Source organism: Neovison vison, chromosome 13, assembly GCF_020171115.1.
Source record: "Neovison vison isolate M4711 chromosome 13, ASM_NN_V1, whole genome shotgun sequence".
In the NCBI taxonomy this organism is placed as follows: domain Eukaryota; kingdom Metazoa; phylum Chordata; class Mammalia; order Carnivora; family Mustelidae; genus Neogale; species Neogale vison.
In genome coordinates, this window is record NC_058103.1 from 96,309,938 (window position 1) to 96,446,599 (window position 136,662).

At 42.4% G+C, this 136,662-nt stretch overlaps 5 protein-coding genes and 10 non-coding genes across 15 annotated transcripts in view; 5 read left to right on the forward strand and 10 right to left on the reverse strand.

Moving 5' to 3' along the window:
• RNASE10 (ribonuclease A family member 10 (inactive)) overlaps nt 1-4,247 on the forward strand; it is a 9,785-nt gene extending 5,538 nt beyond the window's left edge. The window contains exon 3 of the mRNA XM_044229899.1: nt 3,575-4,247. Coding sequence (XP_044085834.1) covers nt 3,580-4,227 — 648 coding nt within the window. The 5' untranslated portion in view covers nt 3,575-3,579 and the 3' untranslated portion in view covers nt 4,228-4,247. The remainder of the gene's footprint in view (nt 1-3,574) is intronic.
• A 28,023-nt stretch (nt 4,248-32,270) lies between these two features.
• RNASE9 (ribonuclease A family member 9 (inactive)) lies at nt 32,271-34,756 on the reverse strand. The gene is given in 5 exon segments (XM_044232402.1): nt 32,271-32,305; nt 34,168-34,512; nt 34,515-34,580; nt 34,583-34,690; nt 34,693-34,756. Coding segments are annotated over 5 exon segments (618 nt in total).
• An 18,176-nt stretch (nt 34,757-52,932) lies between these two features.
• RNASE11 (ribonuclease A family member 11 (inactive)) lies at nt 52,933-53,532 on the reverse strand. Its single transcript, XM_044231626.1, has one exon. The coding sequence runs from the start codon at nt 53,530-53,532 to the stop codon at nt 52,933-52,935; it is 600 nt and encodes a 199-aa protein (XP_044087561.1).
• Nucleotides 53,533-58,163: 4,631 nt separating this feature from the next.
• RNASE12 (ribonuclease A family member 12 (inactive)) lies at nt 58,164-58,601 on the reverse strand. Its single transcript, XM_044231971.1, has one exon. It carries the CDS (start codon nt 58,599-58,601, stop codon nt 58,164-58,166), a length of 438 nt encoding a protein of 145 aa, XP_044087906.1.
• A 16,714-nt stretch (nt 58,602-75,315) lies between these two features.
• Nucleotides 75,316-75,387, reverse strand: TRNAP-AGG. The gene has a single exon. It is a non-coding gene; the product is annotated as a tRNA-Pro (tRNA).
• Nucleotides 75,388-76,292: 905 nt separating this feature from the next.
• TRNAL-AAG lies at nt 76,293-76,374 on the forward strand. Its single transcript has one exon. It is a non-coding gene; the product is annotated as a tRNA-Leu (tRNA).
• A 2,108-nt stretch (nt 76,375-78,482) lies between these two features.
• Nucleotides 78,483-78,554, reverse strand: TRNAP-AGG. Its single transcript has one exon. It is a non-coding gene; the product is annotated as a tRNA-Pro (tRNA).
• A 326-nt stretch (nt 78,555-78,880) lies between these two features.
• On the reverse strand, nt 78,881-78,953 carry TRNAT-UGU. The gene has a single exon. It is a non-coding gene; the product is annotated as a tRNA-Thr (tRNA).
• Nucleotides 78,954-85,414: 6,461 nt separating this feature from the next.
• On the forward strand, nt 85,415-85,496 carry TRNAL-UAG. Its single transcript has one exon. It is a non-coding gene; the product is annotated as a tRNA-Leu (tRNA).
• Nucleotides 85,497-88,339: 2,843 nt separating this feature from the next.
• Nucleotides 88,340-88,430, reverse strand: TRNAY-GUA. Its single transcript is given in 2 exon segments — nt 88,340-88,375; nt 88,394-88,430. It is a non-coding gene; the product is annotated as a tRNA-Tyr (tRNA).
• Nucleotides 88,431-89,078: 648 nt separating this feature from the next.
• TRNAT-UGU lies at nt 89,079-89,151 on the reverse strand. Its single transcript has one exon. It is a non-coding gene; the product is annotated as a tRNA-Thr (tRNA).
• A 1,427-nt stretch (nt 89,152-90,578) lies between these two features.
• Nucleotides 90,579-90,650, forward strand: TRNAP-UGG. The gene has a single exon. It is a non-coding gene; the product is annotated as a tRNA-Pro (tRNA).
• An 8,610-nt stretch (nt 90,651-99,260) lies between these two features.
• Nucleotides 99,261-100,256, reverse strand: LOC122894155 (olfactory receptor 6S1). Its single transcript, XM_044231603.1, has one exon. It carries the CDS (start codon nt 100,254-100,256, stop codon nt 99,261-99,263), a length of 996 nt encoding a protein of 331 aa, XP_044087538.1.
• Nucleotides 100,257-111,171: 10,915 nt separating this feature from the next.
• On the forward strand, nt 111,172-111,278 carry LOC122894867. Its single transcript, XR_006381874.1, has one exon. It is a non-coding gene; the product is annotated as a U6 spliceosomal RNA (small nuclear RNA).
• A 16,246-nt stretch (nt 111,279-127,524) lies between these two features.
• On the reverse strand, nt 127,525-127,616 carry TRNAY-GUA. Its single transcript is given in 2 exon segments — nt 127,525-127,560; nt 127,580-127,616. It is a non-coding gene; the product is annotated as a tRNA-Tyr (tRNA).
• Between the last annotated feature and the right edge of the window lie 9,046 nt (nt 127,617-136,662).

Below are 136,662 nucleotides of genomic sequence, written 5' to 3' on the forward strand. Positions count from 1 at the left end.
AAGATTTTATTTATTAGAGAGAGAGAGGGTGAGAGAGTGCACATGAGTGAGGGTGAAGGGCAGAGGGAGAGGGAGAAGAAGGCTTCCAGCTGAGGAGGGAGTCCAGTCAGGTCTCCCTTGATTCCAGGACTCCAGGATCATTACCTGAGGGAAAGCAGACAGCCGACCATCTGAGCCACACTTTTTATTTATTTTTTTTAAGATTTTATTTATTTATTTGACAGACAGAGATCACAAGTAGGCAGACAGGCAAGCGTGGAGGCAGGTGGAGAACAGGCTCCCCGCTGAGCAGAGACCCCTGATGCGGGGCTGGATCCTAGGACCCTGGGACCATGACCTGAGCTGAACACAGAGGCTTTAACCTACTGAGCCATCCAGGCACCCCTTCTTTATTTATTTGAAAGAGAGACAACAGAGAGTGGAAGAGAGAGTGAGCATGAGGAGGGAGGGGGTACTCAGGAGAAGATTCTTTATGTCCTCTTCATGTTACCGGTAGACCTCACTGGACTGAATGGGCAGGATGGGCACCACCACAAGTGGATGGTGAAATGTAATAAACACCTAGTGTGAAGTAAGTGCTCAGTATTGTTTAGTTGTTGTTATTATATTCCTAAATTATCAACATCAGCACTGCAAAAGGCCCGCCCAGTGGACACTGCCAATCACAGAGGCAGCTCCCAGACCACTGTTTGAAAACTCCTGCCTGAATGACAAAGCAAAACATCCTCCTAAAGAGTCTTGTTTATGTCCAGAAGGGGTTTTTATAGCACCTCAATAATCTCCAGAGTGATTTAAAAAACATCTTCTGCCGTCACTTTTAGCTAAAGACGTGAATAGGATCAGCCTTGTTACCCTCCGGGTTTTCCTCACCCAGGCTACAGAGACTGGTAGTGATGGTGCTGCTTTGGATTGGTCTCAGCTAGGGCTAAATTACCAGGTTTGCAAAATGTGGATGTTCTTTTTTTTTTTTTTTTTTTTTAAGATTTTATTTATTTATTTGACAGAGAGAGATCACAGTACGCAGAGAGGCAGGCAGAGAAAGAGGAAGGGAAGCAGGCCCCCTGCTGAGCAGAGAGCCCGATGTGGGACTCGATTCCAGGACCCTGAGATCATGACCTGAGTCGAAGGCAGCGGCTTAACCCACTGAGCCACCCAGGCGCCCTTTTTTTTTTTTTTTTTTTTTTTAAAGATTTTATTTATTTATTTGACAGAGATCACAAGTAGGCAGAGAGGCAGGCAGAGAGAGAGAGGTAAAATGTGGATGTTCTGATGGGAATGTGGATCTTGGTTGGGTTGGAAACAGGGAGAAGGGAGTGGAGGGCAGTGCTAGGCTTAAGGACTTGCAAATTTATGGTTGCCTCAAATATTCCAATGTTCAAATGAAGTCATGATCCAAGTCTAAAATGTAAGAAGCAAAATAACCATGTTGGAGAGTTGACCCAAATAAAGGCCAAGGATCTTGACGTGCTAGAAAACGAACAAGAAAGGGCTGAAGGATGTACACGTGGAGAATATTAAACAGTGACTTGATCTGAGATTCATGGTAAGGTCAGGCTTCAATAAAGCTCAGGAAAGTGGGTGGAAATCGGGAGTGGGACAACTGACCAGACAAAGCTGTCTGCAGTGTCCCAGGCTAGAGCGATTTCCGGCCTTGGATATCTGTCTGTCCAAATAGCCTTACTTCAAAGTGTCTGTGGGAGCAGAGAGAATTGAGTGAGTGTTTATCCGGTGCTGGTGGGAGGAATGGATGGTGGGTGGGCTTGGGAATTAAGTCTGGGTTTAAGAGCACAGGGACCGGCAGGAGCCAACCATTTTTCTACAGACCAGCATCCAGGGCACTTTTCAGGAAGAAGGAAACCCTGGGAGGGAAGAGCTTGGGGAACAGGAGAGCACAAAAATCTCTGAAGCTGCTTAGGTGTGGAGGTAAGTCCCTGTAGTGTTGAGTGCCCCAGGGAACAAGACGGGAAGTTCTTCTTTAGAAAACATTTTTAAATATCGAAATTTTTCAACTTTAAAGGAAAGTTACAATGATAATACGAAGAACTCCTGAATATCCTCTATCCAGATACATAATTTTAAAAACTTTTCCCCCACATTAACAAAAATCACTTTCTTTCTTTCTCTGAAAACTCATGTATACACATACATGTAATCTATATTTTGAACGATTTGAGTGTAGGCTGCATACAGTATGCCCCTTTGTTCCATAATATTTCAGGCTTCATTTTTTTTAAAGAACAAATACACCCTTTTATAAAGTGTTTTTTTTAAGTTTTTATATTTTAAAGGATTTTATTTATCTAATTGACAGAGAGAGACAGTGAGAGAGGGAACACAAGCAGGGGGAGTGGGAGAGGGAGAAGCAGGCTTCTCGCCAAACAGGGAGCCCAATGTGGGGCTCGATCCTAGGACCCTGGGATCATGACCTGAGCCGAAGGCAGATGCTCAACGACTGAGCCACCCAGGTGCCCCAAAGATACTCTTTTTTTTTTTTTCCAAAGATACTCTTTTAAATAATCATAGTATAATTTTCAAATTCAATATAGCAAACATTGATATAATCCTATCTATTCCACAGACTATATCCTAGTTTATCAATTGTCTCAATGTTCTTTACAGAAATCTTTTTTTTTTTTTTTTTTTTTGGAAGGAAGTGTCTTTGATAGAGGGATGAAACTGACCTCACAGGACAAAGATACATGTTTTTTCCTCTCAGCACTCATTGGGGTCTTTATTAGTAAGGGAATCCCAGGAGGTCAGTTTTGGAGTTTGGGGGACTTTTTTTGTTTGTTTGTTTCATTCTTATGCCATTTCCTCCCTAAGAGTACAAAATTAATCAGCAGGAAATACCCAAGTGCTAAGAGATCTTTAGTAGTAAAAGAGTTCTGGCATTGACACCATGCATGTAGCTTTAACAGGGTCCCGAGACGTGAACTTGGGCATTGCCTCCCTATCTCTCTCTGTCAAATAAATAAATAAATAAATAAAATCTATTTATTTATTTGACAGAGAGATCACAAGTAGGTAGAGAGGCAGACAGAGAGAGAGGAGGAAGAAGCAGGCTCCCTGCTAAGCAGAGAGCCCGATGTGGCGCTCGATCCCAGAACACTGGGATCATGACCTGAGCCAAAGGCAGAGGCTTAACCCACTGAGCCACCCAGTGCCCCAAATAAATAAAATCTTAAAAAAAAAAAAAAAAAAGAATTCCTCTTAAGGAAAGTATGACACTGCAATTGCTTGTCTTCTCAACTATTCTCTTGGGTTATTTGGAACTAATATTTGTGTCGGAGCCACTTTAGGTCAACTTTCCCCACTGATTCCCCATCTGCAAACCAATTTCAGAACTGCTTCTCCTGGTCACCTACACATTATTACACAGCAACAGGAATGTTGTGGGGAGGGACCAGAGAAACGGGAAAAAGACAAGAAAGACTCTCTCTGCCAGGAGAGTAATGCTGAGGAGGGAGGAGACCCCGAAGACTATGGAGTCAGTATTTAGTAGGGAGTCTAGGGCCCCTCCTGGAGCCAAGTTGCATCTCCAAGTCAGCCCTTCTGTATCCCTTCTGCCCTCCAGGAAAAATGAAGCTGACCCTGGTGCAGATCTTCTTTATGATGCTGCTGCTCCTGCTGGGCCTGGGACTTGGCCTGGGGCTGGGGCTGCAGATGGCTGCAGCAGTCCTACAGGAGAGCGATCAGACCCTGAGCGAGCTGTGGTCCAGTGACTCCGAGGACAAGACCAAGGCCACTCAAGGAGAGGGCAGCCAAACTACAGAAACCTTGCTAGTTAGCAACAAAGGATTGGTGCAACCGGGCTGGTCTGAAGACACCGTCCTTGGGGAAGACGAAGTTCGGGGAAGCAAGATGCTCAGAGCTGAGCCTCTCCTTCCCAGCTACAAAGACTACCTTAGGTCTGACCTGATGACCAGGGAGTGTAACAGCCTGATGTCACAGAAGCTGAAGGAACACAACCGCACGTGCATTAGCCAGTACACGTTCATCCACGAGGATCTGGATACAGTCAAGGCTGTCTGTAAAAGTCCTCCAGTTGCCTGTGAGCTCAAGGGGGGCAAATGCCACAGAAGCTCCCGTCCTTTCGATTTGACGCTCTGCAGGCTGTCCAAACCAGGCCAGGTCCCTCCTCACTGCAATTACCTCACTGTCATTTTTGAAAAGTATATTATTATATCCTGTAATGACTTGAAGTTCCAGATAACGTCTGGACAATGAAACGACTTATCTTCTTCATCCTTCCTCTTCACCCTTCTCCTCTTTCTCTTCCTTTTCACTTCTCTTTCCTACTGGTTTCCTCCTCCCTGGGGTTCTGGATAAAAAGGTTCTGGGAAGAGAGGCTGGCCTCCTCTGGATCATTCTCCCCTGAGAACACAGTGCTTCTTTCCCCCTAGGTTTCACCCAACTTGCAGTTCATTCCTAGGGCTAGAGGTGAAAGAAGAGGATAACGATCTGTAGTGTCTCTACGTCTTCCCGTCTGCCCTGCTCTGTCTGGGAGGAGATAAGTGAAGATCTGCTCTAGTTTCTGTGGTGACTCTGGTCATCAGCCTGTTTCCCAGTCCCTTTGTCTTTGGGTGTGGACTGTAAGAGGTTGACGCATCCTCCACCCACGTCCTTCTCTGCTGCAACCATCACAGGAACCTCCTGGGCTTTCCACATGCACCTGTGGATGGAAATGAGTGACTCAACTGTGACTGCACCTGGTAAACCACGTGGGTCAGGTTTTTTTCTTGCAGCCCTCGAAAGAGAGGACTAGTCTTCGGGCTGTGCTGAAGGTGCTGAGTGGCACAGACAGAGCTAGAACATGTGATGGGGCAAGGACAGTGCTCTTTCATTTGACCCTTCTCAACTTTTTTCTCTCTCCTCCCATCTTCTACTATCTGCCCTTTTGTCTTGCTTCTTTTTCCATCTCTTTGTTTTTTTCTTTTACATACCCCTCTTACCACCAACCCCCTTCCTCTGTTTTCCTTTTCCTCTACTTTTTGGGCGCTCCCTGTTCATTCTCTGAATCCCTTTAGAAATTCATTCAGCCACTTAAGTGTCAGACTCTAGATTTCAGCTTGGGTTACGATCTCAGGGTAGTGGGTTTGAGCATTGCCCCCCAACTCTGTCCTCAGTGGGAATTCTCTTCTCTCCCTCTGCCCCCAACCCTGCTTGCAAGCACTCTCTTTCTCAAATAAATAAATTCATCTTTAAAAATAAAGAAATCCGGGCGCCTGGGTGGCTCAGTGGGTTAAGCTGCTGCCTTCAGCTCGGGTCATGATCTCAGGGTCCTGGGATTGAGTCCTGTGTCGGGCTCTCTGCTCAGAAGGGAGCCTGCTTCCCCCCCTCTCTCTGCCTGCCTCTCTGCGTACTTGTGATCTCTCTCTGTCAAATAAATAAATAAAATCTTTAAAAAAATTAAAAAAAAAAAAGAAATTCATTCAGCCAACATGGATGATTTATGCTATGCCAGTTAAGAAGGTGCAGGTCCTATAGTCTAAAGAGTCTGGCATAGGGAGTTGAGGGAGGGCGGAGAAAGAGAGCTATTTCCAGAAGGTTACTTATGTCCAGAAGTGAGACTGGTGCTCACTTCAGGTGCTCAATGGTGCAAAGTGAATGGGATCAAGAGAGTCTTATTGTCAGTCATCACCTCTTCCCCCTTTTTGCTCTGCAGAAGAACGTTGGCGAAAGGATAATTTCAGCAGAGAAGGGGTTGCATCTATTCGTGGAGCAGAAAAACTATGAGTTGCATAAATAGAGGATGGAAGTGGCTGCCCTCAGCCCATTTCCTCTGAATTAATTCCCATCAAGAAATAGTGTAGTGAGACATGCATGGGTGCAGAAGGGAATCCAAGAAAATTGCTGTGTGACTTAATTTTGAGATTTCCTCACCCTAGAGGGCGAGGCTGCTCTGCTTCATTCTTCTAGACAGTAACACACTCCAGAGTTGGGGACACACATAATGGAAGACTGGGCGGTGGGGGCTGGGGGGTGGTGGAGATTGATCTGGCTTTCACTTTCCTGTTCTTTCTTCATTTATTCTCCAATTTCTTCTGTCCTTCCTGTTCTCCCAAATAGGCAACCATTAAATGTGTCGCCTCTGGTATCCTCTCAGACTCCCGTGGTTCAATATTTCCCTTTAGACCTCTCACTCTCGTCTTCTGGCAGTAATAACCTAGAAGGAGCAGTGTTGCTGGGCAGGAAGTATGTCTGCATCTGCAGGGGCCCTGACCTGGAGAGGTGGGAGGGGGTGAGGAGAAGGGCACGAAGTGTGGCCAAAGCCAAGGCCAAGGTCAAGGCTGGGGCAGATTCCTATTCTTCCTGATGCAGAATCCCTTTCAGGAGAAACAAAAGGTTATCTCAGGCCAGAAAGAAAATAAAAAATGAGGAGTGGGGAGAGGAGAGAAGAATGGATGTCAGAGAAATCAGCCTTGTTGGGAATTTGTCCAGAGGGTAAACCAAAGGCATTAAGGAATGTGAAAGTGTTATAAGGGTGACTTCATCTTTACCAAAAGCCAAAGGATCCACATTGTCTGGCTCTAAATATTAAGAGATGGGATTAGCTAGGGATTAAAGCCTGTATTGTCTCATTTGTAGATAGGTTCCGGCCAGCTTCTCTCCTTCGGCGTTCCCACACTGTCCTGGTCTCCTCCTCTAGTCTCCACTTGGGACACTCTCGGGGGTCAGGCTCTCGACTGTGGAGACTGTCTTAGGAAAGCAACTCACAAAACCCTCTTTGCTCTTCGGGCTCCCAGTGGTTTACGCAGGAAAACACAGCTTCTGTGACCCACAGAACAAGGTGACAAGACACACCCCACCCACCAGGGACAGAAAATTAACTCATAATAGTCCAAATGCTGCCTCATTCACAAAACTGTCACCAACTCCTTCAGCTCCAGCGTAGCTCCATCCTTACCCTTTCAGTCGCATGCATTAGCCCTGTAACAGGTCCTTGGCCCTTACCTACTGTTCCTAAATCCTAACTGCTCTGAAAACTGAAGGGGTTTCTTTCAAAGTGGCTCCAAAACTCCTTTAGATGCAAAACCTGACTGAATTAATGGCGCAAGCCTACTTATTATCTTTATGCTTCATTTATGCTGTATGCCCATTACACATTTCTCTGAGGAAATGTCAGAGTTTGTTTATGAACACTGCTTCAGATCGACTCCTCTAGGGATGTTTAAGCAATATCACCCATGTGCGTACACACACACACATTATTGCTTTTGAAAATCTGAAAAATTTTAAGTTTCAAAATGCATTGGCCCCAAAAGTTTTAGGTCAAAATGCATTGGCCCCAAAAGTTTTAGGTAAGGGATGTGGACCTGTATACACAATTTAGTCAGCCCTTATTTAATTTCAGTATACAATATATGGCCCAATGAAGTCATAAGCATCTCTGTAGAAGCAACTATATTGTAAGTTTCTGATTTATTTTTCTGATTTTTTTCCTGATTATTTATTTGTCAGAGAGAAAAAGAGAGAGAGAGAGAGCTAGCGCACAAGCAGTGGGAGGGGCAGCGGGAGAAGCAGGCTCCCTGCTGAGCCAGGGATGGGGGGTAGTGTAATGCGGGACTATATCCCAGGACCCTGGGATCATGACCTGAGCCAAAAGCAGGCACTTAACCAACTGAGCCACCCAGGTGTCCCCATTGGCACATTTATTGATCAAAGATTACCTGCTTGTTGATTATCTAGAACCTTCTCACAAGTTATAAAAATTGTATGAAACATAGAATTATTCAAGAGGAGCAAGTTTTCGGACTCCTGCCAAATTCTGTGCAGTCTGCTTCACATTTCAGAGGGCTCAGTGTGTTCTTTTCCGGGGAAGCAGGAAGGAAACCATACCAGCACGCAGGCACTCTACCAGATGCTGTCACATACTTGGTTTTACATAATTCCTGTAAAGAGGTGATAGTAGAGGGGCGCCTGGGTGGCTCAGTGGATTGAGCCTCTGCCTTCCACTCAGGTCATAATCTCAGGGTCCTGGGATTGAGCCCCACATCGGGCTCTTTGCTCATCGGGGAGCCTGCTTCTCCCTCTCTCTCTCTGCCTGACTCTATGCCTGCTTGTGATCTCTCTGTCAAATAAATAAATAAAATCTTAAAAAAAAAAAAAAGAGGTGATAGTAGAGTAGATTGGCTCCATTTTGCAGAAGAGAGTAATAAATAGGCTTGGAGACGCCAAGTTTATCTTGACCGAGATCACCCGATTTATGAATGGTTGATCTGTCATTTAAATAGAGTGCTCCTGCCCTTCCCCCCATTTGCTGCTTCCTGATTTCTGGAACCCTTCAGTTTGCTCTCCTGGACTCCAAATGGTGACATTCAACTCTAACTAGAGTTTAGGGCCAGGATTCTGGATTCTTTGCCTTTGTGATAAGCACTTATGTACTAGTAATGAAGGATAGTCGGAAGAAAAGCAGGCGGGGACAAGGGGCCCCCTGCTCTAAAGAGGAAACCACCCTTAAAAGGATTTTACATCACCCTGGAAGTCTTGCAGGATTTGCTGCCTTTAGTGCCCACAGTTCTTGGTCACGCCGCAGACCAGGCAGAGTGGTGGGCAGCAAAGCAAAGTTGACTGAGCAAGAGTATAAACCTCTCAGAGAGGGAGGGGGCCTGAGAGGGTTGCCCCCTCTCCAGAGTTTCCCAGCTTAGGGGTTTTTAATGTGGAACTATCTTAAGTATTGAGGGTGAGTTACAAGGAAATAGCGTTCTTGTCAATAGCTTAACTCCCAGAGACCCATAATTCAGTTTCCTGGAGCCCTAACATCACCCTCCCTTCCTTGAGTGATGTGGGAAACTGAGGCAGAAGGGAAAGTAAACAAAGTTAAGTTTCTTCTTGACCTGCAGCCCATTGACAAGGACCTGAGATGGGCAGAGTATGACATTCCTCCAGGAATTCCCAACTGTCTTAAGGTTGATGACTTACTAGAAGGAAGAACAACCCTAGCTTGACAGTAGCAAGGCCTCTAGCATCCCAAGAGTCTTCTATAGCATATCAAAGTCCTTTTGGACACCTCCCCTTTTTCTTGCCTCCCCCAACTCCCATAACCTCATAAGCCCAGCTCAGCAGCTCCTTCTGCCCACGGGTCCTGTCCCTGTGCTTTCATAAAATCACCTGTTTGCACTAAAGACGTCTCAAGGTTTCTTTTTTTTTTTTTTTTTTTTCGTCTCAAGGTTTCTTTCTTGGCCGTGGACTCCAGACCTCACCAACATTCCCAAATGACATCAATGTGCTGCTGTAGGTGAGAAGGGCCGGTTCTTGGGAATCATACAGTCGTGGCACGAAATCGAAGCTCTGCTGTGACCACAGCAGTTGTGACCACAGATAGTAGCTGTAGGCTCTCGGAACCTTAGTTCCTTACTTGTAAAACGAGATGAAACCTACTTTATAGGGCTGTTATGACGATTGTGTGAGACCCGATGGCCCGTAGTAGGCTTCAGAAAATGGTGGCTTGTGGGAGGCCACGGTAAGGCTTGAGACGAGGACCAAACCAGGCCCTGACTTGTGCCTCCTTTAAAGGCTGAATAGCTGAACAAAAGGCTTAGGTCGATCAAGTCGAGTAGCACTGAGAAAGGGTCTGTGCTATGTGTTGTGCGCTCGCCTGCCTGACTTCCTGCACGTTTGCTAGTCAGATAGAAACGATTTGGTCGGGGTCAGAAATTCTTGGCTGGTCCTTGCTGTCCTTGCACGGGCTATAGACTACACCATTGTAAGATTGTGCTGTGCTTACACAAACTATGTCTTGAGTAGCCTTGAAGTTAGTACATCTGGCGCTAGAGGGTCTGCTATTGGTGCTTGGGAAATAGATAATAGGAAAGCTCGAGAGGTTTTCTGTGCATGTTGTAAACTCTTTAGTAATCAGCTAAAAATAGATACTTTCTTATGATTGTTATGATCTGTTAGCTATATAATGCCTTGTTGCCTTGAATAAACTCGGCACTATTGGACATCCTCCTTGGTGTTCCTCCTGCCCCATCTCTTTGTCTCTTAATTTCTTTTCACCATCCTCTTACCCTCACGTTCCTGATCGATTTGTCACGCCAGCCTGACAGCGGCTGCATTTGGTGGTGGTGTTGCTGGGTTCGCTTCCCACAGAGAGCTCCTAAGTTCTTTGACAGGATCCCCCTGGTAGCAGTGCTATGGTACAAAATGCAATATCAGCACAGCTTACAATTTGGGGCACATTGGCTAGTATGTGGATATGTGGAGTCCTGTAAAAACTCCTCAAATTTCATCCCTTGGGTGGCTACGAAATTTATATACTTGGGGCTAGTGCAATCCTTAGAACTGAGCAAACAGGGCCCTTGCCCTGGGCCTAGCCCTTCAGGGGTACCCTACCATTTGGAGTGCCTTCCACATAGGAAGTCCTCTTGCATCTGGTACTGACTGACCGGTCAGGTGCCCTAAGCTTGAACCAGCACCTGTGTGGGCTTACATCCCATTTCTCCCCGTCAGGGCACTGTTTCCCATGGATAGAGCCAATTGGCCACTCCCTAAAAGTTCTGAGACTTGCACATATGCAACCATCCTCAAGTCCTAAAGCCAAGCTCAGGTTCCAGGACGGTGGCCTGGGAAGTGGGTCACTCTCTCTGGCAGGCATAGTATTTCCTTTGTAGGATTACATGAATGTGGGTCACCAGAATGGTGCTCACATATGATTTTGGGTTGAAACACATCCTGGACACAGTATGAATTTAGGACTCTGGGTCACCCGTGGTCACTACTGACTCTTAACGTTGAGAGCATATGTGGGAGGCTTTCATTCATTTCTGTTCTTACTGTTCTGCTACTTCTGGCCTACAATACTTGAGGATGGCAAGGAGCAGTTGGCGGGAGAGTAAGGTTCTTATTTCCTGGAATCGAAAAACGGATCTTGCAGACAAAGGAGAGTGAGTAAAGGGATGGAGCTTTAGTAAGCAAGGATGCAGAAAGAGCTCTCAGAAGTGAGAGGGGTCCTGACCAGGGTGCCCAGCAGGGCTTTTCATCTCTGGCCTTTAATTAGAACTTTACCAGGAAACTTGCCAGTGGTTAGGTCAGTGGGCTGGGGCTAAACATGATGCTTGTACATTGTGTGAGAGTCTTTGTTTCTTGTTACATTTGTTTTGTTAGGTCTGGCTAATCTTTATAGTTTACTTCTCCTTTGAGGCCTGGTAATTTTTTGTGGTTATTTTCTGTTTTCTGTGAGTAATTATGAGGAAAACATTTTAACCGTAACAGTTGGACACAGGGCTGATTTCCCTTGGAGTTGGGACAGAGTAATCTGAATTTTTCTTTCTGATCTTTGTTTTTGTTCTGTCTCCATGTCTACATACCTAAAAAACCCTCAGAGCTTAGTTGGGGCCCCTCTTCTTTCCCTACCTACAGTTCCATCCTTTCCCTATTCAGCAGCACACGGTCTTCACCCTGTCAGCCCCCCACATTGGCACCCAGCATGTTTACTCCACTGTTTGCAGCCTCCACACCATGTGGAGATGGGGGTAGCTCCTCCTGTCTCCTGTAAGGACTTTTGAGACCATTGCTTTGCAGTGCCCATGGGGCACTTCTGATCAGTGTCTTCTCTCACCTCTGATTGATAGACGATGATGTGCTCTCTTGGGTTGGCCTTCATAAAGGTAAATGATATTCCTTCCTTATACAAACAGGACCACTGTTCTTACTTTTCCCCTGGACTCCTTGCCTATCATCCTTGCTGATGGGTATGTGTAGAAGGTAGGAGTGTAGTGAGGTTAGTTAAAAAAGCGTTCGCATTCTATGAATGCAATGATTACAACCTGTAGAGTTCAAGAGAAGATATCGTGGGAAGATGCTTTGTTTTATGTTTACACTATAAAATTCTGAATGACAGATTCTACATGACCAGAAAATGGATTATCATTCTCATTTTTCTTCATACTTTTGGTGCCATGGTCTGAATACATGTCACCCCTAAAGTCACATGTTGGAATCCTAATGCCCCATGTGATGGTATTAGAAGAGAGGACCTAAGGTAAGTGGCATGGGAAACAAAAGCAAAAGAAAAATTAAATTTCCTGACTACTTACAGCCCATTGACAAGTCCTTGAAATAGGCAGAGTGACATTCCTTTAGGGGCACAACTGCCTCAATGTTAATACTTTGCTAAGGGCAAAAGGCAACTTTAGCCCAACCCCCAGGATCCTGTAAGTCTACTTTAACCTATAAAAATTCCTCTGGAAAATTCCTTTATCTCTACGCCCCAATATACATTTTGGCGATTATCCTACAAGCATATGACCCACTGATATACATTTGAAGGGTCTTATGCCTGAGGGTTTACTAAACAGTAATAAATGATCATTTCCTAACAATAGCAGGATCCTAGAAACCTTGTTTCCAAAAAACCTGGGAGGCTTATGCTATCCTTAACCTTCTCCCAACTTCAAACTATATAATGGGCCTCTCCTCATGACCCCAGGGCAGCTCTTTCTGCCCACAGGTCTTGTTCCCTGCTGGGCAAGGAGCCCTATGTGGGCTTGATCCCAGGACCCTGAGATCATGATCCAAGCAAAGGCAGATGCTTAGCCAACTGAACCACCCAGATGTCCCCATCTCTGACCTTTTATTAAGACTGTCAGGAAACTTACTGGTGGTTAGGTCAGTGGCCTAGAACTAGAAATGACGTTTGTACATTGTGTGAATTTTTGTTTCTGTGACATCTGTGATATAGGTATGTATTGCTAGGTCTGGTTAATCTTTATAGTGAACTTTTCCTTTGAGGCCTAATTAGTTTTTGTGGTTATTTTTATTTTCTGTGGTTACAATTCAATTATAAGGAAAACATTTTAACCCTAGTAATTGAGATAGGGTGGTCTAAATTTTCCTGATCTCTTTTTCTGTCTCAGCATTTGCATACATGAAATGCCCTCAGAACCTAGTCAAGGGCCTCTTCTTTCCCTCCCTAAAGTCCTATCCTTTCCCTATTCATGAGGATGCTACGAGAAGTCTGCAACCCAGTAGACAGCCCTACCCAAACGTGCTGACACTCTGAGCTGGGACTTCCAGCTTCTAGAACTGTGAGAAATATATTTCTGTTGCTTATTCAACACCCAGTCTGTGGTATTTTGTTATAGCCACCTGGACGGATGAAGCTACTGGGTAAGACTTGCATTAATGTCAACAAGGTAAAGTAACAGGGTAAACTTGGAGAGAGTCACTGGAAGCTGGTGTGCACGAGCAGCCGGGGTGAGGGGGTGTGTAACACAGTGTCGTGAGTCAGGATATTGCCAGCACTAAATCAACAGGGTAGGAAACTGCAGTGGCTGGGAGTGCTACATTGGTTAAATTCAGGCAGGTTTTGAAGAGTCATGACATTGTACTTCCTTTCTCTTATGGTGGAAGAGGTAAAATGAACTAAGAATGATAAGTTTGGCAATAAAGAACACAATGAAATAGTTCCTAGATCTAGCAAGACCAGACTGATGTGGGAAACAAAGGTAGAAAGAAATGTAGATTAAAATGTCTTATAACCAGCAGCCCAACAAATACTTGAGGCAGGCAGAGTATAATCCTCCAGGAAGCTCCCAACTATCTTTTTTTTTATTTAAAAATTTTATTTATTTATTTGACAGAGAAAGATCACAAGCAGGCAGAGAGAGAGGAGGAAGCAGGCTCCCCACCAAGCAGAAAGCCTGATGTGGGACTCGATCTTAGGACTCTGAGATCATGACCTGAGCTAAAAGCAAGGCTTAATCCACTGAGCCACCCAAATATCCCAGCACCCAACTATCGTAATGTTAATGCCTTGCTTGAGGGAAAAACAATCTTCATTTGACAATAGCAGGACTCCAGGATCCTGAGAGTCTTCTTTAGTGTATGAAGATCCTTTTGAAACCTCCCTTACCTTTACTTCCCCCAATCCCAACATATATAATCAGTCACCCCTCACAACCCCTAGGGCTATAGCTCTTTCTGCCCTTAGATCCTGTCCTCTGCTTTAATAAAACTGCCTTTTTGCACCAAGGGCATCTCAAGAATTCTTTTTTTTTTAAATTAACATATAATGTATTATTTGCCCCAGGTGTACAGGTCTGTGAATCGTCAGGTTTACGTACTTCACAGCACTCACCATAGCAATACCCTCCCCAATGTCTATAACCCAGCCACCATATCCTTACCTCATCACCCCTTGTTTTGTGAGATTAAGAGTCTGTTATGGGGGCACCTGGGTGGTTCAGTGGGTTAAAGCCTCTGTCTTCGGCTCAGGTCATGATCCCAGGGTCCTGGGATCGAGCCCCATATCAGGCTCTCTGCTTGGCAGGGAGCCTGCTTCCTCCCCTCTCTCTCTCTGCCTGCCTCTCTGCCTACTTGTGATCTCTGTCTGTCAAATAGATAAATAAAATCTTAAAAAAAAAAAAGAGTCTGTTATGGTTGGTCTCCCTCCTGATTCCATCTTGTTTCATTTTTCCCTTCCCTACTCCCCAAACCCCCCACTTTGACTCTCAAATTCCTCATATCTGAGAGATCATATGATAATTGTTTTTCTCTGATTGATTTACTTCGCTTAGCATGATACTCTCTCGCTCCACCCACATCATTGCAAATGGCAAGATTTCATTTCTTTTGATGGCTGCATATTATTCCATTGTATATGTATACCACTCTTCTTTATCCATTCATCTGTTGATGGACATCTAGGTTCTTTCCAGTTTGACTATTGTGGATATTGCTACTATAAACATTCAGGTGCACATGCCCCTTCGGATCACTACATTTGTATCTTTAGGGTAAATACCCAGTAGTGCAATTGCTGGGTTATAGGGTAGCTCTATTTTCAACTTTTTGAGGAACCTCCATGCTGTTTTCCAGAGTGGTTGCACCAGCTTGCATTCCCACCAGCAGTGTAGGAGGGTCCCCCTTTCTCTGCATCCTTGCCAACATCTGTTGTTTCCTGACTTGTTAATTTTAGCCATTCTGACTAGTGTGAGGTGGTATCTCATTGTGATTTTGATTTGTATTTCCCTGATGCCAAGTGATGTTGAGCACTTTTTCATGTGTCTGTTGGCCATATGGATGTGTTCTTTGCAGAAATGTCTGTTCATGTCTTCTGCCCATTTCTTGATTGGATTATTTGTTCTTTGGGTGTTGAATTTGATAACTTCTTCATAGATTTTGGATACTAGCCCTTTATCTGCTATGTCATTTGCAAATATCTTCTCCCATTCTGTGAGTTGTCTTTTGGTTTTGTTGACTGTTTCTTTGCTGTGCAAAAGCTTTTGATCTTGATGAAGTCCCAATAGTTCATTTTTGCCCTTGTTTCCCTTACCTTTGGCAATGTTTCTAGGAAGAAGTTGCTGCAGCTGAGGTCAAAGAGGTTGCTTCTTGTGTTCTCCTCAAGGATTTTGATGGATTCCTATCTTACATTGAGGTCTTTCATCCATTTTGAGTCTATTTTTGTGTGTTGTGTAAGGAAATGGTCCAGTTTCATTCTTCTGCATGTGGCCGTCCAGTTTTCCCAACACCATTTTTGAAGAGATCGTCTTTTTTCCACTGGACATTCTTTCCTGCTTTGTTGAAGATTAGTTGACCACAGAGTTAAGGGTCCATTTCTGGGGGCACCTGGGTGGCTCAGTGGGTTAAAGCCTCTGCCTTCAGCTCAGGTCATGATCCCAGGGTCCTGGGATGGAGCCCTGCATCAGGCTCTCTGCTCGGCAGGGAGCCTGCTTTCCCCTCTCTCTCTGCCTGCCTCTCAGCTACTTGTGATCTCTGTCTGTCAAATAAATAAATAAAATCTCTTAAAAAAAGAAAAAAATTGCTATAAAAAAAGGGTCCATTTCTGGGTTCTTTATTCTGTTTCATTTATCTATGTGTCTGTTTTTGTGTCAGTACCATACTGTCTTGATAAATACAGCCCTGTAATAGAGCTTGAAGTCTGGAATTGTGATGCCACCAGCTTTGGTTTTCTTTTTCTACATTCCTCTGGCTATCTGGGGTCTTTTTAAGGATTATTTGTTCCATTTCTTTGAAAAAAAATTGATGGTATTTTTATAGGGATTGCATTAAATGTGTAGATTGCTTTAGGTAGCATAGACATTTTCACAATATTTGTTTCTCTTGTAACTAATAAATGATAAATATTTTGTGGTAAATGTACTTTGAAACTATGCAAGTATTTCATTCCTAATCACATTTTCAATGTACTTATTTACTTATATCAGTAGGGGCTCATAGTTTCTTGTTTAATTTAAGGAGTTATATAGCCTGTCCCTGAATTAGTCAGTGGAAGCCCTTTAAATCTGGCTTCTGGATGCTATTGCCATGTCCCCATGATTCTTTAGGCACTTCCCTGCTTTGGTCCAAGCTTACCTTATATTTTCCTTGCCCTGGAACCAGTCATTTCTCCAAAGACGCCTGTTTTTTTTTCTGTGGAGAACAGAATTTTGGGTGTTTGTGGTTGTTGGGGTGAGAGAGCTCCAAGACTCTATCAGTGGACAGAGCTTGGGAATACAGCAAAGAGATCCAATTACAAACACACACATGCAGACTCACACACACACAGTTACATGTGTGTTATTTATATATTTACATGGAAAACCATGAGTTCACACCAATACCTCCAATTCCAGTCTAACCCCACGGGGCTCATATTAGTTTTCTCCCTTTCTGTATTTATATCCTCATTTCCATATTTATAATCCTCTTCCCCCATATTTTCTTCAGTATTTTTACTTATTTGTTCAATATCCACACATGTAACCAGTCTTCCATAGCTGCCGCTGTCCCCCTTCCATATGGATGTCCGTTGCCTACTCTGACTCTGACACTCTGTGCCAGGCTGCCTTCCTACATGGATGCTCCCCATTTCAGTTACCATACCCCACACCAGGTCATCCTCTGAGTGGACACCTCCTCTAGCTGCTCAAGCTCTGACTCTTCATGCTGGATTTTCCCCCCATCATACCTCAACCTAAATCCCTCTCACCTCCAAATGGATGTCCCATTCACCTGTCTCGGACTCTGACTTACATTCTTCACACCGGCCCCACCCTCCTGTGGATGCCTACCTTGGTCTGCCCCGTCTAATAGTTTCAGGAATAAATTGTATAGGAAGGGAAGAAAGTGGAAATAAAGGGAGGAATGTGAAGAGAAGGGAAGGAAAGGGGAAGAGATGGGGAAATGAGCAAAGGAAAGGAAAGAAGTTCTATTTGTTGAAAATTCAAATTATGCATTAGCATTTTCTGGATTTTAAAAATGTTACTACGAATATATTATTTCATTAATGAGATATTATCTATTTAACTATTTCCCTACTCTTGGACACTGAAGTGACTTCCACTGATAAATAATTTGCACAGATACTTTTCCTTAAGAAAAAGTCTTCTGATAGGAATTATTAAGTCAAGTCAAGAAGTATAAATAATCTTAAAGTTGTATGTACTTTTAGGTTTTCACACCTTCCCTTTCAGTGAAGTTGTACTTATATCCCCACCTACCAGTACACAGGTTGGGCCCATGCCAACTATATCCTTTGCATAATTTGGCATTATCTTTTATTTTAATCTGACAGTTTGATAGGCAAAATATAGCTTCTCATTATTAACTTTGCATATCTTTTACTGAACATATTAACTTCTCATTATTAACTTTTGCATATCTTTTACTGAAACATATTAATTTTGCATATCTTTTACTGAACAGGCCATTTCTAAATAAATTCTTAATGACTCAGTGTCTCCTCTTCCCTGAGATTCTCTCCACTGCATGACACAAACCCTCATGAATCTGATTTTTGCACACATCCTCTTGATAGTCTGTAAACACAAATTAAAAACTCTTTAGGTTTGAGTGGATTGTTCATGATGACTGCATGATGTCTTCAGGCATGCACTCAGCATGTTGAATCTGGGATTGTTTGGGAAGATTCCAGGGAAGATATGGTTCAGGAATTTCTCCTAGAGAAATTTTCCTGCTGGTGCAGGGTGCTCCTCGACCCACCCAGATTCCCAGAGGGAAATTACAAATAGTGCTCAGTTTGTGCAAGCACTGTGGACGTCTCATTATTCACCCATATTCAGTCTGGCCACATGCCCTTTCATGGGTCATGCCAGCATCAGTGTTTACTGTGAGAGTCCATCCGGTTAAACTCCGGTTAAACAGTGATTTTGTTGTTTAAGCAGTAAAACTTAAACTGACCCTGCCCCCCGCCCCCCTCAGGGAACTTACTTAAAACAAGTCCCAGAAACCAGTCCCAGGTAACAAAGCCGGAAGACAAGGGTGGGTCAGGCCAGGTGGAGGTATGCAATCAGTGGGAGCACATACCAAGGAGTATGGGCCCCGCCCTCTGGGCACCTTTTGGGCGCCAATTCTGACCAAGGTGATAGGCTAGGTCAAATATCTACTCTAAGGTAAATTGTAATTCAATTGGTCACTTATATGTGACCTAGCATGACTGTGCAGCTTTCTCTGTGTGTTACCTGTGTGTGGCCAGGCCCAACCACATGGCCTTTGCCCTTAAAAGCTAGTCTGTAAGGCAGAGAGAAGTTGCCTCTTTGCAAGAGACGGCCCTGGCCAATCAGTTTGATTCTCGATGCTTGGCACGAAATAAAGCTTTGCTTGACCTTCACTTTGTATCAGTCTCGCTCCTTTGATTACGGACCTAACATTTACCATTTTCCAGATTATCTATAGCAGCCTGGACATCCTGCTCCCATACCTGGGCTTCTCCTCACTTCCTCCTCTTATAATCTACTTGTCTTGCCCAGATTAGTCACCTCAATCACTTCTTTTTTTTTTTTTTTAAGATTTTATTTATTTATTTGACAGAGAGAGATTACAAGTAGGCAGAGTGACTCAGGCAGAGAGAGAGAGAGGAGGAAGCAGGCTCCCTGCTGAGCAGAGAGCCTGATGCGGGACTCGATCCCAGGACCCTGAGATCATGACCTGAGCTGAAGGCACCGGCTTAACCCACTGAGCCACCCAGGCGCCCACCTCAATCACTTCTTGACTCTTTTAATGTTAATCCTAGAATGGAAAGAGATTTAGTTAAAAGGCCAAGACTAGATTAAAAAAAAGAACAAGCCATTTGCAAAATGAGAACTTTTCCCCCTGAAGGCCCTGTTTAATGGTGATACATGTTTTTCATTCTGAACAGGCAGCATCACATCCAGAAATAACCAAATAGGATGAGTGTGATTCCCTATCCCCACAGTTCTTTCCTTCTTCACAGTTGTGGTCACTTAAATCCATCTTGAGGAATTCATGGATTCAACAAAATATGAATCTTACCGTGGGTCATGCTTCTTTTTCCTTATTGTGGTAAAATATATGTAAACATAAAAATTGCCATTTTAATCATTTTTTTTCATTTTAATCATTTTAAAGTATACAATTCAGTGGCATTAACTGCATTCACAATGCTGGGGAACCATCACTACCCAAGCAAAAATTTTGTCACTCAGATCACATTTTGTGTTTATCAAAGTAATACTCGCACAGAGACAGAAGCTACCATCTCTTTCCCACCACTTTCTGAATCCGGTCCAAGTCCTAAGAGGCAGCACTTCCTGCGCTGGCTAATTTCTTTGTCCTTATCTTTTGATCCTAATACTGATTCTTTTATTCCCATCGCATTTATATACTTATTTTGCAAGTGTTTATTCTTTTTCTATTGTTGCATTTTCATCCTGTTTTTCTTTTATGAAAGCAATAGCTCCTCTGATAACTCAGAATACAGTAACTCAAGATCTAATTATTAGTTATTGTGGTTTTATCTTCTGGTCCCTGATTTGTGAGGTTTGTTTTTACTTCATGAGTTTTGTTTGTTTATTTGTTTCGGGTGGGCAACAAAGCAAAGTTTATTGAGTGATAATACAAAGCTCCCAAAGACAGAGAGGACCCAAAAGGGTTGCCCAAATTCGTGTTTTTTAACTGCAATCTTCAAAGAGATATGGAAACCACTCAATATGTGAAGAAAATGGACTTTGCAAACAAAAAGGACTGATTTTGTAGACGTGGACAAATAAATTTCTCTTTAAAATAAAGATAATTCAATATTATTAAAAGATATCTGGAAACATACAGGCATGTGAGTGTTTGGTATGTGTCATGTGTGTGCGTGTGTGTGCGTGTGTGTGTGCGTGTGTGTGTGTGTGTGTGTGTGTATGTGTAATACCAGGGAAGAAGTAAGTGCTGAATTTATGGTAGATCTAATTTTACCTCTTTTATGTATTCACTTCTCAAAAATAAGAAACCCCACAGTACCTACAATGTGTATGAGGCGGGCCACCAGATGGCACCAGTGCACAAGTTTCAGGATCAGAATTATGAAACCATGCTCAACTCTTACCTGGGTCCCAAGCTTTCTTTAAAAATATGAGAACTCATGAGTTTGGAAGTTTCCTTCCCATTTCTATTTTTTGAAACAATTTCAGAAGAATAGGTATTAATTCATTTTTAAATGTTTGGTAGAATTCCCCTGGGAGGCAGCTATTCTGGAAAATGATATGGAGGTTCCTCAAAAGCTAAAAATTCCTCAAAAAGTTAAAAATACAACTACCCTACCCCCCAGCAATTGTACTACTAGGTATTTATCCAAAGGATACAGATGCATCCCAGTGTTTATGGCAACAATGTCGACAATAGCCAAAATAATCTGAGGAGAGCCCAGATGCCCATAGACAGATAAAGAAGATGTGGTACACACACACACACACACACACACACAGAAATATTACTCAGCCATTAAAAAGAATGAAATCTTGGTATTTGCAGTGATGTGGATGGAACTAGAGAATATTAGGCTAAGTGAAATAGTCAGAGAAAGACAAATAGCATATGATTTCCCCCATATGTGGAATTTAAGAAACAAAACAGATAACCATAGGAGAAGGTAAGGAAAAATAAGATAAGATGAAAATTGAGAGGGATGCAAACTGTAAAAGATGCTGAACTCTAGGAAACAAACTAAGGGTTGCTGGAAGGGAAGGGTTGGGAGATTGGGGTAACTGGGTGATGGACATTAGGGAGGGCATGTGATGTAATGAGCACTGGGTGTTGTATGAAACTGATGAATCACTAAATTCTATCTCTGAATCTAATAAAAAATAAATTAAATAAATAAAAATTTGAGCACTCAGGTACATATTTTACTGAATAGAATCTGTGAAGATTAACTGATAATTTAACCATAATTTTCTCTGGATGACAGAATATGGTTAATTGTTTCAATAGTACTCTTTTCTTACTTAACAATTACTATGCATTATTTGAGGGATATAAATCAAAATGATATATCTCTATAAAACAGTACAGTTTCTAGATGTTATGATACACAACTCTTAATATTTAGGAGGGCAAGAAACTAACATAAAGGTACAAACTGGTGACTATTTTCCTGTCACTATTTGAAATTATTACTCCAAAGCTAATCTCATGAACAGACTCCTCAGAATGTTCTTTTTCATCTAATTCCATTAAAAAAATTAAAGACACTTCCCTCTCCACCACCTCCTATCTCCACATTTAAGAACACTATAATTAAAAAAAAAAAGGAACTCCATAATTAGGTCTCTTTGATTTCTTTTAAGAATAATATAAATCAGCTATATAGAAAAGAATAAGAACAATACTAGAACATATACACTTCCATCAGTATTTTTAAAATGTTAATGATTAGCCATATTTGGTAAAGATATTTTTATTATTTTTAAAAAGAATTAAAGGATGCAGATGCAGCTAATATTACTCTCCCATTCTTTCATCCTCGTTTTCCAGAAATAACTACTCAAGAGATGTTAGTGAATATTTTCCCCCAGATAGTTTTATGCTTTTTTAATTAAATTTTTAAATTTTTTAAATAAATAATTATTTTTAGCCCCAAGGGTACAGGTCTGTGAATCGACAGGTTTACACAATTCACAGCACTCACCATAGCACATACCCTCCCCAATGTCCATAACCCCACCACCCTCTCCTGACCCCCCTCCCCCCAGCAACCCTCAGTTTGTTTTGTGAGGTTGTCTTTTATGGTTTATCTCCCTCCCGATCCCATCTTGTTTCATTTATTCTTTTCCTACCCCTCAAACCCCCCACGTTGCATCTCCACTTCCTCATATCAGGGAGATCATATGATAGTTGTCTTTCTCTGATTGACTTATTTCGCTATATGCTTTTTTTTTTAAGATTTTTATTTACTTATTTGAGAGAAAGAGATCACAAGTAGGCAGAGAGGCAGGCAGAGAGAGAGGAGGAAGCAGGCTCCCTGCTTAGCAGAGAACCCGATGTGGAGCCCAATCCCAGGACCCTGGTATCATGACCTGAGCCAAAGGCAGAGACTTAAACCACTGAGCCACCCAGGCGCCCCTAGTTTTATGCTTTTATTAGCTTTGCATATACCTCAAACAATATATATAAATACATATGTATACTACTTTGTGTTTTTGAAATGGACATAACTTAATTCATGTTGTGCATATCCTTTTGCCACTTGCAATTAACAATCAACATTGTTATTGACATTATCAACACTACTGCATCTAGATCCTGTTTGTTGATTTTCTTTTATTGTATTCTATAAGTATATTGGATTATTTATTTTCTTTATAAATGGACATTTAAATTTCCTGATAGTAATTGTACAAATAGTGCATTCATGAGCTTTCTTGGGCATCTTCCTTAGCCTTTACATGTGTTTTCCTAGGATATATACTTGGAAGAATTCCAAATTGCAATATCTATGCGATTATCTCATTATCATAAGTTTACACTTCCCACATTACCAGTGGAATTGAGCATCTCAAATGCTTACTGACCATTCACATTACTGCTTCTGCTACTCTGAGAATTGCTAGTTCATATCAGACTTGGAGAACATTTGAAAAACAGTAAAAAAGAACCCCCCCCAATTAAAAAAAAAAGCCCAAACTTCCTATATATCTTTAACCCAGTTTCCCCATGTATTAACATTCCACTACATTTCTTTTTATCATTCTATCATTTTGGAGGAAACTTTTAAAAGTTAATTTCAACATGGTGCCTCTCTATAGCATTGTTTTTTGTTGCTGTCAAAATTCTCAACCTTGCTGTATTTGTTATTTTATTGCTGTGTAACAAACTACTACAAACTTTGTGGCTTAATACAATGCCTATTTATTATTTCAAAGTTCAGTAGGTCTGAATTTTGGCTCAACTGGGTTCTACGTCCCGTGTCTCACACTCCAGGAGTCAACCAGAAGCTGAGACTAGTGAAGACACATTGGTCTATTTCTGGAAAGTCAGAGTTGGATTTCTTTCTTAAAAAAAAAAAAAGAAAGAAACATGGGCGCCTGGGTGGCTCAGTGGGTTAAGCCGCTGCCTTCGGCTCAGGTCGTGATCTCAGGGTCCTGGGATCGAGTCCCACATCGGGCTCTGTGCTGGGCGGGGAGCCTGCTTCTCCCTCTGCCTCTGCCTGCCACTCTGTCTGCCTGTGCTCACTTGCTCTCTCTCCCTCTCTCTCTCTGACAAATAAATAAAATCTTAAAAAAAAAAAGATTTTTTTTATTTATTTGAAAGAGAGAGAGAGCACAAACGGGGCATAAGGGCAGAGGGAGAAGGAGAAGTAGAGCAGGGCTCCCGCTGAGCAGGGAGCCCAAGTTGGGGCTCGATCCCAGGATCCGGAGATTGTGACCTGAGCCGGAGACAGATGCTTAACTGACTGAGCCACCCAAGAGCCCTCAAATGGGTTTTTTAATGGAAGAATAACCTTATTTTATACTTAGAGGCTATGAAGTCTGGACGTGTAGCTTTCATGATTTTATGAAAAATCAAGAGCTTATTTGAAATAAAAAGGAAATCAGTACCTGGTCCCATGTAGAGAGAACACCTGACCCCTGATAATTCCTGAATAATGAGGCGAATGAGGTCAGTGTGTACATGGGCAACACATACCAGAATGTTCCTAGTTTTCTACATTATCTTTTTTTACCCATCAGGTGTGTCCTTTGATCATGCCCAAACTCTGCCCCAGGGCTTTCCCAAGGTCTCCAGTGAGGTTCAGAGGCATCAGTCTTCTTGTCTTGAACCCCAGCCAGAAACAGAAGGCTCAGAGCAGGCACCAGGCCCAACATCAGGATTTTTCTGTATACTTAGCACTGAACATTAGTAGCAGCCTACTGAGGAATGAGGGTGTGCAGGTTGATGTGAGCCTTTTGGTGCACCCAAAGCCCTTTTTCCAAAATACTTATTAAGAATTTCATTTTGGTTTTAACAATGGGAATTAAATTGGTTAAAATACAAAAATAAAACTCATAGTTCTTCCTTAGTTTTTAAGTTTAAATTACAAATTTTATTATTTATTCATAAATTCAGTAGATACCTGCCTGTATTTAGAGTATCTCACAAAGCTTTCTTGTGAGCCATGGTCATAATTCATGAAATGGATATATGGAGGAGGCTGAGCACAGGGAATCTCAGGTTGGGTCTTGGCTTGGGGCGTAGAGAGCCTCACTTTTGCCTGTCACAGTCTCTGGATTGAGAAGAATGATCTGAGGCTAATGAAACACAAGTAATTGTGGTCCTCCAGGCTCATAAGTCAGTGATGCAACTCAAACTGTAATTCCCCAACCTAAGAGCTCTTTCTACTAATCCTTATATTTGAATGTTCTTTTGCTGTTCTACCATGCCAGAACACTTGAATTAAAGAGAGGGGATTGGGTTGCCTGGGTGACTCTGTCATTGAGCATCTGCCTTTGGCTCAGGTCATGATCCCAGCATCCTGGGATCAAGCTCCACATCAGGCTCCCTGCTCAGCGGGAAGCCTGCTTCTCCCTCTCCCACTCCCCCTGCTTGCCCTCTCTTGCTGTCTCTCTGTCAAATAATAAAATAAATAAATAGAATCTTTAAAACTAAATAAAAAATAAAGAGTGGGGATTAAGCAGGAGTTAAAAGAGAGTCACTATTTCTCTAACACAGTGTCACTGATGTACTTTTGTTTTTCTAATTATACCATTACATGTCATTCTTAAAATTCACACCAGGCCTGCACCTAGACAACCTAGAACTCATCGGACTTCATCAGTCTGGGGTTACTGATGGAATTGCTTTCATAGTAACCACCTGCTCGGGCACCTGGGTGGTATAATTAGTGAGGCGTCCAACTCTTGGTTTTGACTCAGATTGTGCTCTGAGGGTTGTGAGATTGAGCCCTGTGTTGGGCTCCATACTCAATGTGAGTCTGCGTAACACTCTCTCTTCCTCTGCCCTTCCTTACCACCCCTGTGTGTGTGAAAGCACATGTTCTTTTTTTTTTTTTAAAGATTTTATTTATTTATTTGAGAGAGAGAGACAGTGAGAGAGAGCATGAGCGAGGAGAAGGTCAGAGAGCGAAGCAGACTCCCCATGGAGCTGGGAGCCCGATGTGGGACTCGATCCCGGGACTCCAGGATCACGCCCTGAGCCGAAGGCAGTCGTCCAACCAACTGAGCCACCCAGGCCTCCCACATGTTCTCTCTTAAATAAATAAATAAATCTTAAAAAAGAAAAATGGTAACCACCTACATTTCACATGATTATACTCCCTCCTCCCCAAATCCCATATGTATCAGTTGGAATCGTTGTGGCGGGACAGAAACTTCAAATAACAACGGTTGAAACGGGGTAAGTGTTAACTTCTCTCCCACATTTCTTGTTCTAAAGTCCAATGACAGTCAACTTAAGTCTGATATGGAGTTCCATGGTGTAAGATATCCAGTCTCTTCCTCTTTTATTGGTCAGTTTTGTTTTGCTCAAATGAGCATGTGGCTTCCATGTCGGCATCCAAAATGGCTCCTCTAGTGTCAGCCATCCTGGCTCTTTTCCAGCCATTATGAAAAAGAAAAGGAAAACAGGGACATTTCCCTCCCCTTCAAGGATATGTCTCAGAAGTTTCCCTCATTTCGATCAATTTCTGTGGACATTCCACTGTCTAGAAATTAGTCATGTGGACAATTTTACTTGCAAAGAAACCTGGGGAAGAAAACTCTTATTCTGTGTGCTCAGGTAAAATTTGAGCTTCCTATTACAATCCCCAGAGGAAGACAGGAATGACCGTATTGAGGGACAACAGGTACCTTCTGCTCTACCCTACACTATCCTGATGCTTAGAATCTCGCTGTGTCATGTCTGCCCGATCTTGGATTCTCCAGGGGAGAGGATGGCTAGAATGGGTTGGAGTTGGGTATTTTCTTTCCCTTAGGTCAGTTAGCCTCTGAGAATTCCCTACCATGTTAGCCTCAGGTTAATTAATTTCTCCTGAGGACAAAGTTTATTAAGAAAAACAGAGTGCATCTGTTAAGAAAACAGAGTGCTAAGAATAGAGAAAACATGGTTGCTTTCTTCCCTCCCTCCAAAAGCTCTAGGGGATTTTTCTGTGATGTGAGAAACCTATTCAAGCTTCGGGAAGTAGATCTCACAAAATTATGGGGCCTCCCCATGACTGGGTCTCCTGTGAATTTTTAACTCTTGGAGTTGTCCATACTGAGCCTCCAGCAATTTATCAATGACTGTTCTGATTTTCCTCCCCTTGCACTGCTTCCCACATTGGTTTCCTCTGTTAAAGATAAAATGAGATGTATTGAATTTTTCAGTTTATTTGAGGAAAAACCAATTTGAATCATTTGCTAAACCAGAAGTGGTTAGGAGTGCTTCACCAAAGGAGTGAGGGGAAAGAGTTCTATAAAGAGGTAAGAAGCAAAGGAAGGAAATTATTTAATTGGCTCTAGTTGACATGGTCCCTTTATCTGGGAAAACCTAGTTGGCTGCTTGTGTTTGGTTGTCTTTGGTTTAATTTTTTAACCTAGAGGCATTTCAAGCTTAGGTTTTGTTCTATTTACCTAGATGACTAAGGCATTAAAGCCCCTTCTGTCTAATGGCTCCTGTGGTCTAGTTACTTTAGCACCCTTCAGGAATCTCTCCTCCATTAAGGTGTTAGTCTCTGTATTTGTCTGTCAATCTCTCCAGTCTTGGGGACAGAGCTTTGCCTTCTCCTCAACTCTTTTACAGATCCTAGAAGAGTTGTTGACTTTTTAGTCTGTTGAGCTTTGTACTTGTTGCTAAGGAGGGGTGGCACCTTCTTCCGACCTTCTTATGTGCATGTGGGAGGAATTCCTTGCCTCCAGAAGCTGGTTCTAGCCTGCCATTCTACATTGTCTCTAGGAATTTAATTATTCTAGGTACCTTATATAAGTGGAACCATTCCATATTCATTCTTTTGAGTCTGGTTTATTTGCTTAATGTTTCAAGAGCCACTCATGTTGTTGCATGTATCAGAATTTCAGTCCTTTTTAAAGCGAAATAATATTCTACTGTGTGTACACACCACATTTTGTTTATCTGTTCATTCGTGGATAGACATTTGGGTTTTCCCCCATCTTTGACTACAGTGAATAATGCTCCTATGAATATTGGTGTGCAAATAGCTGCTTGAGTCTCTGATTTGACTCTCTTCTGTCACAGTGTAGAAACAGAATTCCCTCTCTCAGGTGTTTCCTTTCCACAGAGAAGTGGAAAAGGGAGGGAGGAGTATTCTAGAGTCTGAGCATATTAATCTCAAGGAGAAACTATTTCCTAAGAGGCCGTTTAAATTATTGAATGAGTTTAAGTTGGAACTGTACTAGATACGGAGTTAATTTGTTTATCAACTTCCCTGTGAGTGGTGCCTCATGAGAATGGCAGGTTCGTTATCCACAACATAAAGACTTTGCCTTCTTTCCTACACATCTGAGTTATAGCATAAGGTAAATTTTAAGATTGTTCTGTATGGGGATCATTGCACTTAGGTTAGAGATGTGACAAAAGTGTCCCTAATTGAGGCCTGCTAGACTTACCTTGGCAAGACTGCTGTACCTGACCATCAGTTTTCAGCTTTGCTTTCCAAACACTCAATTTTATTAACATACCCCAAATTAAGGAAATTTGTTGCTGTACATCATCCATATATTAACTTATAACGAAACCATACAAATTCAAATGAGAACTAGAGCTGCCAGGAAGACTAATTCTCATCCCTTGGTCATGATCCCATGTTATTTTAATGGGTTGCTTCCCACAGCAAGGGAACTTGTGGTTTGGCAGGTTAATGAGTTTTGTCAGCCATTTGTGATGGCCTGATGCACACATCTCTAGTGAAAGGAATTTCCTATCATGGGTATAATGTGTTCTTGTTGTTTTTTTCAACAGTCAGGCTTCTGGCATAACACTAGAGTCAGTGATCCTGAGCTCTGGCTGAGCCTTAGAATTGCCTGTGGGGCTTGTTAAAGACACAGATGGCTAGGTCTCGTTTATTCCTAGTGAATCAAATAAATCGGCAGATGCTTCAGTAATTTTGTTAAGGTTTTACAAAAGATTCTGGTTCATGAGAGACAGTTTAAAATCACTGGACCAAACTTTTGCAGTTAGGTTTTAGCTATCACTTCAGGTTGACACTCTGGGTCATGGATTCTGCATTTCTGTTACAGGTTGGCTGAAATAAGATTCTGCATGAGGAGTCAACACTCTATTCCTCAATTATAATCTTACCTAGAGATGCTCATACTTGGAGGCTTCAGTATGAGTCATTAGTACATTCCCTGGAGTCCTATAGAGGTCTGGAGTTGGTCAAAGCAGATGTTTAAAGACTGAATAATAGTAACAGTGATGCTTAATTGCATTGAGAAAAACATTTCCTTAGGTCAGATCAGATGTTTTACAGGCTAATAACTGCTTCCCAATATACATTTTTCTATTCTTCCTTTTAGCACTAAACCACAGTCTCCAGATTCCTGGCCTTCAGTGTGTCTTTGGCACTAAGTTCTGGCCAGTGTGATGTGAGTTGAAGAAATGGGAGCAAATTCCTTGCCATGTTCCCTGTAGAGAAAGCTGGCTCCCCTCTATGCTTTTTGCATTCCACACACTGGAGTACAGAGGTGTGGTGAGCTGTCTGCGGCCAGCTGGACAAAGACAGCACTTAGAGCTGGAGAAATGGCAGAACGATCATGTGGAAAGAACCCTGGTCCTTCAGTGATCACGTAGAACATAGCCATCTTCCCATCCTGGACAGATTGCCTCCCCTGGATTGTTACAGAAAGGAGAGGTAAACGTTGATCTGTTTGAGGTACTGTGTTTTAGGACTCTTGGTTGTATCAGATTCCTCTGTACCATAATTATGACAGAAGCCTACAGGACCAGTAGTCTCAGATCTTTACTGACTTGCTGAATTCCTGTCACTATACCTGTCTCCAAAATGCTGCAGTCAGAATGTCAACAAATGAGACACTAACAGACTTTCACTGTCCCTTTTTCTAAATGTGCAACCTCACATCTTTCGGTGGTAGTAGGTTATGGCAACTCTGTATCTTACGGAGTGTTCAGCACCTCCTAGGATCAACGGGGGAACATGTGCCTTTAGAACTGAGGCCTAGCTGTGTCTCCCTCTGCCTTTCCTATTCCTTCAGACCCCCACATCCTCAGCATATAAATATGCAGAAGGTATGAAGACACAGACATTGGATAGCACTGACTGATGACTTCCCATGGGCTAACAATGCTCCTTAAATTGCCCTTTACTGACATTAGTTTTATTCCTGGTATAGAGGCCTCTTCATGTCCAAGCCTCATTTTCATCTTCTCTCTCTATTCCCAATAGGGAAAAAAATAATTCTTTCTCTTACCTCTCTTTTCTCCTTGAAATCTCTCCCTCTTATATTCTTAACGTCTATCCCTTTCTTAGAAGTGATCCCTCTCTCCATGCTGGGCATAGAGCCTGGTTGATGCTCTCTATTTCTATCTTTCTCTCCTTCCCCCTCTGCACCCTCCCACCTAAAAAAAAAGTGATCCCTCTATTTTGATATTAAACAAATATGATATTTTGATCATATTTGTTTCACAAGCTTCTAGTCCAATAGTCATAACCTATTTTGCTTCATGAAATCCTCAAAACCTGCTTTTCTTCCCTCTGCTCTGGTACTATTATTAGAGCATATACTGAAGTGGTAAATTGCTGTACTTACTTATAATGAATATATCTTAATAAGAGGAGGAAGGTAATCTTCAATAACCAAATAATGTCAAATATTGACATTTTGTAATAAGGGTTAAGTTAGCGCATATGTATATATATGCTCATTAGCACCATGAATGCCCTCGTTCTCTTGGAGTTTATATTCTAGTGGTTGGAAAACATAGTCTCAGAGTCCCGTCTCATGGAAAAGGTGTTCCTGAATTCAAAATCTCATTTGGATAAAGTATCTTTTATTTCTTGTGTTGATAGACTAGAGTCACTATGCAGCAGCTCTATGTCACTGGAGGTATTTCCTTAGATCTCTTAAGAAGAACTTGATAATATTTACTAGCTTTTGTAATCTTCTAACCATGAAAACTAGGGTAGAATATTTATATATTCTGCTACATATCATATACTCAATGCAAGTCATAGAATATACCAAATGCAATGAGAAGTATGAATTCAATTTTGCTCAAAAATATGCAGGGGCAAATGAATAGGGTTCAACCTGGCATCATTAGTTTTCTTCAATAAGGAACAGCACAGGGATAGATGCAAGCTTCAGTTCTATACTCCCTCCTCATGTCATTTCATAATGTTGTGCTAGGACAGAAGGGATGGAACAAGGGTGCCTGGGTGGTTCAGTGGGTTAAGCCTCTGCCTTCAGCTCAGGTCATGATCTCAGGGTTCTGGGATCGAGCCCTGCATCGGGCTCTCTGCTCAGTGGGGAGTCTGCTTCCCTCTCTCTCTGCCTGCCTCTCTGCCTACTTGTGATCGATCTCTCTCTCTGTCAAATAAATAAATAAAATCTTAAAACAAAACAAAACAAAAAGGGATGGAGCAACTATGCTCTCTTCTTGCTGTACTATACTCTTCTGTTCTTATTCAATGACATAATGTCCATCACACATTTTTCTCTCTTTTTAAAAAAGTTATTTTTATTTATTTGACAGAGAGAGAAAGAGAGAGAGAGAGAGAGAGAGAGTGTGTGTGTGTGTGTGTGTGTGTGAGCACAAGGACGGGGAGCCACAGAGGGAGAGTGAGAAAGAGGCTCCTACCAAGCAGGGAGACCGAGAGACTGTGACATGAGCCAAAGGCAGATGCCCAACCAACTGAGCCACCCGGGTGCTCCACCATCAAACATTTTGAAGGAGAATACCAATTGGGTTTATTCTGGTTAGGAGACCAAAACCATTTCTAGTTTTTCCCCTTACTCTTACAAATGCTGCTGCCCACATTCCTTCACTGAATAATTAAAATTTCAAATGAAGGTTGTATCACCACTTCACACCAATTAGGATTGTTATTTAAAAAAAAAAAAGAAGCTCACAAGTTTTGGTGAGGATTGGATAAACTGAAGCCGCAGTGCATGGCCATTAGAATGTAAAACAGTGTAGCTGCTATGGAAAAGAATGACTGTATGACCAGCAATTTCACTTCTGGGCATAGACCAAAGAGAATAGAAGGTGAGGACTCGGACAGATCTTTGTACATCCTTGCTTATAACAGCATTGTTCGCAATAGCCCAAAAGTAGGAACAACCCAAGTGAGTGTCCATCGATGGATGAATGGATAAACACCATGTAGTATATATACATTCAATGGAATTTTTTTTTAAAGATTTTTTATTTATTTATTTGACAGAGAGAGATCACAAGTAGGCAGAGAGGCAGGCAGAGAGAGAGGAGGAAGCAGGCTCCCTGCTGAGCAGAGAGCCCGATGCGGGACTCGATCCCAGGACCCTGAGATCATGACCTGAGCCGAAGGCAGCAGCTTAACCCACTGAGCCACCCAGGCGCATTCAATGGAATATTATTCAGCCTTAAAAAGGAAAGAAACTCTGACATATGCTATAACATGGATGAACCTTGAAGACATGCTAAGTGGAATAAGCCAGCCACAAAAGGACAGACACTGACTGTATGGTTCTATTCACATGCGGTATCTAGAGTAGTCAAATTCATGAGACAGAAGGTAAAATGGTGGTTACTGGGTAAGAAGGGAGGGGTAAATGGGGGAGTTACTGTTCAATGCACACAGTGTTTCATTTTGCAAGGTGAAAAATTTCTGGAGACAGCTGCTGGGATGGTTGCACAAGAGCATGAATGCATTTACTGCTACTAAAGTGTACACTTAAAACTGGCTACAGTAGTAAATTTTATGCCATACCTATATATATCTATATATCTGTATCTCTCTATATATGTATCTTATCACAATTTAAAAAATTACTGTTGCATCATCATTATTGGGATTCCAATTCCAACATAAAGAATAAATTGTGTGATGAAAAAAAAAACTGTATAAATAATCCTTCTAGTTCCTTGATTCAAGTTTTCAATGTGTATGGATCAAACCACTTATCTGGAGAGAAAAAGATAATCTTATGATTATTTCATGCCTTATTTACTGTACTATATCATACTCTTACAAATATATTATGTGTTGTATAATCCCGAGACAGGTGAGATGAGAGTGGACCAGACGAGAGGGACCATAGCACATATCTAGGCTAGCCTTTGTGCAGAACTTCTTTGCTTCATGTATAGAAGGTTGACTCTTAGAGCATGTCATAAGATTTCTAAAGTTTGATGGGATCCTCATTCACGCAGACGTTACAATTAAAAGCCCCAGGCTTCCACATGAAGAGTAGTTTGATTTTCTGGTGTTCTTTTCTTAGTCAGTGAAATGGGTTCTGGCAGTCCTTGGCCCTAGGCCCTTAATTAACATCAAATGATTGATAAAGTAGGCTCTTAGCTCTGAGTCTGAAGACAAGAATAAGGGCAGGGGGGCGCCTGGGTGGCTCAGTGGGTTGGGCCGCTGCCTTCGGCTCGGGTCATGATCTCAGGGTCCTGGGATCGAGTCCCGCATCGGGCTCTCTGCTCAGCAGGGAGCCTGCTTCCTCCTCTCTCTCTCTGCCTGCCTCTCTGCCTATTTGTGTTCTCTCTCTGTCAAATAAATAAATAAAATCTTTAAAAAAAAAAAAAAAGAATAAGGGCAGGGGAGGAAATGAGCAGATAGGATTTCAATGCAATGTGCAAAAGTAATAAACATTCTCCCTACCATCTCCCTTCACTACTCCTTATCCCATCTTCTGTAAGTTATTGAGACTCATAATTAAAGGATATTATGGAATTTCACAGACAAAAAGAGAGAAATTATTACTTGTACTAGACAGACAGATTTCTCTTATCATACAGATTCCCCAGCCTTTTTTTGGAAGTGGCGTATTCTCAGATGCAGCCACCTCTACTGGCAAGTGAGGGAAGGAATCATAAAGAAAGGTAACTGTGCCAGAAACTGAGGAATTGTTTGGAGTTTTGTGAACAGTGATGGCTAATCCAAAGCAAAGATGTGAGAATCTACAGACACAGCATTGGGCAATTGAAAAGTACTTTGGGGAGCTTGCTATCCTGAATATTTAGGTATTTATCCTGAGATGTCCCCTATTCGAATCTACACCTTCATGTTCTCATTGTATTTCATTGTATGGAAAGAACAGAACAAGTGAAATGTCTACAAATATAGTACTGGAAAGTTGAATTGCACAACTTCTTGAGGAGCTTTGAGCTCTTTTCTTTTCAAATTATGTTACAGAGAAAGGTCATTCCAAACCCAGAAACCCCTCGTAATCATACTGGAGACACTTCACTAGGTCAATGCACTTTATTAGTTCTACTGAACTAGAGAGTCACATGAATACGACTCAGGAGCACACTCCAGACAACCATTTCCTGTTCTCTTGGAGCTGGCTCTCCTTTCACTGCAGGCATTTGTCCTCATAACACACTCAGAAATGTGCTAAATTACTTGACCTGTTTGAAACCACATCTCCAAGAGTCATCGATGAACTGAGCCCACATTGCCTTTGCATGATTAAAAGAAGGGAAGAAGACAGATGATGAACATGAACGGACTCAAACGACCGTTCTCAATTTTAACTTGCAAGGATCGGGATGGAGCAGGTGATATCCTCCTATCATGACTTTTTAAAGAATACTATTTTAGAATGGCCACTTGGGGGACACCTGGATGGCTCAGTGGGGTAAAAGCCTCTGCCTTTGGCTCAGGTCATAATTTCAGGGTCCTGGGATCGAGCCCCACATCAGCTCTCTGCTCAGTAGGGAGCCTGCTTCCTCCTCTCTCTCTGCCTGCCTCTCTGCCTACTTGTGATCTCTCTCTCTGTCAAATAAATAAATAAAATGAAAGAAAAAAAAAAGAATGGCTTTTTGGCTTGGCTTCATTGTGGAAGATGCTACTACCCTGTGTATCATCATCTAAAACCATAATATTACTTACATGAGCAGGAACAATTTTTTGAATATCATTTTGTCATCAGCAAGTGATAAAGACATGGCCCTGCCTATAAGAGGAGTCATAGTCACAGTCTGTCATTCTAGCTCCTCTTGTTAAATTACAGTACACTCCTACTAGGTGCCTGCTCCTGTGACATTTCTTAACTCCATTCTTACAAGGCACAAATACGTTGCTACGGATCTTTTGCAAGTCCTCATATGCTATTTGGAGGAAGAAATATTCTCTGACACAACAGAACTTGTCATGGACATTTTCATCTTCATTCCATCAGTACAGTAGTTAGAATCAGTTAGTGGTCTTTCAGAATCGATAATCATCTTTGGAAAGCTTCTTTGGTCAGAGGTCTGGGAGGTCCTGAACTGTGCATTTCCACCAACTAACCTTCAAACCATTCTATCTCTTCCTCTGACTCAGCTGGAAATGCCAACTTTTAAATTGCAGGGGCTGCTGCAGCAGGAGCAGCAGAGCCAGGGTCCACGTAGTGATCAGAATCTGCATGTTCTCTGGTGGGGACTAGGAGAGAGAAAGAGATGGGTGCCACCCCCGCACTCTGCCTGCTTCTGTTTTCCAGCAAAATGCCTTCATTTCTCTCTCCACCCTGTGTGCCTGTTCTGCAATTATGGTAACCTCACCATCAGAGACCTCAGTCCTCGCTTTCCTGCCTCTATGTGGGTCACCTTGTCTGCTTACCCTGCTCAGGTCACACTGATATCCCCTGGGACTTTAAATACACATGAGCAAGTGTCTTTGCTACACAAATGTGTAAACTGAGATGATCTACATTTTTTAAAAATTGTGCTATTTTAGGGGCTCCTGGGTGGCTCAGTTGGTTAAGCATTTGATTCTTGGTTTCTGCTCGAGTCATGATCTCAGGGTCGTGGGATTGAGCCCTACGTGGGACTCCCTGCTGAGCCCTATGTGGGGCTCCCTGCTGAGAGAGCCTGCTTAAGATTCTCTCTCTCCCTCTCCTTACTCCTCCTCCCACTCTCACACTCTCTCTTAAAAAAAATTGTCCTACTTTAAAAAGAAATGAAAATATCTAATTTGGTACATACTCACGAAGCATGTTGTCACTAAGCTTCATGGTCATGATGTTAAATAATTTAAAACTTTCCTTGCAAGAACCAGGGCAGCAGTAACATGTGTCATAGGAATTATGTCCCATTGATGGACATCAGGGCATATAGTCGTCCCTTTAGTGCAAAATGTCATCTTTCACAGAGAGCTCCTGGGCCCAGCTATCATTTTCCACTTCTATTCCAAATCCCTAATTGATTAGTAATTATGTAATAATTAGATCATTATTCAATTATTATATATTATTTATGTTATATAATCTAATTATTATATACTATTAAATTATTCATATATACATTATTCAATTATTATATATTATATATGTTATATAATCTAATTATTATATATAATATATTATAATCTAATTATTATATAATTGCTAATTACTAGTAATTAATTAGATTTCCACTTCTATTCCAAACCACTAATTAATTAGTGAGTAGTGATTATATAGTAATCTATTATTATCACTAATCACTAGTAATTAATTAGTGATTAGATTTCCACTTCTATTCCAAATCACTAATAATAAACTAATAAATTAGTTAATCACTAATTCTCCAAGGAGGCTTTCCTCCCAGAGAAAGACAAGTACCTTAGGTGTGCTGGATAGCAGGCTTCCAGTCCTTCCTCAGCCTGTGGTCTCTTTACCTCACTCAGTCTTTTTCTTGTCCGTGCTTCAGAGAAGGGATGTTTCTGGGTCTGTGCTGGAGAAATCCTAATATGGGGGGCATTGGCTTCCTCTAAGAATACAGGAGTTTGGAGTGGGAAGGGAGAAAAACAGGTCAGAGCAGCTGAAATACATACATTCTTGGGGTCACCCGAAAATAAAAGAAAAACAATAAATAATCATGGCTGGCATAATGAGCAAGCATGTGCCAAGCCCTATGCTAAGTACTAAATACATATGGCCATCTTCATCATCCAAATAACCTTTGATAAACATGTTTTCCTTGAGTATTTTTTGGTTTGCATTGTAATAAGCATCTCTTGGTGAAAGGAGGTTGCTTAAAATCTTAGGCTGGCCCCAGCAGAACCCTGATTCAAGCCCAGGTCACTAATCTTGCTGAATATCCATATCTCTGTTCTTCACTGCTCTTCTATGGCCTTTATCAGTCTAGTTTCCCTTCCTGAGACCTACATGTACCTCCTTCTCCACACTGTCTTTGTAACTATTGGAAGACACTAACAGAAACAGAGATCACAAAAGTGGCCAGAACCGGAATTGTCTTGGAACCACTAGAGTGCTGTGAGAAATTGGCCGCCATGGCATGAAGCCTAACTGTGTTGTTGCAGGAGGGGTGTCCTGGGTTTCCTCACTCCACTGTGCCCTTGGCCTCTGTAAGGCAACCTGAGGGATTCTCTAATACTTGTAACCTGGAGACCCAGATTGACGTGGAGATGCAGACTGAGAACCTCTGATTCCAGGGTGGGTGCAACCTGTGTGTATATGAATAGAATTAAGTCAGAGAAGAGAGGGGTTAAAGAAAGGCAGATGTTGGGGGCACACATGAGCCAGTGGAGAGAACAGGAAGAGTGAAGGCAAGAGAGCAGCAAGTTGGACTAGAAGGAACAACTGGCCTAGGGTGGTGCTGTGAGAGTGGGCAGTCTGGTGTGTGCCCATATTCAGAAACCCTTCCTCCCCTCCCTGCTTGCACACTCTCATCAGGCTCCCCCAGGGCCTCTCTTCAGGAGAGTGAGCCCATTGTAACAGTCCAGGAGCTCAGCACACATTCCCACAAAGGAGAACCTAGAGCCTCTGCGATGTTGTGGACTGGAGAGAACAGGACGGCAGGTGCATGGACAGCAGGGCTCAGGGTCCTGCTGAAGACATGCTTCTGAAAATCAGGTGTAAGAAAAATGTGAAATTCTTTAAATCCAACATGTCTGCACCAGCTCTTAAGGGTAGCAGTGAAACTTATCTCTGTCAGTATTTTCGGTGTCTTCTGCCTTTCTTAATTAAGAAAAGTCAAAGTATCTGAATTTGTCCTGGTAAAACAGAAAGTTCTGTTTTGGGATGTGGATGTTGAGTGGCAATATCAGTTTCTCTTGCTATAACAAATTGTCTTAATATGGAACCTAGTGTTGTTACCTCACCTTCTAGATAACATTTTTGAAATTTAACACAAAAGCCATTAACATCCCTTGGAACTATCAAGACCCCAAAGTATGACAATTTCTTGTGTTATGAAGAACTTCTCTTTCATCAGAGTACTATTTATCATGTGTATGGGAGAAAACCACCTGAGGCTGAGGAAATAACTAAAAGGATCAGAGGAGATAGCGCCTAACCCAACTAGCCAGGCTGGAAAAAGTCAAAATTCGCGGGGCAGTAGATAGAGTACTCAGAAAGGTCTTGCCTCAGTAGTGGGGAATAATTAACCCTAGACCACGACTGCTCTACACCCACCTAACAAATCAAATGGATCAATGTGGTTGCAAATAGCTTATGTGTATCCCAGAAAAAAGTTCAACAAGATTTATGGGAATACAAAAATATCCTTACGAGGTAAACCAACAAGGTAAAATTCACAGCATCTGGCATCCAATCAAAAATTACTAAGCATGAGGGGCATCTGGGTGGCTCAGTCCGTTAAGCGTCTGACTTTGGCTTTGGTCATGATCTCAGGGTCCTGGGTTTGAGCCCTATATTGGGCTCCCCACTCAGCAGGGAGTCTGCTTGTCTCTCTCCCTCTGCCTCTCCCCCTGCTTGTGCTATCTCTCTATCCCTCTCTCAAATAATATCTTTTTTAAAAAAATGACTAATCATGAATGGAAGCAGGCAAGCACAAACCATAATGAGGACAATAATCTTTCAATTGAATGTGACCCCCAATGGGCACAGAATAAAGACATTAAAACTATCATTATAACTGTACTTCTTATATGCAAAAAATTAAGTAGATTCATGGACAATAGAAAAAAATCAAACTTTAAAGATGAAAACTAGGGGCTCCTGGGTGGCTCAGTGGGTTAAGCCTCTGCCTTCAGCTCGGGTCATGATCTCAGGGTCCTGGGATCGAGTCCCACATTGGGCTCTCTGCTCTGCAGGGAGCCTGCTTACTCCTCTCTCTCTCTCTCTCTGCTTGCCTCTCTGCCCACTTGTGATCTCTCTCTGTCAAATAAATAAAATCTTTTAAAAAAAAGATGAAAACGAAAATGTGTGAGATGAAAAATACTCCAGATGGAATTAATGGCAGGTTAGATATTGCAGAAGAAAGTTTAGTGAATTTGAAGGGTCTAAGAATGATCCAAGTGAACAAGAAAACAAAACAAAACAAAGTGAAAAGAGCATCAGCAAGCTGTGGAATGAATTCAAGTGACCTCAGAGGGAAAATTTTAGTCTCCAAAAAAGAGAAACAGGAGGATAGAAAAAAAAATGAGAAGAAGTAGTGGCCAAACACTTTCAAAAGTTGATGGAAAGTATAAGTTCACAAATCCAAAAAAGCTCAAACTCCAAGCACAAAAATAAAGGAAACCATACCAAGGCACATCATAACCAAATTGGAAAGAAAAAAAAACACTCAATAATGAAAAGAAACCCTTAGAGGCAGCCTCAGAAACAAAGACATGTTACGCCTGGAGAAGCAAAGATAGGGGTGATGTTAGATTTCTTCTCTGAAGCAATATAAGAATAGAGTAGGAAAACATTATTAAAGTACTCACAGTAAGAAAATTAGACATAGAAATTCTATACATGGCAAGAATGTCTTTAAAGCACTAAGGCAAAATAAACACATTTGCAGATTGCAGAGTTAAGGAATGCATCACCAGCAAACACTCACTACAAGAAATTTCAAAGGAACGGCAAAGAGGTAGAGAGAAAATTATGCCAGTTGTAGATGGGAATCTACACAGAAGAATGAAGAACTCTACAAATGGTAACTCCGTGGCCAAATGATATAATTTTTTTCTTATTATTACATTTATTTTAAATAAAACAGTCTAGGGGTGCCTGGGTGGCTCAGTCCATTGAACGTCTGACTCTTGATTTTGGCTCAGGTCATAATTTCAGCATCATAAGATCAAGCCCCGAGTGAGGCTCTGTGCTCAGCATGGGGTCTTCTTGTCCCTTTCCCTCCTCCTCTGCGCCCCTCTGCCTCTACCCCACTTGTGCACGCTCTCTCTCCAGTAAATAAATAAAATCTTTAAAAAGTTAAATAAAATAAAACAGACTAAACAAAACCTGTAGCAAAGTATAATGGGATTTGTATGGCATTTCAACATAAAGTGAATGGCAAGCAATAACATAAAATCTGAGAGGAGAGGAATGTGAGTATATTATTGTAAGGTTTTTATATTGTAAGTGAAGTAGTACGGTATCAGTTGAAAGCAGGCTATGAAAAGTCACAGATACATTCTGTAAATCCTAATGCAAGCACTGAATTAAAACAAAGAGCTATAGCTAAAAATTCAACAAAGAGTAAAAATGGAATCATAAAAAATTGATAAATCAAGTGAAGGGCCCAAAATCAGAAAAAGGGATCAAAAGATAAAGGGGACAAATAAAACAAATAGCAAGAGTTAGACTCAACTAGCCTATATCAATAATCTCATTAAATACAAATAGTCTTAGCATACCAGTTAAAAGCTCATGATAGACCAGATTTTAAAAAAAAAACAAGTTTCAACATATACCATCTACAAAAATTACACTTCATATGAAGATTCAAATAGGTAAACCGTAAAGGATGTCGAAACATGTCCCATAGCACTGATTGTCAGAACAAAGCTAGAGTGCTAAAGCAACATCAGACAAAGTAGATTTCAAAGCAAAATATATTACCAAGGCTAAAGGGGGTCATTTCTGAATGATGAGAGGGTCAATTAAACAACAAGACATAACGGTTCTCAATTTTTATGGCTCTAAAAATAGGGCTTCAAATTACACAAAGCAAATACAGGAAGAATGATAAGGAGAAGTGAATAAACCCATAATTATAGTTTGAGCTTTCAATATCCACTTCTCAGTAACTACTAGATAAAGCAGGCAGGAAATCAGCAAGAATATTGAAGACTTGAATGACATTAACAACCAATTTGCCCCAACTGACATTTATAGAATACTCTGTACAACAAAAGCAGAATACACACTTGTTCAAGTGCCTGCAGAACATTGACTAGGATACACCAAATTTCCTGCCACAAAACAAGTCTTAATAAACTCAAAAGGATTTAAGTTAAACAAGATACAGTCTCTGACACTGAAATGAAAATAGAAATGAGTAAGAGAAAGATCTCTCAAAAATCTCAAAACATTTGGGAACTAAATAAACTAATTCTAAATAACCCATAGAACAAACATGAAATCAGAATGGAAAGTAGAAAATATTTGATCTGAATACTGTTGTGAACAATAACACAGCATAGCAAAATTTATGGGATCCTATTAAAGCAGTATTGAAGAGAAAACTGATCAACACTACATATCCATAACAAATGCAATGTATCTATCTATCTATCTATCTATCTACTATACGCACAACATAGATGAATCTCAAAATAATTAAATTGAGTTAAAGAAGCCAAACAAAACATCATACATAGGGTATGATTCATTTCTATAAAACTCTAGAAAACAGAAATGAATCTGTAATGAAAAGAAAACAGATCAATGGGTACTGGGAGATGGAGGGTAGGGACAGGTGAGAGGAAGGAATAACTGAAGGACACGAAATTTGGTAAATGTTGGATATGATGTAAAGGGCATAGACATATGTCAAAGCTTAGGAAATTAGACAATTTAAATAAATTCTGTTTATCATATGTTAATTATATCTCAATAAAGCTGCTTTAAAAAATTAAAATATAAAGTCATATAACAAGTTTTAATGATGATTGACTGATTATCTGCCGCACCTTTAGAATTTTGTTATCAGGGAGGAAAAAACAAAGACTTGGGCAGAGGTTGGGGCCTTGGAACAGGGGTCGCCATATAAACACAAGAATTGTAGGGAGTTTGGGGAATTTGGGGGCTGGTCAAAGAAAAAGATTTGGCCCCAGTGTAGCAGATGCACACAACAAATTTTATTTGGATGCTGCTTGGTGGGTTTGCATGTGGGTGAAAGTCCCTCCCAGCAGGAGACCTCCCAGAGACTACAATGTGGAGGTGAGGCATCATCCTGAAGTGAGTGGGGAGCGAGAAAACTCCCAGCATAGAGGGAATTAAGAGGGAGGCTTATATGTCTAAAAGATGGCACTCAGCAGAACTCAGGGGAATCTCTATGTCAAGCAGCTCCAAAGGGCAACAGCAGCTTGTGGGTTTTTTTTGTTTGTTTTATAGCTAAAAGGTTTATTTACCATGTGCTTTACAGATGTTGGATATAGTTTTCTTTTTTTTTTTTTTAAGATTTTTATTTATTTATTTGAGAGAGAGACAGATCACAAGTAGGCATAGAGGCAGGCAGAGAGAGAGAGGGAAGCAGGCTCCCTGCCGAGCAGAGAGCCCGATACCAGCCTTGATCCCAGGACCCTGAGATCATTACCTGAACTGAAGGCAGAGGCTTTAACCCACTGAGCCACCCAGGTGTCCCATGTTAGACATAGATTTAGGGGGTATGCAAAGCATACATGTTCTAACAGGCAAAAAATATACTCACTAAGGATAGATTTAAAACAGTTGGATGGGTAAAAATATGAGCTTGACACTGGTGATCTTTTGAGTCTTGTGTCCCACTTGCTATAAAGAAGTAAACATAGGGCTGATATACAGGGACCATCTTTGGTTCATTTATATAACATGAACCCTCCTCAGAGTGCACTAGAAAAAAAATCCACAGGCCACCCCTGAACTTAGAATCCAGCCCTTACATCTCTCCATTTGAGGGTCATGAATCCTGGGTCAAGAATTGCTTGGGGTATCTGGGTGGCTCAGTGGGTTAAAGCCTCTGCCTTTGGCTCAGGCCATGATCCCAGTGTTCTGGGATCAAGTCCTGCATACTTGTGATCTCTCTGTCGAATAAATAAAATCTTAAAAAAAAAAAAAAGGAATTACACTACCCTCAAAGAACATTCTCCTTTCTTTCCATTTTCAAGGAAATGGACTTTCTTCTTTTACTCCTGGCTATGACTTTCTTCAGTGGACCTAACACACGAATCTCTGGGAAACTAGCACATTTACCACTACTGTTCATTACTGATCACTTTCGTTACCTGGTCTGTAATAGAAAAGGTGTTAACAACCCATGAGCCATATGTACGAAAACCTTCTTTAGTGATGAAAAAGAGAAAAATGCATTATATTGTTTTTGTCTCTTGGAAAATGACAAAAAAAAACCCCAACCTAATTGTATCTTAATAAATTATCCTGCCATGCACAAAATAGGAAAGGTGGTTATATCTGTAATATGTATAGAAAATTTGGACACCTGGGTGGCTCAGTTGGTTAAGTGTCTAATTCAGGCTTGGGTCATGATCCCAGAGTCTTGGGATCAAGTCCCTCATTGGGCTCCCTACTTGTCAGGGATCCTGCTTCTCCTTCTGCCTGCCGATCCCCCTGTTTGTGCTCTCTCTCTTTGACAAATAAAATGAATAAAATCTTTTAAAAAGTATGTATAGAAAATTACTTCTTATTGATTAAAAAAAAAGCAGCCACCCAATAGAAAATAGTGTTTGTAAATGACCAAATATCATCTGAAAAGAATCTTGACTTGAGTAGACATGAACAGATTTATATTTTGATCAGAAAATTGTGTTTGTACACCAGAGAATGGCTGGGCAGGCATGAGGTTGTGTCAGAAAAAATCGATGGGAAGTGATTGGGAATATCTTAGACAAAAATTGGGCAGAACAGAAAGAAGATAAATGATAGGCTTTAAAATTATTTAGGACATAAAAAAATCACAGGACTTGCTATTAGGATGAATAAACTGTAAGAGCCTATTTAGCCAGAGTGACTCCATCTTGGTTAAAAGCCATTTTGTTGCTTATGCAGTAAAACTTAAGCTGACCCTCCTCCCCGCCCACAGAGAAACTTACTTAGAAGCAAGTCTGGGAAACCAGTAAAATATGGTCAGCTAGTTCCTAATAACGGAGCCCAGAATACAAGGCCAGGTCGGCCAGTTCCTGATAACAGAGCCCAGAATACAAGAACGAATCAGGCCCGGTGGAGATATCCAAACAGTAAAAAGCACACATATTGTCTCCCTAACCACCAAAGAATGTAAACCCCGCCTTTTGGGCGCCAAACTTGAGCACCATTCTGACCAGAGTAATAGGTTAGTTCAAACAGCTATTATCCCCTGCATCGGGATCTCTGCTCAGCATGGAGCCTGCTTCCCTCCCTCTCTCTCTCTCCCTGTCTCTCTGCCTACTTGTGGTCTCTGTAAAATAAATAAATAAAATATTTTTTCTTTTTTTAAAAAGGGTAAATTGTAATTCAATTGGCCACCTGCGTGTGGCCTACATGACTATGCAATGTTCCAAACTCATTGGTCACCTATGTGTGGCCAGGCTTTTGCTCCATAAAAGTTAGTCTATGAGGCTGGGAGGGGTCGCTCTCTTTGGAGACGGCCCTGACCGATCAGTCTGACTTCTAATACTTGGCATAAAATAAAGCTTTAAATAACTTTTACTTTGTCTCAGTCTCGTTTTTTTGTTTTTTAATATTTTATTTATTTGACAGAATGCTAGAGAGAGAGCACAAGTAAGTAGAGCGGCAGGGAGAGGGGGAGAGAGAGAAGCAGGCTCTCTGCTTATCAGGGAGCCCGATGTGGGGCTCCATCCCAGGATCCTGGAATCATGACCCGAGCCGAAGGCAGCCGCTTAACCAACTGAGCCACCTGGGCACCCCAAGTCTCATTTCATTTAATAACGGACCTAACATAAATCAGGAAAGTGCGTCAAGGATAAATTCTTTGGGTTTTTCCTTAGTAGTTTTATTGAAGTACAGTTTACATAACATAAAATTCATTCATTTAAAATGCATAATTCCCCCTCAACTCTATGGTCAATTAATCTTCGACAAAAAAGGAAAAAATATACAGTGGAAAAAAGACAGTCTCTTCAATAAATGGTGCTGGGAAAACTGGACAGCTATAAGTAGAAGAATGAAACTCGACCATTCTCTAACACCGTAAACAAAGATAAACTCAAAATGGATAAAAGACCTCAACGTGAGACAGGAATCCATCAGAATCTTAGAGGAGAACATAGGCAGTAATCTCTTCAATATCAGCCACAGCAACTTCTTTCAAGATACGTCTCCAAAGGCAAAGGAAACAAAAGCGAAAATAAATTTTTGGGACTTCATCAAAATCAAAAGCTTCTGCACAGCAAAGGAAACAGTCAAAAAAACAAAGAGGCAACCCACGGAATGGGAGAAGATATTTGCAAATGACAGTACAGACAAAAGGTTGATATCCAGGATCTATAATGAACTCCTCAAACTCAACACGCACGAAACAGGCAAACATATCAAAAAATGGGCAGAAGATATGAACAGACACTTCTCCAATGAAGACATACAAATGGCTATCAGACACATGAAAAAATGTTCATCATCTCTAGTCCTCAGGGATATTCAAATTAAAACCACATTGAGATATCACCTTACACCACTTAGAATGGCCAAAATTAACAAAACAGGAAACAACATGTGTTGGAGAGGATGTGGAGAAAGGGGAACCCTCTTGCACTGTTGGTGGGAATGCAAGTTGGTGCAGCCTCTTTGGAGAACAGTGTGGAGATTCCTCAAGAAATTAGAAATAGAACTTCCCTATGACCCTGCAATTGCACTCCTGGGTATTTACCCCAAAGACACAGATGTCGTGAAAAGAAGGGCCATCTGTACCCCAATGTTTATAGCAGCAATGGCCACGATCGCCAAACTATGGAAAGAACCAAGATGCCCTTCAACGGACGAATGGATAAGGAAGATGTGGTCCATATACACTATGGAGTATTATGCCTCCATCAGAAAGGATGAATACCCAACTTCTGTAGCAACATGGATGGGACTGGAAGAGATTATGCTGAGTGAAATCAGTCAAGCAGAGAGAGTCAACTATCATATGGTTTCACTTATTGGTGGAGCATAACAAATAGCATGGAGGACAAGGGGCGTTAGAGAGGAGAAGGGAATTTGGGTAAATTGGAAGGGGAGGTGAACCATGAGAGACTATGGACTCTGAAAAACAATCTGAGGGGTTTGAAGTGGCGGGGGGGGTGGGAGGTTGGGGTACCAGGTGGTGGGTATTATAGAGGGCATGGATTGCATGGAGCACTGGGTGTGGTGAAAAAATAATGAATACTGTTTTTTTCTGAAAATAAATGAATTAATTTAATTTTTTAAAAAAAGCACAATTCTGCAATTTTTAGTAAATTTAGGGTTGTGCGATTGTTGCATAATCCAGTTTTAGGACAGTTCCATGACCCTTAAAAGATCCCTCAAATGTCTCTGCCATCACTCCCCATTCTCCCACCAGCCCTTGGCAAGCTCTCATCTATTTTGTGTCTGTACTTATGGTGGTTTAAATACTTAACAATTTTTTAACTGTATGATGATGCAAAAGCGATACACATTCAGCAGAAACTGTGCTTTGACTTTTGAATTTGGTCCTTCTCCTGGGCTAGCTAGGGACACACGGTACCACGCTCTCATGCTGGGCAGCCACAGATCATGAGGGTAAACATCTGATACACTTACAACCATTCTGTACCCATACAAGCATTCTGTTTTCCCTTTCAGTACATTATTCAAAAATTTCATAAGATATTCAACACTTTGTTATAAAATGGGCTTTGTGTCAGATGATTTTGCCCAACTGTAAGCTAAAGTCAATGCTCTGCAATTATCCCGTTCCAGTCACATTGTCTTAATCAAATGGCCATACTCCCCCTCTTATGGGAGCATGTACAGTTGCACACAGGACCAACCCAGATAATCCACATGTCAAGCTCCTTAACTTAGTCGTATCTGCAAAGCCTCATCTGCCATATAACATCTGCCAGTTCTAGGGATTAGGACCTGGACATCTCTGGGAACCGTTATTCAGGCAACCACAATTCTGTAGGGAAAACAGCATCTGCATTATTTATTCTATTACTCAAAGGATCCAGTGCCCATCTGTTTACAGTGATCTTCCCACCTTCTCCTTATGTGTTTGTTTCCATTCCTAGTACCTTTTTCTTCTTCTGTTCAAATCTTAGCTATTTGAACAGATCATCCATCAAGTTCAAGATTTTATTCTTTTATAGGTACCTACACTAATCACTCCAGATAAAAGAGATATATGTATCTCTCTCTCTCTCTCTGTCTTAAGCTATTCTTCAATTGTCCTGAATCCAATATCTTGGGAAGTGAGGGTACATTTATTTATGTTTTTTTCCTCACAGTAGCTGGTACAACGCCTTACATATGGAAGTTTCTCAATTGCTTCCCTGTAAACATCTTCTGCTCATTAACTTCTCTAACTACTCTGCACCCTTAACAGACCATGTCACTGTAATCTCATTACGGTTCTCTCCACACAAGGTCCAAATGCTTATCCAACCATTCTGAGCCTAAACAAAGATGCCTTTCAACCTTTTTTTTTTTTTTTTTTAGATTTTGTTCATTTATTTAGAGAGAGAGTGAGCTCAAGCAGGGGAGAGGGAGAGAGAGAATTCCAAGCAGACTCCACACTGAGCATGGAGCCCGACTTGGGACTCAATCTCATGACCCTGGGATCATGACCTGAGCCCAAAATTGAGTCAGACACTTAACTGCTGAGCCAGCCAGGTTCTCCACCTTTCAACTTTTATAATTTATGGACAGGTGACTGCCTGACGTGAGATTTAAAATTACAAAGTGATAAAAAAAAAAGATGAACATAATTTTTGAACTGTGATAAAAACAAATTTACATCAGTACAATTTGCTACCCATTGAGCGATGTTCATAGCCACAATCATATTGTCTGGTCATGAAGCACAGAAGGAAGCAGTTCATTAAAATTGTTACAATGAGCATGACATTCATAGAGACAGCCAAGCAATTCCAGAGTTTTCTAAAGGAAAACAAGGGGGAGGTCAGCAGACCAGGGAGCAGACTAGCAGAGGCACCCACAAAAGGGCTTGATGTGTACTCAGGGGGAGTCCAGGAATTCATGCTGTTCTTGTCCTTTTCCACCTGGGCAACTCAGAGCCATGTGTTCCAGGAGCCTGGATTGACAGGTGCTGAAACCTTGGCAGATTGAATAGTGGCCCCTAAGTGAGGCCTGATCAGTGAGTCTGAGTGCAAGACCAGAGAAGAACACTAAAGTCAAGTCGTGCAAAGCCTGAAAGGAAAAGAGAAAGCAGAGACCATGATAGGGTGCAAAAGGGAGACGTGTGTTGGGGGCACAATCTGGGCAAGAGAAGAGAACACAGACTTTGGATGAGGAAGGCATAGAAGGGGAAAGGTGTCAGAAGGGGAACAGGAAGAGTGGTCACTCTTCCTGTGGGCATCTCTCAAGGGTCCATCCTTCCAGCCTTGTTCCCATGTCCCTAGTCTCCCTGATTCTTTCTCTGAAGGGCCCTGCGACCTGTGGCCGGGAGGGGTGTTTAATGGGTTGGGTCTGAGAGCTCAGCTCATGTTCCCGGAAAGGAGAACATGGAATTCTTAGAACAGCCTGAGCTCGGGAGAGCGAGGGGAGCAAACCAAGCGGCATAGCCTGGAGCTTTCATGCCTCCGGCTCTGCCAGGGGAGGTCCTATTCTTTGACCATATACAGGACAGGCCCCAGGGCCTACTCAGGCTCCCAGTGAGATCCCAAACTCAAAGTCATAAGGGCCAGAATTGACTGAGTTGAGTCTCTTACCTAGAGGATGTATGAGAGGAGGAGGGAGTGTCATCAGTTAAGTAAAGAAATCAAATGTGCAGAGAACCTGAAAACTAGAATGGGTCTAGTTTCAAGTTGTCCTTCAGACAGATAGCAAGTGTACTAATTTGTTCTTCCAGGAGGAGTGCACAAGAATGTCCCCTTTCCTGTACCTATACCACCTATGTTATTATTTTAAATCTTATTCCTGCTAATTGGGCAGGTAAAAAATATCACATTGTTTTTATTTATATTGCCATTAGTAGAAAGAGGGGAAATCTCCAAATATTTAATGACTATTTATTTCTCCTTTTGTTAATTTTCTGTCTGTGTTCCTGGCTTATTTTTCTGTAGGTGTATTCATCTTTATCTTATTAAACAGACAGCTCTCTTTATATATGAAAGACATCACCCCTTTGTCAGCCATATATATATTGCAAATGCTTTTCTTCAGTTGTGTTTAACACAGTGCCCCGATCTAATCATAATGAAAATAGAAATGATAATTCTCAAACCATTCCTAGGAGGTGGGGTTTTTATTCAGGAGCATTTCACCATTATCTTTCTGTATAGTTACGGGCAAGTTTGCTTTCTCCTAGGATTAAAAAAGCGTGGCCTATGGAATCAGACCATTCTTGTTTGTTCTGGGCGGGGGGCCGCTTACTGTGTGTGTGAGACTTTGTACATTACTTAAAGTCTACGTGCTTCAGTTTCTTTTTCACTGAAGTGGGATGATAATAACCCATTTTGTGGAGGTTTCCTGAGAATAGAAAAGCACCTGACCCTTTAGAAGCACTCAATTGTTGTTATTAATTACTATTATTACCTATGAATCATCCTTGTGGTAATTTTCATATGTGATCTTGAAAAATTTTAACATATTAATAAACAGGAAGGTGGAGGGATTTAAAACAGTCATCTTCTCCACAATCTGCCAGTTCTCTGTTTGCTGGAGTAAAAAGGATATGTTTCATGTGTGTGATCCTTCTTCTAACATGTGGGCAACTCTTGCATTTTGGGAAACAGGAGTCGCCATTACAGTGCAGTTGTGTTTGCTCCCACATGTATCCCATGGTCAGGGAGCTTCAGGACAGCAAAATACTGTCTTGGTAGTTCTGGGACACTGTATATGAAGTAGATGATCTTTTGAGTTAAATTGACTTGTTTTGCCCTGGTGCTGTCCTTAAAAGCTCTGAATGCCTACGCAACCTTAGCAACCTTTTTTTTTTTTTTCTCTCATTGGGACTAGAATTAGAATGTTTTGTACCTGGAAACATAGTTCATCTAATCTGTTGGTGTCCAAACCTCGAACCACATCAGCAAACCTAACACTTGTAAAAATCCTACACGTTCTAGTCCTATCTCTGAGCTTTTGAACCCAAATCTCCTGGACTGGGGCCCAGGGATTTAATAAAAACAGCTATTTAATAATAGCTCCAAAAGCTAGTAAATTTTTAGGGTAGGGCTTGGCTAACAGAACAAAATCTCAAAATACAGTGCATTTAAAAATATAAATATTTATTTTTCTCTCATATAGTAGTCCCAAATTAAGCAGTCCAAATCGGCAAGATAACTCTGCCTCACACAGGTGTTCAGGCACACACTTTCCTTCCCTTTTGCTGTTCAGCCCATGCCTAGAATGCTATTATCATCTGAGTGATTGCAGTTGAGTCATACACATTTTATTCTGGGATCTAGTTGTTGGGAAGAGAAAAAAATCACAGAGGAGACCAGTCCAGTGTCACAAGACCGGGATGTCGAAGAGAGAGAGCCCAGGAAGAGAAGTCTCACTAGGAAGCTCCGTGCCTCACCGGACCCCTTCCACTTGAGACCAAGGAGGATGGTTGGGGGTGGGCAACCTGAAATGATTCAGATGCATACCCAAGTCTAAGAACCCAGATCCAATCCTGCCTCTGCATTGTGTAGATAAGGAAACTGAATCCTAGTCATGTGGAATGACTCGGGGTTGGGGGAGCACGATGAGTCAGTAAAGCATATGAGGACTTACCTGTGATGTCATGAAGGCTCTCCTTACTTCAGTACTTGGACCCTTGGAGCCAGGGACTTGTTTTGCATTAGAATTGTCCATTAAAGGGAATTTAGTGCACTTTATGTTGGAAAAGCAGAGGGAATGGTTAGAAGCCAGAAGGGCACTTCTCTTATGCTAAGTAACCCCCTTAGTATCCCTTTCTCAAACCTCTCTATCACTACATTCCCAGTGTCCTCTCTCTATCTGACTCTCCCTTCCATGGGTCTTGTGATTAGATCTGTCTCCTTTATTCCCTCATTTCATCCTTTCTAATGTTTCTTTACCACTACAGGGAGATGACACATACCCACTCTCAGGTAACTTTCTAGCAAGTGTAAGAGACACTTGTTGGGCCCTCCTAGCCAGGTGGGCTTGTGTGATTGAGCAGAGTGGGGGGATAGAATAAGAAAGGACCCTCTGCTGCTGGGCTGGTGTATTAGGACCAGCCCAGCAGCAGAGCGAAGACAAGGATACAAGTTCTGTGGGCTGTGAAGACAACAGCCTCAAAGCAACAGAGCCAGGCAGTGCTGGGTTAGGCTAGGTGAGATGAGAATGGGGCATTAACAGCTTTGAAAGCCAGCCTGAGAAATTTAGGTATAAAGCTACAAGAAAAAAAAGCCCTCTAGCCCTCTATGGTTTGGAAGGAGAGACGGGACATTATGAAGACTTAATGCTTTGGGGCGCCTGGGTGGCTCAGTGGTTAAGCCGCTGCCTTCGGCTCAGGTCATGATCTCAGGGTCCTGGGATCGAGCCCCGCATCAGGCTCTCTGCTCAGCAGGGAGCCTGCTTCCTCCTCTCTCTCTGCCTGCCTCTCTGCCTGCTTGTGCTCTCTCTGTCAAATAAATAAAAATAAAATCTTAAAAAAAAAAAAAAAAGACTTAATGCTTTAAAATCTGAACTCCCTTGCCTATTGTCATCATGAATGATCTTAGGATACCCACTATGCCAAAGAGGTGACAGTCTTCAAGGGTAGGAAATGCTAGTACTCAGGAGCCTTGACTCCCAATGGCGCCCCCATATTTGATATCTTTCAGACTTCATAATATGATGATTAGCAAGATCCTGGGGGATCCTGATTCCTTTACAGAAGTGGAGAGGTTTGGTCTTAATTAAGACTCTTTAGAGGATGTTCCTGGTCTAGAAAGAGGTATCTTCTCTGGGTCTTTGCTCTTCTCTCCTGGTGAAGGAAGAAATCTGTACTAAATTCTGAATGAGGCTGTATTTACTTTTTCTTACTTATTACCCAAAAACTCTGCCAGAGATTGAATTGTTGTTGTCTCTGGGGCTGACATGTTCATCACCTAGAGCTAGACTCTATAGTAAGACTCTACTGTAGGAAAGAAGTTATTCAGATTTGAACCAAGTTTGAACCAAAAGGAGACCCATTGGACTTCTCTGCTATCCATAGAACCTACATTCCACGTCTGGTTAGGGAGTGGTAACACCAGCCTTGCTACATAATCTTATCCCTGGAATGGAACCCAGTGACCACGTCTACCTTCCAGGGCCCTGGATTCTCCCCCTACAGAGAAGAAAACTTTGAGCCCCAAGCATTTCCTCCTATCACCTTCTCCTCTGGCTGCCAAGAGAAAAGGGAGTGCCAACTACCCACCTATTTGGCCAAGCCCATAGTGAATGTTAACTTAAGCACCCAACACACTGACAAGGAAAACCCAGCTAAAAGATACACAAATATCTGCCCTTAATGCCTCATCCTGGTTGATTGCCAGAGTTCTGCAGTTTTAATGCAATGAGGATTCTACACAAAATTTGAACAACATTAGGAAAACTGACATCTAAAGAGTGATGCACAGTAAGAAAAGTGTTTCAATGATGTAACATTTATTTACAAGCCTTTATTTGAAATCAGGACATAAAAAAGAGTTGTCTTGGGGTGGAGGGAAGATGTAAGATGAGGGAGCCAGAACATGTAGGCACACATTAATGAATGAGATCATTGCCCATACTTTATGTAGAGTGTTGAACCATAAAAACTTATAAATACATAATTGGTAATGAAAAAATCCAATATGGCATCATAAACAAGATTGAAGACTAAGCCTGCCCAGCACTTGGTTCAGATGTCTCATTTGCCGTCTTTCTACCTGCTCTATTCCTCCGGGGCTTGCCATCCCTCAGGAAATTACGGCTATGCTGAGTAAAAATGGCAGTATGATCTTTATTACTCCATCTGTAGCAACCTGGGATATGGATAATGGAGGAACAGAGATTGCACAGGGCCAGACCTGTTGAATGAGGGCAACAGCTAAGCAAAAAAACATCTTTTTCCTCTGGCATCTTCTGGAGGATCGGGAGACACCTGGTGACATGGCCAGGTGCTCAAGTTTGTGTGTATCAATGTACGTATTTATTTGAAAAGAAACAGTGACGATAATATCCCTGATGCTCATTCACTATTTCTCTGAATAGTCTCAGTGGCAGTACCATTAACTTTCATTTACCAATATTGGTTTGGGGCCTTTTCTCCTCAGTTTTGTCAAGCTGGGTGGACCCTACTTCTTGGCTTTATAGCTATGCTAGGATGGAATTCAGTTTAGTTCAGAGAAACTGTAAGAGATAGAAGAAAGAGAGTATCTGTACTCCAGGATCAGTTATAAATTTTAATCAAATTCTCCACAATTTGGGATTTTTTCATTTTCCAGTTAGTATAGATAATCAAGAGTTCACTACAGAGCTGAAAGGGTAGATACAGATAATAGAAGTAAATAAACACAATGAAAATAAGTATGTCCTTCTTTAAATAGACTCTGGTCTCAAAGCCCCATAGGATTTACAACTTAGAGCCACTAACTAACCAGCTCATCAGAGAATGACCTGTCAGCACTGCCAAGATTTTCTTTAATGAGGTATCACTATGGTATTGGCATCTGGGGAATTGTTTGCCCATGGTGAGTTGGCACATAGTGGTGTCCAGGTCTGGGTTCCTAGAGCAGCTTATGCCAAGATTCTGTACATACTTGCAACTGGAGGCTTTGGGGGCTCCACGAATCACTTCCATGGAACCATGGATGAAGTTGTAGCTTAACTTGCATGACTCATTAGCTTCTGAAACTTTTCTCCAGGCCACCAAGTCATTGCAGTACTCTTTGTCATTACCTGGACTGTCTCCTTTGGCGAAGGTATAATGTAATCTTCTGAAGGTCAATAATGAGGAAGACAAAATACCCCTGGACAAACTGAGGCTGGTATTTTTATAGAACAGAGTCAAGTTCATTAATACCTCAAGAGTCTGTTTTTCTTGGTCACTGTTTGGCAAGTCATACTTCATCTCTCCCCCTGAAGATTCCTCTTTAATTATCTCCATTATGCTTTCTGAAGCTCCTGTGAGAACCAAACCTAGGCTGAGTAGCAGCAGAGAGAAGGTCTCCATCTCAGATCTAGGATAATCTCTTCTGTAATAGAAATTTTAAAAAAGTAAAAGATGAAAATAAGCAGAATATTAATGAGATCATTCTCTTTTCCTTATGGCAGTTAGTTCAGGGTTGACTCCGACATACAAGCTTGGGCTCCTTCAATGGAAGGATGATGGCATGAAAAGGTAATCAGCTGTGGAATTTGCAGACCCAGCTTCAAATCTCTGCCTACCCACTCATAAACAATTTACTCTGCCTCTTTTAACCTCAGTTTCCCCCATGTGATAAAAGGAAAGGTGAGACTTATATAAGGGAATGTGTTTAAAGTGCCCCAAACCAAGTAGTTAGCTCTCTCCCTTTTTCCCGTGTCTATAATCTCACTGGAAGCGTCTGTAACCCATATTGTGGTCTCAATAATCTCACCCAACACATTCCTTACTACTGCCAGGTCTCCTACAGCCTCACACGGTACCTGACACACGCCAGCCATTTAAAAACATCGCTCATTTCTTTTCCCACCCATCCTCATCATGGAATTCCTCTTTACCGGTTCCTTTGGCAAGTGGGTCCTACAGAGAAAGAATCCAGCTTGCTACAGGAGCATGAAGTGAAACTGTATTTGTTTCCTGAAAGTTTCTGTTATTGGTCTAGCTGAGGGAAGGAGGGGCAAGAAAGGGTAGGTAGAATGGCATAAGACAGAAGGAGGAGACAACATAGAGACAAGGATGCTCTGAGAACTTCATAAATGAGCCTTTGGCTGCCAGAATCCCTGTGAAATGGGCAGCATCACTGTTCCTTCTTCTGTGGAAACTTCCCTGTTTATCGTTTAACTCAGAGTGATTTGTTTTTAGCTTTTTTGAAACCCTATAGCATAGATTACATCACACTTCATTTTATATGTTTTTTTAATAGTTTTTTAAAAAGATTTTATTTATTTATTTGACAGACAGATCACAAGTAGGCAGAGAGGCAGGCAGAGAGAGAGGGAAGCAGGCTCCTCGCTGAGGAGAGAGCCCGATGCTGGGCTCGATCCCAGGACCCTGGGATCATGACCTGAGCTGAAGGCAGAGGCTTTAACCCACTGAGCCACCCCAGCGCCCCGCATTTTATATGTTCTTTTAAATTTTTTTTACTTCATTTTATATGTTCTTTTTAAAATTTTCACGTTGGTTGATATATGTAATTCTTTTTTCCTTTTTAAGTACAAAAATTCCTTGAGCCTGGAACTCAGTTTCTGCATCTTTTTATTCTGTACAGAATCAAACACCAAACTGCAAAAATGCTTGTTTCTCAACATTTGTTAACAACATAACATGGCTTGACAAATGCAGAAAATCCTTTACTTAAGATCAGTGCTGGGAAATTCATAATGAAAATCTCAGAAAGAATGGTTATTCAGGGTGAGAATTTTTTCTCTTGCTCTAGAAAGCATTTCTTTCATTACCACCTCTAAGAGCCTCTATTTTCTTGTATCCCTGCATTATCACTCTTAACCTCCTAACCACTTCTCCGTGCCCCTCCAATCCCCTGGATACACTACTTTCCTAAAAAGAGCCCTTGAAATTACTATTTCAAAAACCTTAAAATATTCACATTGCCTGCTGGAGGTACTCTAACCCCCTGAGGCCACCTAGTCAAGGCTCTTCTTGATCTAATCTCAACCTGCTTCTCAGGGCTCTCTCCCATTATTTCAGTACACGAAGCTGCCCTAGTCAAATCAGCGTGACCCACCCTTCTCTGAATACGCCCTATTCTGTCTCTCCATTTTTGGTCCTTTCTTGGAAGCCTACTCTTTTCTGCCTCTTGAAATCCATCAAAGCCCAATTAAGTCATCTTCTTTCTTTAACACATTTTTCACTAATTTAGTCTACCAAATCCGTTGTTCACTTCCCTGGTCTTCTTATCACTCATTTCTTTCTTTTATTATTATTGAAGTATAGTTGACAGGCAATGTTATGTTAGTTTCAGATGTGCAACATATTGATTCTATAATTCTATATAATCATTCACTTCTTATGCCACTCATTTGACATGAACACAAATGGACTTGTATTTTTTTATATTTAATTTTAAAATGTTCTGTGTGTGAAATTAGAGCAAAGACCCAGTACTAAGAATATGAGCCTTAATAATTGGGGTTGATTAGATTATTGATAGATTATTAGGAATTAATGGATGTATTCATGTGTGTGGCTTGAGCATAGACTTGCTGCAAGTTGAAGGGAGTAGAGAAGAAGCATTTAGACTTTTTTCCTAAATATCTTCTACTGTCAACATCAGTAGTGAGATGATAATAGAAAAACAGAAAGACAATGAGGAGAAAAATGAAAAGGAAGAACAGTGCAGAGATTCTGCACTGAACTATTTTTCTGAAACATTTTTTCAAGTGCATAGAATTCACAGCTACCTGGGTTTGATTTGGACTACTATGTGTCCATTAAAACAATAACAACAAAAAAACCTTCTTGAACTACAAATGTCTAAGACATTGCAATTCATTTGAATTGGGTCTTGATCCCTCTTGAATGAAAATATTCTGAGAATAAATTCCACTGGAGAGTCTCAGTTACTCACACCTTGGTGGGAATGCATTTATCTGCAAGTTATTGTTTCTACTTAGAAGGAGGGAGGTTGAGGGAAGAAGGAAAGAAAAAAGCAGCGGGAAGGAAAAAAGAGACAATAAAGCCTAGTGAGAGGTCCAGGAAAAGGAATCAGAATTCAGAACATAGAAATAGAGACTTTAAAGACTCATTTCAGCTACTTCAAAATTTTGCCCAAGAAATGATGGGGCTACAGGTCATATGCTAGGGACCACTTGATCCTGCTCAGCTTCCTTGGTGACATCCAAATGTCCATGAAGACAGCAATGACAGTGGGACTTCCCTGGAGAAATGGGTCTTGAGCAAGCCTTGCCTACTTACAAGGCTGCAAAGTATCCTTTACTTGCAACTGTAAATGTCCTCTCTCTGTGAACTGAATCAATTAGTTGGAACTTGATGCTTGCAAAAGACAGAGTTAACAACTAGCATAGGTGTACCTCCTTTTCTGATCTGACCTTGAACTAAGTCCATATAAATAATACAATAGTTGAAGTCTCTCGACTGAAAAGATAAGAACAGAAAGGGCCCTCTAAATCTTGTGCATTGCCTGTGTCCGCTCTAGGTCACTGTGTTTTTGACACAGAATCAATATCATAGCTCAGAATCAATGACCCCATAATCTGGTGCTTAGCTGCCAGTTACCCTTTGTTTCTTGCTACTCCTCTGTACTAACCCTCCCCTCCAACAAGGAGAGATGGAATTGTGAGTAACAGGCCTGGAAACCTCAAAGACTAACTAGTCCAAGCCCCTCACTTCCCAGGTGTGGGGATTCATGCTCAGAGAAGAACAGGACTTAATCAAATCCCTGGAATAAGGAGCCTCTCCTTCTTTTCATTCTCTCCCCTCGCCTTCTAATTTTAAAGATGCCCTGCCCACAGCTGGATGTGGGAGAGCTAAACAACCAGCTCAGCTGTAAGATCTAAAAAGGGAAACAAGTTAGGAGTCTGGATGCAAGTTCTCTGTTCCTTCCAGGGATGCAAGAAGAGGGGCACAGAGCTCTGAGAGTTTCAATCCCGTCCTAGAAATCTTGATTTGCTACCCTCCAGTCTTTAAGGGATATGGTTTCTGACCAGTCAGGCAATCCTTCCGATCGATCTCCCTTTCCCTTTCTTTCAAGGCACAGAGGCAGCTGCTGAATGGAAACAGGTGCAGTTTGAATTATATGTGCCATCTTTAGAGAAGTCCCTAACTGACTACTCCAAGTGCCTCGACACCTAGGATCAAGTGTGGGAGTACAACGTGAGGAGAGGAAACACTCAACTCCAGGTACAAAACTTAAGGGGGCTACCAAAAAGCCCCGTAATCAAGATAAATAACATTTTAATGCAATAGTTTAAAATCTTAATTTAATGCGCCTGGGTGGCTCAGTGGGTTAAGCAGCTGCCTTCGGTCATGATCCCGGGGTCCTGGGATCGAGCCCCGCATCGGGCTCTCTGCTCAGCAGGGAGCCTGCTTCCCTTCTCTCTCTGCCTGCCTCTCTGCCTACTTGTGATCTCCCTCTGTCAAATAAATACATAAAATCTTAAAAAAAAAATCTTAATTTAATGCAAAATAACATCTGATCAAGAATCTGACCCTGTACTGGCACATTTCACTAACACCGTAACTCCAACCCCGTCAGACTGGATCTTGACTTAAAACTTAGATATTTTATTCACCAGAGATTTCTGCATTCATTTCTTAAATTTGTGTATCTAGATTATTGGGATTTTGGGTGCCCCTTAAATTTTGAACCTGAAGTGAGTGCCTTGCTTGCTTTGCTCTAATCTCAGTTCTGCCTCAGATTCACTTTTGGCTCTCAACAAATGACCCAAAGAAACGGGACAAGAAATTAAAACACATGCAGAGTTTATGATTTAATTCAGTAGAGTTTTTTTTATTAAGGCAGAATAAAAAGATTCCAGCTCAGCAATACTGGAAGGATAAATGAATTACGAATGGCTACCCAGTTCGCTCAAGGCATTACCCCAGGTCCACAGTTCAGGTGTGCCTCGAGGAGAGCAAGTACCCGAGAGAGGAAATAGAGGATCCCAGGTGCTGCTCTCAACTTACTCAACATACCTCTGGAGACTAACTGGCCCCATGTCATCACAAATGACCGTGATGAACCCCTTGATGGAGGATACGCTGTACCTGCAGGCAGGATATCTAGTGCCTCCAATGAGCCCACACACAGTCATTTTGAACTTGGTCATGCTCTGGTAACATAAAATGGAAGAATGGTTCTGACAAATCCTCTTCTTGGAAGAGGCGCAGACCTTATTGATATTTCTAGGCCTCTCGTGGATGAAAACGTGCTCCTTCTTACAGGTGTTGTCAGGTCCCCTGATGACTCTTTGCAAGACCATGTGGTTGCAGTACCGTATGGGAATGTCACTCTGAGGGTAGTCTACATGCAGCTGCTCCATGGTTGGCCCCTCTCCTTTCTCATTCAGCTCATTCTCCCAGAACAGAAGCAGCAGAAAAATGACCACCATTAGGATCATCAGAGGTAAGAGTCCCTTCACATCTTCTGCTCTAACTCCTATAGAGTAAGAAGAGATAGGACATAACCAAGGGTAATCAGATTCCTCAAGCCCCAGCCCATGATTTTCTCCCCCACACTTGAGATATTTTACTTCCTTCTCTCTACTAATTGAAAGCTCATGTGAGGAGCACCTGGTTGGCTCTGTCGGTTAAGCATCAGCCTTAGGTCATAATCCCAGGGCCTGGGGATCAAGCCCTGCACTGCAGCAGGCTCCCTGCTCAGTGGGAAGCCTGCTTCTCCCTCTCCTGTTCCCCCTGCTTGTGCTCTCGCTTTCTCTCTCTCTCTCTGTCAAATAACTAACCAAATAAACAAATAAAATCTTTAAAAATGATAAATAAAATCTCAAGTGACCCTGCAAACTCCAGCTAGAGGTACAGTTCCTCACAAAAGCCCTTCTGGACTATTTCAGCTCTCCAAGTCTGGCACTGAACTGTTCTCTGATCAGTCTGTTGTGTTGTATTTGTTTTGCTTCTGCAAGCTCCTTGAGAGCTGCTGTTTCTCTTGAATCCATCAGAGTGCTTACCACAGAGCCAAACATGTAGAAGGATGCTCAGAAGTACCCATGCCTGATTGTTTTTTTCCTATTGCCAAATGACTTCCTCTCCCATAATTGTGTCAACACTAATTCTATCCAATTCCACATGTTTTTCAGCACTGTCTACCAATCTGTTCTTCCCAGTTCTTCCCGATCTCTCCTACTAGGCTAGTTCCTCTCACCTGTTGTTTTTGCTGTAGCTCTCACTGGTAACATATCCTTGTGATCATGGATCTGAGAAAGTCCTAGCTGTTCCTTGACAATAATGGGTAGGCAGCCAGTTGGGTGTGGGGAGGGCCAGAATATAAAAAGGGAGGAGCCTGGGGGGAGTGTGCTTGGGTGCCACTGGGAAGGACAACAAGTTACCTTCAGAGGGAGAGTTGACTAAGGAAGGTCCTAAATGTGTCCTCATTAAATAAGCGTGAACTTTCCCAAATGTTTATTAAGATCCTGATGTGTGTCAGACAGAGAATCCTCTGTTTTCCAGATTTTCAATTAGTCCTTACTACAAACCCATGAAGTACCTATTACCCCCATTTCATTAAAGAAGAGATGAGTTGCAGAGAGCTTGAGGCAGAGAGGGAGATGACAAGAGTAGCAAGAGTCTCACCCTCTCAGCACTTCACACTTGAACACCAAGTTCTAGCAAGTGTCATTCCCATGAGGTGTCCAGGATAAGACAGAAACAACTCCCTGATGTTAACATTAGTCCTGATAAAGCCCTGGGCTGCTGGGGGTGGGGGTGGCAATGGTTCCTAAACCCTGCTGAACATTGGAATCCCCTGTGCAATTCTCAATGCCACCTTGAGACATTCTGCTTTAATTGATGTTGGGTGTGACCTGAGTTTGAGATTAGTAAAAGCTCCCTGAGTGATTCTAATATGGAGCAAAATTTGGGAATCACTCGCCTATGGTATTCTTGGCAAACTGACATGGGGAACGAGCAGACGGGGGTTTGGTGAAAGTGTCATAAGGCATTGGGAAAATAGAAGACTTTTTATTGCTATCATCTCCTGGTCATTTGATATAGAAATGGGAAAATGGACTTATTTTTACTACTTCTTGCCCTGAAATGACTTCTCTTTAGGAGAAACAACGACATAGTCTCTCCTGTGCACATTGGTGTCTTTCTAACTGGTAAAAAGAAAAGGATTTGGGGGTGGAAAATACTGGAAAAGGCTTCAAAGAATGAGATCTCTTTCTGTATAACAACAAAAGCATAATTCCAGAGCATGAAAATGAACAACGAGGAGGTTATTATTTACTTTCCCCAAATGTACATAATGAGCATCATTTCAGAATTCAAACTGTCCTGTTCGGGGTGTGGGTTACCCAGTGCCACCAAGACATAAATGCATTAATTAATTGTTTCTAGTGATCAAATTTTGATTCACACACTATTTGCAGAAACATTTCCACTGTATAAAGAGAAATATATATACATATTATATATATACATATTGTAACATGCTCAATATATCCTGCTGAGACTTCCAAGTAGCTGAATTACAGATGGTATGTTAAGTTTACAAACCCGAAGGGAACATTTGTCACAAAATTTATCCTCATCTGAGGCAGCTGAACCTGTCTGTACATTTCAGAAAATTACCCTGTAGAAATTGAACTGAGACTGGGTTCAATTGTTCAATAGTGTTGGCACCCTGAGAGAAAATACTTGTAATGCCTAAAACCAATTAAGAGTTAAAATCTAGGGGGCACCTGGGTGGCTCAGTGGGTTTAGCCTCTGCCTTCGGCTCAAGTCATGATCTCAGGGTCCTGGGATCAAGCCCCACATCGGGCTTTCTGCTCGGCGAGGAGCCTGCTTCCCCCACCCCCTCCCCGTCTGCCTCTCCGCTTACTTGTGACTACTCTCTCTGTCAAATAAATGAAGTCGTTTAAAAAAAAAAAAAGAGTTAACATCTAGATATAATGGACTCACTCGTGTCAGCAATAAAAAGGAAACTTCAAGGACATCTGCATGGCTCAGCGAGTTAAGCCTAAGGTCGTGATCTCAGGGGCCTGGGATCAAGCCCCACATCAAGCTCCCTACTCAGCAGGGAGTCTGTTTCTCCCTCTCCCTCTGCCTGCTACTCCCCCTGCTTGTATCTGCTTTCTCTCTGTCAAATAAATAAATAAGATCTTTAAAAAAAATTAACAGAGAAGGAAAAAAACTCAAAACAACGAAAAGCCAATTTGAGAAGAGAAAGCCAAAATTGAACGATGCTCAACTTCATTAGTAATCAAATTAATGGGAATTAAGCTAACCAGTAGATATCAGTTCATAACCATCAGATTGCCAAAAATGAGAAATCTTACATCAAGTGCTGGTAAAAATGTTAGTGACCATGAAAATCAGTGTGGTGATGCTGGAAAATAATTTGGAAGTATTTGGTGAAATGAAGAATGGGTATACCCTGAGCCCTTGTGAGTTCTTCCAGATGGAGCACATGGAAGGATATTCATTCCAGCACTATTGGTGGCCAAACAGGAGTGGAAGCAACTTAAGTGTCCCCCAGTAAAGAAGCACTGGATACATAAAATAGTATGAAGCAGTTTCAAATAATGCACTAGATTTACAAATAGCAACATGGATAGAACTCAAAAACATGGTGCTGTGTAAAAAATAGTAAGAAACAGAATGAAAATTCTTTCCAGTTTATTTAAATTTAAAACATACATGTTCCAAAATATGACAACGAATTTCCCAAGGTTTCACAATATCTAAATAGGATGGAAGAACATGGATTAAATACTCTAGCATAGGTGCCTAGGAGGGTGAGAGGAATAGAAGCAGGCACAAGGAATAAGAGGGGAAATAATAAAATTGAATAAAACAAAAGAGAAGCCTAGCATGGGCTGTAAATGGACTAGGACATACCCAATTCCGTGTGTCTGAAAAGGAGGAGGGAGGGAGGAAAGAAGGAAAGATGGAGGGAAGGGGGCAAGAGGAGGAGGACAGGAGGAGCAGGAGAAGGAAGAAAAAGAAAGGAAGGAGTTGTGGGGGGGAAGGAAGTGAGATGAGGAGGGGGAGGAGGAGTGGGGGAAGAGAGGGAGGAAGATGAAAAAGATTAAGAAGAAAGGAAGGAGGGGCGCCTGGGGGGCTCAGGGCAGGATCCCAGGGTCCTGGGGACAAGGCCCACATTGGGCTCCCTGCTCAGCGGGAAGCCTGCTTCTTCTTTTCCCATTCCCCCTGCTTGTGTTCCCTCTCTCGCTGTGTCTCTGTGTCTTAGTTATAAATAAATAAAATCTTAAACAAAAAAAAAAAAAAAAAGGAAAGGAAAAGAGAAATCGGCTCTGTTTTTAGATGCCTGCCCTTGTCCTAAAACTCTTCTCCATACCCTGACCACCCCCCACTTTGTTGAACCTTAGGACAATGCACAGGGCACTAGAGGAGCCACATAGCTGTTGGAAACTAAAATACATGTCAGGCTGTAAAACATCATTATTACTCGTTTCATCACATGAATAAGCTGCCTTGCAGAGAGGCCAGGGAACTCCCCTGCTCCAGCCTCTGGTGACAGCAGGCAGCCATCTCCGTCTCCGAGCGACAGCAGAGGAAGGGAACACATACGCTGGGTGCCTCCAGCTTTCCTGTGTTGAGGCCCCCACACGGAGAGGACGCGTGGCTAGGGAGAAATGCTCCGAGAGCTCCCGGGTTCGGCTCTGCTACAGGAAGCTGCAGAGGTTGTTCATGTCCTGCGGATGTGCTTGGACACCCTTGCAAGGCCTCTGCAGTCACCCGATGCTGTGCTCAACTTAAGGCAATGTAGCAGATGGTGTTTTCCAAACATGGCCACAAAATTAAGAGGTAGCATCTGGGTGCTTTTCTGAGAACCTGGGTGGGCCTCTGTGCCTGCTCCCACTAAGGTAGTATAGTGCAAAGGGTCCTGTGTGACTTTTGAGACTAGGTCATCTAGCTTCTGTCTGGCTGTGGCTCTCTTGGGACATTTGCTCCAAGTGCCTTCAGCGCCCGTGTATGAAGTCTAGCAATGTTGAGGCTACCACCTGGAGATGCCACTTGGGTAGAAAGAGATGCCCAGGTTGCCGCACCCATTCCAGTTCCCTGATGCTTGAGTCTTCTCAGCCCAGATGCCAGACTGCGGAATGGAAAAACCTATGCAATCAACCAACTCTGGCCGTCACGTGAATAAAAAAACAGGCAAGACCTCAAAGAAGAACTGTCCAGCTGAGCTCAGTCAGCCTCCAGATTCAGGATCCACCTAATTGTTCCTATTTTCCGTCACTGTTTTAAGGTGATTGTGAAGCAGCAGTAGATAAGCAGAGCATAGGACTCGCCACTTCGCTAAATCTCCCAAAGCAAATGCAATCCCACAAAAGTTAAGGAAGTAATAGATACCACTAAAGTATTCCTAAATATGGAGTATAGGTTCTCACACAAACAGTAAAGCAAAATTAGTTTTATTTATTTTTTAAAAATTTTGTTTATTTATTTCAGAGAGAGTGAGGGGGAGAGCACAAGCAGGGGTGGGGGGAGACAGGCAGAGGGAGAGGGAGATGCAGACTCTCCGCTGAACCAGGAGCCTGATGCAGAGTTCAATCCCAGGACCCTGAGATGCTTGCCGGACTGAGTCACCCAGGCACCCTGCAAAGCTAGTTTTAAAATCTCCATCTGATGTGAAACTCCTTAAAGTTTCTTTTCAACTCTCCAACTCTCTCCATCCCTGCCCAGAGAGCCTCCCCTGCTCTATGGGCTAGCTCACAAGGTCTCCCGGATTCCACCAGCCCCCCCATGCTCCCTACCTTCCCGTCAATCACCTTGTGACCAAATAAAGACCCTTCCTGATCATCCAGTCACTTAAAAAAAATCAGTGAAGTCCTATAAGTAAATATTTTGCTACCTAGTGGCTATGAATCTTACTCTACAAACATGGGCAAGAAATTTACATTTCTTAACTGCTTCTGTGTCAAATTGAAATCAATTCTAAGTTTTCTAGCCTACTAAACTAGGGAGAAATGCAACTTATGCCATCATTAAGTTTCCTCTTCCTCCCTAGCTATGGGTCCCTGAGAATCTGGAAGGCTTGCCATTTTTACTGCTTCCCACTATGGGACCTGTATTGGCCAACAGCACCAACCAAAGGAAAAACATTCTTATTGGTTTCCCTTCTATGTACTCTCCCTATGTGCAGAAACTTTAGAAGAATACTTTCAAATGACCTAATTTATTATAATTAGCATATTTATTGGTAGAATATACATTTTGATCCTAAATGCTCTTAATAGGAAGAGCCCTCATCATATTCCAAGTATCTTTCTTGATATCCTTTAATATTTTTGTTGGCTTCTGTATAAATTCCCAGGCTATCCATATATTCTAATACACAACTGGTTTTGAAAAACAACAACAAAAAAAGCAAATCTAAAGAAGTTATCCTGACAACTTTCCCCGATGGCAGCTAATGACAGGAAACATGAAGTGACAGTAGTCTGAACGAGATGGAAGTTTATTTCCCATATAAAAGAGAGCCCGGGGTAGTTAGTCCAGGATTGCAATGTGCTCCAAGGTCCTCAACTTCAATCCCAGCGCCTGGCTTCTCTGTCCCCGTGCAGATGGCCGCTCTAGCTCTAGTCGGCATGTCTGCATTCCACCACCAGGGGGAAGCAAGGCACAAAAGGGGCATGGCACTGCCTTCTAGGGGCACAGTTTCCCACATCATCTCCCCTTAACGTCTCATTGGCAACAACCTGGTCACGTGGTCACATCCAACTGCAAGGGACAGTGGCAAACGCTGGGTGTATTCTGGGTGAGCACCTGCCTGGCTCAAATTCTGGTGTCCTATGACCAAGGAAGAAGGGGGGAGTAAACACTGGGGGACAACCAGCAGCTCTTCTCCTGCTTGCCTTCAGGCAAACACTGTTCTGGAAAATGTTAATGAGTGTGCTTCAAGGAAAGAAGTGTCCTGATCAAAAGTTTCAAAATTACTGTTTAGTAAGAGTCAAAAGATTCACAAAACATGAGATTCTGAGAAGCTTGGCTAATCTCATTTTATTCAGAATTTTACGAACTGATTTGAGCACGGAGCTTCATCTGACTATTACTGGTTAACACTATTAACATTCAAAGGATCATCAGTTTGGGAAATGATGCAAGGGAGTAGGAGCCATAGATGGCATCTGAGTCTGAACCCAGGAAGCAATAGACAAAGGGAAACTAACTTAAATAATCCCAGTTTGTTAGATTTGGGGGATTGTCCTTTCTTTAATATTCACATAAAAATAATCCAAGGTACTGTTACGCTGAAAAGAAATTAAAAAAAAAGAAAAGTTAATAAAAAAAAAAAATCCAAGGGCAACCCAGATGGTTCATTCAGTTGAGCATCCAACTCTTGATTTCTGCTCAGGTCATGATCTCAGGGTTGTAAGATTGAGCCCTATGTGGAGCTCTGCCCTGGATGTGGAGCCTGCTTGAGATTCTCTCTCGCCCTCTCCCTCTGCCCCACCCCACCTCTTAAAAAAAAAAATCCAAACACATCCCTCACTGCTACTAGAATTTTAGTTCCCTTCCCAAAATGTTTTAGAAGTTCTCCAAAGGAGTGCTTTTTAAATTTCTTGTCCCAAACTGATCCTCCAGACTTGCTTGCTCTTAATCCCTGGCCTCTCATAAGTGCTTCTCTGCATGGGGCTACAGCCTCTGACCTGCTTCACCATCCTCCCAAAGCTTGGATACGGGCCCCGTCCTGTACTCTCTAAAGCCCATGAAACACAAAGATATGGTGTTGAGAGGGGGAAAAAAACCCCATTTTTTAAAAAAAGATTTTATTTATTTATTTGACAGGGAACACAAGTAAGCAAAGTGGCCTTTACTGAGCAGAAAGCCCGATGTGGGGCTTGATTCCAGGACTCTGGAATCATGACCTGAGCCAAAGGCAGCTGCTTAACCAACTGAGCCAACCAGGTTCCCCAAGAGAAAAATCTTAACACTAACTCACATGGACAGCTTCCAGCAGCCATCAGCAGGCCTTCACTAGAACTCCTTTTGAATGTCCCTTTCCTTGGTCATTCTGATATGAGGTTTGCTTATTCCCCTTATAATCCCCTGGTTTATATCTCCTCTTCCTCCAGTCCTGGGGCTCCCGCCCCCTACAGTGGTGACCATAGTGTCCCCCGGGGGGGATGCAGGGCACAGTGATCATGCCACAAGGGGGAGCTAAGGGCACTCTTCTTGGAGATGCAATGTTCTAAGTGCTTCACCCAAAGCTGAGGAAGCATGAATTGCCCCTATCAAAGAAGGGGAAAGGACAGAGTTTGCAGAGTGTATTGGGGGAGGGTTAATAACCTCACCATCCGGCACCTGTGTGGCTCAGTCATTAAGCATCTGCCTTCGGTTCAGGTCATAATCCCAGGGTCCTGGGATCAAGCCCTGCATCAGGCTCTCTGCTCAGCAGGGAGCCTGCTTCTCCCTCTCCCATTCCCTTTGCTTGTGTTCCCTCTCTTGCTGTATCACTGTCAAATAAATAAACAAAATCTATACTAAAAAAAAAAAAAAAAAATGGGGGCCTCACACTGGCCCTTAACCACCCTTGGTCTGCCTGGCTCTCACAGATTAAAAAAATAGATATGCATATATGTGGTAGAGGGAGATGGTTTCTAACTGAAACGCTTCAGAGTTTCTTGGCTACTAATTAAAAATACCTGGGCCTTACCCCAGACCTACTGAATCAGTCTCGGGAGGTTAGGCCCTGGAATCTGCTTTCGTAATCAGGAGGCCATCTCGGGTGATTCTAATGCACACAGATGTTTAGGGTCACCACAATAGATGAGCTCCGTATTGTAAACAGCATAATTTCTAAAGAGTTGAACCCATCTCACAATTTTTATTTATCATATTGTAATATGATACCCAGACCAGACAAAGGGTATGAGCTTGCCTCAGGTCACATGACTAAGCAGCTCCTTGGACTGTCTCCCTCCCTGGACAGGGGGAGGACCTGCCCCCAACCGCACCCCCTTTGGAGGAGGGAGGACTGGTCTGTATTCCTTAGTTGTGGTGCTCAGTTACCTGTGTTCTTTCAGCAAGTCTGGGAGCCATTTCATAGGGGATCATGGAGATGAACTGGGTGGTCTGAGTTCCACGGAAGGGAGGTTCCAAGGCCAGGCAGGAGGGCGGGAGAAGTGCCAGCGTGCCCATGGGCTGACAGAAGGGCCCGGCAGGGGCAGGGAGTCACAGTGGGGAGCTGGAAAGCTGGGGATGGGTTGCATTTAGGAAGGTCAGTTAGGACAGAAGGGGCTCTCCTATCCCACCATTTTCTAACCCTCTTTATGCCCACTTCTCTATCACCCAGGTGCCCCTTCCTGAAGACTAAAAGTTTGGAAGTACTTCTAAATTGGGAACTGATTTCTTTCCTTTCTGTTCATTTTCACTAAGGAACCCTCCTAAACCATTTTCACTCCCTACCCTGGTGTGGAGAACAGTCAGATGATAGCTAGCTTGCTGATTGGTTTTTTTGCTTTCTTTTTTTCTTTCTTTCTTTCTTTTTTTTTTTAGAGATTTATCCACTTATTTGAGAGAGAGATAGAATGACCACTGGCAAGGGGCAGAGGGAGAGAGAGAGAGAGAGAGAAACAGATTCCCTGCTTAGAAGGAAGCTTGATGCAAGGCTCAATCCTAGGACCCAGAGATCATGACCTGAGCCAAAGAAGGCAGATGCCTAAACGAATGAGCCACGCAGGTGGCCCAGTTTGTTTGGTTGGTTTTTAAAGATTTTATGTATTTTATTAGGGGGGTGGGGAGGGGCAGAGGGAGAGGGAGATAATCTTTGTACCAATCCCAGAGCTGGACAGGGGCTCAGTCTCATGACCCTGAGATCATGACCTGAGCAGAAACCAACAGTGAGTGAGTGAGTGAGTTAACCAATGCTTTACCGGCTGAGCTACCCAGGCACCCCGATAGGTTTCTTTCTAACCTTGGAATTGAGCCTCGCCTGTGAGGAAATCTATGCTGGCTCCCACAAACCCTCAGGCAGCCAAAGTAAGCCCTGTATCAGGAAATATCTCTAAGTGCAGTGCAAAGGGCATGGGGCCTTACCAGCTCCTCCAGGAATCTTTCTTTATGTTAACCACCTCTATCTCCTCCATGTGTCTCCGTGAGAAGCCCTTCTCCACACTTCCTGTATGTAATTTAGGCTGAGGATTGCTCTGTGGGGCTGCGAAGGGTTTATTTGGCCTTCTTTCCCACATGCTGGGGCTTCTGGAGATTCAGAACAATGAATCTGTTTGTTCTAGCACAGTACTGCCCAGCATGTCACAAGCAGTCCAAAAGTATCTCCTGGGGCGCCTGGGTGGCTCAGTTGTTGGGTGTCTGCCTTCAGCTCAGGTCATGACCCCAAGGTCCTGGGACCAAGCCCCTCATCAGGCTCCCTGCTCAGCGGGGAGCCTGCTTTTCTCCCTTTCCCACTCCCCCTGCTTGTGTTTCCTCTCCTGCTGTCTCTCTTCTACCAAATAAATAAATAAAAAGTCTTTGGGGAAAAAAAAGTGTTTGTAGAGTGGGTGTGTGAAAGAAAATTCCTAAGATGGAGTCAGGCATGCGAAGGGGCCAGAAAATGGAGCCCAAAGCCCTTGGAGAAGGAAGCCGGAAGCGTGTCCTCACCCAGATGGAATCAAACCTCAGGCCCTGTGCCAACAACATCCTGGAAAATGGCCACACACCCTGACCACAAGGCTGCAAACACTCTTTTTTGCAGCCATTGCTTGTGATTCTCCAATCTCATTCTAACAGCTCAGCATTAATGCAGCTATCGCCAATCACATTTTAGGCAAAACAACTCTTGTACATTCTCTTTCCTCTTGAAGTACCCTAACCTCCTTTGTTTCTGCAGAGCACACTTTTTGTCCTCTTGGTGCCTTCCAGATGGCCATCCCTAAGACCCCGAATACACGCACATTTATTCCGCAGCTTGCCATTCTGTCTGGTATTGGTCAACAGACGAAAAAGGGAAAGACTTCGGATCCTCTTCTCCCTCTGCCACGAACTAGCTGTGTGATCTTGGGAAAGTCGTGTCACCTCTGAGTCTGAGTTCCATCATTCTCAAATGGAAGTAGGAGAAATGAATAAAGGAAGACTTCGACTCCATAAGGTTCCCTTCCTGCTGTCACAAAGTGAGTTTATGAGCTAAACTTAAATGACCCCGATAGCTGTTCTCTTCAGATGACAGTTTTCTGGCTACTACTTTTGTTTCCACCCTCCCCCCGCCCCCACACACAGAGGGAGTAGAGATGTGGTCTCTGCCTCCCAGCCTGGAGTCAGGGTGAGCAGTGGGCAAGCGGGGGGGCTGGCTCCTGGCCACCAGGTTCAGAAGTGAGGAGGTAGAGCTCTGATTAAGGAATGTGATAGACGTGGAGTAACCCTATGAAATGGTTTAGGAAATTGACATTTTGGTCAAAGGGACACACACCTCCCCAAATCAAGAACACTTACTATTACCCAATGGGGGGCATGAAACATGAAGCACCCCTACTCTTAAGGGTTCACTGGCTACCTTTGGCAACTGCAGAGCAGTTCCCTAGACAAGCTATTACCTGCAGGATTCAGGTGATACCTTTCTAAGCCTCTGGGCCAGCTGCCAACTGCCCTCCCACTAGGTTTCTCCAGGTGAAAGAATCAGACTAAGAGCTTGTGTGTGTCCAAGAACAAGCTGCTCCTGACTTGGGCAGGCTGTGTTCACAATCACATCACAGGCTGTCAATCTCAGCCTCACAGTGAAAAGTCCCAAACTGTGGACAGGGGAGATCCTGTTCTCCCTTGGGGTCAAAGGAAGACTTTTTTGTTTTGTTTTGTAACTTTATGTGTATCCCTGAAATGACTGCCACCAGGCCATGGCCCAGGGGAGGTCATGTTGAGTGGAGGTTGCCTAAGCCTGCCTTTTTTTTTTTTTTCTTTTCAGCGTAACAGTACTTATTGTTTTTGCACCACACCCAGTGCTCCATGCAATCCGTGCCCTCTCTAATACCCACCACGTGGTTCCCCCAACCTCCCACCCCCCCCACCACTTAAAACCCCTCAGATTGTTTTTCAGAGTCCATAGTCTCTCATGGTTCACCTCCCCTTCCAATTTCCCTCAGCTCCCTTCTCCTCTCCATCTCCCCTTGTCCTCCATGCTATTTGTTATGCTCCACAAATAAGCCTGCCTTTCTAACAGCTGCTTGGTAGCCGCCTGCCCCTCCCCATTCAGATTTCCACTTCTGAGAAGGCTTTGATCTTAGCATATCTGGCTTCTCATGTGTGTCCTCAGGTCAAGCCCCAGCAGTTTCCTTTGAATGCTCATTGGGGGAGGACCATTAACTGAGCCTTCCCCATGCACCTCCAAGGACATCCAGATCTTTCATATACTCCCAAGCTCTGCTCTCCTCTCCCCGCCAGTTCCAGTTCCCCTGAAATTCAGATAAGATTCCCTGAAAGAACAATTGTCCCCTGACCCCACATAATCACTGAGGCCCTCAATAATCAGATTCATTCAAAAAAACAAATGAATAAACTAGCTCCTTTCTCAGAAGCACCCAACTAGGACCGAAGGAGGCCCGGGAGTCCTGAAAGCGAGGTTCCTGTCTTGGCACTGGCTCTGCCATTAGCTAGATCTGTGGCCTGGAGCTTAATTCCGTGGTTCTCACCGACCTCTTTTAGTGGTGGCTGGGAACTGGAACGCATGAGGCCAAAACAACTGATAATTTTTATAGCTGGTGAAAGCCATCCAGCTATAACATTTCCTGATGCAGGGCTCTGTGCTTATTAGAAGCTGAGTCAGGGCTCCCCATGGTTTTTTGTCAACATTATTATACCATGGTAATCTTTTTAAAACACACATCTAGTTCTGGGCCTGTGCTATCTACCCCCATCCCCACCAAAAATGTGTCAATGGCTTTTTGTAAATCTTAAAATAATGACCTCTGCCTACCAGACCTTATATAGAGAACCTCACTTCAAACCATTCTCTCTGTGTCTCTCTGTCTGTCTCTCTCTATCCCTCCACACAGTCCTCCTTTCAGTTCTCTAAACTCACCAAGCTTCCTTCCAGCTCAAGATTCTTAACATCTAGTTCTCTCATTATGGAAAGTTCCTGACTCCACTCCCCATCCCCATTCTGCCTAGTTGAATCCCAAGGGTTAAATCGTGTGGGTCCCTCCTTTCCTCACATAAGACTTTCTGGAAACCCCAGAGTAAGTGAACAGCTTCTGTTTTGTTTGCATACCACTCTATTTTTTTTCTTTGTAGGCTTTATCACTAGTACAATAAATTAATTGTATTTCCTGATTTTTAAAATTATCTGCTTATTTCATTAGAGTAGAAGCCTTATCTGTCTGGTTCCATGCACAGTGCCTGGAATACTATAGATGTTTCCTGAAGATTTTGGTGTTTTTTTTGTTTGTTTGTTTGTTTTAGATTTTATTTATTTATTTGACAGGCAGAGATCGCAAGTAGGCAGAGAGGGAGGGAGGAAGCAGGCTCCCTGCTGAGCAGAGAGCCCAATGTGGGGCTTGATCCCAGGACCTGGGATCATGACCCAAGCCAAAGGCAGAGGCTTTAACCCACTGAGCCACTCAGGTGCCCCAAGATTTTGTGTTTTTTTTTTTTTAATGATAGTATCAGAGGGCTATTCTTTATTCTTTGTAAGACTCAGTCATCTTTTGTGATACGTTGGGTAGAACCCTGTACCACCACATGGACATAAGATCAGAAAGATCAATGAAAGGAAAGAAGAATGTTGGTTCATCTCTGCTACTCAAGGCTCAAATCTAAGATTCTCTCTCAGAACAACTCACTTCAGCTGTTAAAGACCAACTCCGGAGTTTTGCTAGCAGCGCTGGCTCAATTTTTTCCTCTCCCTCCAGATCCAAGGGATCCTATTCACCTTAAATAATTCATCTTAGGGGCACATGGGTGGCTCAGTTGGTTAGGTCTCCAACTCTTGGTCTCAGCTCAGGTCCCTATCTCAGGGTTGTGAATTCAAGCCCCTCTTTGGCTACACCCAGTGTGGAGCCTACTTAAAAAATATGCTTCAGCTTAACTGCATAAGCACCATCCCTGGATGATAACACAGCTCTCTTCCCTATAAGTTCCACCTTTATATCATGCACACAGAAGGGTCAGCAGAAAGGTCGTGGGATGCCCAGAAATTAGCTTTTTTTTTTTTTTCAATTTATTTATTTTCAGAAAAAACATTATTCATTATTTTTTCACCACACCCAGTGCTCCATGCAAGCCGTGCCCTCTATAATACCCACCACCTGGTACCCCAACCTCCCACCCCCCCACCCCCACTTCAAGCTTTTTATCTATGGTCTCTCCTTTAAACCCCTAAAGGGACAATCCATGGCAGTACTTGTTTTGTCCACAAGGGGGCAGACTCCAGCATGCATTCATAGCTCCAGAGAGCAGACGCTGCCTGTTCAATCAAGTTTCCTGACCAGCAGAAGTTCCCACTGTCTCTTCAATAAATCCTCCCAGCATGCCAACAATATTTCCTTAGGACTCATATTCACAGTGATCCCTCATCACAAAGCCTGATCAAATGAGGCTATGAAGTCCCGTTGGTTGTACAATTCCTTCCCTAACCTTAGTTTTCCTCTTTCTCTCTGATGTCTCTAGTGTGGACATCTGTTCTTCATCTTATCAGATCAATTATTTTAAGATCCTGCTCTGTGCAACCTTACAGTGTGACCCCCAAACACCATCTGGTTCAGAATCGGCTGAAAGTGACCAAAGCCTAAAGCAGCCCTGTTTTTAAGCAACTCTGCCTGGATGCAACAACAATCAATGGCACTGATACCCAATTTACAGCTCCCGAGAGCCTACTTTGTGCCCTCCTGTATGTCTGGCTGGAAGAGCCTTTCCAGCCTTCTTTAAAACATTGATAGGGCCATACTGTGGCCCAAAAGGAGAGCTGCCACAGAATATTTTCCAAGCATGCCCCCGCTCTCAGACTTTCCCAAAGATGGCACATTCTCCACACTGCAGAAGCCCTCTCTCCATTCAAGTCCCCAGTACCCCGGGTGCTATGGGATCAGGCATCCTTTATCAACCTGTATAACTTTGTGATTTAAAGCAATTCATACAATGCATTAACCAAATATTTCTCAGGTATCTACTAGGTGCTAAAAACTGTTCCAGCCTCTGAGATGTCAGCAGTTATAAAAACCCTGTTCTCATGGAGCTTCCGTTCTGGTGATGGGAGAGGGAGAATTAAGAAAAGCAACAGCAGCAGCAGCAAAAGTCGGGTGGTGGTATGTGCAAAGAGGAAACTCAGAGTGGAGAAAGGTGGACAGAGAGTAAAGAGGGTGGGGGCTAGCTCATGTAGGTGGTCAGAGAAGTCCTTCCTGGTACATAGTAACATCCGTGCAGGGGTCTTAAATGCAGTGAGGAACTGAGCCATGGTGGCAGGAGGGAGACAAGATTAAAGACAGAGAAAAGGACACATGCAAAGGCCCTGAGGTGGGAATTTCTGCATACTAGGGGTTAATGTCATTGGAATGCAACCACCTGGAAGAACTAAGTAGTAGGAGATAAGGTCAGCAAAGTGAGGGGAGTCCAAGAAGTAGCAAAATCACAGAGATTTTTTTAAGCCATGACTAATAGCTTTGATTTTATGCTGAATGAAATGGAGACCCACAGAGAGTTTTAAGCAGTGACCAGCTCTGACCTAGGTTTCAATGAGATTGTTCTGTCTGTCTTGTTAAAAAGAGCCTGAAGGGGCACAAGGGCCAGCCAGAGAGACCTGCAAGGGGCCACTGCAGCAGCACAGGTGAGAGATGGTGGCAGCTTGGGCTATAGTGGGGGTGGAGTCAGTTAAGTGTTTGGATTCTGGAAAGATTTTTTTTTTTAGTATTTTCCACTTTATTATAGGAAGTAACTCACCTCAGAAATGCAGTGAAAAGCCTGCACCTAAAGTAAACTCTGAGCAAATGTACTGACAGAAATGACAAGATACAAAAAGGAGTTGTTGAAAACTGGAAGAATTCAGATTAGACCAAAATAAAATCATTGTTTTACATATATTTTTACTAAGAAAAACTTGGGGTTTGGTATTAGGATGTCATTTTCTTATATGCTGACTGGATTCTGGAAAGATTCTAACCGTACAGCCAACATCATATGGTAAAGGATTGAATGTGGGTTGTTGAGAGAGAGGATTAATGGATGATTCCAAGATTGTTTTGCGGTTTTTCCAAATATTGAAGAAGTACCAGAAGTTAAAGACTCAGCAGCATAGCTAAGAGTGAGGTGAAAAATACCTCTGGTTTCTAGCTAATTCATCAGGTGAGTCAGGGCATATGTGACTGAAATAGTAGGATGTGATCCATGACTAATTACCCAGCAGGTAGAGAGTGGTGGGAAGGTGTGATGTTAGGATCTAGTCCTTTCTGTAAGGATTGAAAGCCACACATAGTTTGAGGTTCCCCTCAAACCACACACACTGACCCACTGGGAGGTCTCTTCTCTTTTGGAGTTTCCTGCTCTTAGCAGTCTGTTTCTGTGGCCTGGGTTAGGAGGGTCACAGAGGAACTAAGTTTGACACATGGTTGCACCCAGAACTAAACTTATCCAGATGCCATGTCAAGGGCCTACCCTCACAAAATCCAGTTTAATTGCAATGATTGAAAAGCTCCACAGGTGAGTCCAATATGCCGGCAGGCCTGAGCATCGTGTTAGAAGATCATCCCACGGTGCTATAGCATCCGAAACTCCGCCACCCCCCCAGGCACGAGGTCCCCGGAATGTTAGGCCTGAAGGAGGGAGGGATCCCAGGCTTTAGGTGATGAGACACCTTGCTTGCTGACCCTTGGAGGTCCCAGCACCCAAAGAAGGGCTCCCGTGATTGCAGTGGAGGAAAAGTGAGGGTTATGCAAAATGATTGATATAAAATAGGCCTGGCCCAGTCCTGAATGAACGATTTTTGGATAACGACAAAAAACTGCAGAAGAGAAATTATGATCGACTTTAGAAACAGTGATTTTCTAAAAGAAATGCTATATAAATTATTTATAATAACATCTGGCATTTATCCTGATTTAACAACACAAAGATTAAGTGTATAAATCTGAACTAGTGGAGCATACGTCGGTGCCATTAACTATAGAAGGTAGAAGGTGCTCCCTGAAGCCTGATGGTGACAAGAGGAGAAAAACTGGGCTCGTCCGGGATTTGAACCCGGGACCTCTCGCACCCTAAGCGAGAATCATACCCCTAGACCAACGAGCCACCCACGACTACCTCCCCATTTCTAAAGTTTAGTAAAGAAAATTTTAGCCACGTCCACAGATGGCTGGGGAAAAAAGAAAAAAAAAAAATCTTCTTTTTGCAACTGTGGGCTTGGGGTGACGCCTAGTGGATGAACCAATCACTGCAGGCTCCCTCGCCCCAATGCCTGAAGGCGGCTCCTAGAATACTGATTTTTCTCAGGGAAAACCCAGGCATCAACGAGAATAATTTCCACACATTTTCCCTGCGGGAGTGGTGGGAGGCCATCGCCTCAGGGACGGTCAGGGGCTGCAGGGTGACCCCGGGGGCGTGGGGAGGGGAGGACGCGCCCCGCCCTGAGGGCTGCCCGCGGCCCTCGATGGAGCGGGGCGATGGGGAGGCTCCTCCCGGCGTCGGCACACTGCTGACGGCTCCTGGGTTCGACCAGGCTCGGGAGTCTCCGGCCCGGCCATAGGTTCCACGGAACGTCTGCGGAAAGCTTCCGCGGCTCCCCGCGGCGCCTCCCCGCGCGTCCGGGCACCCAGCCGCCGGCCGGCCGCAGACTCCGCGCGGCTGGTGGAGCTAGAGCTCCCGCCGCGTGACGGCCTCCGTGAGGGGCCCCGCCAGACGGAGGAGGGTCCCGACTCTTCCGGGTGAGCAGCCTGTGCCCGGCCCGGGGCAGGCACCCCGAACACCTAGACCTCACGGGGCTTGTTTTGTCTCAGGACAGGACGTGCGGTACGGCCCTTTCCATCAGTCTCGAATACTGCGGCTTGGAAAGAGAGAGAAAGTCACACAAAGCAGGAAGGAATGCAAAAAAAGAGATAGAAAACCCCAGACAAACTCCAAAAAGATGGACGGCAGAGGGGGAGGGAGCGGGGAAGAGAAGAAGGGTAGAGAATGTGCTTCAGCTCATCGCTACAGCAGGTAGCGTGGCCGAGCGGTCTAAGGCGCTGGATTAAGGCTCCAGTCTCTTCGGGGGCGTGGGTTCGAATCCCACCGCTGCCATCCGTTTTGTTGTTTTTTTTTTTAAACCGTTTGTGACAGCGATGATTGCATTGAGGTAGCCATGTTAGAGCAGTGAATGTCTTCGGGCTCCTTTCGCGCCCGGCCTCCAACCGCCTTCTCTAGTTGGTGGGACTCTAGGTATGCACTGTTTTGCAATTTCTCATTTTTTTTTAGATGCTTTGAACCCATGGTTTCCCAGAGGTAAAGTGCTAGTCCTTTAATATCATCAACCTATAACCTTTGCTTTGCCTTTCTTCACTCAACCAAAGAGCGAAGTTTGATCTCTTGTCTTGTTATTGACACTGTTGAACCGTTGAGGAGTACAAAAGACATGAACAAAACATAATGCCTGCGCACAAGGGAAGCCCACTGACCAGACTGGAAGAGTAACCCAGTCTTGACACACTGTAAGACATCCTCAAGCAGAAGACAGATGCCCTCTGAGGAAGGCAAGGCAGTCATTTGGGGAGAGTCCTAAGGGGCCAGCCCTGCTCTTAGAATACCAGAGTTCCACTTCTCACATTACTAGCTGTGTGGCTTTGGGCAGGTGGCTTATGTTCTCTGTGCCTCAACTTCCTGACATGTAAAATGGAGATAATAACACTGCTTACCTCACAGAAGTTTCATGAAAATTATTTCATACACCTAAGGTGCTTAGCACAGAGTCTGGCGGTCAAAAAATGTTAAGTGTTTTCATAACTTAAATACACATTTTGCCACATTTGAGACTACAGGACCTACCCTTTCTTTTCTCCCATTTGGGTTGAAATTCCACTACAGATTAGATGAGATTGTCTACAGAAAGCCCCAGAGAACAAATAAATCTATATGAAAGTTCTTGTTATTTATCAATACAGACATTTGTAATTCTTGTGCAGATAAGCAATTTGGTAATATCTCTCTGAGAAGAAGCCTGAATTGGGTACCAGGGCCCAAGTGGAGAGACGATCAAGTTAGGTTTTCCATTTCTAATATAAGTCCATAGTCATGGCTCCTATCCTTTGGGAAGATTTTAATACGAATCTACAAAAGCCAGAAATAAATGCTATTTAATTGTGGCTTCTGGAGGCCAGCAGGTGTGTCTAGGAAAATGGCAACGCTCATTCATTCATTCATTCATTCACACATTAATCACCCACTACTTACCATACACAGTGCTAAGTGCTTAGGGAACAGCTGCAAGCATAATAAAATCTTTGGCCTTCTGGAGCTTATATCCTAATAGGGGGGAAAGAGAAGAAAAAAAGAAGCAAATGTGCATAATCACGTCAAATGCTGATAAGCGCTGCAAAGAAAAAAAGAATGTAGGGAATAGTGACAATTGGAGGCTATTCTGGAAAGGGTGATCAAGGAGGGTTGTCTCTAAAGAGGTGACATTTGAGTACAGGAGGAATTAGTGAGAAAGTTATACAAATATCTGAGGAAATAATATCCCAAGAAGAGGAAACAGCAAGTGAAAGGTCCAGAACAGGAAATAAGGGCCATGTAATTGAGAAACAGTCAGAAGGCCAGTGTAGCCAGAACAGGAGTGAGAAGGAGGGAGGGTGGGAGGAAGGGAGGAAAGAGAAAGGGAAGGAGGGAGCAAGGGAGGGAGGGAGGAAGGAAGGAAGGAAAAGAAAAAAGACACTGCTATATGACCACACCTAAAAATTCTTTTAAAGGGTAATGCATCAAACATTTGTAAAACCCTGACAATGTCAGTATGCATCAGCCCCAGTTCCTTTGCAGGAAAGAATACAGCTCCGTATATTTGGCACTATATAAAGTTTCCAAGAAATTTCCTATACAGTATTTTATGTGACTGACAGAGATCCCGGGAGTCAGGCAGGGGACGGGAAATTGTTACCATTCCCATTTCGTGACGGAGGCAGAGCTGGCAGAGGGATCTGATCTCCGGCCTGCCCGCCCGCCAGTCGGCCGGGGAGAGCCGAGAACAGCTCGTCAGACAGAGATCAAAGGCTAGCTTGCGGCTGTGTCTGCTTCGCTATTTCCCATTGGCCAGGGAGCCTTCGGTTGCAACTTTCTAAAGCAGAATAGGGAGAGCAAAATGCTGTGGCATAAATACTGTGAACACGGGAATCGAGGCAAAAAAAAAAAAAAAAAAAACAGGGCTCGTCCGGGATTTGAACCCGGGACCTCTCGCACCCTAAGCGAGAATCATACCCCTAGACCAACGAGCCGCCCTGTAGACGCTTTTTAACTCTGCCTCAAGGCTCATTCCCGGCGCTAGGCGTTTCCAGAAAAACTGTCATCGAGTGCCTTCTGTTGGAAGGAATGCGTGCTTGTTTTCTCAGAAAGCCTAAGTCTCAAGCTACAGGAGTCCTTTATCAGCTGCTATGGTGCATTCAGAACAGGAGAGCAAATCAGGGAAAGTCTGAACGCCTTCCTCCTCAGGCCAAACGCAGGGCCTGGGAGAATCTGCGGCCGTGGTAACCCACCCTTCGACAGACCTTCCGGCTTAACTCCTAAGGAGTCTGGAACAGGATTTAGAGGAAAAAAGGACCACAGGCCCCAGCGAGATTTGAACTCGCGACCCCTGGTTTACAAGACCAGTGCTCTAACCCCTGAGCTATGGAGCCTTCCCCTGGTTAGGCTTTTTCTACCACTCATCTTGTACAAGCACTCAGTAAAGCCAGCATCCTGGAGTATTAAATAGAACTTTGACCGGGGTGAAAAGATATTCTCCCACAAAGTTAGATTTCCTTCATGTTCTGCCAACTCTTCTAAAAGACTCAGTTTTGAGTACAGCCACCTCCAGGCCATCTTAGCGTCTCTCATCTTGATACTTTCCTGAGACATTACCTCCTGTGCCTCTGGTGTCCAGAAAAGATGCAGATTTAAGAATTGCAGATATTTGGGTGCCTGGGAGACCCACCTGAGAAGTAAGAGGCGCATAGAGAGGGTGTCTGATGGGGAGATTAGATAATGCACTCCTTTCACTTAATATTGTGGTAAAATCTGGGGAAGGTGAAAAGAGATTTACCATGGTTTTGTCCTTTCTGATTTCAGAGCCCCAAACCTTAACTTTGTATTTTGGAATTAATGCCTCCTTCACAAAAGTTGAGGTGTAGGAGCAAGTAGGGAAAAGAGATATTGGGGAGAAAGAGTTTAATCCTTCCTTAAAGACATATACAGATTTATATACATCTTTGGTATAAAAATAATATAAATAAATAAATAAAATAAAAAATATGTATATAATTTTTAAAAAAGGATTTTCACTTTTTGAAAACCTTGTTTATATAAGCTAGTAAACAGGAACTAAAATTTAAGATCTTGTACTTTTTTTATTATTGCAAATACAATAATAGATGAGAACATTGGAAAAAAGCTCTCGTTCATGCAACCCCAAGGAGTGAACCAATTCTGTTTAGTAAGATTTAGACTCTCTGCCCACACACCTGCTCTTGTACCCACTATTTTTTAATGTTTTCATTTGCCCATGATCATGAAGTTTGTCAGAAATCTGTAGACCTGTGATTCATTGTATTAGAGTAGGCAGATAATTAGGTTCTCACAGAATACTTGGGAGGTCCTCGAGGATAAAGTCATGGCCAGCTGTCAAAGTCAGAGGCCTGTTCCGGCAACAGTCCATAAGCAGCAGGACCAAACCATCCAGGCCCAAGATGGCAGATGCCAAGACAAGAAACCCCTGACCCAGTTACAAAGAAGAAGTGGAAACCCTGCTTTTGGCCCCCAACAAATGAATTTCCCACTCCCTAGTTAGCACCTGCAGGTAAAAGATAGGAACCCAAACCCCAGGGATGCAGTACTCTCTCTTGAGCTCACCTGTTATCATATCTTAAGAGTGTATTTTTTGCCTTAATAAACTTTCCTGGGTGTGCTTCGTGCTCATCTGCTGTGTTGCATTTCTGTCCTTGATTTATTTCTCATGACAAAACCAAGAACCTCCCACTACTCCTTGATTCTGGCTGGGTTGAGGCCCCAGGGCCCCGGATGTCCACAGTGTAGATGCCCCTTTCAGGCAGCAGGCTTGAGCAATAGAAACCTGATCAAGACAAAAGGGCCAGTGATAACCCCCTGGCTAAATACAGACAGGCACATCAGGTGACCCATGTCAACGTATTCATAAGCCCTAATTGACCAATTGGTTACTTAAAACCAGGCACACTTACCAAAAAGGGAAAATTCCATACCTTCCCCATATCTCCTCACCTCCTCCCACTCTTTTTAAAAAGATTTTATTTATATATTTGAGAGAGTGAGAGAAAGAGCAGGAGAGGGGGGAGGACCAGAGGGAGAAGCAGACACCCTGCTAAGTGGGGAGCCTGATGTGGGGCTCAATCCCAGGACCCCAGGACCATGACCTGAGCCGAAGGCAGACGCCTAACTGACTGAGCCACCCAGGCTCCCCTTCCCCTTTACATACAGTCCTTCCCCGCTGCCTCCTTGCAGACAGTCTGTCCTTTGCTCTCCTGCCTCCAGCTCCCTTGAGGTGTAGTCAATAAATTTTTCTAACTCCTTTGTTCTGCTTCAGGTGAATTCTTTCACCTAAAGCACCACTGGCTTCCATCAGATCATGGCCCCACATGTGGGGCTCCCCCCACAACATCTAGTAGGGAGAGATACCACACGCAGTTCACCTGGTTACTGGGTTCACAGTGGTTACTGTGTCCTGTAATTCTCACGGTGTCAATGTAAAACATGATGCCGCTGCACTTACAGATTTTTAAGAAAGAAAAATCTCTAGATAGGCAAAATTGGGCATTTATGGCAGATATTCTTGGTTCAGGGCCAAGTCATGGAGAGGCCTCACAAGGTCCTAAGATAAGACGAACATATTCAGCTGTTTAGGGCCAAGAAGGTGATAGGATCTTCTGTGCTTGACAACAGTGGCTTCTCCCAGTGCTCCCGTGGGGCCCAAACCTCAGTCCTTCTCTCTCTCCTTGTCTGCAAGAGAACTGCAAGTCTTTGAACTGACTGCTCTGCTCTGGAGAATCCAGAACTGGTTTTTGTCAACCGTTTGCCCACACAAAGCATTTTTTTGGTGGAAACCTCCAAGGTAATCAGCATGGTCATCCCTTTGGACCTAAAGACAGGTGTCGTAATTCTTAAGAAAATGGCAGGGTGCTTGATTGTTTCTCTGGGGCAGAAAAATCAAACCAAAACAAATGTGGACTCATAGGTGGTGTTGATGTGTGCAGTCACTGAGTATGTAGTGTAGTGGTTAGAAAACACCTGGGTCAGTTACTTAGCCTTGCAGAGAGGAAGTATCCTTGTTTTGGAGATGAGGGTTCATTACTATCCTCATTGTTATTACCATCTTTATTATTGTCCTTTTATTCAGAGACACCAGCCTAGAGCAAAATTGCTAACCCGTCAAAACTGTCTCCCCAACAGCTTTCTCCTCCAGCCCCTGCTTGCTGTTTCTCCTCCTCTCTTACTCTCCTGTTGCATTCTTGGCTCCTCTTACCTTTTTCTAGACTCTGTTTCCTCATCCTCATCTTGCCACAATTCGGCAAGCTCACTTCTATTCCCTGTATGGACTGATTTCTTCCATATAACCCATACACTGCTTGTCACACATCTAAAAGGAATTTAAAATGCTCAAAGGAACATTCCAAGAGGAGAGAAGCCAGGGTAACAACCACGGGCCTGATGTTGTTTTTTGTCTCTTGTTCACAGAGATCATCTTCAGAGGCAGGCTCCTCACTCTTCTCACAGGATAAATAAACTTTTCCCCAACAGACCCTATCTACATACAGTCTATTTCCCCCCTTTTTTTTTTTTTAAGATTATTTATTTATTTATTTGACAGAGAGAAATCACAAGTAGATGGAGAGGCAGGCAGAGAGAGAGGGAAGCAGGCTCCCCGCTGAGCAGAGAGCCCGATGCGGGACTCGATTCCAGGACCCTGAGATCATGACCTGAGCCGAAGGCAGTGGCTTAACCCACTGAGCCACCAAGGCACCCAATACAGTCTATTTCCTACCCCTGAAGTTTGTCTCAGGATCTTGCATCTACCTCTCTCATTCTTCCAGCCACACACTGCCCTCAGCTCACTTGGGTTGGTCTGACTTAGGACCCCATTCCACTAGTCCCTTCCAGAAAACAACATCAAAAAGGCATGTTCCAGAGTGCTCTGGACAATTAGAAATTCTTGACTTTTAACTTGACCCCTACTAGCGATCCTAGGGTTGTTCTTAATCATTTTTCTCTTTTATTTGTCTCTGATTCTTCCATTTTCCCTCAACTCTTTGTTTTGCAAAATTTTAACTCTAGTGTGGAAATAAATGAAGTGTGGAACTAAATGACAACAAGAACAGGCTATTTATTCAGACATTCTAGTGTGGAGCTAAATGACAACAAGAACAGGCTATTTATTCAGAGCTTGCTATCGCAAGGACGTCAGCTGTTGCCACTTGAGTTTCGGCAGACACTCAAAGGCACACAGAGAAGTGGGAAAGTTTTATAGTGGAAAAAAGGAAGGTTTCAGGTGGGCCTTGACTGAAGGCTGTTGGCATGGGGAAGCTGTAGACAATCAATCTAGAAGCAGGGTATCCCTCTCTGATTGGTTAGGGGTCCAACATAGGATCCATTTCTTCAAGGGTATAGACCAAGGCTCCTTTCGCCATTGAAGGATCCAGGGAGTTCAAGGTAGGCACAAACATGCAGCATCCCATGATATAACGGAGCTCTGCTGTAATGACCAGGTTTTTTCCTGTTGACTGGTTCTTTTTCTGGCCTGATCAAGAAGGGCTCAGGTCACTTCCATCTTACGAGAATCTCTGTTGTTGTTGTTTTAGTTTAAACCTTGTTACACAAACTGTGGTTTATTCAAATGTGTATGTGCCCTAACATACACAAACACAAGTATGCCTGTGTAATCACATCTGAAGATCTCATCAAAAGTGTAAATAAGACTTTCCCAAGACCTATCCATAGACCCTGAGTTTCTTGTCTGGCTCAATAGGAGGCATAATATTTCAACTGACATTTTAATTTTTAAAACTTGTTTTAATAATTATTTTAAGTAGACTCCTTGCCCCACCTGGGGCTTGAATTCACCAGCCTGAGATCAAAGGTGCTCCACCCACCAAACCAGCCAGGCCCCCTCAACCGATATTTTAAATATTTGTTCTCTCCCTTCCCATTTCCGCCCCACTTCTTTCAAGTCATAAAAAGCCCCAGGTTCTTTTCTCCCTTTTGGACTGATGCTTCCTTATCTTACTGAGGTAGTTACACATAACTTCTGGGTTCTCTCCAAGTTGAGATTAACACCAGTTTTCCCACATCAGTCTTTCCATAGTGGCAAAGACTTCTGTGTAGTGCTGAAGGCAGTCAGCTCACACTGGCTTTCTTCTGAGGATTCTGAAACACAAAGTGAAATTTCTTAGAAGTCATACCCTTCAGCCAAAAGGGCTGGCTACAGGTATTTGAATCCCTCTGCCTCCAGTGTGTAGGACCCAGAAGCCACACCTTCGACCACCCCGGTAGACAGGATGGTGCCCATGGCCTTCACTGCTGACAACTTCCAAGCCTGTGCCTGGCTCCTGACTCTGGGAGCTTCTGGAGAGAAAAAGAACTTGGTTGGAGCCTAAGGGTGGACACCCATGTCTGCCAGGGAAGCTCAGAGTGCTCATGAACTAGAACTAGAGAGGGGGAAAGCAGGAGGCAAAAAGGCAGCACTTACTATATTGTCTGTCAGCAAGGAGGGGTCGGGTGCTATAGGGGTGGAGGTGGCAGGGTGGAGGGGGTAAGGCCCAGCAGGCAGCGAGCCTGCCCGGGGTGGGGTGGGTGGGGGGAGGGGGGAAAGGGATGCTGATGGGACGCCCAGGAAGACCCCGCCTCCAACCCCGGTCAGTCCAGGCCCTTTCCTTCGCGCAACTCAACCTTCTCCTGGCCCCAATTGTCCGCCTGGGTCTACAGCCACCGGATGCTCCCTGCTCCCTATTTCCAAGCAGCTTTTCTGGAACGTCTTTTCTGTTCGTCGCCCCCTCCCATAGCAGCGAGGACGGGAGCTAGCAGGACCTTCGCTCCGTGAAGATCCAGGGAAGAATAACTTTTTCTCTTTCCGCGCACACCCAGCGAACCTCCCCACCCCCCTACCCCAGGCCACCAGGACTTGGGGAAAGACCTCAGAGAGCCCTCAGGCAAGGAGAAGCAGGAGGTGGGAGAGCTGGGAGACGGGCCCTTGAAGATCGAAAACGTAGACTCCTGGGAGAATTTCTGGCTCCAGAGACCCAGAAGTGGCCAACCAGAAATAGCAAAAATATGAATAGAGTTAAGACAGCATCCAGGGCTTTGGGCAGAGTAGAGTTCATGGACAGGTAGGAGATCACACTTTGGGTCAGGACAATGCAGGTATCACTCATGAAACTTCTTCCTAGCTTTCCCTCCTCTCCTCTCAAAAGAAAGCGCGTGGCGATAGCGGCTTCTGGACCCAAGGGAAGCCCGGAACCCACCCCTTTCTAGGTTGGGGACGCTCCTGGAATGAAACCTCCCTTGCCCGGGAGGGGGGTCATTTTGGTCCCTATCTAAGGGAAACGGTTCGGGTAGGACAGCGTACGGTGGTTACTGACTACGATGGTCCCAACTAGACCCAGTCTCTCCATTCTGACTGAACCTGGAGGAGGAGGCGACCGGGGAGTTCCCGGGGAACGCGGTGGCAGCCTGGCCTCCTGCTGGATCTGAACTCCGACCTCATTCGCGCTGAGACTCAGCCACAAACTAATGACTCAACAGCAAGGAGTTCCTTATTCAGTCTTCTTTAATTACCTGTAATAAGTCGCCGGCGGGATTTTTATTTTTTCTTCGTCTTATTGCCTAGGTTAAAGAAAAGGTAGAGATCTCTCAAGGACGTTCACGCTGATAATCGCTGACTACCTTGTGGCTCACTTTCCAGGCGGGTGAGAATACGATGATTCCTCCTTTCCTGTATTTAATCAGATCTGTAGGGATGAATGAAAACGCTGCGGAGAAGCCTACTAACCATGAAGGAAAAGATTGGAATTTTGAGCCTGCAGGCTGGGATGGGTAAATAACTTAGAGATGGGGGGAGAAAAGCTTCATGACAGTTGGTAGTGTGGCCGAGCGGTCTAAGGCGCTGGATTTAGGCTCCAGTCTCTTCGGAGGCGTGGGTTCGAATCCCACCGCTGCCATTGCTGCATTTTAATCTAGCCACAAATCCCTAAACTCTGTTTGTTAGAAGGTAGTTTGAAGAAGACTATGTAACAGTATCTGTTTGAAATTCCTCTTTCCCTAAACTACCTTGGTTTACTGCTTCAGATTCTCCTGCTCTTCTGATACTCCCTCCCAGGCTTAGTATTTGCACTGGGCTTTCCAAAAACTCGAGCTTTTGCACTGCTTTTGTGTTCCCTCAATCGGAAACGTTTTTGGTCTTCCTCTTCTAAAATCCACACTCACACTGATTCATTCTTATGAGGTGGCTTAGTCATCATCTGGTCAGGAAGACTTCCCAGAAATTGCCCTCCCCGCCACCCCCCCCCATCAGTCCACCACTGACACTCATTTAAGAGCTGCAGCTCTATATTCTGAGATACAACCTGCGCAGACTCTATTTTGGTTCCAATTACATTACTTTTGTAATTGAATATGATGAATTAGAAACCCAATACTTCCCAGCCTTCAAGCTCTCACTCAGGCATCATTGCTCCATGGGGTGGTGTTGGGTAGGTAAATAGTTGTTTTGATTTTGACTTTGCAGGTGGGTTTGTAAACTGATTCTTGACTGACTCCTTACATAGGGCCCAGGGACTGTGTGCTGTGAATGGTGTTGGCTTAGCCACTCCCCAGTTCCTTCCAAATGAATCTACTTATATTGGAGACTGTCCAGGTCTCTAAACCACTCAGCTGCAATATCTGTGCAGAACCTGACTCTGAGCATGAAAGAGGAGATGATGTACTCAGGGACTGCTTGGTGGTGTCCTCTTAGAAGGGTTATCCCACTGCAATTTTCAGCCATTTACAGCCCCTGTTCCTTACAGTCCTACTCCTGCATTTGAGCAGGCAGCTCCCCTGGAGAAGGTAGAGGAACTTCCTAGGAGTGTCATGAGGAATGAGTGAAATAAAGGGAGGAGGGAACTAAGACTCTGCAAGAAACAATGTCTTGGGTTTTTTTCACATCACTTTTTGATTGTGCCTTCCTTTTTATGATTTTTCCCCTCATCGTTCAAAATCCTCTTCCATGTTCTCCCAGGCCCCTTCATTTCACTTCAATGACTCCTCTTTGATGTTCCCTTCCTTTTCACCCACCTCTCACCAAGAAGATCACGGGCACCTATGGTTTTCACAAAAGAGACCATATTTTTCTCAGAAATGGAGAGATTTCTCTCTTAGCCATGTGAGGATACAGTGACAAGTCAGCCGTCTTATATAAGCAGGGCTTTGTCAGACACCAACTCTGTCAGCATCTAGATCTTGGACTTCCCAGTCTCCAGGACTGTGAGCAATACATTTTTGGTGTAAGCTACAAAGATATTTTTGTTAGAGCATCCTGAACTGACCAAGACTAGAAGTTTTAGGTTCACAGCAAAATTGGGTAAGAAAATACAGAGTTCCTACGTACCTTCTCTCCTCCCTACCCAACGCATAGCCTCCTTACCATCAAGACCTGCTGCACTAGTGAGATACATTTGTTACGATTAATGAACCAACAATTATATATCATTATCAACTCAAGTCCACAGTTTACATGAGGATTTACTCTTTGTACTATGTACTTTATGGATTTTGACAACTGTATAATTACATATATCCACCATTACACTCTAGAATCATACAGAATAGTTTCACTGCCCTAAAAATTGTGCTTTGCCAATGCATCCCTCCCTGCCTTTAATCATTTGCAACCACTGATCTATTTACTGTCTCCATAATTTTGTATCTTTCAGATATGTAGCCTTTTCAGATTGGCTTCTTGCATTTAGTAAGATGCATTTAAAGTTTCTCCCTATTATTTCATGGCTCGGTGTCTCATTTTTTCTTAGTGCTGAATAAATATTCCATTTGTATCAATGTGCCACAGTTTATTGTGGTTTTTGTGTGGACATACCTTTCAACTCATTGAGGTAGTTACCTAGGAACATGATTCCTGGGTTACATGATAAGAGTGTGTTTAATTTTGTAAGAAACTGCTAAAATGTCTTCCACAGTGGCACAGAGTATGTTTCACCTTCATTTTGTAAAGGTAAAACACTTTTTAAAAATTAATTTAATGTATACACGTGATATATTTTGAAAGAAAAAATAAAAATATAAAGAATACAGATCACCTACAAATAAGTATATTTTACCGTATTTCCTTTTTTCATGTATAAATGATAAATGTATAGAAGTAGGATAGAATACTTGGCCAAACACTATCTTTTTTAAGGTTCCTGATTTATAATGCTCAGTGCCCTCCAGAAACAGTGCCCTCCAGAAACAACATTCTACAAAGAATGTCCTTCTCACTACACCCCGGTCAGTATTAAATATTAATCAACATTTTCTAATCCGGTGATGAAACAATATCCTCTCGTTTAAATCAATATTTCCCCCTTATTAATGAATCAACAGCTCCATATGTATATTTAGACTTTTGCATTGCTTATTCTCTATTGTGTATTTATCCTTTCCAAGGGCGGACTTTCCTTAACCTCTGATTTCTCTAGCATACATTATTCACGCTTATGAAAAAGTGTAGGTGTCTGGTGAGGTCGAGGGATGTTACCCACTATTTAATCAACTTAAACTGGCCCTAAAGTTTAGGAGGTAACATTCAAATCTAATACGAAAGCCATTAGTTTACATTTGCCAGTAAACCGAGTAAACTAAAGCACATCTACCGCATGATCGCAAAGAAGGTAAGTGAAGTTTCTTGGCAGGCGGAATGCTGCTCTCTTGTTGCCTGAAAATAGAATCTAAATGTTCAGGTCATCCGATTGGGAGGATAAAACGTTCAGGAAATTGAGTAGGAGACATCGTTAAAATGCAATGCACCTCCTTCGAGCCGGAATCGAACCAGCGACCTAAGGATGACCGCAACTGTTTCCCTCTACAGTCCTCCGCTCTACCAGCTGAGCTACCGAAGGGCGCGGCATCACTCTCTTAGCAACAGATTTTTGTGGCTATAGTAAAGGGCAGGTGAGACGTCTGGCTCCTTTGTATTTGCGATTCAGACTAAAATTGAAGCCCACCAAGTCCCCAGAGAGTCTTATCGATAACCAGTCGAATCCCGGGGAGTAACCTGGGGCGTCAGACGCGGACTCTGAGTCTGAGAAAGTGATCATGGAAGCAGGGTAGAAGCCCGATGGGGGCGTATCCGCCCAGCTTCTGGACTACGCCGCCGAATTAACTCGAGAACCGGTGGCTGCAGAGGCACGGGAGAAACCCGGCGCCCGCCGGCACTTGGGAAGTGCGCAGGACTTCACGCCCACGGGGTCATGGCTGTCAATAGGCCTACGTTGCCCTGTTCCGCAAACAGGGAGGTGTCGACTCCTGCCACCCTCATTCTGTCTTCCAGCAGACTTGAGTAATCTGATTCCTCTCCTGCTTACTGGAAGGTAGACACCCCACTTTTCCCTCAGGATCACGGGAGCCCAGATTCTATGATCTTCTGTTCTGGATCTCCAGGATCCGATTTTCCCAGAAAGATCACACAGTGCTTTTTTTCCCCTCCAAGTCTGTTTCAATAAGTGGACAAAAACGGAGAATAATGTGGGAAAATAATCAACCCCCACAGGCTCCAGCGAGATTTGAACTCGCGACCCCTGGTTTACAAGACCAGTGCTCTAACCCCTGAGCTATAGAGCCACTTCACAGGCTGTTTTTTTAAGTGTTGAATTCCTTGTTTTAAAAACTGTGGCCAACTGGCCTTTACCTCTGAAGTTTAATTCAGACTCGAAAGGAATTTGTTTTGAAGGAAGTACCCTCAAACAACCGAGTAACAAAGAACTGTGTTCTTGACTAGGCCTAAACTAGGATGTAAGCACCATGGTACATGCTCCTCAGCCTCAGTCCTGACAAGTCCCTGAGCTCGGGCCACAGCAGGGCCCGGAGTGGAGGGAGGCCTGGGGTCAAGTGGGGTGGGGTGAGGGTGCCTTACAGAAGAGAAGGATGGAAGACATGGCAGCAGCCTCATTGTCTCCAGTCTGCTTGGATTCATAAAATGAACCTCTCCAGGTCTTGTAGATTATGATTGGGGTGGTGACCTGGGCCTGAGATCCTCCAGGTCTCCTGAAGCTGACCTTGGCTAACCCTTTCCTCCGTCCTTTAACACTCTCTGTTAACAACTTGGAGGGCGAGAGGCAACTCCTCTCTGGGCCCCCAAGCTCTTGTAAATGCCCAACTTGAAGTCCAGAACAAATAGAAAGTGGCCACTTGTGGGAGGGTTGGGAAGGGAACGCTCCTCTTCTCCTTTTCTCTCCTCTGGTAGGCGGCCCAGGAGTCTGGTGCCTGGTTCAGGAGATTCCATAGCCATTTACCGAGTCTGTACCCTGTGCCAGGAACATGTTAGCCGCAAGGGCAGATAATGTGACCAAGGCAGACAAGTCAGAGCCCAAGAACTTCGTTCCCCAAGCAGAAAGCCTTGCAGAGTAAGGACAAAGTCCTCCCTTCCCTCTCCACCCACCACCTTCTGGGTGATAGAGAAGCAGGGGTCCAGCCTTCTTTAAAAGAGGGTATAGGAAGCGGGCAATTCTTCCCCGAGGTCACCTTCGGCCGGCCCATGAAGCGTACCTTAAATCCAGACCTAAAGCACAAAGTTTATTAAATAAGGCTGAAAGGAAACAGCCAAAGCATGCATGCAAGTGTTGAAAGAGAGAGGGAGAGCAGAGCGAGCTAAGACAGTGGTTCTAGGATTTGACCCCCATAGAGGCCATAGTGTCGAGGTCTTCCACTGGTCCTGGAGGTAACCTTTGCCTTTTAGTGAGGTGGGTGGTTCTTATTGTTCCTTTATCCTTACACCCCTGGGTGCCTGCAATGAATGGTTCTGGTCCCAACCATCTAAGCAGCCAGACCCCACCTCAGAAGGGTCACGGACAGACTCACAGCTCAGCCTGAGCTTCTTCATGAGCATTCCTACCTCCGGAACGGGGTGGGTCAGGTTCATCCGAATGCGCATACTGATGTTTTGGGGGTCTGGAGGAAATCGCTGGGCTTACGAGCAGCATCAAAAACAGTGTGAGGCAGCTAATAGGATGAATGAACATTCCAAAAGAGGAAAGCCCGCCTTCAGAGCCGGCTCGTTGGTCTAGTGGTATGATTCTCGCTTTGGGTGCGAGAGGTCCCGGGTTCAAATCCCGGACGAGCCCAGTTTTTCTGTTTTTTGGACACACCCCCCGCCTCCCGTGTAGAGCCAAATAAAGCCAACGCCGCCCAAGTCTAAATGCACCTAGGCTGAGGACCGCTCCAGCCTGGACCTGTTCCGAGATCAGCTTCCGGACAAGTCGCACCTTCTGTGGACCAATACAGGAACAACGAAGATGCCACCGCGAGCCAAGGGCTTCTTGAGATCGGGGTGCACGGGTGTGGTTTGACAGGCTCTTTTGTCAGGAATAGCTTGCTCCTGCGGTTCTTCCCCAGGCACCTCGTGGGGAAAAAAGCTAGTGCGCTTCTCGCTAGGGCATTTCACACGGAGCAGAGTGGTACCCGGAGGTGTATTCGGATCGCAGTGTCGGGCCAGAATCGTCTACCTGAGGCCAGGGTCCGCGGTAGCGATCCTTCCGCGGTGCGGGATCTAGCCCCCGCCCGGGGAGCCCCGAGCCCAGTGAGGAGAGCGACTGCGCTCACGGTTCCGGACACTGTTTACCCCACAGTCACAAGTGCCTTTTCGAATAATGTAAAGCTGCGACCTGGGGACCCTTGAGCTCCAAAGGCGCAGACATCCATTCCACCCAAAGAGAGCCCAACTGAATATTTTCCAAAACTCTGTCCCTATAACGTAGTGATAGTTGTCTTGCCATTTCTAGCAAGAATCTACCAGACCCTTTCGTGCTCTTTGGTTGCTTACCTGGAAAACCAGAGGGCAGCAGTATGAGGTGTCTACCTGAAACCTTACACTGAGGTTGTAGATTCTGGTTTGTAGAAAGTAGCCCAAACCTGTGAACTGCTGGAATGATAGGCCTTCAAGTTTGTTTACCTTCCGAACCTGCTTGTACAAGGGGAACCTTTGACTGAATTTCTGATTCACTCGGTCATATTTGTCCTTACAGAGGTTCCGATCTTGGAAAGGTTACGTGGCCAGGCAAGAATGGAGGGTTTGGTGATTGGTGATTGGAAGGAGGGAAAAGAGAGGGTAGAATGTGCCAGGATGCCCTGCCTATTTGGTTGTCCCGCCAGAAATGTGACATATCTAGCCTGGGCTTTTTATGTGTTGGATGTGTTTACTACTGGGAAATGCAGTGTCCTGGGGTTCAGGAGAAAGCTTCAAACGAAAGAAAGGGTTCAGGAGAAATATTCAAATGAAAGAAAGATTCAAACGAAAAAGAGGTAATTGTATGTATGGTGACAAGCTGGGAGCTACACTTGTGGCGAACACAACGTAATGTATAGACTTATTGAATCTCTATGTTGTACACCTGAAACTAATGGAACATTGTGTGTCAACTACAATTAAAAAAAAAAACACAACAACAACACACAATATGGTGGTTAACGTTGGTTTGGAGAAGGATACTCAGGAAACAGCATGCACAGAGAAAGAATTTAAGGACAGGCCCTGTGTGTAAAAAGTTGAGAATGGAATCCAATGAGTGGAGGAACTGGAAAAGGAAGCATCATGGCAGTTACTTGTCCTGACAGCCAGTTTGATTCCTCAGGGGCTGCTGACCCTTCACCAGCATTTAAAGCAGGAAATGTAAGGAAGATGACAGGGGTGGGTTGAAGAATGAGGGGAAGGTGTGGACACATAGGTAAAGAATTCTTTGTAGGAGCTTGGCTTTGAAGAGGAAGACCTAGACCTTTCACATTTGGCTCAAAGTTCTCAGGGTAGTTCACGATTATTTAGTGGGTCCTTTCTTTCCCTGCCCTCAAGACAAGGCAGAGGTTTTTTGGCGTATCAAGGACTCTCAGGAGCTTTTATAACCAGCACAGATGAAAGTGGCGCCATTACTCCTCCTATTGCCATGGTAGGAGGCAGGCATACTGGCTGGGCTTGCAATCAAGATAGGAAGAACTCCGCAGAAAGGCACAGAGGAGCAAATTAAAGGGAACTAGCTCATGGCCTGAGGAGGGAGGTGAAAGAATTGAAGCCAGTTCTGAAAAGCAGAAATAGGTTTATTATCATCTTAAGTGGGAGAGAGGTTTGGGTTTCAGGACCCAAATAATGGTTATATTAGACAACTGACAGAATGGGAGAAGATATTTGCAAATGACATATCAGATAAAGGACTAGTGTCCAAAATCTATAAAGAACTTAGCAAACTCAACACCCAAAGAACAAATAATCCAGTCAAGAAATGGGCAGAGGACATGAACAGACATTTCTGCAAAGAAGACATCCAGATGGCCAACAGAAACATGAAAAAGTGCTCCATATCACTCGGCATCAGGGAAATACAAATCAAAACCACAATGAGATATCACCTCACACCAGTCAGAATGGCTAAAATCAACAAGTCAGGAAATGACAGATGCTGGCGAGGATGCGGAGAAACGGGAACCCTCCTACACTGTTGGTGGGAATGCAAGCTGGTGCAACCACTCTGGAAAACAGCATGGAGGTTCCTCAAAATGTTGAAAATAGAACTGCCCTATGACCCAGCAATTGCACTACTGGGTATTTACCCTAAAGAGTCAAACGTAGTGATCCAAAGGGGCACGTGCACCTGAATGTTTATAGCAGCAATGTCCACAATAGCCAAACTATGGAAAGAACCTAGATGTCCACCAACAGATGAATGGATCAAGAAGATGTGGTATATATACACAATGGAATACTAAGCAGCCATCAAAAGAAATGAAATCTTGCCATTTGCGACAACATGGATGGAACTAGAGGGTATCATGCTTAGCGAAATAAGTCAAGCAGAGAAAGACAACTACCATATGATCTCCGTGATATGAGGAAGTGGTGATGCAACATGGGGGCTTAAGTGGATAGGAGAAGAATAAATGAAACAAGATGGGACTGGGAGGGAGACAAACCATAAGTGACTCTTAATCTCACAAAACAAACTGTGGGTTGCTGGGGGAAGGGGGGTTGGGAGAAGGGGGGTGGGGTTATGGACATTGGGGAGGGTATGTGCTTTGGTGAGTGCTGTGAAGTGTGTAAACCTGGCGATTCACAGACCTGTACCCCTGGGGATAAAAATATATGTTTATAAAAAATTAAAAATTAAAAAATAAATAAAACAAAAAAAAATGGTTATATTGTCAGAAGTTCTTAAGGGTCTGATTAAGTCTGTCTGTTGTTAACTCAACAACAGACTCAAGAGTCCTGGTTGCTTGTGGTTGTTTTGTTGGTAGTATAACAGCTTTTTAAACAATATTGCTTATGGGAGCTGATATGGGCCTTTAATACTCTACACTATTGGGGCGCCTGGGTGGCTCAGTGGGTTAAAGCCTCTGTCTTCGACTCATGTCATGATCCTAGAGTCCTGGGATTGAGCCCCACATCGGGATCTCTGCTCTGAGGAGAGCCTGCTTCCCCCTCTCTCTCTGTCTGCCTCTGCCTACTTGTGATCGCTGTCTGTCAAATAAATGAATAAAATCTTAAAAAAAATACTCTACACTATTAACAATGTGGCACTGCTGCTTTGAATCATGCAAAAGAGTACCTGGTAAATCACTAGTGATCATGGCTATTTGACCCTTATCTAGCCCTTATGTCATCTGTCCTTTCAAAAATCAATGTGATGAGAGTTTGCTGTGTTCCAAATTACTAGGTACTCTTCTTATTGGCAAAAAACAAACTCAGGTAGAACCCAGTCTCTGTCTTCAAGGCATTTTTCAAAATAATGGGGAAACAGGGAAAATGGTGTCAATTACCAGAAAAAGTATATCATTTAGGATTCATAGTAGAACCAGTATAAGTTATGAAGCCTAAAATGTATTATAGGAATTATTGATACAATTCACCCACTTAAAATGTACACGTGAATTTTTTTTACAATATTTGAGGATTTGTACCACCATCAAAATCAATTTTACAGTGTTTTCATCACTTCAGAAATAGCCCTTTTACCGCATAGAAGTCACTCTTCATTTCCTCCCACCCCTCTTCTGCAACCCAGGCAACTACTACTCTACTTTCTCGTTATATAGATTTGACTATTCTGGATATTTAATGTGAGTAGAATCATACAATACATAGTGTTTTGTGACTGGCTTCTTTCACTTAGCATTATTTTTTTAAAGATTTTATTTATTTATTTGACAGGGAGAGAGAGAGAGAGAGATCACAAGTAGGCAGAGAGAGAGGGGGGGAAGCAGGCTCCCTGCTGAGCAGAGAGCGTGATGTGGGGCTCAGTCCCTGGACCCTGAGACCATGACCCGAGCGGAAGGCAGAGGCTTACCCACTGAGCCACCCAGACACCCAGCATTATGGTTTTAAGGTTCATCCATGTTGTAGTATTTATCAGTACCTCATTCCTTTGTGTCAAGTAATATTCTGTTGAATGGATATACCACATTTTATTCATCCATTCATCAGTTTGTGGGCACTTGAGTTGTTTCCACTTTTTGGCATTATAGTGCTGCTATGAATATGGTATAAAAGTTTTTGTGAGGACACAAAATTTTTCATGTCTCCAGGGCATATACCTAGAAGTGGAATTGATGAGTCATATGTAACACTGCATTTAAGCTTTTGACCAACGACCAATTTTTCTAGAGTGGACACACTAATTTACATTCCCACTAGAAGGGCATGAGTGTTCCATTTCTTTACATCTTCATCAATACTTATAAATATCTTTTCCATTATGGCCATCTTAATGGATACAAAGTGGTCTTTCATTGTGGTTTCATTTGATTTCCCTGATGACTAATGATGTCAAGTTTCATGTATTTATTGACTATTTATATAACTTTGTATGTCTCTTCAGATCTTTGCTGTTTTTAATTGAGTTATGTTCTTTGTGTTTTTGAAAATAGATGTTTATATATATTCTGGATACAAGTCCTTTTTCAGATGTATGATTTGCAACTACTTCCTGTCATTCTGTGAGACGTCTTTTTCACGGTCTTGATAGTATCCTTTGAAGCACAAAAATTTTTAATTATGATGAAGTGCCTTGTATGTGGTTGTTTTTGTTTGTTTGTTTGTTTTTGGATTGTGAGCTATGTTCAAGAAGGCTTTATCTAAGGGAGACTTGTATTATCTGTGCTGAGGTTGTGACCCTCTTGAGAGATGTATTCATTCTGCCCATGGGTGTTATTAACTGAGCATAATGTTTATATTAATGTATTGACTTACAGTTTCCCAGATGACACAAATATTTGTAATGTTTTTTCATAATTCTTATTTTTTATTAAGTTTTTATTTTAATTCTAAAACAGTTAACCTACAGTCTTCTATTAGTTTCATTTGTACAATACGGTGACTCAACAATTCCATACATCACACAGTTCTCATCACAACAGGTACCCTCCTTGATCTCCACCACTTATTTCACCCATCTCCCTGACCCCCTCCCCTCTGGTAACCCCAGATGACACAAATTTTGTGTATGAAGTCAAAGAGAGCTTCAGTTAAGAATTCTTAAAGAAGACTTTTTCCTAAAAGCAGACAAATTTGTTGATTTGTGGCAAGGGAAATTTTTTTCTAGTCTACTGTTTCACTGATAATAAGTGTTCTAGCTGTACGTGAGAGATTCAGTTTCAAATAGTCACTGGAGTAAGCCTAATATGCAAATGAGTACTAACACCCAAACTGTTGCTTACTTGAGTTTAATGTCTCTCTCAGGGCAGTGGCTATCATCTGCTTCTGAGTCTTTAATTCATTCAACAAATATTTCCTGGGCACATTCTATGAACCAGGCTCTGTTCTAGGTGTTTGAAATACATTCTTATTTTCAGCTTCCTCTTAATTTGTGATTTCTAAGAATAACTTTACAATTAGCTAATATTTAATAGCTTTATTGAAAAGGATACATCTGCAAAACAAAACAAAGTAGCTGGAAATGTGGTGAGAAAACCAAGCAAATGGAGTCCCAGGGGAAACAAAGAACAAAATGATTTTAAATAAAAGTCCAAGATCAATTATGCTGTTAACATTCAGATGAAGAGTAAATAATTCCTTATGGAATAGGAACTTGTAAAATAAGATTGAAAAAATAAAATTGAGAAAAAAAAGAAAATTGCACATTGCTTCCTAGTACAATTTTTATTGTGATATTTCCATTCCTAATCACATTCAATTACCTAATATTTGCTCTTATGCTTTATTAGTAAAATATCACTTTGTCAGACCCACTTTTTTAAAATAAATTTTTAAAATTTTTAAAATAAATATATAATGTATTATTAGCCCCAGAGGTATAGGTCTGTGAATCACCAGGTTTACACACTTCACAGCACTCACCATAGCACATACCCTCCCCAATGTCCATAACCCCACCACCCTCTCCCTACCCCTCTCCCCGCGGCCACCCTCAGTTTGTTTTGTGACATTAAGAGTGTCAGATCCACTTTTAAATCTTACAATGGTCTTATTATATTTTGACCTACAGTTTTTTTAATATATATATATATATACATATATATAATCTTTATTTTATTTTTATATATTAATATAACTATATATGCTAATATAATTTTATTATGTATTGTAACATCTATCATTTATATGGTCTATGAGTTCCTTGGTGGCAGTGACCATATATGCCTCTCTCTCCTTACCAACTTATTTCCCTGAATATTGTACTCGATAAACTTTTACTGAATTGAGTCCCGAGTAATTTCCTACAATAAGGTAATTTTAAAAATAGATGGTTTAATGTGCTTTATTGCCAAAATATGGGAGTGGTTATTTCCAAAAATATTATAAACTGTTATATGAATTCTCCTTGGCCAATGTTGGGGATTGGCTTCAGATTTTTAGACTCTGTGAAGATAGGGAATTTTTAAGCAATAGTTTATCTGTTCTCTGAGCAGCACTCCAAGTTCACTCCAGAAGTATTCTTTTTCCCTTTTAAACCACTGGTCATTCCTCCCATTCTTTTAGTTTTCACTCAAAAATACTTCGGGTATTGAAATGTTTCATGTGTGTGTGTATTATTAATAAAATTAGATGAAAGCATTACTATTTCTGGTGCCCACTGAAGTTTTATGGCCGTCTCTTTGCATGCTAATGCTCAGCTTACCAGTTTTGCAGTAGTATTTTGAGGTTGATGTGCTGTATATATACTTGTATATATATAAGCATTGTCTCTATGCATACAAACACACTCTAACATGGGATCAATCCCCATTTAATGGATGATAACCTCTGAAAACTTCTCTAACAAGAAAATACCAGAGAGGGTAAATCAGTTTTCCTATGATCTCCAATGTCATTTTGTAAACCTCTTTGTCATCCTTATTCCTTTGAATTATTATTTGTCTCTCGGTCTTCTCCTCTAAAATCAAAGCTGCTTGAGGTGAAGAACCATTTCTTGCTCATCTTAGCACATATCAGCACATATCAAAGATACTTCACAGAACTTTGCTGAACAAATGAAAAAAAAAGTGAACAAATAAATAAGTGAATATTTGTCTGGGATGTTCAAAGACCCCGCAAATAGGAATCCTTACTACCTTTCAAATATCCAGCGAAGAACATAAAACATACCACAAAGTCTGGTTCCTGGTTGGTATAACAACAGTTGGCATTCATAATTCTCTGATATTAAAGTCCCCGTCCCAATTCCAATTTTACTAAAAACAAAACAAAATTGAACATAACAGATATAAGAATGTCAAAAGTGGACTAATGAAAGGTATGCAATCCAGTGAAAAAATGAGTGATGTCTTTAATTCATCTTTGTAATACAGTGAAAATTAGAAAACTACATTAAACACTACTATTCATGAACTTGCTCTTGGAACTGCTTTTGCAAAGACACTAGGGATTACTGTGGAAAAGTTAGTCCCTAATTCAAATTGCTTTACTTCTTTTCCACCTGACAGTAAATGCAATGTTTCTCATAAAGTGTATATAAAAATACACAGAAAATTCATTTATTTTATTTTTATTGATTTTGAAGGTTATAAGGAATTTTTTCTTATTATTCTTGATTTTCATAAACAACTGAAAGACTCTACTGAGAACTTAAATCAGTTTTTAACTTTTGGCAAGTTCAAAAACAGATCTCTTCCCAGAAAAATGCATATAAGATCAAACACATAAAATTTATTATTTTGGGCGCCTGGGTGGCTCAGTGGGTTAAGCCGCTGCCCTCGGCTCAGGTCATGATCTCAGGGTCCTGGGATCGAGTTCCGCATCGGGCTCTCTGCTCAGCGGGGAGCCTGCTTCCTCCTCTCTCTCTGCCTGCCTCTCTGCCTACTTGTGATCTCTCTCTGTCAAATAAATAAATAATCTTTTTTAAAAATTTATTATTTTAACATTAACAGGTCTTATAAACTTTTTTTACCCTCAAATTTTATTTAAATTCTAGTTAGGCAAAAAGTTTTCTGAAACCCATCCTTAGATTCCTTGGTGATCATGGGCCCTTTAGCTTAAGATCTCACAGACTGGAGGATCTTATGATGTAATGATGGCAGTGGTTATGATGTATCAATAATAATATGGATTTATAGATGAAATAGAATCAAGGAATTTTGCTTGAAAGAGAAAGGCAGCCTTGATGATTTTGGAGTTCTTTTGTGGTTCCAGAATTTGGTCATTTGGTTATGTCCACAATGACCATAGGAAAGCAAGAGACAACGGAGAAGACTTGGACGCAAGATTGGAGTCAAGGGACTCAAAACTCCCTTCACTTTCACTTTACTGTTTTCCTATTGAAACTCTTAACAAGTAGAAGATCCCCTAGAAAGCCTGCTCCCACCTTCCTAAACATATCCTTCAGAGCTTCCTTGACTCGCTCATTGCGTAAGGCATAGATGAATGGATTCAGCAGTGGTGTCACAAATGTTGTTACCACGGTCACTGCCCAGTTAGTATCCACAGAGCCACTCTGTGATGGTCGAACATAGAGAAAAATGGCACTTCCATAGAAGAGGGTGACTACCATCAAGTGGGAGGTACAGGTAGAGAAGGCCTTCTGACGGCCTGAAACAGAGGGGATGCGCAGGACAGACAGAACTATGTGGCCATAGGACACAGCAGTAATCATCAATGAGGATACAATGACAAGAGAGGCCAGTACAAAGTCAGTTTCCTCCAGCTTCTTGGTGTTGGTGCACGCCAGGCGGAGCAGTGGGCCACTGTCACAGAAGAAGTGTTGCACCACAGCATCCTGTTCACAGAAGGGAAGTAAGGCCACAGCCACTGTGGGGCCAAGCACAGGAAAAAGTCCCCCCATCCAGCAGGCCAAGGCTACCCGAGAGCACACAGTACCATTCATGAGCAAGGGGTAGTGCAGAGGGTGACAGATGGCCAGGTAGCGATCCACAGACATGACAGCCAACAGCAGGAACTCAGAGGCCCCAAGAAAGAAGTAAAAATAGAATTGAGTAATGCATGCAGCAAAGGAAATAGTGTGTTGCCTTGAGAGGAAATTGCTCAGCATCTTGGGAATGATGACGGAAGTGAGAAAGATCTCTAGGCAGGACAGGTTACCCAGAAAGAAGTACATGGGAGTCTGCAGGCGAGTATCAGCTCCTACCACTCCAACGATCAACACGTTGCCTGTTAGAGTCAGCAGATAGACAAGAAGGAAGACAGAAAACAGTTCTGCTTTTGTGTTGTTGAGATTCGGGAAACCTGCCAAGATGAACTCGGTCACACCACTGCTCTGATTCTCGCCTGGAGCCATTATCTTTCCCACCTGTGCGACAACAGGAACATGATCCAAGTGAGGACAAGTCTTCTCCAGAACAATCCCAAAACTTATTTTATTGTGATATGGTCTACATATCCCCACTTTCTCCAATCCCTGTTAAGATCTGAAGAACCTGAGGTCCTCATCTAATTACTTTTAAAGCTGGAGAAGATATTTCAGAAAGGGTAGCCAACATTTATGTATGAAAATGCCAGGAGCCTCCATTCTTAGATCCTAAATGGTGAGCCTCATTTTTATAATAATGAGATCATTGGCCAGATATCTGAGTTTGACAAAAGTATCCAAAAAATGATTTCATGAAGGATATGATTCCCATTCCACCAGGATCAGGACTTGAGTAGACTGCATAGCTTTGAATCCCATCATCTCCATTTTCTAGCCGAGTAGCCTTGGGAGACTTATTTAGTCAGCCCTGCACTACTCCATCATGAAATGTTGTAAGAAGGAAGTGAAATAAGAGTGTAAACATTCAGAAGAATTTCTAGCACTTAGCTGACAAATGATGCAGTAGAGAAATCTCTGTAAGTTAGGGCACCAGACTCTAGATTTGGCTTGCCATTTCCCTTGGAAAGTGATCCACACATCCAGCTCATTTGTCCTTCAACTGCTTGGCTGTGGAATGAGTCATAGGTAGCTAGGTCATTAGTACATCTATTATATAAAACTACCTTTTTAATGGAGAATTTCCCCAGCAACCTAAGGGTCTATCTGAACTCAGCTTTTCATAAAATGCTTGCCTATCTAAAGCAAGTTATGGCATATTTAAAGGGTAGAATAGGGTTAAACTGTACAGAATCATTCAATCAGATCTATTTATTTAATATCAACATTAAGCTAAGTATTCTGGGGAATATTAGGATGTTTCCTTTTTTAATTTTTTATTTTTTATTAACATATAATGTATTATTAGCCCCAGGGGTACAGGTCTATGAATCGCCAGGTTTACACTTCACAGCACCCACCATAGCACATACCCTCCCCAATGTCCATAACCAGCCACCCTCTCCCTACCCCCTTCACCCCTGTCCCCCGAAATCCTCAGTTTGTTTTGTGAGATTAAGTGTCTCTTACAGTTTGTCTCCCTCCCGATCCCATCTTGTTTCCTGTTTGTTTTTTCTTTTTAAGATTAATTTATTTATTTAGAGAAAGAAAGAGTGCATGCTTGGACAGGAGGAAGGGAAGAGAGAGAGGGAAAGAAGCAGAATCCCCGCTGAGCACAGAGCCAGCATTGGGGCTTGATCTCAAGACCCACATATCATGACCCCTGAGATTATGACCTGAGCAGAAGACAGGAGTCAGGCACTTAACTGACTGAATCACCCAGATGCCCCTAAAAGGAGTTTCTTATGCTCTTTCAGTCCATGGTAGCAATCCAACGCCCTTTCACAAACCTGGGCTCTATTAGATGACTTGCCAGAGACAGAATCAGGAATTCCTAGTAATTACTCATGAAATCAGAAATGAAGTCCATAGTATTTGATTCAAATACTTCCAGTTTTGAAGATGTTCACTACCAGTTATAAGAATCAAATCAATGATACTCTGAAACTTGACTTTAAAAAATGCTTCAGTTATTAGAATACTGATCATCTTTAGCCATGCAAAGCATGAGAATTACCTTAAGGCCTTGGTTCTCAGCCCTGTTCTTTGAAGCACTCCAGTAAACAGTAACCTCTTTACTTACAGTGTCTCAAATGTGGGTCCCACATAAGTAGAAACATTTTGGTACCTTTGTCTAGGATAAAGAAATTCTGTCATCTTTCTCCCTAGGGATTCCATTCAGAGCCTCATCTTCCTCAGCTCCTACAGAAAGGGCTTCACTGTCAATAAAATTATTCAAGTCTTCTTCTGTATTGATTATATATTGGGTGCTAGCTATACTTGATGATTCAGAAATAAAGGAGACATTGTCATTACCTCATGTAGCTCACTGCCTGATGAGAATAACATAGAAGGTAATATATGTCACAGACAGAATGACACCAGTAAGAATAGCCCCTAAGGGGGCATGTGGGAAAAGAACCAAACTGAGACTTAGAGAGTCAGGAAGTGTTCCAGAGAAAGGTGATGCCTAAAATAAGTGCTAAAAATGACTATGGATTTGATAGGAGAGAAAAGATGTTTTGTAATGGAAAAGAGTATCATGTGCACATAGTACATTTGGGCTGAAACACAGAACATAAGGTGTGGAGTGGAGTAAGACAGAACTAGTCACCTCAAACGGGACTCTTTCTGGCTCTCTGTGAAAATATTTCCATCAAACTGAACCTAACTATATCTTAAGTGAGAGGAAGATACATCCCAACCTTAATTATGGAAGGAATCTTTCCTACCTACCCCTGAAGCCCTTTGATGTCTCCTCCATGAGGGTGAGGATCACCCTGTAAGAATTCTCTTTCCTTTTTTATGACTCAGTGGTCTGCTTCACCCCGATTCTTTTCGTGCCTTATAGTGTGAGTCTAACAATAATAGGTTGGGGTTCCTAAGGAAGGCAAAGCACTTGGGAAAACAGGCAGCAACTGGATAATCTGCTTCTTCTCTTGCGCTTTTCTCTCGGGTATAATTCTTTAGATGCTGTTCTTCTGTCTTGTAAACAAAGGGGCTTTCTAACCCTGAGGCAACTACATACACATGGCCCCTTCTTATGGCCATGTGCAGGACAGCCATCAGGCCTACCTCTCCCTCCCTGTAGAAACAGTATCTTCTGCAATGTGATCACTGCCTTAGGCTTGAAGAGGCACACTTCAAGTGAAGGACAATGATCTCACCATGCTCCAAGGGATGGAACTCTAAGAATCACACGGGGTTGGAATGCAAATGGTGAATACTGACGGGTTAAACCATTCATCCATGAAAAGACTTATTGCACTTACCTACAGTTTCGTTCATCTCTGACAGTTGAAAAATGTTCTATTTACATATCCACGTCTTCACTTTTTTGCTGATGAGTTTATGTCAAACTGTCCGGTTTCCTCCCTGAATCCTGGCATTTGCCTAAGGGCATAGAAGGAAAAGGCTGAAGAAATCATTGGTTTCTAATCAATCCCTCCATTGTAGGATAGGATCTTTCGTATATTACTTCAGTTTTAATTGGAGATTTCCCCAAATGAGGATTGATTAATCTAGACATCAGGAGCCTGGCTAGCCACAGTGCCTGTTAGAGAAGAGAGCCCCAAGTATTGAGGTAAATCCAAGAGAGAGAAGGAGAAAACAATTCCTCAAAGACCCAAGGGAGATTTGCAATTCAATGGAAATTTCCCAGACTCTATTCAAGATAAATCTCCATCCATGATAAAAGGGTGACCTTTCATTCAACAAGGGTGGCTGGGAATGTTTCTGCCTCCATCTGCCAACAACCCCAAGCCCAGCAGCCCCCAAAGTCCAGGGACAATACAGTGGGAATGAGATAAAAGATGGATTTTGACCAACTTCGGAAGGCCATAGGCATCATCCAACTTTCTTCTGCAGGGCACTCAGGAGAAATGTTTATTCCCCAAGTAACACAGACATTGTGTCTTTTCCCTGAGGACTTAAAATGATATTGGAAATCCCTATCCTAGCTTCCGGCAAGCAATAGGAGCTCCCGAGGTATGATAAGATAGGGAAAGATTCCCTGAGCCATCTCTAGCTTTTTCTGGTTCTTCCAGCCTTAAACTTTATTCTCTAGTAGTAGCATATACTGTACCATAAGCCCAAGTATTGTTTAGAATTCTGGACTGTTTTTCACATTTTTCCATTAGTGTCTGCACTATGCCCCTGACTGAAGATTGGACTAATTCGTATTCATACTCAATGTACTCTAGTGCATATCAGTTCTTCTGAGAATCTTCTCCTACCTACCCACCTCAATCCCACCACTCTCCAACTTGAACTGTAGCACGTTCTGCTCACCTCAATCTCAATACCTAACCCATTTTACTGTAACTCCGCTTTCTCATCTGTGTCCCCTCCAGGTTCTGAACTCCTAGGATGAGAATTATGTTTTGATCTCTGTATTTCTGGCACCAAGCACAGTGTCTGGCACACATTAGGTGCTTAATAAATGGTATGTGAGCTAAACTGCTCTGGAACCTCAAACTTGAGGAACAGCTGCTTTTGTGAGGTGAACACCAGTCACATGACGGAAGGAAGAGTACACTCTTGGGACTAAGTGCGGCTGGATTCCATCCTTCTGGACATACTTCTTTTTAGAGAAAACAAAATACCTAAATGGAGGCATGGATGAGGCGTAAAAAGTGTCATAACTTCATATTTGGAGGAAAGAGTAGGCGTAGGGACTGGTAGAATTGGCGGAACTAAACCAAACAAAACTAAACTAGAAACTGAAGCTTCTATCTGTTGAGCAGTAGGAGGGAGAGGTCTCAGCAAAAAGAGAGACTCAAGAAGTCTGAAAACTAGATAACCACACTTAAACTATATACATTTTAAATTGGGGGTGCCTGGGTAGCTCAGTCAGTGAAGTGCCTGACTCTTGATTTCAGCTCAGGTCATGAGCTTGGGGCCTTGAGATCAAACCCTGTGTAGGGCTCCTCACTGGGCATAGAACTTGCTTAGGATTCTCTCCCTCTTTCTACCCATCCCCCACATCTTTCTCTCTCTCAAATAAATAAATTAATTCTGATTGAACTGTAACGCTTAAAAGTATAGCAGAAAGAGATGAGATCAAAGTCAGGTAATTTTTTTTAAATATTTTATTTATTTACTTGACAAAGAGCACAAGCAGGCAGAGAGGCAGGCAGAGAGAGAGAGAGGAGGAAGCAGGCTCCCTGCTGAGTGGAGAGCCCGACGCGGGGCTCAATCCCAGGACCCTGAGATCACGACCTGAGCTGAAGGCAGAGGCTTTAACCCACTGAGCCACCCAGGTGCCCCTCAAAGTCAGGTAATTTTAAAATATTACATAGCTATTTGTCCAACCGACAACAGTTTTGGTATTCAGAAAACGGTACTTTCAAATTGACTTGATCATAGGAATAGCCTAGTTTTTGCATGAGATAGAACATTTGAGAAGAAAATATTTATTTATTATTTATTTTTAAGACATAAAACATGCTTGTATGACTCAAAAATAAAAATATAAAAATATATGGATTAAAAAATTGTGGTCATCTGCCTCTCTGTCCACCTTATATCCATTGCCTTATTAATTATTTTCATTATTTTATTGTGCATCCTTTCAGTGTATTTGTGTATATAAGTGAATATCAGAATGCTTATTTACCTGTGACTTTCTTATGCTGTTCTGTACCTTGTTTCTAGTTCTCAGATACCCTGGAGAACTTTTCCTGTCTGTACATAGAGAGAAGAAAGAAGATACTTAAACTAAGGAGACTACTAGATTGACAAATGTATTCAATGAATGGATTGCAACATTTCTGAACTACACTTCTGCTTTAATCATTGTTTGATATCTCTTGACCAATTTTCCTCATCAGTAAAAGTCCTACTGTGGTAGAAATTGTATCAAAAAATTTAATTATCATTTTGTAAGAAAAAATAAGTTATAGCAAACTTCCAGTTATAAAATAATTAGGACATGGGGGATGTGATGTCAGTAAGGCAACTATAATTAATAATACTGTATTGCATATTTGAAAGTTGCTAAAAGAATAGATCGTGAGGGCATTTGGGTGGCTCAGTCAGTTAAGCATCTGCTTTTGGTTCAAGTCATAAGCCCAGGATCCTGGGATAAAGTCCCATATAGGGCTCCCTACTCAGCAAGGAGTCTGCTTGTCCCTCTTCCTCTGCCCCTCCCCCTACTTGTGCTCTCTTTCAAATAAATACAATCTTTTAAACAAGTAGAATAGACCTTGAAAGTTTGCATCACAAGAAAAAAATTTTGTGACTATATGTGGTGAGAGATGTTAACTAGATTTATTGTAGTGATTTTTTAGCAATATATACAGATACCAAATCATTATGTTGTACACCGGATCTAATATAATGTTATATGTCAAAAATAATGTTATAGCAAAATAATATATGTGGGATTTTCTTCAAAATAGTGATTGGGGGTATAGGTAAAATTAACTTGACCATTCATTCTTTTTTTCTTATTGAAAATCAAGTGGCTATGTATATGTGGGTCTACTTCTGCACCCCCTATTCTTTTTTAAGATTTATTTATTTACTTTAAAGAGAGAGAGTGCACAAGAGTGTGGACACACAAGTGTGGGGAGAGACAGAAGGAGTGGGAGAGAATCTCAAGCAGACTCCTCGCTGAGCACTGACCACAGACCCAGACACCTGGGGTGGATCTTGAAACCCAGAGATCTTGACCTGAGCCAAGATCAAGAGTCAGATCCTTAACTGACTCAGCCAAACAGGTGCCCCTGCACCTTCTACTCTGTTTCATAGATATTTGTCTACCTTTATGTCACTTAACGTTTCCCTCATCTTAGTTCTATGTTCTGGAAATTTGTCTTCAGCCAAATCCCTTTTATAATTGATATATGTTTATATTATGTGAATTTTGATAATTTCATTATTAATTAAAGAACTCTTTGCTGGGGGCGCCTGGGTGGCTCAGTGGGTTAAGCCGCTGCCTTCGGCTCAGGTCATGATCTCAGGGTCCTGGGTTCGAGTCCCGCATCGGGCTCTCTGCTCAGCAGGGAGTCTGCTTCCCTCTCTCTCTCTCTGCCTGCTTCTCCGCCTACTTGTGATTTCTCTCTGTCAAATAAATAAATAAAATCTTAAAAAAAAAATAACTCTTTGCTTCTTAGAATCTATTTTCTATAACAACTTGTTCTTGATTTATGAATATTTAAATTGTATTATTAATAGAAATTTGAAAAATTAAAGATTTTTTCTTTTCTACTTTAAGTACCTGTTTCCTCTAAGTTCACTTGTCCTGCTTTATCCTTCTTTTTTCCACTGTGGCTATTATTCAAAGCCAGGTGATATTTGGGTATCAGTTAAAATGTATCAGTGAAGAATTATGGGATAGATATCTCCTGTTTGTAGTTTAAATTTCCATTGTATTTCTCTGTTCTTTTAAATTCAATTATCCAACTTCTTTTTTCCTCTCCTGGAAGTTCTTTTTATGTAAAGATTTGGTGATGGCACTCTGTCTTGTTTTTCTGTGTTGTCATGCAGTTACTCTTTTAAAAAATGAAAAAGCAATAAAAGGAGGAAGAGAAAATATAGTATTTATTTCCTTTTAAGAAATTTGTCATAGCAAAAAAGATTTCTGTGCTCACTGTATTATTTTAATCCAATGTTCCCATTCTGAACTATGATTCTGTATGTATGTGTGGGTTTCTATATTGCCTCCTTTACTTTTTTTTTTTAAATGTTTCTCTTTTTTTTTTAAGATTTTATTTATTTATTTGACAGACATAGATCACAAGTAGGCAGAGAGGCAGGCAGAGAGAGAGGAGGAAGCAGGCTCCCTGCTGAGCAGAAAGCCCAATGTGGGGCTCGGTCCCAGGACCCTGGGATCATGACCTGAGCTGAAGGCAGAGGCCTTAACCCACTGAGCCATCCAGGCGCCCCTGCCTCCTTTACTTTTGGATCAGAAAACAGGGTGTTGCTAAGAGAGGAGAGAGTTGAACTCCTCTTGGAGTTGGTAGTTTATTATAGTTCTACATTTTCTGTCTCTGAGTAACCCACATGATATTTGACATTCCCCAGTGGTTAGTTGGCTAATTCCATGGAATTAGAGTTGCTATGTTTAGGAAAGTATTTCTGACGTTCATTAGTACTTACCTAATTTCTAAAAACTTAGAATTTTCTTGAAATAGAGACTTGATTGTCATATTTCTGAGGCTTTTTTATTATAAAATATTTCAAACATACTAAAAATAGAATAATACAATGAGTCACAGTGTAACCTGTGTAACCAGTACACAACATGGGGCTTGAATTCACAACGCTGAGATTGTAAGACCAAGAGTCACACACTCTACCAACTGATCCAGCCAGATGCTCCCAAAATAAAGAGTTTTGAGTATCAAACAACACCATCAAGAAACTAATGCCCTTAAAATATGGTAAATTTTTGTGGGTTATTTTGGTAATTTCTATGCCTCCACTTTTTCTCTCTCCCTTTTGTTGACTGGAAATACACTTTCCCTTACTGATCCTCAAATGTTCTTATCTTTTCTAACCTATTTTCTATTAGTAATCATTTGCTTTACTTGTCCTTACATTATGGTACATATTAAAAATCAATCATATTTTTTAATTCATAAGAGCTCCTTTTTGTTCTGAGTGGATTTGTTTGTTTGGTTTTGCAATACCCCTTTTTGTCTTATGATTGCAACATAATATCATTGAGAACATTAATGACATTTTTTTAAAAATGAAATTATCAGGGTGCCTGGCTGCCTTATTTGGTAGAACATGTGACTTTCGGTCTTGGGGTTGTAAATTTGAGCCCCATGTTGGGTGTAGAGATTACTTAAAAATAAAAACTTTAGGGGCTCAGTCATTGGGCGTTTGCCTTCAGCTCAGGTCATGATCCCGGGATCCTAGCTCTGTATTCGTCTACCTGTTCAGCAGGAAGCCTGCTTCTCCCTCTCCCACTCCCCCTGCTTGTGTTCTCTCTCTTGCTGTGTCTCTCTCTGTCAAATAGATAAAATATTTAAAAAATTAAAAACTTTAAAAAAATTTTTAAGTAAAATTATCTTCTCCCAATAATGGTCATTGTTTCCTCCAAGTTACTTCCTCCTGCTTACTTGTTTCAGACAAATAAAATCATATTAGATGACTTTTTTTTTCAGTAATTGGCTGATCCTTAGTTAAATGTTTATATTTAAGAAAGGGAAACTAAGTAGCTGTTTGGAACCTCTGAGTGCATGTGATGTGGGGAACAAAGGCAAAATAAAAATTTAAATTTCCTTACTGCCTACAGCCCATTGACAAGTCCTTAAGACAGGTAGAGTGACCTTCTTTTGGGACCTCAGCTGCCTTAATGTTGACACTTTGCTAAGGCAAAAGGCAATCCTAGCCTGATCTCCAGGATCTTGCACGTCTTCTTTAAGTTATAAAAATTCTTTTGGAAACTTATTTTTACCCCCCAAGATACATGTTGGCAATCATCCTCCTAGCATATGGCCCACTAATAGACATCTGAAGGGTCTTGTGACTGAGGGATAACTAGACAGTAATAAATGACCTTTTCCTAACAATAGTAGTCTCAAGGTACTGGAAACTTGTTTCCAAAATACCTGGGGGGCATATGCTATATATAACCCCTTCCCAACTTGATAGCATGTAATCAGTCACCTCTCCCAACCCCAGGGCAGCACAGGTCCTGTCCCCATGCTTTACTAAAACCACCTTTGGGGATGCCTGGGTGGCTCAGTCTACTTTCAGCTCAGGTCATGATCTCGGGGTCCTGGGATCCAGCCCCACATTGAGCCCCACATCAAGCCCCACATCGAGCCCCACACTGAGCCCTACATGGGGCTCCCTGCTCCACAGGAAGCCTGTTTCTGCCTTTCTCACTCCCCCTGCTTGCGTTCCCTCTCTCGCTGTGTCTCTCTCTGACGAATAAATCAAATAAAAATCTTAAAAAAACAAACAAACAAACAAAAAAACCCCACACACCTTTTTGTGCTGAAGACAAGAAAATTCTTTCTTGGCAATCAGCTCTGAACTGCAACCTTCAGGCATCATATGGATGCTACTTGATGATTCTGGGCCTCATTCTACAGTGATATGGCTGGCTTGTATTTTAAGAAGCACCAATGCTAGCATCTTCATATCTTTCCTTTTGTACTTGTCAGATAATGCAAAGAAAATTCTTCAGTTTCCTGTCTAGCTGCCAAATATGTGGCATCAAAATAGGCATCACAGTAACTAGTATGCATAATTTATTTAATCCCCTAGTTTCAAAGGTAAAAGACCCTATGCTTTACCTGTTCAGAGACAAATCAACTAGACTCTTGCTGAGAGTGGGAGAGGGACAAGAATCAGCCTGGGTAATAAAGAAGGTATAGAGAATCAAACTGCTTCTTAAACATCTTTCAACCAATGCTTAATTTAGCCTTCTATTCTCTCTACTTCCAAAAATGTAGAGGGACTCTGGAACAAATTGAACTGATTCTTGTTTTTTCTCACTGCTTGACTAGAATTCATCTTCTTCAGCCAATTTTTCCATGTCATTTATTGCTAAATTATCTGCTTTTCATCTTCTGAAATTTGGTTGCTATTGTTTCCTTTTCATGCTATAGTTTTAGTGGGGCTTCAGGAGGGAGTGAATATACATGAATGTATTCAATCTATCAGATTTATGCCCATTAAATTTTTTTTACCAATTTCTTTGTTGACCTTTCCTTTTTGTATCTCAGTCTCACTTTCCAGGCTTATTTTCATTTTTAAGGTAAATTTTTTGGCTGTTCCTTTAATAAAGTTCTGTTGATCACTAATGTTTTTAGTTTTTATTTATCAGAAAATGTCTATCTTATCCTTGTTCTTGATAGTTTTTCTGCATGCGTGGTTTTATGTGGCTGTACCAGGTCCTCTTCTCAGATCCTCTCCTCTTCCTCCCACTTCCCAGGTAGTGGCATGCATATTAATTTTGCTATACTGATCTAGTCCTTCCTCACCATCTCCCTCATCAGTTCTCACCTGGCTTATAGTTGTCTGTGCTTCTAGACAGACCCCCAAACCCATTCTTTCATGTTGCTGAGAACTAGCAAAAATTTGCATTCAATAGGCTGATTGGATCAGGTCAGGTTCCAGTTCTTTTGTGTGTGTGTGTGAATTTTTTTATTTTTATTTTTAAATTTAAACTCAATTCATTAATATACAGTGTATTATTAGTTTCAGAGGTGGAGTTCAGTGATTCATCAGTCTTATACAATACCCAGTGCTCATTACATCATGTGCTCACCTTAGTGTCCATCATCCTCAGGTTCCAGTTCTAATTAAAGGCCCAACTGTAGTGCTCACTTCGGCAGCACATATACTAAAATGGGAATGATACAGAGAAGATTAGCATGGCCCCTGTGCAAGGATGATACGTAAATTTGTGAAGTGTTTCGTATTTTTATATACAATGGAGTATTATGCCTTCATCAGAAAGGATGAATACCTTTTTATCAACCTTTTTATCAACATGGATGGGACTGGAGAAGATTATGCTGAGTGAAAGAAGTCAGAGAGAGTCAATTATCATATGGTTTCACTTACTTGTGGAGCATAAGGAATAACACGGAGGACATTGGGAGAAGAAGAAGAGAAGTGAGGTGGCAGAAATCGGAGCGGGAGATGAACCATGAGAGACTGTGGACTCTCAGAAACAAACTGAGGGTTTCGGAGGGGAGGGGAGTAGGGGTTTGGGTGAGCTTGGTGGTGGGTGTTGTGGAGGGTATTTATTGCATGGAGCACTGGGTGTCGTGCCTAAACAATGAATCTTGGAACACTGAAAAAATAAAATTAAATTTTTTTAAAAAGAAAATAAATAAATAAATAAAGCCCAACTGTAGGGTAGCTCCATTTGCAAAGGACAAGATTGTAGAAATTTCTTCCAGTGGGAATCAAACCAATTACCTAAGGATTCCTACATAGATCAAACTATAGTCCTCCACTCTACCAGCAAAGGCACATGCTGAGAGTGTTTGGAAAGTTCTTTGTTCACCACAGGCAAACACCTTGTTTGGAAAGGCTGCCTGGAAAGATTGAAACACACCTTCTAGACTCTGTGCTACAGTCATCGGTGCCCTCCCAGTCCCACCAGGCCACCTCTCTCAGTCCCTGGCTTAATGTTATGACCATCAGGCACCCAGAGAGGTGAGGAATGATTCTCTTAGAACAACTCTGGATTTGAAGAGTAAAAGTGGTGAAAAAGGTTTAGGGAGGCCAAAGTCTGTAAGCTCAAGGATAAAGTCACCTTAACCTAAGATATTGGCCCCTGGAAGAGTGTTTAATTGCAGTCACCCCTTCTCAATAGTCCCCACCAAGTGCTGCTTCCTTTCTTTCCAGCTAATTGCTCCGACTTGGTGAAAATGATCAAGAAAAGAAGTCTCTGCTCTAAAGGAGCAGGGGAGCTGTTAGCCCAGGCCAGGCCCTTGTCAGAGCCCCACTGCAGTCCTGCCCCTCCCTTGCAGGCTCCTCAGTCACTCAGTTTCCTCCTGGACGTGTCTGCTTCTTGCAGCAGGTCAAGGTTTAATAGCATGATCGAGACAGCAATTTGGACTTCTAAAGGGAGATGATAATGGTGGCAGGATTTTTTATTTGGTCCAGAAGACTTTTTGCAAAATGTCCTGGGGTTTAACCCTGGATTTTAAAACATTCCAAGCAAGAAACATAGACAGATCTGTGTCCATCTGAAAGAACTGTTGTATTAATTATTTTTAAGAGCTTCTACTGACCCTGCCAGTCATGTCAGGAACCCATGGACCAACAGAAGTTTCCCTAGGACCTCTAGGACTGCTTTCTCCTGGAGGACAATGGTGGGTTCTCTTAGTCCCTCCAAACCTACAAGTCAAAGTCCTCCTAGCTCTGAGGTTCCCTATAAGGGTGTTTCTCCAGTGTTGCCTTCTCTTTCTGTTTTCTTTCAGTCTTAAAACTATGCTGACCCAGGATTTGATTTGGGCCCTTTCATATCCAATGCCAGAATTACTAACCATACATAAACCCACAAGAACAGAAATACGCCAGCTCCTCTTAGGCATCAGATCATCTGCCCATGGGCTTTGTACCTCACCCACCCTTTCTTCCACTTTTTGGTATTGCTCTCACTTTCACTATCCTTTATACTTGAATCCACTTGGCTGGTCATTGAGGCCTCAGCTCCTTCTGAAGACCATATGTGACCGGTGTTCTCCACCAATCACAACTGACAGGAGCAAGAGTCCCCCATCTCTTACCAAAGCCTTCATGTCCAGAAGCAATGATGTTTGTGAATACTCCATTGAGAGAGAGTCATCTCTTTCATGAATGTGTGGACTCTCTCTTTGATCCCCAGAGTCTGACATGGTCTCTGTAGTCAAGGTTCAGCTTCCCTGGTTTCCCTCATAGGAACTTCAATTGAAAAGTGAAGACTCCTCTGTATATTCCTCAAGCCAGTACACAGGAATCCAGGTGAGTGTACCCAGCAGGGATTCTAGGGGAAGGTTTGATTGGATCAAGGCAGTCTACCTCAATAAGACCTACAAGGCTGCCACCTATTAGGTCTTGCATTACCAGGGGAAAGAGTAATCTCTGTGGCCTACTGATTCCCAGTGTCATGTGGGGAGTCTTGCCTGGCAGGTCAGGGTTTCTTTCAGACCTATCTGTCTCTCTGTGCTCTAAATCTGGAGTTGCAATTGCTTGCACATGTTGGGCAAGTATTCAAGTTGGGCTTACGCTACCAAATTTTGTTCTGAAGCTCAATTTAGAATCTTACCCAAATGGTGCTTGCAAAAGGCTGTATACTCAGAAGTTAGTGATGGTATTATAAATAAGGGCTCACAAATTCAAATCTCAAAGGGGCTTTGGGGGCTGAATTGTGCATTAACTGCCAGATAGTTTCAGCTTCTTAGCTCTCTCCTGCTGTATTTGATAGAAAGGAGTAAGCTCCTTCCTTACTGAAAAAGATTTTGCACTTCAGGATTTTGGCTAGAAAAAAATCATTTTGGAGCTCTCTCCTTGCTGTACTGATGTAAGTTGATTTGGGTGGACCACATTCTGGGCCACAGAACACGTGTTAACAATTTTAAGAGAATAGAAACTATATAATCCTTTCAGATCACAATGGAATTAAACCAGAAATCAGTAACAGAAAGAAAGTTGGAAAATACCAAAATATTTGGAGGTTAAACAATACACTACTAAGTAACTCATGGGTCAAGAAAGAAACATAAAATGGTATTTTTAAATATTTTGAACTAAAAATGAAAACACAGCTTATCAAAATGTGTTGGATGCAACAAAAGCAGGCACTAGGGGAAAATTTATTACATTGAATACATACATTAGGAAAGAAGAAAGATCTAAAATCAATAATCTAGCCTTTTACCTTAGGAAACTAGAAAAATAAGAGACAATTAGGTCCAGATAAACAAAAGAAAAGAAATAATAATAGAGGACACCTGGGGTGGCTCAGTGGATTAAAGCCTCTGCCTTCGGCTCAGGTCATGATCCCAAGATCCTGGGATCTAGGCCCACACCGGGCTCTCTGCTCAGCGGGGAGCCTGCTTCCTCCTCTCTCTCTGCCTGCCTCTCTGCCTACTTGTGATTTCTATCTGTCAAATAAATAAATAAAATCTTTAAAAAAAAAAGAAATAATAATAGAGCAAATATCAGTGAAACTGGAAACAGGAAATTAATAGAGAAAATCAGTGAAAACAAAGGATGGTTCTTTGAAAAGATTAGTAACATTTATAAATCTCTAAATAGGCTAACCAAGAAAAAATAGAAAAGACACAAATTACTAATACCAGAAATGAAATAGAGGTATCATTACTGTTTTCATGGACATTAAAAGGATAATATAGGGGCGCCTGGGTGGCTCAGTGGGTTAAGCCACTGCCTTCGGCTCAGGTCATGATCTCAGGGTCCTGGGATCGAGTCCCGCATCGGGCTCTCTGCTCAGCAGGGAGCCTGCTTCCTCCTCTCTCTCTGCCTGCCTCTTTGCCTACTTGTAATCTCTCTCTGTCAAATAAATAAATAAAATCTTAAAAAAAAAGATTTTATTTAAAAAAAAAAAAAAGGATAATATAAACAACTTTATGCCTATAAGTTTGATAACTTAGATGAAATGGGACAGATCCTTGAAAGACACGTTTTACCAAAACTCACACAAGGAAAAGTAGGTCATGTAAATATGCCTTAATATATTAAAAAAAATTGAATCATGAATTAATAATCTTCAAAAAAAACCATCACTGTGGCTTCTACTGAGCAGAGAACCTGATGCAGGGCTTGCTCCCAGGACCCTGGGATTATGACCTGAGCAGAAGGCAGAGGCTTTAACCCACTGAGCCACCCAAGTGCCCCTCTACCAGACTTTCAAGAAAGAAATATCAGGGATGCCTGGGTGGCTCAGTGGGTTAAAGCCTCTGCCTTTGGATCAGGTCATGATCTGAGGGTTCTGGGATTGAGCCAGTCCAGCATCTGGCTCTCTGCTCAGCAGGGAATCTGCTTCCCTTCCTCTCTCTCTGCCTGCCTCTCTGCCTACTTGTGATCTCTGTCAAATAAATAAATAAAATCTTAAAAAAAAAAAAAGAAATATTAGTTCTCTACCAAAAATAGAAGCAGAAGGAATACTTCCTATCTCATTCCAGGAGGCCAAAATTACTTTAATATGAAAACCAGACAAAAACATTACAAGAAAGGAAAATTACAGACTAATATCTTTCATGAGCACAGATACAAAAATATTTAATATTAATATTTAATATTAGCAAATCAAATCCAACAATGTATTATATACATCATGACCAAGTAGGATTCATTGTAAATATGAAGTCTCAGCATTCAAAAACTAATTAATGTAATCCATTGTATCAGCAGGCTGAAGAGGAAAAGTCATATAATCATATCAACCGATACAGAAAAAGCATCCGACATATCAAATATTCATTCATGATAAAAACTCTCAGTAAACTACGAATAGAGGGGAACGTTCTTTTTTTAAAAAAATATTTTGTTTATTTATTTGAGAGAGAGACAGTGAGAGACAGCATGATAGAGGAAAAGGTCAGAGGGAGAAGCAGACTCCCCATGAAGTTGGGAACCCGATGCAGGACTGGATCCCAAGACTCCGGCATCATGACCTGAGCTGAAGGCAGTTGCTTAACCAGCAGAGCCACCCAGGTGCCCCGAGGGAAACATTCTTAATTTGATTAAGAATATCTACAAAACCTACAGCTAACATCATACTTAATTGTGAGGAACTAAATGGTTTTTTTTCCTAACATTAGGAACAAAGACCAGGGATAACCTCTTTCATCACTCCTCTTCAGCATCATACTGGAAGTCCTAACTAATGCAATCAGACAAGAAAAAAAGGTATACAGATAGAGGAGGAAGAAATAAAGCTATCTTTGTTCACAGATGATTGTTTATATAAAAATTCCCAAATGGACAAAAAAATAAAATAAAATAAATTTTTTCCTATAACTAATAAGCAATTATAGCAAGGACACATCTTTAGTATCTAAAAAGTCAATTGCTTTCCTATATGCCAACTTGTATACAGGAACAGGTGGAATTTGAAATTTAAAATATAGTATCATTTATACTAGCACAACAAAAAAGAGAAATCTTTAGGTACAATTCTAACAAAGTATGTATTAGATCTATATGAGGAAAACTACAAAATGCTGATGAAAGAAATCAAAGAAGAACCAAATAGATTGAGAGATATTCTGTGTACATGGGTAGGAAGACTCAATATTGTTAAGATGTCAGTTCTTCCTAACTTGAGCTATAGATTCAACACAATCCCAATAAAAATCCTAGCAAATTTTGAGATATCAACAAACTGAAATGTTTATATGGAAAGGTGGCAGACCCACAAGTTGGAAGACCAATACAATCCAAGTTCAAGACTTACCATACAGCTACAGTGATCAACACACTAATGGTAATGACAAAAGAATAGACAAACAGATCAATGGAAGAAAAACTAGATCAATGGAATAGACTAGAAAACTCAGAAATATACCTACATAAATATAGTGGACTTTGAAAAAGTGGCAAGGACAATTCAACGGAAAAACAGTATAGTCTTTTCAGCAAATGGCGCTGAAGTAAGAAGACATCCACATGCCAAAGGGGGGAAAAAAAAGAATCTAGACACAGACCTCACACTTTCACAAAAATTCACTAAAAATAGATGATAAGTCTAAATGTAAAACACAAATGAAATTTCTAGAAGATAACATAGAAGAAAATCTAAATTACCTTGCATTTGGCACTGACTCTTGATAGAACACTGAAAGCAAAATCCATGAAAAAAATATTGTCACATTGGACTTCATTAAAATTGAAAGTTTCATTTCTGTGAAATACACTGTTAAGAGGATGAAAACACAAGACACAGACTGGGAGAAAATATTTGCAAAACATGTATGTGGTAAATAAGTTGTATTCAAAGTAAAGAACTTGTATCCAAAATATAAAATGAATTCTTAAAACTCAACAATAAAATAACAAGCAGCCTCGTTTAAAAAATGGGTAAAAGATGTGAAGAACATCTCACCAAAGAAGACACACAGATGGCAAATAAGCATATGAAAAAGCATCATATATCATTAGGAACTGCAAATCAAAACAATGAGATACCACTAAATACCTGTTAGAATGGCTAAAATCCAAAACACTGACAACACCAAATGTTGACCATAATGTACAGTAACAGGAACTCTCATTCATTGCTGGTAGGAATGAAAAAAGGTACAGCCACTTTGGAAGACAGCTTGTCAGTTTCTTACAAAGCCCAACATTAGACTTACCATATGATCCAGCAATCAGGCTCCTATGTATTTACCCAAATGACTTGAAAACCATGACTACATAAAAATCTGCAAATGAATATTTATGAAAGCTTTATTTATAACAGCCAAAACTTAGAATCAACCAAGACATCTTTAGTAGGTGAAGGGATAAATAAACTGGTACTTCCAGACAATGGAATACTATTCAGAGCTAAAAAGAAATGAGCTAGAGTGCCTGACTGGCTCAGTTGGTAGACTGTGCAACTCTTGATCTTGGAATTGTGAGTTCAATCCCCACCTTGGGTGTAAAGATTAAAAATAAAATCTTGAAAAAAAATAAATAAAAGGAAATGAACTATCAAGCCATGAAAAGACATGGAGGGAAAGTTAAATGCTTATTGGTAGGTAAAGGAAGCTAGCCTGAAAAGGATACTGTGTGTTTCCAGCTAGCCTGAAAAGGACATTGTTGGGATTCCACTATATGAGAAAAGGCAAAACTATTGGGAAAATAAAAAGATCACTGGTTGGGTGCTTGGCTGGCTCAGTCAGTGGAACATGCAACTCTTGATCTCAGGGTTGTGAGTCTGAGCCCCGTAGTGTGTGTAGAGATGACTTAAAAATAAAATCTTAAAAAACAAAAAGACTGGAGGTTTGAGAGGGAAGAATGAATAGTGGAGCACAGGGTATTTGGGGGCAGTAAAACTATTCTATATGTCACTATAGCAAAAGATACATGAGATGATGCATTTCTCAAATCTATAAAACCATACCACATGGTGAGTAAACTCTAAACCATAGACTTAATGTATTAATGTAGCAACATTGGTTCATTAATTATAACAAATGTATTACATGAATGCAACATTTCAATAATAACGGAAACCAGGGAGTGGGTGACTCCTTGTAATTTCTATGCAATTTTTTTGTAAACCTGAAACTTCACTTTAATAAAGTAAGGTCTATTGAATTTTTAAGAGGTTCTTAAAGCTCCAATATCTAACAATGTAAATTAAAGGTGGAGACAAAACTAAGTTTCCAGACTTTATTATTATGGTTAGATTTTAAAAGTGATACTTTTACACTATCTTTACAATATCATTACAATATCATACTTGAATTACATATGAAAGATCAATGACTTCAAATAACTTAAAATACTCTGCAATCATGCAATTCTTTCTGACTTTTGACTATCTAGAAATAGTAGCAGTTATGTGTTATTGGCTGTTTGAGCTATCAAAAGTTATAAAGTAGTTCTTTAATATGTGAAATCAGAACACCTTTGGCCCTGTGAGAGTTGAAAAATGTGATTCATCTGATTTCAAGTTTTTAAACAGAAGTAGTTTGAGAGTTTATTAAAGGTAGTGAAATAGTTTGTGTTTCTCTTAGGTAGAAGATGATAAAGAAATAAAAATTTTTTTATAAAAATAGAAAATTTTTTATAAAACTTTTTATAAAAAAATAAAAAATTTTTATAAAAAATATTTTTGTATGAATATTTATCTATCTTTAAAAGTGATTAATTTTAATATCCTTTGCTTTAGATATTAAAAGTATTTTCCTGAAGAAGCTAAATATTTCACATAAAAACTCAAAGAAGAATTTTAAAGCTTTAAAAAATGTTTTATTGGGGCGCCTGGGTGGCTCAGTGGGTTAAAGCCTCTGCCTTCGGCTCGGGTCATGATCCCAGGGTCCTGGGATCCAGCCCCGCATCGGGCTCTCTGCTCAGCAGGGAGCCTGCTTCCCTCTCTCTCTCTCTGCCTGCCTCTCTGCCTGCTTGTGATCTCTCTCTGTCAAATAAATAAAATCTTTTAAAAAAAAATGTTTTATTTAGGGGCACCTGGGTGGCTCAGTGGGTTAAGCCTTCGGCTCAGGTCATGATCTTAGGGTCCTGGGATAGAGTTCTGCATCAGGCTCTCTGCTCAGCAGGGAGCCTGCTTCCTCCTCTCTCTCTCTCTCTCTGCCTGCCTCTCTGCCTATTTGTGATCTCTCTCTGTCAAATAAATAATAAAATCTTTAAAAAATGTTTTATTTAAACCTTTGGTACATAAAAACATTATTTGCTAAGTTTTAGGAGAACCCATTTTTTCTAGATGAAATAAAAGCTCATAAAAAATCATTTCAGAAATGACAATGCTTTAAAAACGGATGAAAGAAGAAGCCCTTAGGATAGTTATCATTTGTTTTTCTTATACATTTTTAGGCATTCTTCATATATTTGGGACGTAAATCCTTTGTTGGATATGCAAATACATCCTCTGTGGCAGGGACTTGCACTCAATGGGAATTTTCATTTAATTTTCTCGATGAAATTTTTTAAAAGAGAAGATCTTAACTTTTAATGTGGTACAATTTATCAGTTTTACCTCTTTATATTTGTTTTCATATGACTTGTTTAAGAAATATTTGCCTCTCTCATTGTCATCAAGAAATTCTCTTACATTTTTAAAAATACCTTTACTGTCTTACATTTCACAGTTATGTTTATCATTGATCATTTTACATGTGATATGTGCCTTTAATCAAGATTTATTTCCCCCATTCTGTTAGGTGAATGATCCATCACCATTTATTAAAGACAGTTTTCTCCCTTACCGCACTACAGTGTAAGATTTGTCATAAATCAGTAGCCAACCATTCATCTATTTTTAAAAATTTTTTAGGGAGAATGAGGCAAGTGGAGGAGCAGCAGGGGGAGAGGGAGAAAGAGAATCTCAAGCAGGCTCCCTGCTCAGTGCAGAGCCCTACATGGGGCTGGCATGATCTGAGTGGAAATCAAGAGTTGGACACTTAACTGACTGAGCCCTGCAGGTGCCTCAACTATTCATATTTTTCTTTTCTTTTTACTTATTTATTTTTATTTATTTGACACAGAGAGAGAGAGAGATCACAGGCAGGCAGAGAGAGACGGGAGGAAGCAGTCTCCCCGCTAAGCAGAGAGCCCGACGTGGGGCTCGATCCCACAACTCTGGGATCATGACCTAAGCCGAAGGCAGAGGCTTAACCCACTGAACCACCCAGGTGCCCCTATTCAACTATTTCTAAACTGTACTGTTCCATTGGTATATTTGCCTATCCTTTATCACTACCACTCTGACTAAATTGTGTCTTCAAAGTAATACTGATCATTACCTGATACAGCAGGTCTTCTCTGTTCTTCTCCAAGAGCCTATTAACTAGTTTTAACCTGAGCATGCCTATATATACTTTAGAATTATCAAGTTGCACTGCCCAATTGTGGATTTTTATTGGATTTTAAGATCATAGATTACTTTGAAAAATTTGGCATTTTTATAATATTAAGTTTTCCATTTATGTAGCTTTTCTTTTATTCTCCAGTAATATTTTGCATTTCATACCTGGATATTTTTTGCACATTTTAAAAGATGTGTTTCTACGTATTTCATTGTTTGATGCTATTATATCCACTGGCCCTGTGCTAGCTTGGCCCTTTTTGATGCTATTATAAAGGTACTCTTTTAAAACTGTAATATTCTAACCAGTTGATGATGTATAGAAGAATGTAAGTAATCTTTGAATATTGACTTTTAATATTGCTAAGTTTATTAAAATTGCTTATTATTTCTAGTAACAAACCTGTAAGTTTCTTTTTTTCTTTTTTGCCTTTATGCAATGAAGATTTATTTTTTACTCATATCACAGTCTTGTGATATGCAGCAGAAGCTTGGAGATCCAGGCTCCTCAATGTCAAGTCTGCACAGTCACCAAGGATGAAAGAAGAGCACAGGATTGGCACAGTGGACGCTTACATCACTTGTGCTCACACATCTCCGGCCAGGACTGCTCACCTGATCAGCTTAACTGCAAGGTGGGGGTGGGAGGAAGATGTATGTGAGCCCTCATACCTCACAACCTCACCAGAGAGACTAGCAGGAAGAGAGGGGAGAAGAGAAGGTGCTTGAGACTAATTATTGTCATTAAAAGCCATCCCACGCACAAGAGGGAGAAACACCTAGGAGGGAGTTCATTCATCAGTCCATGCATCTTAAGTCCCACAACTGGTGTCAACAGTATTGTTACTTTGTAGATTTCTTTAAATTCCCTTCACAATTATTTCTTCATTTTCATTTCTTCTAATGAAAACTTTCAGTATAATATTGAATAGGAGATTAGTGAACATCCTAATCTTGTTTCAGTCTCAGAAATTTAATGCAATTTCACCATTAAATATGTTGTTAGATACAAGATACAATGAGACTTCTTTTTTGTAGGTACACTTCATCAAACTAAGTAAGTGTGTGTTCTAGTCATAGTTTACTTATCATTTTCATCATGACACATATTGACTTTTATTAAATTAATTTTCTGCACCTATTAAAATAGTCATTATTTTTCTCCTTTGCTCTTTTAGTGTAGTGAAGTACATTGATTTTTCTGCTGTTAAATCAGTCTTACTTTTATCTAGTAACTCCAATTCTGTCAGATACAATTTTTATATATAGCTCTGTTTAGTTTGCAATTTTTGTTTAGAATTTTATATCCATGTTTATGAATGAAATTGGCTCTTATGTCTTTGTCTGCTTTGGATATATAACTCACACTGGCTTCATAATATGAGCTATTTCCTTAAATGTGGGAATTTTCTAGTTATTTTCACTCTGGATTTTTACCTCTCTCATATTTTGACTGAGTAATCCTTCTCATCTTTGTTATTTCTCCAGAGCCATCAAGCAGATGTTTTCATTTATTTTTTTCAACTTTCAGATTTCCTCAGCAGTCGGGTTAATTTGAATAACTTACTGTGTAATTCTCAGACATTTCCTCACTTGGTTTTCATCACAGAAAACCCTGGGCTCTTTACATGGGATATGTGTCCTCTCTGGTTGTTACCTTAGAAGAAACTGTGAGCTTTTTTTGTCTTTCAAGAAAGCAGATCTCTAGTTATTAGTCCAAAATGTAATAATTCGCTCAGAACCCTAGTCTTTCTTGAGTTGATGTTAAAATGCCTTAGGCCAGTTAATAATTTCACATTCACTGGTGTCTGTCCTGTGCAAGGTACTGTGCAAGGTGCTGATGATACCAGAAAGAATTAATTGCCCCAGATTTCAAGGAGCTTGCTCCTAAAGAGGACGTGAAAGTATACTACCAGTATATGGTGATAAGTGGAAAGGCAAAAGTAATCTAGGAGTACCAAAGAGGCAAAGAGGAGGAGAACCAAACTGACACTTGGGGAGCTAGGAAAAGATTCTGGTAAAAGATGATCCTGAACTGAGTAAGAGAATAGGAAGGAATTTGATAAAAGACAGAAGGATGAAATCAGAGTGAGAACCTTATCACCATCTGGTGTTTTTTTTTTTTTTTTAAGATTTTATTTATTTATTTGAGAGAGAGAGCACAAGTGGGGAGAGAGGAAGAAGGAGATGCAGACACCCCACTGAGCAAGGAGCCCAACTCAGGGCTTGACCCCAGGACCCTTAGATCGTGATCAGAGCTGAAAGCAGATGCTTAACTAACTGAGCCACCCAGATGTCCCTACCTCATGTTTATAAGCCAGGAAACATGGCATATTTTGACTGAGTCACAGAGTTTGGAGAGAAGTGAATTGACCAAGTTAGTTACTTCAGGGGCACCTGGGTGGCTCAGGCAGTTAAGTGTCTGCCCTCAGCTGAGGTCAGGATCCCAGGGTCCTGGAATGGAGCCCTGAATCAGGCCTCTCGTTCAGGGGGATGCCTGCTTCTCCCTCTCCCTCTGCTCCTCTCCTCAGCTTCTTCACTCTATTTCTCTCTCTCTCAAGTAAATAAAATCTTTAAAAATAAAGTTAGTTACTTCAGATGTGGCCCTTTTGGGGCCTCCAATATTTTCAGTAAAATATTAAGATGAGAAGAAGAAATACTCACATGTAAGGTGTTGGCCCATCTTCTGAGGTAGTATCGGCCTGCCCCTCATGCTGCAGGACAGAGGGGCAGGAACTCAGTTCCCCCTGACTCAGATTCTTGCCCTATTATCTGACATACTGAGGGAAACTATGAAGCTGCAGGGATGGGAAAAGCACTGGGAAACCAAGCCCTGCTTAGGAAGAAACTGCTTGTTTTTTAGGCTTTCATCTCAGGTGTGACTTCTCAGACACTGTTCTTCCGCCTGGTCAAAAAAGAGAGGGGAGGGGCGCCTGGGTGGCTCAGTGGGTTAAGCCGCTGCCTTCGGCTCAGGTCATGATCTCAGGGTCCTGGGATCGAGTCCCGCATCGGGCTCTCTGGTCAGCAGGGAACCTGCTTCCTCCTCTCTCTCTCTGCCTGTCTCTCTGCCTACTTGTAATCTCTCTGTCAAATAAATGAATAAAATCTTTAAAAAAAAAAAAAAAAAAGAGAGGGGAAGGTGCCTTCTGATCCTGAGTCACCATAATATCTTTCATGGCCACCACCCTCCAGAACCTCACTGCTCCCTATTTTAGAAAGTTTTGTTTATTGGAAAGTGCTCAGTGATTTTAGGTGGAGTAGGCTCTGATTTTATCTGATATCTAACTTTTTTTTTTTTTTTTTTTTTTTTTTTTTAAATAGGCTCCTCGCCAAAGCTGGGGCTTGAACTCACAACCATGAGTTCAAGTCTGACACTCTAGGACATTTTACCAACTGAGCCACTCAGGCACACCCATCTGATATCTGATACTTAAATAAGAGAACTGTGCCACTAAGTGCCCCAAGATATTTCAGTCTGTGTACAATATGGAACTTAGCGGGCAAAAGTGCACCTGAGAGGAAGATATCCCTCATCCTCCATCATGAACAGATAGAGGCTGACATTCTCCCACTCTCCCTTTAACCATTACTAATTGAAAATATATCCCACTCGAAGCTGGGTCTTGTGTTTTCTCATTTATGAATTTTACATGCCAATAGCCACTCTTACCAGTCTTGGACTACAGCCTTTTTAAAAAAATTTATTTTTTTATATGTTTATTTTTTTTTATTTGACAGAGAGATCACAAGTAGGCAGAGAGGCAGGCAGAGAGAGAGAGAGGGAAGCAGGCTGCCCGCTGAGGAGAGCCCGATGCGGGGCTCCATTCCAGGACCCTGAGATCACGACCTGAGCCGAAGGCAGAGGCTTTAACCCACTGAGCCACCCATGGGGCCCCCCCAAAATTTATTTTAATGTGGGGCTTGAACTCATGACCGCAAGCTCAAGGGTCACCCACCCTATTAGCTGAGCCAGCCAGGCATCCTAGGCCATGTAGTTCTTGATTGCTGGTATTAGCATAACTGCAGAGATGAAGCAGAGTAACAAAAGCTTTGGTTTCTAATTAATTCCATTATTGAAAGGTAAACAGTTTTATTTATAACCTGTTTAGAACCATTTAGCTGTCACCGGGGAGTGTCTGCATTAGAGGATTATATTGATCCAGGCATCAGGAACCCAGTTAGAGACAGTACTTGCTGAGAAAGGCTCCCCAGGGGTAAAGAGATGGGTGAGGTCTGAGGAGAGAAACAGTTTCAAGAGATCTGTGTTGCTCAGTCAGTTAAGCATCTGATTCTTGATCTTTGGGTCCTAAGTTCAAGCCCTGTGTCCTACTTACCAAAATATATTATTTTTAAGCAATGTCTACACCCAAACCAATGGAGGCTTGAATTCACAACCCAGAGATCAAGAGCTAGGATCCCCTCTAGGGATCTTGAGTGGAAATTTCCCTGTTCCCTATTCTTGTCAAATCTAAACAGAAGCAAAGCCTTCATTTGACATAAGATTTTTCTCTCGGCATTTGCAATATTTCTGTCTTTATCCGTCAGCTGACTCAAGCCAGGCAGAGACAAAAAAAGCATGTGCAGAGAAAATGATAATGAGTGGAGGTGAATACTGAAGTGCATGGACATTATCCATTTTTCTGCTGGCTATTCTGGTAGAATAATATACAGATCAAGTGATAAAGCCATGGTACCTTCTTTATGAAGATTCAAAAGAGATGTTAAGAAATCTTCCCCTTGCTTCTGAGGTGAGCAGCAATTAGAACCCTAGGGATATGATGAGAGTGGATAAAATTTCAGGCACAATTGTTGATATCTTCATTTCTTGCTAGTCCTGGGGTTATACATATGCTCTAGTGATATCATACATGGTAACACACAAAATCAACACCCTTCAAGTTTCCGTTTATTTTTCCTAAAACTGTTCTGCATCCACTGAACTCACTTGATCACAGATCTACTCTACTCTTCTAAAACTCAACCGAGTCCAGTGCACTGGCACTACCAAGAGACCTCCCATGTTTTCTACCCTGACCTCTACCTCAGCCTGAAAGATTGCATGGAATGTTCTATCTACCTCTATTGCAGTTTTCAAGATATTATATTGTAATTATCTGCTCCATCTATCTGATCCCTACAGACACTAAACTGTTTTAGAGCAATACCTTTATTTTAATCTCTATTTCCCTGGTACAGTTGCAGTACCTGAGGCAGATTAGGAGGTTATTAAACAACAACAAAAAAAACCTGTGAATAAAACATACCTGAACACCAGTCCTAAGGAGTGACAGCTCTTTTGAATCAAATGACATGGATTCTTGAGCTAAGAGGATGCAGGACTTACTATTCCCTTATTGATGAATACCTGTCTTAGTTCATAATTCTCAGAGTACATTTCTTAGCAGACAAGAAAAAAATTCTAAATGTAATGGTGGAAGCATTAGCTCGGTATATGAAGAGGTAGAATTCTAGAATGTCAAAGAGAGGCCAAAGATTCCATCCTTGATTGCATGACTCTAATTTTTGCATATGGTGATATTCAAACCTCAGATCTCTTTGTGGAGAAAAAGCTATAAAATCCTCATGTAGATCATCTGTGTGTGCCAAATGGTGTGAACAGAGGAGGACCACTGCTCTTACAACAAGAGCCACAAACCTTCAAGAGGCAAAAAATGCAGTACAAATAAAACCTGTACAAATAAACAAAACCAGTACAAATAAAACCGAGAAGCAACAGTTGAGACATGAGACCAGCCACCTAAATAGGCCATGGACAGTTATAACAGCCCTCTGAAACTGCATGGACAAAACTGCATTTGCGCCTGGGTGGCTCAGTGGGTTAAAGCCGCTGCCTTCGGCTCAGGTCATGATCTCAGGGTCCTGGGATCGAGCCCCACATGGGGCTCTCTGCTCAGTGGAGAGCCTGTTCCCTCTCTCTCTCTGCCTGCCTCTCTGCCTACTTGTGATCTCTGTCTGTTAAATAAATAAACTCTTTAAAAAAAAAAAAACTGCATTTGCATCCTACAAATGTCAGCTAAAGTGAAGTAGAGAATTGGCAATTATTTGAAAGTTCTCCAATGGCAATTCTGTACAAATACTACACTAAGCAGGAAAATGAGCAGTTTCTGTCTCTCTAGGTCAAAGTATGTACACAGCATCAGAGTCAGGAATAAAAACACACAGAGACAGAAAGAAGAGAACAGAATACCACTGGAGGACAGACACGGAGTGAAAGAGTAAAGTCTTCAAGAAGGATGCCATAGTTGACAGTGACCTCCTACGGTGGCCTATATGTTTGTGTGCCTCCAGGGCTTGCCCTGGGCAGCACCTGTTTGGCCACCTCTTTGGCAGGGATCCGTCCTTTTGGGCAAATGGGTGCTGATGGCAGAACACAGCACAAGTGGTGGGGGCATAAAACTGCAAAGTGCAGAGGGTGGTGGGGGAAGTGGCTGGTCAGGGCTGCTTCATAAAGCAGGAGCAAGGTGGACTGTTTTGAGCTGCAGGGCACGGGTCTGGTAACTGCGGAGAGATGGTGCAGGTGTGTTCCCTGGGCGCTGCACACACGTAGCTGTAGGAGTTCCTCCCGGAAAGTGATTTCCTGGCTTCAGCCTGTGTTGCTCGGCCTCTGGCACTAGCGGGTGGAGACCTTCACGGGGACCGGCAAAAGCGTCAGGCACCTCCTTCGAGCCGGAGTCGAACCAGCGACCTAAGGATGTCCACACACGCGTCTAGTCTACAGTCCTCCGCTCTACCAGCTGAGCTATCGAAGGGTGCGCGATGCCTGGGCTGAGTCATTGCTCTTTCTGGAAATGACGGGACCAAGACACCGGCCCGCCCCCAGGTGCACTTTGCCTCGGATTGGTCGGAAGTTCCCTTTGAAGCGAGCCAAACACGCGCTGCGGCCTGCCGGTAGCCAGGCACGCCTTGGCGGCGGTTTTCAAGACAAGATTTTCAAGGGCCCGGGTTCTCACCTGTTGCCTCCTTTCTCCTCTCCGAGTTCCTTTCCTCAGTGGGAAGGGTCGAGGGGAGAGTGGGCCGGGGGCCAGAAACCGGATTAGGCGGGAGGGGAAAGAGGTGTTGGCGAAAAGGTTGCGTGAGTTCGTGTGGGGCAGGGTTTGGGGAGTAAATGAAAGGCGAACCCACCCGGGTGGGCCCCGGGGAGGCGGCCGCGAACCGCAGGACCTGGCTCTGGTGGAGGAACGCCCCCTCTCAGGGCCCTCGGCCCCCTCCTCCAACCCAGGGTTCTGACGTGCCCGCTCCATCCCCACCCCACCCACCCATGCACCCGCCCAACACGCACCGGGCCCGGCTGCCCCCCAGGACGTCGGCTCACATTCGGCGCGGGGTCACCCACCGGGAAGTGATGGGAAAAGCTCTGGGGCTAGGCGGGGAGACCACGTCCACGGGGCCCGGGCGTCGCGGCCAGTGTGGCTCCCCTCCTCCCGCAGCTCCTGTCCTTGGCGCCCCTCCTCTGCGCACCGACCCGGATTCCTTTGGCAGGGGCGGCTGCTCGCTGAAGTAGCTCAGGGTTCTGTGGGCTTCCCGGAGGCGCACGGAAGACAAGAGGGGCAGAGATGCCCGGTGTGATCCCGGGTGGACTCGTTTGCTCTGGGTCAGGTCTTTCACAGACATTTCAGATCCCACCTGGTGTGAGCTCGTCTTCCCCAGAACACCTCACCCACCCAGCGAAGGTCCCCCAGAGGCCCGGCAAGCCATCTCCAGTTCCCTTGCCTGGAGCGAGTGTGTGATCACCTCCCGAGTGTGTATCTGCACCTGTGAGGACTGGAAGAGGGGCAGCGATTTTTGTGAAGTACCATGCAGGAAGGGTCAGCCTGGAAGACAGGGGCTCACCCTCCAGTGTGCTGCTCACCAGAGGCCACTGCCCCCTGACCACACCCTCCGACTAGATATTTCCCCAAAGCTAGGTTCCCAAAGATTCAGCGCCTCCACATGGCATTCAAGGTGCATAACCAAGAAGGCCTACATTTCTATCTTTGTTCCCTCTCCACTCATCTCTGCAGATGGTGACATTCACTGCTGGTTGTTCTCCGTGGCTGCAGAACTATAGGCTCCTCCTGAAGTCACTTGTGGGTGAAAGATCCCCCGGGGCTCCAAGCACCCCGGAATGGACCCCTTCTCAGGAGGAGACCCCCGGACCCAAAAACCAAGCCGAGTCCACTGATCAGATGCAAACAGCACGAGGTTTATTGAGTTGACACAGGTACCTGCGGGCGATCAAGTCTTAGGAAGACTCGCGCGCCAGCCCTTTGTTCAGGGCCTTTTTATGGGGTTTGGGGAAGCGAAAGCATACGTACAGAAGCAGAAACATAGTTACAAGGTTCTTATTGGCTGGTTTGAATGTAAGGCATACTCGGTGTTTGTAGATTGGCTTTGAAGGACCCCAGCGAGCGAAGAGAAAGGTGGGGAGGGGGAGTGAGGAGGAGGAGTTGGACCTTATTACTCAGCAGAGAAACATCCTGCCTACGTGACTAGGCCCACGTACCTAGGCGACCCCCCTTGCCTACATGACTATGCACATAAGGTATCCTGTTTAAACAGGAGACCAGTATCACCCCCTAAAAGCCAAGCGGTTACAGAAGGGCAAGAGAGCAGTTAAACAATTAACTGGGGGAAGGGTCTAACAGGGGAAGGGCGAAGCCAAACGATTACAGAAAAGCCAAGAAGCAGTTAGTTAATCAATGGCTGGGGGGGGTGTCTATATGCGGAGTCTTTCATTCCCCCCTTTTTTTTTATCATGGATAGAATCTTATATCCATTCGCTCTGGTCCTGTACCAGGTCAGTTTGGGATCTGGTCTGTCGAATTAGCTGATATTGCTGTGTCACCAGTGGTTTTGCAGCCCCAATAGCGACAATAAAAGTGGGATGTCCCACTACAGTAGGTCCACTCTCTGGGTCTGTGAAACCCGGGGCATAAGTGTTCTTAACATACTTTGTTGACTTCAGTCCCCATAGCTTCCCCAAGGATTTAACCCGAGTTGCCCCCGGGGGGATGGTTGTGAAGGCGGTCAAAGTAATTTTCTACGTCCTAATTGGCTGGAGTTCCCATTGCTAGCTTGCAGATGTTAGGGTGTACTAGCTGCAGGGCTTGCAGATGGGCTTGAGGAACTGAGTTATGTGTCTTTGGAAATTGGGCTATTGATAAGGTAACTTCTTTGTTGTAAATCTCAAGGACATTTGCAAACAAAGGGAGACTCCTGCCTTACAAGACTGTGATCTCTGCAATATAAACATTTGTTCTTTTTTTCAGGGCAGTCAGGGGTGCCTGTGAAATGTCATACATATTATCAAGGGGAGGGGTGGAGAGGGGGGTGCAAGGCGCCAGCCCCTGCTCCCTCTTCAGCCAGCCTCCTGAACAATTTTGACCCTTAAATCTTTAAGGTGGTTGAAGGTGGAAGGTCTTATCTTCTGTAACTTCTTCCTGCTGAATAGGGGCGTAGAGCTGTCCCTACCTACTCAGGTCAACATTGATCAGTGGAGGAATGTATAGGGGAGTTACGAAAGGCGGAGGCAGCTGAATCCAGTGCTGACAGTGAAAAAGTATCTTTGCGCATGGTAAGGATCATCTGTCGTGGTGAAGTCATTGCAGCGATGGAGTCTCGGCATCAAGTAGAGGAATAGCGAACAAAGCAACATGTTAAGGTTAATAAGGCGATAAGAATGAGAAGCCCGAAAAGGAGAGTTGGCCATAGCCCTCCTCCAAGCCAGGAACTTAACCAATCACTAAAAGAGAGAGAGGGATCTTGTAGAGCCTTAATCTGGGCATTTATATTCTTTATTAATCCTGTGACATTTTTGTGATAGTCTGGGATGTACACACAACATTCTGTCTTGATAATTGCACATATGCCACATGACATCCTCTAGTCCCAAAGATGGAACAAAAATGGATGCTAAGTGATTATACCATTTAAAAAATAGATCGCATCCATCTTTGTTTTAAGTTGGGGAGATTAGCTGGAGTTGTAATGGTTTTAGTAATGCGCCCATGAATCCAGGCAAATCCTAAGGTACAGTGACCTATCCACCCTGGAGGAAGCCAGGGCCACAGGTTTGTTTCACATATCCACTGGGTTCCATTTGGAGCTGGCCATCTAATGCCAGGTCGCCTTGCCCAGTCAGTAGCAAACCAGTCAGTAGCCTGGAGTACTGTTACTTGGGAACACATTTCTAGTGATAGCCATCCTAGATATCGTGCGTTCTTTGCCCAAGTATCACTCGTATGATTTCTTTGTTCCCAGCATAAAACTGCCTTCTGACTGAGCCGTCCAATCGTGGGTGTAAGCCACAGATATGCATCCCAGATTTGATATACACCATCCTTAGTAAGTTAAGGAGGGTTTTGTAACTTAGGCTCATATTTGATTGGGGAGTTATGGCTTGATAGCAATCCCCTTTCCTTCCAAATAGCTCCATGGGCATGTAGTACCAGGAAGGCATATTTGGAGTCAGTATAAATATTAATTCTTAGGCTTTGGCAATTGGAAAGTGCTAGTGAGCACTACAGTATACCTAGCTTTTCTTATTCTTTTTATGAAAACTACTGTTATCAGAAAACCAAGTATCATTCCTATTTTTAACAGGGGCATCTTAAATCTGGCCAAATAGAGTAAGCAAGATCAATAACCTCTGAACAGTTTTGCTCTATAGAGAAAGAAGAACAGTGGTCAGGTTCAGGCATACAGGTAACTAGGTTTAAACTTTGACAAGTTTTAAGTATTATTTCTGGCATATCTGTAAGTATAGCCCAGTATTTAATAAGTCGGCCTCCATCATCTATTAGTGGCCTTTGGCTTCTAAGACAAATCTGGGCCTGATGTAAAGTCATCACTGTCAGGGAATGTCCCATCGTGAGCTTTGAGGCTCTTTTATGAGGGCTGTTCTAGGTTTCACTAAAGCATCTATTTGCAATTGCACCTCAACAGAGGTGGCCTCTAGGATAAATATGACTAAGGGATGAAACCAATAAGAAGACCTTTGAGTGGTCCAGCCTTAACAATATCCTGATTACAGAGGATCACTGGCAAGTGAGAAAACTTGTCAAGAGATAAGGGGAGGCCCCCATGCATCATCCGATCTAATTATAAAGAAAGTGGGGTCATCCATTATCTCTGTAAGTCCATAGTTAATCCTATGGAGTGCAATAGGCTGGCCTTTAGGCAATTTTATTATCCCAGCCACAAACAAGGTGTTAGTTAAGTTATATAATTATAGGGGAATGGATCCCATTTTCCAGTTGTTTAATCATGTGCCGTGGGGTCTTGTTAATATACCCACAAGATAATAAGATCGATTAAAGAAGCTATTGTGTAACTTCTCTGAAGTTTACCTCAAATTGTTTAGCTTAGGTAAACAAACATTTAAAGACAATCAAATCTAGAATTTAACATCCATAAAGGTGTGTTACTAAAACATAATTTTTCTCTCTAAAATAACCCTCATTTACAGAGATAGCCAAATCAGGACTAAGTCACTTGTGAAACAAGTCCAGTTTTAACAAACTTGGCCCATTATTTACATAAGCTCAGCAAGAACAGTTGAGTGTGATCATATAGATCTTTTAGAATCTGCTTTGCTGGAACTTCTTAAAAGGAATCTCTAGGTTGAACTTCTAGTAGCCTCTCCAGGCCAGAAGCCAAGCCACGTACTTGCCATCAGGCATGCCTGCAATACCTGTCGATTTGGGCATATGCCTCTTCATGAGATTCTGCACCTACCAAGGAGTGACATTCTTTACTCACCTGGTGAGGCTGCTGGGAACTCTGTAAACAAGGTATCAGGCCAATAGTCCCAAGGGGCTTTATGGCTCCAGGTTTCATAAAGTCAACCTTAGTTCCTTAAAGCTGTCTGGTCATATCTGAGTCTATGCATGTCTTTTTCAATTATGACATTCCAGTCAAAGCCTTGGTAAAATAACCAGTTTCCAATGCTGTCCTGTTACAAAGAGAACAGATTCTTATTGAACTTATGCAAATGACTGATTGCCATGGAAGAAAGAATACTTACTGAGACCTTTTGGTTTCAGAGGGTTTAGATTAGAGAGAAAAGTTGAATGCCTTGAGCACTTTTACATCTCTGTGAGTTACAGATAACTTAAGAAAAAGTATCCCTAGTCTGGAAGAGCAAACATTAGAGAACCAGCAATGTCTAAAACAAGACAAAACATTAAGAGACATAACATTATAATCTTGTAGTTCATTTAATCCCATGTTACTAAATCTGGTGAATGCACCTTTAGTTAGTTCTGGAAATTCTTACCCATTTCAGTTTTAGGATTTTCAAGTATATCAAATATCTGTATTTGTCCTGGAAGTCCTTTATATAAATCTCCTTGAAGATAAAACTCATTTTACAAAAGAATTAAAACAATTACAAATGACAAAACTCGGAATGGATATGGTTAGAGCTGATGAGACAAGAGTTTACAATTTAGCTGGCAAGGAAATCAGGTTACTTCTGTGACATATAACATTTCTGTAATTATAATATCAAGCGATGATCTTTTAAAACATTTAAAACTTTAGGAAATGTATAGAATCTCTAGAATAATTATAGCATTTTCCCAAATGTAACCCAAGGTTTATCATTGGTTTAAATCTTGTCAACAATTGCTAAAATCTTAGAAAGTTTTAAAGCACATGCCTAAATATAATTAGGGATGTTAAACACGTGATAAAACAAAACATAGAGACTGGGTTTTCTGGGCTGGCAAAGAGAAAACCATTTACATTCTCTTATCTGATCAATTAATCTAAGAAAACTTTGTCCTTTTAAACAAAGAAAACCAGCTTTTTTTTTTATACCAGTGTCTTTCCCTTTTTAATTTTATTTCTAAGTGTGCAGTCTTAAGATAGGAGTTTTCTGGGTTTTTCTCCCATCATGAATGATGTCGCAGACAAGGGAGGGGGATCTTTCCCCTGCTGTCCTGCTCGCATTCCCCACAGGAACTTAGGAGCGTTTTAGCTAAGGCCTGTCCGAATAAACCCTAGACCAGGCTACTCCGTGGAGTAGATGACCGTTCTGCCATATGACGCCCTGCGAGACTCAGGGTGCAGCCCACTCAGACTCCGTAGCCGAAGCAGTGAAGCCGTACAGACAGATTTACACGGTCAGGCACTCTTCAGATTCAAACAGGTTGGATACCCTCCCTTTTGGGTATCTCTGGCTAATGGGAGGTGATCAATCTCCCTTTTTACTCTTTACAGATTAGAGTGAATTTCTATGGTTACAGGCAATGGAGGATGGCAACCGGGTGTTTTCGCAGTCTCTCAAGGTTGGGCTGCTTTCTTAATCTCTCAAGGCCAAATGGCCCTTATACTTGGAAGTATAATCTATGTGGAGGCAGGTCAGGAGAGTATTAAATCACCTTGGAGGCTGTTTTTCTTTTTTTAGTCTGTCCTGACCATATCTAAAATTCCTTTTCTGAAGATTTCCCTTCACAAACCTTTTATAACTTTCCTTTGCATTCAGGTTTTGTCCCAAGCCATTTTCTTTCAAACAACCATTTTATTGAGGACAAAATTACCTTCCCTAACCTTCAACAAAATGTATTCCCATTCCTTAAATCTTTTTTACATATCACCTACTTTTTTATAGAGTTTTCCTTATTTTTATCAGTTTTAGTTACACTAAGCAGAATTTGATAGTCTTAGAAACTCCTTAATCTCTAGTTAAGACTAAGTATTAACCAATTGCGAACTGTTAGAACAGAAATCTTAAGATGTCAAATTTATGAAACAGTTAAGTGCAAAACACGTTTACCAACAGATTTAAATACTCTTAGCTTCTTTGCAGTTGAGAAATCAAAAGCACAAACCTACATCCAGTAATTAACGACTTAGCATTTTATCCTTTAAGACCTAGATGTCCATAATTTAATTCCATTTGTCATCCAACCAAAACTTTAAACTTTCAGGTTACCAAAGACTTTGAAAGCTACTTCAGCAATTACCCATTAGAACTTAGTTTAGTCATTTCTTTGCTAACAAATTTTAATAAATAACACAAGCTTATTTGACCTTCAATAAACTTTGATAGAATAAAAGCTTCACATTTACTGCTGTAGCTTCAAAGACACATCTTATCTTAATTAAACCAACAAACTTAACTTAGTTCCAATAGTGATTTACGTTTCACCTGGGCCCACTCCACTTTGAATGTTTACCTGAGACATGCATGGGAAGATCTGGAGTGGGGGTGCGTTAGGTCCAGGGGCTGCTCTTCTTGCTCCTTGACAGTGGAGAGAGAAGGAGCCGTGGTGCATGATCGAGAGGCTAGTCATGCAGGCTGCACGCACGTTGGTGCAGAAACACGATAAGGGGGAAACAGAAGAAACAAAGTGCTGCCAGGAGGCAGAGAAAAGATTCCCGGTTTTAGAGCTCATAAGCCCCAACAGAGGAGCAGATGCCATGCTTTCCCATCAGCAAGGGGGGAGGGGTTAAGCAGTCCAAGTCGGGCCAGAGAACACAGGGAAACTTCCCCGAAACAAAGAGAGTTTCGGCAGCTGCTTGGGAATATTCCTTATGGTCTCTGTCTCGAGTTAGACCAACCCCAGTTGGTTCCAGTTATAGCCATTAACATGGGAAGTGAGTGAGGGAGAAACCCCCACATCTATTAGGAGAAACTCAGAATCTCTCCAGTGACCTAAAGTGAGACTTAAGGGGGTGGTAAGTGTTTGCCCCATTTTAGAGTCAAAGAAAACACCAAAGACAATAAGTAAGACACACAAAACAGTTAACAAGAAGGACGCTGCGCGATTTCGGTACAAAAACGAAAGCAAAAACTCAAGCGGAGATCCCGGGGGTCCGGATTCCCCCTCTCCAACCAAGGCCACGTATCTCTCTGATACAGCCTGAGCTCCAAATGCCCCGCTGCCCCGGGGCCCAAATGTCCCGAAGGACCCAAATGTCCCGCCCGGCGGGACTACAAACGCCTCTGGAACGTCTTCCAGGGCTGCGAGGGAGAAGTCCGAGCCCGTCAGCTCCTTCTGGCCCTCACCAAATACAAATGGATCCGATCGAACCCCAAACCAAACGCATGCGCAAATTCACAAGTAACAGGTTCAGACGCAGCCACAGACGCAACGAACAGACACAACGAATAAAGTGCTGGCCAGCTTACCTCCTGACAGTGGGTCGGTGGTCCTTGGGTGGGGGGTCTCGTATCCCGGACGAGCCCCCAAATGAAAGATCCCCCGGGGCTCCAAGCACCCCGGAATGGACCCCTTCTCAGGAGGAGACCCCCGGACCCAAAAACCAAGCCGAGTCCACTGATCAGATGCAAACAGCACGAGGTTTATTGAGTTGACACAGGTACCTGCGGGCGATCAAGTCTTAGGAAGACTCGCGCGCCAGCCCTTTGTTCAGGGCCTTTTTATGGGGTTTGGGGAAGCGAAAGCATACGTACAGAAGCAGAAACATAGTTACAAGGTTCTTATTGGCTGGTTTGAATGTAAGGCATACTCGGTGTTTGTAGATTGGCTTTGAAGGACCCCAGCGAGCGAAGAGAAAGGTGGGGAGGGGGAGTGAGGAGGAGGAGTTGGACCTTATTACTCAGCAGAGAAACATCCTGCCTACGTGACTAGGCCCACGTACCTAGGCGACCCCCCTTGCCTACATGACTATGCACATAAGGTATCCTGTTTAAACAGGAGACCAGTATCACCCCCTAAAAGCCAAGCGGTTACAGAAGGGCAAGAGAGCAGTTAAACAATTAACTGGGGGAAAGATCTAACAGGGGAAGGGCGAAGCCAAACGATTACAGAAAAGCCAAGAAGCAGTTAGTTAATCAATGGCTGG

Coding starts and splice junctions, on each gene's coding strand:
- RNASE11 (XM_044231626.1), bottom strand. CDS start 53,532: ATGGAGACCTTCTCTCTGCTGCTACTCAGCCTAGGTTTGGTTCTCACA.
- RNASE12 (XM_044231971.1), bottom strand. CDS start 58,601: ATGATCCTAATGGTGGTCATTTTTCTGCTGCTTCTGTTCTGGGAGAAT.
- LOC122894155 (XM_044231603.1), bottom strand. CDS start 100,256: ATGGCTCCAGGCGAGAATCAGAGCAGTGGTGTGACCGAGTTCATCTTG.